The 143,299-nt window shown below is 42.9% G+C and overlaps 5 protein-coding genes across 6 annotated transcripts; 2 read left to right on the top strand and 3 right to left on the bottom strand.

Annotated features, from left to right (window-relative positions):
- Nucleotides 1-5,196: 5,196 nt before the first annotated feature.
- On the bottom strand, nucleotides 5,197-55,665 carry crls1 (cardiolipin synthase 1). Of its 2 annotated transcripts, none has more exons than XM_078405933.1 (7): nucleotides 54,840-55,665; nucleotides 48,965-49,102; nucleotides 19,672-19,801; nucleotides 17,859-17,944; nucleotides 14,520-14,588; nucleotides 12,670-12,761; nucleotides 5,197-5,472 (listed from the first exon to the last, which is right to left on the bottom strand). In XM_078405933.1, the coding sequence occupies exons 1-7, from the start codon at nucleotides 55,260-55,262 to the stop codon at nucleotides 5,382-5,384; spliced, it is 1,029 nt and encodes a 342-aa protein (XP_078262059.1). In that variant the 5' UTR covers nucleotides 55,263-55,665; the 3' UTR covers nucleotides 5,197-5,381. The 2 variants fall into 2 exon arrangements, with proteins under 2 accessions (XP_078262059.1, XP_078262060.1); XM_078405934.1 differs by lacking the exon at nucleotides 54,840-55,665 and adding an exon at nucleotides 53,048-53,433.
- On the top strand, nucleotides 31,000-42,672 carry LOC144597026 (uncharacterized). The gene is made up of 4 exons (XM_078405931.1): nucleotides 31,000-31,726; nucleotides 35,116-35,320; nucleotides 37,960-38,097; nucleotides 40,668-42,672. Exons 1-4 carry the CDS (start codon nucleotides 31,000-31,002, stop codon nucleotides 42,670-42,672), a joined length of 3,075 nt encoding a protein of 1,024 aa, XP_078262057.1.
- Nucleotides 55,666-60,516: 4,851 nt separating the features above from the next.
- On the bottom strand, nucleotides 60,517-90,767 carry mcm8 (minichromosome maintenance 8 homologous recombination repair factor). The gene is made up of 20 exons (XM_078405619.1): nucleotides 90,622-90,767; nucleotides 89,122-89,284; nucleotides 87,383-87,478; nucleotides 84,587-84,669; nucleotides 83,967-84,116; nucleotides 83,581-83,678; nucleotides 82,642-82,840; nucleotides 82,473-82,558; nucleotides 80,988-81,139; nucleotides 74,297-74,495; nucleotides 74,180-74,210; nucleotides 73,931-74,071; nucleotides 72,065-72,206; nucleotides 68,470-68,665; nucleotides 67,502-67,721; nucleotides 66,042-66,251; nucleotides 64,669-64,745; nucleotides 62,375-62,564; nucleotides 61,717-61,857; nucleotides 60,517-60,670 (listed from the first exon to the last, which is right to left on the bottom strand). Exons 2-19 carry the CDS (start codon nucleotides 89,249-89,251, stop codon nucleotides 61,765-61,767), a joined length of 2,493 nt encoding a protein of 830 aa, XP_078261745.1. The 5' UTR covers nucleotides 89,252-89,284; nucleotides 90,622-90,767; the 3' UTR covers nucleotides 60,517-60,670; nucleotides 61,717-61,764.
- A 65-nt stretch (nucleotides 90,768-90,832) lies between these two features.
- trmt6 (tRNA methyltransferase 6 non-catalytic subunit) lies at nucleotides 90,833-112,405 on the top strand. The gene is made up of 11 exons (XM_078405616.1): nucleotides 90,833-91,086; nucleotides 96,063-96,190; nucleotides 99,631-99,740; nucleotides 99,938-100,029; nucleotides 101,006-101,089; nucleotides 104,518-104,642; nucleotides 107,253-107,599; nucleotides 108,915-109,000; nucleotides 109,493-109,595; nucleotides 109,682-109,768; nucleotides 111,426-112,405. The coding sequence occupies exons 1-11, from the start codon at nucleotides 90,926-90,928 to the stop codon at nucleotides 111,597-111,599; spliced, it is 1,497 nt and encodes a 498-aa protein (XP_078261742.1). The 5' UTR covers nucleotides 90,833-90,925; the 3' UTR covers nucleotides 111,600-112,405.
- Nucleotides 112,406-117,646: 5,241 nt separating this feature from the next.
- LOC144596801 (uncharacterized) lies at nucleotides 117,647-136,420 on the bottom strand. Its single transcript, XM_078405612.1, has 5 exons — nucleotides 136,055-136,420; nucleotides 131,179-131,225; nucleotides 130,868-130,958; nucleotides 123,550-125,108; nucleotides 117,647-118,116 (listed from the first exon to the last, which is right to left on the bottom strand). The coding sequence occupies exons 1-5, from the start codon at nucleotides 136,317-136,319 to the stop codon at nucleotides 118,033-118,035; spliced, it is 2,046 nt and encodes a 681-aa protein (XP_078261738.1). The 5' UTR covers nucleotides 136,320-136,420; the 3' UTR covers nucleotides 117,647-118,032.
- Nucleotides 136,421-143,299: the final 6,879 nt, after the last annotated feature.

Below are 143,299 nucleotides of genomic sequence, written 5' to 3'. Positions count from 1 at the left end.
TCCTCAAATAAAGCAAAACAACATTTGACAATAGGATAGGATTGTCACTGGTGAAATAGCCTGTTATCTTTCAGAAGCTTGCTTCTGGGCTTACTGAACATTGGCCAGTACAGTCTGAAGAAAGTTCCCAAACCGAAACATCACCTAACCATCTTCTCCAAAGATGCTGCCTGACCTGCTGAGTTACACCAGCACTTTGTGTCTATCTTTGGCAGAGACCAGTATGGCACAGGAAAAGGCCCTTCGGCCCATTATGTTTGTAGCAAACATGATGCCAAGTTGTGTAGGAAGGAACTGTAGATGCTGGTTTAGACAATAGACAATAGGTGCAGGAGGAGGCCATTCGGCCCTTCGAGCCAGCACCGCCATTCAATGTGATCATGGCTGATCCTTCTCAATCAGTACCCCGTTTCTGCCTTCTCCCCATACCCCCTGACTCCGCTATCCTTAAGAGCTCTATCTAGCTCTCTCTTACACTGAAGATGGACACATAACGCTGGAGTAACTTCAGCGGGTCAGGCAGCATCTCCGGGGAAAAGGAACATGTGACGTTTTAGTATAAGAAAATAACTGCAGATGCTGGTACAAATCGATTTATTCACAAAATGCTGGAGTAACTCAGTAGGTCAGGCAGCATCTCGGGATAGAAGAAGGGTCTCGACCCGAAACGTCACCCATTCCTTCTCTCCCGAGATGCTGCCTGACCTGCTGAGTTCTTCAGCATTTTGTGAATAAATCGATGTGACGTTTTAGGTCAGGTCTGAAGCGTCTAGACCCGAAGCGTCACCTAATCCTTTTCTCCAGAGATACTACCTGACCCGCTGAGTTACTCTGGCATTTTGTGTCTATGTATGATGGTTAATATCCTCTGCCTGCAAGTGATTCATACTATGTGCATGTGTAAAAGTCTCTTAAATGCCTCTGTAGTATCTCTTTCCACCACTACCAATGGAGCATGTTCCAGGCACCTACCCCCCTCTGTGTAAAAAGACGTGTCCGGCACATCCCGCTTTAAGAATGTTGCACAAATCATACCAGTTCAACAGCAGAGTCTTCCTGGTTTTGTGCGAACAACAGTAAGAGATAAAATTGCATAGAGCGGATGGCGAAACACAAAATGCTCAAGTAACTTAATGGGTCAGGCAGCATTTAGACAATAGACAATAGGTGCAGGAGTAGGCCATTCGGCCCTTCGAGCCAGCAACCGCCATTCAATGTGATCATGGCTGATCATTCTCAATCAGTACCCCGTTCCTGCCTTCTCCCCATACCCCCTGACTCCGCTATCCTCAAGAGCTCTATCCAGCTCTCTCTTGAATGCATTCAGAGAATTGGCCTCCACTGCCTTCTGAGGCAGAGAATTCCACAGATTCACAACTCTGACTGAAAAGGTTTTTCCTCACCTCCGTTCTAAATGGTCTACCCCTTATGCTTAAACTTTCTAGGGGAAATGGATACGTGACGTTTCGGGTCTACACAACTTATGGCTCTCATCCTTATGATTTCCTTGCACTGTGAACCATCACTGCCTGGCGTGGCACGGTGGCGCAGCAGTGGAATTGCTGCCTTACAGCGCCAGAGACACGGGTTCGATCCTGACCACGGGTGCTCTGCGTACGGAGTTTGCACGTTCTCCCTGTGACCACGTGGGTTTTCTCCAGGTGCTCCAGTTTCCTCACACATTTCAAAGGCACACAGTTTGTAGGTTAATTGGCTCAGTAAAAAATTGTAAATTGTCCCTAGTGTGCTAGTGTTCGGGGCGATCATTGGTCGGCACGGACTCGGTGAGCCTGTTTCCGTGCTGTATCTCTAAAGTCTAAAGTTTTGTTTAGTTTGAAAGTAGAGGAGGGGGGTGGAGTAACTGGAGATAGGAAAACGCCAGAACACACAAGGGCCGGCAACAGATGAGAACGTACCAACTCCGTACAGATAGCACCCATCGTCTAAACTCTAAGTCCCCTTGATCTTTCTTTCTTTCTTTCTCACTCTCTCTTTCTCTCACTCGCTCTCCTCTCTCTCTCTGTGATATCTCTCTCTCACTGGCCTCTTTCCTCCTCTTTGGTTTTACATGCTCCCTTGTGTTCCAGATTGCTCGTTCATCCACGCTCATTCTGTTACTTCCTGCACCATTACTTCCTGGGAAGCAAACAAGGATGAGAAGACAGAACATACCTTAAAAAAAAAGAAGCGAGACCTGGTGCAGAACACTTTGAGCAAATATTAACGAGCAGCGGGGATCACACTTTGTCAGTGGTCAGGGCACAGAAGCCAGCCTTTTGCAAAGTTTAAAATAGCATGGCAAGAGGAAAGTGGAACAGACACCGACTATACTGTGGACAAGATGGTGCGGTCTGGACCAAACTGCAGGCCGTTGGAAAGATGCCAGCCTGCCTCATCCTTCCTGTATCAGGATCATTCCAGTTTGGTTGGTTATTTTTAAAAGAACATTCAACACATAACAAATTTATACTTAATGTTGAAGAATTCAGAAATGTGTTAAGTTTTTAAACAGGATGGGCCGCCTTGATGAGGATTTCTGGTTATAACACCGGCTTCCTGTCATCAGCATTAGCTGTGCAAGTGTTGTGTGCAGGCGGATTTACACAATTTTCGCACATGAATAGGTCCATTAATAAACTGCAAGCTAATCTTTGATTCAGCGTTCTGTAGCATAGATGTAAAGCACAAATTGTTTATACTTGAAGGTTACGTTGCCCATAATGTCCCGGACAAAGCAGAGTGAAAATAGACTGGGGGGCGGAAAGTTTTTCTTTGGCTACAAGATGAAAATAAATAAAGAGATTTATTTTAACACCAGGCCAGTGGTGGAAAAAGTAAATCCAATTTTACCTTTGGGAATTACGAGGCCGCAAAAGGTCAGTGAGGCATGAAGGCAAATAAAGGTGTGATGGGTGAAACCGACAGCACAATGGCGTTATAAAGAGGAACTGCAGATGCTGGTTTATACCAAAGATAGACACAAAACGCCAGAGTAACTCAACAGGTCAGGCAGCATCTCTGGTGAAAATGGCTGGGTGATGTATCGAGTTGGGGATCCTTCCACCCACTACAATTAGTCTGAAGAAGAAGGGTCCTGACCCGAAACGTCACCGATCCATTTTCTCAAGGGATGCTGCTTGACCCGCTGAGTTACTCCAGCATTTTATGTCTATCTATAGTTTGGTGAAGTAAGAGGCCCTTCGGCCCACCGAGTCCGCGCTGACCAGCGGTCCCTGTACACTGGCTTTCCTCCACGCTAGGGACAATTTACGACCTTTACCAAAGGCAATTAACCGACAAACCTGTAGAGTGCTGGAGGAAACCGGAGCACCCGGTGAAAACCCACGCAGTCACAGGGAGAACGTACAAACTCCATACAGTGGTAATCAGGATCGAACCAGGGTCTCTGGCGCTGCAGGGCAGCAGCATTACCACTGTGCCACTGTAATTATCTTTGGTATAAACCAGCAGCTACAGATCCTTTTTGTTTTACAAAGTTTATCCAACCTCTCCTGGCTGAAACACTAATCCAGGCAACATTCTGGTAAACCTTCTCTGCACCCTCTCCAAAGACCGCCGTCCTGTGATCGAGCGACCAAAACTGTATGCAATACTCCAAATGCAACTTAACCCAAAGTCTTACAGAGCTGAATCTACAGTAATTCTCAGAGAGGAAAGACTATGAAGGACGACATCAAAAGGTGGTAAGAAAGGATACGCTAAATGCTACTATAAAAGATGAGCAAGGGAAAGCAGGCCTAAAGGTCTTCACCAGAGGTAGGCACAAAATGCTGGAGTAACTCAGTGGGACAGGCAGCATCTCTGGAGAGAAGGGTAATGTTTTGGGTCAAGACCCTTCTTTATGCTGCCTGACCCTCTGAATCAGTCTGAAGAAGGGTCTCGACCCGAAACGTCACCCATTCCTTCTCTCCTGAGATGCTGCCTGACCCGCTGAGTTACCCCAGCATTTTGAGATACCTCTGAATTACTCCAGCATTTTCATAAATTCATAAGTGCTAGGAACAGAATTAGGTCATTCAGCCCATCAAGTCAACACTGCCATACAGTCATGGCTGTTCTATCTATCCCTCCTAACCCCGTTCTCCTGCCTTCTCTCCATAACCCCCTGACACCCGTACTAATTAAGAATTTTGTGTCCATTTTCGGTGTACCTTCTCTCCAGAAATGTTGCCTGGCCCGCTGAGTTACTCCAGCATTTTGTGTCTATCTTTGGTGTAAACCAGCATCTGCAGTTCCTTCCTGCACATTTTGTCTTCACCAGAGGAGTGACTTCCTCAAGTATTCACCTTGGAAGTCAGTTCATATGCAAATACAGAGCTTAAGTTTTATGGCTCAAGTGCATGCTTGCTCGTTTGTTTGAAAACTTCATGTCCCTTAAAATAACATGGAGAAACACAGAGACTGGAGATTGCAACTCTTGACTCCTGTCTTAAAGGCAAAGGTCAAATAAACAGCTATAACAACCTCTGTGTGTCCCACAAAGTACGATCTAAGGCTACAGCTTGTGCCTGAAAGTATCAAAAAGACAGTAGAGTGCAGAGGGGAATATATAATCGTTAGGTGTGAGGTGGAACACAAGAAAGATTAGCAGTGGACACAGATTAGTAGGTAGGAAGCAGCAACGAGCAAGTTGAGTTAGTTATGAAAGGGCAAAGAGGAGACGGTGAAGAGAGGGGAAAATGGGGCATTGCAGAAAGGTAGCAGGGAATTGAGCAGTGAATTTGGTGTGAGCATATGCCCAGAGGACATGGGAGCAGAATCTGGCCATTTGGTCCATCGAGCCATTTGATCATGGCTATTTTTCCCTTTTAACCCCATGACACAAAAATCATTACTACATGGGTGGCACAGCTGGGTCACGGTGCCAGGGACCCGGGTTCGATCCTAACCTCGGGTGCTGTCTGTGTGGAGTTTTCACGTCCTCCCCGTGACCGCGCGGGTATCCACCCGCATCCCAGACGTGCAGGTCCGTAGATTAATTGTCCTCTGTAAACTGCTCCTAGTGTGCAGGGAAGAGGATGAGTGAGTGGGATAACATAGCATTAGTATGAGGCCGGGCGATCGATGGCCGGCACGGGCTCGGTGGGCCCGTTTCCATGTGCACCTCCAAGATAACCTTGGCGTGCGATTAATTTACTTTAGTGACTGAAGCACAACCCAAATAGCAAAACCACAGATTTTTAAACTTTTATTATTAAATTCGTAGCTTTTGTAGGAAAAAAATTCCATATATATCCCCATGACACAAATTCCATATATATCTACATTATTTTAATCAATGTCTTTGCATAAAAATCAAGATCCATCTCCTGCTTTGCTCAGACTGATTCCAGACGCCATCGTCAGCAATGCAGTTTGGTTCACTTTGCCCGGTTCAGAACTTGCACAGTATTTTTGCCGTGGAGGTAGTAACTGTATGCTGATGCCACCGTGGTCAGGGATGTGACGTACCTGAAACAAGAGGACCCTGAGAATCAGCATCACATTCCCATCTACAATTAGAGCAGTTCAAGAATCAAGTTGAAAACAGGGTCATAAGTGATAGGAGTACAATTAGGCCATTCGGCCCATATAGTCTACTCCGCCATTCAATCATGGCTGATTTTTAGATTTAGATTTACACTACCATTTGAGATGATGCATTTTCGTTGTCCCATGTGAAAACCCATTCAATCAACCAGTGGTTGCACTTTTTTTTTTTAGAGATACAGCGCAGAAACAGGCCCTTCGGCCCACCGGGTCCGCGCCGCCCAGCGATCCCCGCACATTAACACTATCTACACACACACTAGGGACAATTTTTACATTTGCCCAGCCAATTAACTTACATACCTGTACGTCTTTTGGAGTGTGGGAGGAAACCGAAGATCTCGGAGAAAACCCACGCAGGTCACGGGGAGAACGTACAAACTCCGTACAGACGGCGCCCGTAGTCAGGATCGAACCTGACTCTGCGGCGCTGCATTCGCTGTAAGGCAGCAACTCTACCGCTGCGCCACCGTGCCGCCCTAGCCAAGCCCTAGATCTATCTCTCCCTCCTAACCCCATCTCCTGCCTTCTCCCCATAACCTCTGACACCTGTACTAATCAAGAATCTATCGATCTCTGACTTACAAATATCCACTGACTTGGCCTCCACAGCCTTCTGTGGCAAAGGATTCCACAGATTCACCATCCTCTGACTAAAGAACTGATCTGCTTTGCTGCACAGCTTGCATTTATATAATGTGATTTACAAAATGAAATGTCCCAAGCATTTTACTCAAGTTTTTTCAGGAATAAAAAACACTAGTATATCAAGCCAAAAGAAAATATAAGACACCAAGAGCTGGAGTAAATCAGAGGGTCACGCAGCATTTCTGGAGAAAAAGAATGGGTGATGTTTCAAGTCGGGACCCTTCAGATTGAACGTAGGGGGTGAGGTGGGGGTGGAGTAAAGATCTAGAGACGAGAAAAGACCAGGTCAAATCAGGACTGGCCACAAATGAGCTCAGGCACTGTTGGCTAGGGAAGGTGTGATCTCAAGAGAGAAACAATGTGGAGAACTGTGGACCTAATAAAACAACTAGGGTGGAGGAGAGTGTGAGATGAAGTTACATGAAAGTAATGAATTTAATGTTCAAAGAAATGATAGTAGGAAATAAAGAGGTGGGCAAATAAGGTAGGTTGTAAAGAACATCTTAAAGAGCTTGCAGAATGAAGGAACTGCAGATGCTGGTTAATACACAAAAGGACACAAAGTGCTGGAGTAACTTACAGGTTAGGCAGCATCCATGGAGAACATGGATAGGTGACGTTTCATGTTTGAAGAAGGGCCTTGACCCGAAACATCACCTATCCAGGTATCCTAGATATGCTGAATGACCCGCTGAGTTACTGCAGCACTTTTTATCTTAAAAACTTTTATCTGTGGAACTGATCCACCACCATGCTGAGAACTATATTCTGCACTCTGTATCTTCCCTTTCGCTCTTTCCCTTCTACTGTTATAGGGTACAATAGTACCCTGTGGGACAGGCAGCATCTCTGGAGAGAAGGAATGGGTGACGTTTCCAGTCTCGACCCTTCATCACACAAAACATCTGAAGAAGGGTCTCGACCCAAATGGTCACCCATTCCTTCTCTCCAAAGATGCTGCCTGACCCGCTGAGTTACTTCAGCATTTTGTGTCTATCTTCGCTTTAAAACTGCATCTACAGTTCCTTCTTATACTGTAGCACCCTAGTGTACTTGAGTTTAACTTGATTGTTTTGATGTGATTATCTGATCTGATTGGATAGCACGCAAAACAATGCTTTTCACAGAACCTTCGTAACCTTAACAAACCTAAATCTAAGAGGGTAAAGAACATTCAAGTGTGGGATAATGAGGAGGCCCAGAGGGTTAGGGAGGGAATTACAAATTTGAGGGTCCGGACATTGATATTTTAAAGGAGGTCGGATTTGATCATCTGTGGGGCTGGATGACGTTGTGCAGAGAGAGAGGTTATTATTACAAGCTGGATAAAAATTTCAAAAATTTAGTGTTGCTAGATCAGAAGTCAATATATGGGTTAGACACATTGTTTGTTTCTCTGGACAAAAAGGATGAGTGACGTTTCGGGTCGGAACCATTCTTCAAATTGAAAGTAGAGGAGGGGGCGGAGTAACTGGAGGTAGGAAAAGGCCGGACGGAACCCATCAGGGCCGGCAACAGATGACCAAGGAAGGGCGGAGCCCACAATGGCCCATTGTTGGCTGGGGAAGAGGTGATAATGAAGGGATATGGGAATGCAACAGTGGAACTAGTAGGATAACTAGGATGGGGGTGGAGGGAGAGGGAGTGGAGGGGTTACTTGAAATTAACGTTCATACCTGGAGCGACTAGGCTTATAACTGGAGCAACAAGGCTTGTACTGGAGCGACTAGGCTTGTATATACTGGAATTTAGAAGGATGAGGAGATCTTATCGAAACGTATAAGATTATTAAGGGGTTGGACACGTTAGAGGCAGGAAACATGTTCCCAATGTTGGGGGAGTCCAGAACCAGGGACCACAGTTTAAGAATAAGGGGTAGGCCATTTAGAACTGAGATGAGGAAAAACTTTTTCAATCAAAGAGTTGTGAATCTGTGGAATTCTCTGCCTCAGAAGGCAGTGGAGGCCAATTCTCTGAATGCATTCAAGAGAGAGCTAGATAGAGCTCTTAAGGATAGCGGAGTCAGGGGGTATGGGGAGAAGGCATGAACGGGGTACTGATTGAGAATGATCAGCCATGATCACATTGAATGGCGGTGCTGGCTCGAAGGGCCGAATGGCCTCCTCCTGCACCTATTGTCTATTACCTCTGGGTTGTAAGCTGCCCAAGCAAAATATGAAGTGCTGTTCCTCCAACTTGCATGTGGCCTAACCGAGAGTGGGGCAGGCCCAGTTAGGCAATGTTATACGTGAAAGTATGGTATATGAGGTGATGCTAAATCATTTCTTTAAAAGGACCAAAACTGTCCATCTTAAATCTTTTAAATCGTTAGATTGAGTGTGACGGTGGCAATATCTGTGAAAGAAATTCACAACCGGCCAAACGCATCAGGAAGTTTCTGCAAAGTGGAAAAAACATTAGGGCAACAATAATAATGGAGGTAGAGGAGGGGGGGGGGGGATTTCAATTAGCAATATCAACATAATTGATAATTGACGGATCATTCTTGGATCATTCCAGGAATGAGTGGGTTAGCATATGATGAGCGTTTGACAGCACTGGGCCTGTACTCGCTGGAGTTTAGAGGTTGAGGGGGGGGACCTCATTGAAACTTACAGAATAATGAAAGGCACAGATAGAGTGGATGTGGAAAGGGCGTTTGCACTTGTGGGAGAGTCTAGGACCAGAGGTCATAGCCTCAGAATTAAAGGGCACTCTTTTAGAAAGGAGGTGAGGAAGAACTTCGTTAGTCAGAGGGTAGTTAATCTGTGAAACTCATTGCCACAGAGGGCTGTGGAGGCCACGTCAGTGGATATTTTTAAAGCAGAGATAGACAAATTCTTGATTAGAACGGGTGTCAAGGGTTATGGGAAGGCAGGAAAATGGGATTAGGAGGCAGAGATCAGCCGCGATTGAATGGCAGAGTGGACTCAATGGGCCGAATGGCCTAATTCTACTCCTATAACGTGAACGTGATAAAAAGCACGCGGACCTGAAAGGGAGATGGGGGTGCTTAAGCAGACCAGAGAGGGTGAAGGTAGGATGGAGGAGAAGGGCTGAGGTGGACCTGAAAGGGACAAGGGGGAGGGCGCAGGGAACTCGTCGACCAGGAGATGGAGCACAAGCGGACCTGGAAGGGAGATGGGGCGGGGTGCTCAAGCAGACAGAGAGAATGAAGGAATGGTAAAGGGGACCTGAAAGTGAGACTGAAGGGTGGAGCTGAAGCAGACCGCGTAGAGTCTTATCACGAACAAACTGAATAGAGCAAAGTGGCTGCGAACCATTGGCTCTTTATCCCATTTTATGTTGATATTACTAATTTAAAATACCAACCAGAGTTGCCCAGTCTTATCAACTGTTGGGTAAAAGACAGCAGTACATCAGAATTCACATTCCATGGTAGAAAATACACCAGGAACAGAAACCAAAGAGATTGACTCTGAATGATCAAGGCCTACGACCAACATTTAAAAGTGACTAAAGATGAGCTAATTTTTTTTAAATGGTTCAATGACAGCATTATATTTGTTTACGGATTTTCAAGAGGGACAATCTCATTCAATGAGAATTTGTCCGGATTGAACAAACTCTTTCCTTAATCTTAAAATTTCATGAGCAATTGAACATTTTATGAATGGGTTCAAGGAAAGAGAAATATAGTCGATGTCTCAGATTTCAGCACCTTGTAAACAAGCAGTAAACTCTGGTTGTGTAGGAAGGAACTGCAGATGCTGGTTTAAACTGAAGGCCGACACAAAATGCTGGAGTAACCCAGCGGGACAGGCAGCATCTTTGGAGAGAAGGAATGGGTGACGTTTCGGGTTGAGACCCGTCTTCAGACTGAGTCAGGGCCTCTCTCTCCCCCTGACTTTCAGTCTGAAGAAGGATCTCAACTAGTAAACACTGGTTAGTATTTTAAATATTTTACGTTTGGTGCTCTGTTAACTCTCGGTTTCAAGACGAGTCTCTTGAAAACGTGATACTGGAAAATTGGACTGAAGTGTTTCTGATTTAAGATGCTGGGTTTGACATTTTACCTTGTGGTAAATGAGACTTAAGATGTATGCAGACCTTGAAAAGATTTGGAAGGCTGGATAGATTACAATAACTAATGTTCACTGAAATTCTCCAGACATCACACTGCTCTTGATAAGCTAACCAGAACAATGCTGAGTGCTTGTACAGATTTTGAGGCTTTAGAAAGACAATATCCAGAGCCCTCACTTATTCTGATCTTAATGCTTCAGTCAGTTTTAGTTTAGAGATACAGCGCAGAAACAGGTCCTTAGGCCCACCGAGTCCGCGCCGACCAGTGATCCCCGCACACTAACAATATCCTACACACACAAGGGACAATTTACATTTATAGAAAGCCAATTGACCTACAAACCTGTACATCTTTGGAGTGTGGGAATATTAAGATTATTGGACTATGGAGCAAATTTTAAAGTTGAATCATAAGCATTGTGAACAAAATCATGAGGAATGGCGTACTAAATCACAAGAGGAATAGATCACGTAGACGCACATAGTCTCTTGCCCAGAGTGGGGGGAATTGAGAACCAGAGGACATAGGTTTAAGGTGATTTATTCACAAAATGCTGGAGTAACTCAGCAGGTCAGGCAGCATCTCGGGAGAGAAGGAAAGGAGGAGAAGGAAGGAATGGGTTTATCTCGGGAGAGAAGGAATGGGTAAATAGGTTTAAGGTGAGGGGGGAATGATTTAATAGGAACCCGAGGGGTAACCTTTCTGTGCAAAGGGTGGTGGGTGTATGGAAGAGATGCCAGAAGAGGTAGTTGAGGCAGAGACCATCGCAACGTTTAAGAAACATTTAGACAGGTACATGGATACGACAGGTTTAAGGGAATTGGGCGAAATGCAGGCAGGTGGGACTAGTGAAGATGGGACATGAGGGCCGGTGTGGGCAAGTTGGGCCGAAGGGCCTGTTTCCACGCTGTAAGACTCCGACATCTTGAATAGGCATGCTTTTCATAACGATTAATATGAAAGTCAGAACCTAAATTTCAATTATATTTCGTATCATAGAATACTCTGAATGTTGTCCTGGTAAGCAGTTGTTACCTGCAGTATAAACAGACCATGTGCAACCATCTGAACTACATGCAAAATGTGTACACATCAGCTAGCATTACAATGCACAGCTAAATCCACAAACATAATTAATTATCTATTTTTTCAGTTGGGGAGAACATGGGCCTCACGGGATGAGCGCTTTTGTTAAAGGACATATTATGTTCCCACGCAACAAAACAACACTTTTCAAAATATACCGCTTCCCAGTAATTAGATGAAAGCACTACAATAAACTGTAATCAAGGTTCCTATCCATCTCCCCCCACCTCTCTCCATCTCCCCCACCATTCTCCACCTCTGGCCTCATTCCAGCTGCAGTTAGCGTCACTCTATGCCTTGGCAAACACTTGCAGACTTGGCTCACCTTCAGACACCGATCCTTAAATGCCTGTTCTCTTTCAGATACTTTCCCTCTTTTAAGACCACTTTTCATCACTTACGATAGTCTCGTTTTATGGACAATAGGTGCACGAGGAGGCCATTCAGCCCTTCGAGCCAGCACCGCCATTCAATGTGATCATGGCTGATCATTCTCAATCAGTACCCCGTTCCTGCCTTCTCCCCATACCCCCTGACTCCGCTATCCTTAAGAGCTCCACAGATTCACAACTCTCTGACTGAAAAAGTTTTTCCTCATCTCAGTTCTAAATGGCATACCCCTTATTCTTAAACTGTGGCCCCTTGTTCTGGACTCCCCCAACATTGGGAACATGTTTCCTGCCTCTAACGTGTCCAACCCCTTAATAATCTTATACGTTTCGATAAGATCATTTTAATTGAGGCTCAAATTCCTTCACCAGCAGTCCTAGTGGAAACATCCTCTCCACACCACTCTATCCAGGCATTTCACTATTTGGTAAGTTTCAACGAGGTCCCTCCTCATCCTACCAAAGTCCAGCAAGTACAGGCCCAGTGCTGTCAAATGCTCATCATATGTTATATGAGCATCTGTTCACATCTGCAGAATTTATTTTTATCTTCCTACACTTCAGTCGCACAATCCAATCTGGAATTCTCATCTCAAGCCTTTCCAGCAGCTTTCATCTCTCAGCACCTCTAAAAACCTGCTCACAAGTCACTACTTCTAGTAGCAGTACCCGAAGAAGGGTCCTGACCCAAAATGGCACCCATCCTTTATCTCCAGAGATGCTGCCTGACCCTCCGTATTACTCCAGCACTTTGAGTCTGTCTTTACTATGTGTCCACATTTGCAGTCACACCCTCAGTCTTGCCCCAATTTTTGTGTGGCTTCAACCCGCCTCTTTTATATATTGCTGTGAGGCATTTCAGTGGTTTCTAAAGAGCAATGTAAAAACAAGCTGCCTTATTTTGTTTTGTTTTTCGGAAGATAGAAGAATGTTTCCTGCCAATCTCACCATAAAGTATGAAGGAACACACTGTCCACAAACTGGAAAACTGGAGCTGCTAGTGATGCAGCCACGAGTACAAGTTGAACTGCAGTGTTAACCTGTAACACAAAGTAAAAATGTTTGCACATTAAAACTGTTATATTTCAGATATCATGTAGTAACTGTGTGGTGCTCTCTTTTCAGCTTTAGAATACTAGGCTCTACGACGGTTGTACAAGACATTGCTGTGAGCACATTTTGAAGTATCGTGTTGATGTTTTGGTCACCCTGCTTTAGGAAGGATAATACGGAGCTGGAATGGGTGCAGAAAAGATGCACCGCGATGTTACTCGGAACTCATAGAGACGTATAAAATTATGAAAGAACTGGACAAGCTAGATGCAGAAAAAATGTCCCCAATGTTGGAGGAGTCCAGAACCAGGGGCCACAGTCTAAGAATAAAGGGGAGGCCATTTAAAATTGAAGTGAGAAAAAACGTTTTCACCCAGAGAGTTGTGAATTTGTGGAATTCTCTGCCACAGAAGGCAGTGGAGCCCAATTCACTGGATGACTTTAAAAGAGAGTTAGATAGAGCTCTCGGGGTTAGTGGAATCAAGGGATATGGGGAGAAGGCAGGCACAGGTTACTGATTGTGGATGATCAGCCATGATCACGATGAATGGCGGTTCTGGCTCAAAGGGCCAAATGGCCTCCTCCTGCACCTGTTTTCTATATAACTCGAGCACGAGCTCGGAGGAGCGGCTGGAACTGTTTTAAGACACACCTGGAGCACAAGAGGCTGAGGGGATAATCTTATAGATTAATACAAAACCATCAGAGGCATAAATAAGGTGAATGCCCATCTATTTCCCAGGAGTCCATAATGAGAGGGCATGGGCTTGAGGTGAAAGGTTTAAAAGAGTCCCGAGAGTAATTCTTCATAAAGAGGGTGGTTCATATTTGGGTTGAGCTGCCAGATGAAGTTGCAGAGATGGGTGCAATGGTGACATATGAAAGGCATTTAGATAGGATAGTGCATAGGTTTAGAGAGATAAGGGCAAAATGCAGGCAAATGGGACTCGCTTATAAAAGCTGGTCGGCATGGACCTGTTAGGCCAAAGGACCTGTTTGTGTGCTGTATGGGCCAAATGTAGAACCAGACTTATTTGCAATTCTGAAGCTGCTGATTGTCACGTTGAATAATAACATGCCAACACATGATATTTTTAATTATTTAAATTAATATCTTACATATTGAATCATAAGTTAATAGAGGGACATAATGCAACAGATGTGTGTTTGCTGTTTCCATATCCGAGAAGTAATAATATGAAATAGGTCATGTCCATAAAACATAGGAATTATTTAAATTAATATCTTACATATTGAATCATAGGTTAATAGAGGAACATAATGCAACAGATGTGTGTTTGCTGTTTCCATATCCGAGAAGTAATAATTTGAAATAGGTCATGTCCATAACACATAGGAACAGAATGAGGCCATTCGGCCCATCGAGTCTGCCCGCCATTCAATCATGGCTGATCTATCTTTCCCTCTCAACCCTATTCTCCTGTCTGCTCCCATTGCCTTTGTCACTCATAGTAGTCTAGAACCTATTCATCTCCGCTTTAAAAATACCCAAAGGCTTGGTCTCCGTAGCCATTTTGATCCCATCTCATTCTTCTAAACTCCAGCGGGTACAGGACCAGTGCCGTCAAACGCTCATCATGCGTTAACCCAATCATCCCTGGGATTATTCTTGCAAACCTAAATAACGAATGGTCCTGGTTCACACGCATACACAGAACAAATCCTCTCAATCAGCTCAGTGGTCTGTTGCGAAGGGTATCAATTAACAGGATAATGAATCTTACCTTGCTGATAAAAGTTGGTTTCAATTGGGCAGTGGCGTAACAAGGGTTGAAATATTTGCTTAGTGTTCTCTGCAGGAGTGAGGAAAGAAATTATATAGTTGTGTATAATTAATTTTGCATCACTCAGATGGTGTTATCAAAGACTGCACAATATCATACCAGTAAAAAGAAAGGGCAGTAGCAAATTATGAAGCATCAGTCATTTCAGTCTCCATCCACACTGTGTATAACTCTACATCGGAAATTAGAGCCACAAGGTTAAACATATACAATAGGTGCAGGAGTAGGCCATTCGGCCCTTTGAGCCAGCACCGCCATTCAATATGATCATGGCTGATCATCCAAAATCAGTACCCCGTCCCTGCTTTCTCCCCATGTCCCTTGATTCTGTTAGCCCTAAGATCTATATCTAACTCTCCCTTGAAAACATCCAGTGAATTGGCCTCCACTGCCTTCTGTGGCAGAGAATTCCACAGATTCACAACTCTGGGTGAAAATGTTTTTCCTCATCTCAGTCCTAAATGGCCTACCCCTTATTCTTAAACTGTGACCCCCTGGTTTTGGAATCCCCCAACATTGGGAACATTTTTCCTGCATCTAGCCTGTCCAATCCTTTAAGAATTGTATATGTTTCTATAAGATCCCCTCTAAATTCCAGTGAATACAAGCCCAGTCAATCCATTCTTTCATCATTTGTCAGTCCCGCCATCCCAGGAATTAACCTGGTGAACCCTACGTTGCACTCCCTTAAGAGGAAAAATGTCCTTCCTCAAATTAGGAGACCAAAACTGCACATAATACTCCAGGTGTAGGACCTCCTTACTCCCATACTCAAATCCTCTCGCTATGAAGGCCAACATTAGCTTTATTCACTGCCTGCTGTACCTGCATGCTTACTCTCAGTGACTGATGTGCAAGGACACCCAGGTCACGTTGCGCCTCCCCTTTTCCTAATCTGACACCATTCAGATAATAATCTGCCTTCTTGTTACCACCAAAGTGGATAACCTCACATTTATCCACGTTATACTGCATCTGCCATGCATCTGCCCACTCACCCAGCCTATCCAAGTCACCCTGCAGCCTCACAGCATCCTCCTCGCAGCTCACACCGCCACCCAGCTTTGTGTTATCCGCAAACCTGGAGAGTTTACATTTAATTCCTTTGTCTAAATCGTTAATATATATTGTAAAGGAATGGGGTCCCAGCATCGTGCCTTGCGGCACCCCAGGTAAAGGCTTTGGAAAGGTTGCAGAGGTTTACCAGAATGTGTAAGGAGGAACTGCAGATGCTGATTTACACTGAAGATAGATACAAAATGCTGGAGTAACTCAGCGGGTCACCATTTGTATTCCTTTGTCATCACCTCGTCCCAAGCCAACAATGGACCATTGTAGACTACACCTTCCCCGAATTATTAATGCAGGCTCTGCTTTGTTCTGTAGCTCCCCCATACCTCGTTATCCCCCTCCCTGACTCTCATTCTGATGGAATGTCACCTATTCCTTTTCTCCAGAGATGCTGCCTGTCCCGCTGAGTTACTCCACTCTGTTTTGTGTCTGTCTTGGGTTTAGAAACATAGAAACATAGAAAATAGGAGGAGGCCGTTTGACCCTTCGAGCCAGCACCACCATTCATTGTGATCATGGGTGATAGTCCACAATCAGTAACTTGTGCCTGCCTTCTCCCCATATCCCTTGATTCCACGAGCCCCTAGAGCTCTATCTAACTATCTTTTAAATTTATCCAGTGAATTGGCCTCCACTGCCTTCTGTGGCAGAGAATTCCACAATTTCACAACTCTCTGGGTGAAAAAGTTTCTTCTCACCTCAGTTTTAAATGGCCTCCCCTTTATTCTTAGACAGTGGCCTCTGGTTCTGGACTCTCCCAACATTGGGAACATTTTTCCTGCATCTAGCTTGTCCAGTCCTTTTATAATTTTATACGTCTCTTTTAGATCCCCTCTCATCTAAACTCCAGTGAATACAAGCACAGTCTTTCCAATCTTTCCTCATACGACAGTCCCGCCATCCCGGGGATTAACCTCGTGAGCCTTTGCTGCACTGCCTCAATAGCAAGGACGTCCTTCCTCAAATTAGGAGACCAAAATTGCACACAATACTCCAGATGTGGTCTCACCGTGGCCCTATACAACTGCGGAAGGACCTCTTTACACCTATACACCAGAATAATGCCTGGATTATGAAGCATTAGCTACAGGGAGAGGCAGGGCAGACTGGGATTGTTATCTCTGGAATGCCAGAGGTTCTGGGGAGAACAACCTCCCCACACTTGTGATAGAAGTATATACAATTGTGAACCATAGATAGGATAGACACTCTTTTTTCCCCCCAAGATGGAAAAATCAAATACTAGAGGGCATGGCTTTAGTCTCTTTTAGATCTTTGAGACGGGCAAAGTTTAAAGGAGATGAGCAGGGCAAGTTTTTTTTTACACACTGAAGCTAGTGAGTGCCTGGAACTCACCGCCAGGATTGGTGGTTGAAGCAGATACTTTAGTGGCATTTAAAAGACTATTGGGTAGGCATGTGGATGTGCAGGGAATGGGAGGATATGGGTTATGTGCAGATAGATAAGCAATGGTCTTGGCATCATGTTTGGCACAGACATTGTGGGCCGAAGGGTCTGTTCTTGTGCTGCACAGTTCGATGTTCTAAGAGACTGTAGATAGTGGGGTATTGATCAAAAAAAAAGTGCTGGATGGACATAATTAAGTCAGGTAGCAGTTATAGAGGGAAATGTGCGGGTGACATTTCGGATCTGGACTCGTCTTCCGGCTGAAGGCATGGAGGGCGAAAGCTGGTGGGCGCACACCTTTCTTCCACTAGTACCGTCACTCTGAAGCTATCTGCTCCTCATCTATGACCCCATTTTCCCGCTCACCCCGTTCCCATCCACCCATATTCCTCCCTCATTTATACATTTCACTCCTCCTCTTCCTTCCATATCTGCCACCCCGTTGTCTCCATTTCACCGCTCGCCTTTGCCACTTGCTCCACCCATGTGCCAATCACACCCCCTCACCTGTATCCACCCATCACTTGCCTGCTTTGCCCCACCCCCACCTCTCTCTACCAGCTTTCTCCCCTCGACTCCATCAGTCCGAAGGAGGTTCCCGACCGGAAACGTCGTCTACCCATTTCTCTCCGCAGATGCTGCCTGACCTGCCAAGTTCCATCAACACTTTGTTTTTGCTTAGGAAATTCGCATCAGCACAGACTTATACCTATAATAAATGTTATGCAAAAACAGTGATATACAAAGCACAAAGCCGTAACAAGTGAGGGAGATGAGGGGAGTGGTAGTTTTGTTACTTACTGGTGCTGGAACCGTTCGGTATCTAATATAGAAACCCGCTGCAATCAAAATGACATCTCGCATAAGGACCATAACAGTGAGAGGAGCTGGAAAAAAAGATGAAATTATAATGGTGAATAAAAAGAGTGAAATCTCAAAGTGATGTACAAACCCTGGGTGAAGTTACCAGCACAATACATTTTAATTCCCATTTTATTCTACATTACAGGGAATATCCAAATAGTTAAAGACGATAATTTCTCTAAGATCTGAAATAAGGTTTTAGACTCATATCTATTTCATATCCTCAATTATATGAACCAATACATAACAAACTTCTGCAGAACTGCAAATAAAAACACAGTAAGAAAGAAAGAACTGCAGGTGCTGGTTGAAACTGAAGGTAGGCACAAAGTGCTGGTGTGACTCGGCGGGTCAGGCAGCATCACTGGACAAAAGGAATAGGCGATGTTTCAAGTCGAGACCCTTCATCAGTGAATAAAAACAGTGATGGCTTTGAAGCCATGCAGGTGCAGGTGTGAAAACATCAGCAAATACATCTTAAACTTCTATATGATTATAGATTAAAGCTGCTACACAGTTATGTATTAACAACTGACCATGTATCAGTGTCTGTATCATGGAATCACAGTGAACTGAAGATGCTGGTTTACAAAAAAAAAAAACACAAAGTGCTGGAGTAACTCCGGGGTTGACTCACTAAGTTATTCCCGCATTTTGTCATAAGATCATAAGTGAAAGTAGAATTAGGCCATTCCGCCCATCAAGTCTACTCCGCCATTCAACCATGGCTGACCTATCTCTCCCTCCGAACCCCATTCTCCTGCCTTCTCCCCATAACCTCTGACACCTGTACTAATCGAGAAACACCCGTGCTCATTGAGAAATACCCGTGCTAATCCAGAATCTTTGTGTCTTTTAAAGACTAGACTTTAGATATACAGCGCTTTTCAGCACAGAAACAGGCCCTTTAATAGACAATAGTCAATAGGTGCAGGAGTAGGCCATTCGGCCCTTCGAGCCAGCACCACCATTCAATGTGATCATGGCTGATCATTCCCAATCAGTACCCCGTTCCTGCCTTCTCCCCATACCCCCTGACTCCGCTATCCTTAAGAGCTCTACCTAGCTCTCTCTTGAGCCCATCAAGTCTGTGCCCACCAGTGATTACCTAGTACACTAACGCTATCCTACACCCTTGGGCCAATGTTTACAACTTATCAAAGCTAATTAACCTACAAACCTGTACGTCTTTGGAATGTGAGAGGAAAGAAGAGCACCTGGAAGAAAGCCCACACGATCAGAGGGAGAAGGTACAAACGCACTGTCTGCATTACGTATGGAACTCTTCAGTCTTGGACTCCCCCACTGCCAGAGTGAGGCCACATGCAAACTGAAAATGTTTCCTGCAGTTCTGCTCTTGCTCCCCCTGCTCTTACTAGTAGCTGTCCTGCTAGCTTCACTGTTCGCATTCCTCTATCCCTTCGTCATCACCTCTTCCCCAGCCAACAATGGGCCATTGTGGGCTCCAGCCTTCCTTGGTCATGTGTTGCCAGCCCTAATTTATTCAGGCCTTTTCCTACCTCTGGTCCTCCCCGCCCCCCCATTGGCTCCTCCCTCCCCACCACGCCAACTTTCTGAAAAAGGGCTACGACCCAAAATGTCACCTGATCCTCTTCTCCAGAGATGCTGCCTGACCCGCTGAGTCGCTCCACCACTTTGAGTCTATCTTCGGTATAATCCAGCATCTGCAATTCCTTCCTACACATTTTTTTCTCTCTACTGTGGTGGGGAGAAGTTTTAAAAGAAGTACCTGGAATAAGCTCAACACACGTGAGACTGACGTACAGAACACTGATCAGAATTTTGTCTGCTAATGGGTCCAGGGCACTCCCCAAAGCCGATTTCTGATTCGCCCAGTTTCGTGCAATGTAGCCGTCCAACTGCAAAAATAAATTAAAAAGACAACAAATAATGCATCGGCCAATGGAATAATTTTAACAATAACACGGTAAAGGTCTGAACTCGTCCGTAGCTCTTTTGCAGTAAAAATGCAGCCCAGTGGCGCAGAGGTAGAGTTGTTCCCTTACAGCGCCAGAGACCCGGATTCGATTCTGACCATGGTTGCTGTCTGTATGTTTTCCCTGTGACCTGTGTGAATTTTCTCTTGGTGCGCCGGTTTCCTCCCATACTCCAAAGACGTACGGGTTTGTAGGTTAATTGGCTTGGTAAAAATTGTGAATTGTCCCGAGTGTTAATGTGCGGGGATCGTTGGTTGGCACAGACTCGGTGGGCCGAAGGGCCGGTTTCCACGCTGTATCTCTAAAGTCTGGCACATTTACATAACATTTCCTCCCCATCCCAATTTATTTTTAATCAGTGGATGTGAATGGCACAAAAATGCTGAAATGAAATACAGCACAATTGCTCTCAATTTCTCAGAGGATCAGCCATTATTTAAGGACATTCGGTGCTATCTATCAGTTGAGTTTATAGGACTTGATATTACAATCCCTACTATAATTGGCACCATATCTTGAGTGGGGGTCGGGATAAAGACTTAATTGGGGTCATCAGGTGGGCACCCTCTTTCCTTGGTGTTTCGTTGATAGGCCCACGACACCTCCAGAGGGCTCAACAGTGACACCTGGCGTCCCAGGTGCGCTCCCCTCCGTTTTTACCCCTCTTGCTGGTCATTTTACAGCCCAGTTGGAGTCCTTCCTCTTCAGCCACAGCCAGTTGCTGCTTCGCTCGGCAGCCTCTGACTCTAAAAGTTGACCTATTCCCAGGTCTACATGAAAATGCTCTGCAGGTTTGACATTCGCTTAAGATCAGAATGCAACCCAGATACAAGGTTTCGTTTAGAGGATATTCTCCCTCAGCTACACATCAATTCACAATTACAGCAAGGGGAAATTTGAAAAATTATATCTTTCTTTCTTTTTTTTAAAAACCCAAATAAACAGCAGATAAAATTTGAAATCATTTCAGTGTCCCAATAAAGCTGCTTTTTTTTTTTTAGAAACAAGGAACTCCAAATGCTGGTTTATACCAAAGATAGGCACAAACTCCTGGAGTCACTCAGCTGGTCAGACAGCTTCTCTAGAGAAAAAGGATAAGTAACGTAGCCTCAGCCGACTCAAAACGTCACCCATCGTTTTTCTCCAGCGATGCTGCCTGACCCACTGAATTACTCCAATACTTTATGTCTATCTTTGATTTTTTTTAAATGTTTGGCATAGAATATTCAATTGCTTTTGATTTGTTTTCTGCAGTTCCTTGTGCGAATCCAGAGAGAGTGATAGTTGGGGGCAGGTGTTAATAATGCTTAGTTGATAACGTACCCATCTCTGAATTTGGAGGTGGTGGGTTAAAGTCCCATTCTAGAGATCTGAGCGTAAAGTTACAGGGTGACACCACAGTGTTAAACTGAGGATATGCTGAGGCAGGACATTAAACCAAATCTCCTCTTGCTGATCACCAGTGAGAATCCATAACACCATTTCTATGAAGGAGTGGAGTTTTCCCTAATATTCTATTTAACTTTACTTTTAGACTTTAGAGATATAGCGCGGAAACATGCCCTTCGGCCCACCGAGTCCGCGCCGACCAGGGATCACCCCGTACACTAGCACTATCCTACACACTAGGGACAATTTATAATTTTTACCGAAGCCAATTAACCTACAAACCTGTAGTATAAGAAAATAACTGCAGATGCTGGTACAAATCGAAGGTATTTATTCACAAAATGCTGGAGTAACTCAGCAGGTCAAGCAGCATCTCGGGAGAGAAGGAATGGGCGACGTTTCGGGTCGAGACCCTTCTTCAGACCTACAAACCTGTTTGTCTTTGGAGTGTGGGAAGAAACTGGAACACCCGGAGAAAACCCATGTGGTCACGGGGAGAACGTACAAACTCTGTACAGACAGCACCCGCAGTTAGAATGGAACCCGGGTCTCTGGAGTGGTAAGGCAGCAACTCTACCGCTGCACCATTGTGCCGCCCTTACCTTAAACCAACAACATTAAAAGTTATTACTTGGTCATTACTGGATTACTATATATGGGGAAAAAAAGTGTTAAAACATTTTCATTGATTCTAAAATATCAAACACGGAGATTAAAACAGCACGAGAGAAAGAAAATTTGTCTTGCATGCACTTGCACAGCATAGAATACTTTCTTGCAAATGCACAGGACGAAAATAAGTATCCCAATGCTTTTGAGCCATTTAGAATGCGAACAACAATTCTTAATGAATTAAAACCAGAAAATCACCAAAATCCCATTTTGTAAACCGTAAAAATGAGACATGTATTCAAGACGCCAAATAGTTGCTGTATTTAATTAAAGGAAGCAACAAGTGCAATTGAGGAAAAGCAACAAAAGCAATTGAATAGAAGTGTTTGAAGAAGGATTTCGACCAGACACGTCACCCATTTCTTCTCTCCAGAGATGCTGCCTGTCCCGCTGAGTTACTTCAGCATTTTATGTCTAGATTCGGTTAAAACCAGCATCTGCATACTAATTAAACTAACGTCCATATTGTTAATCGGCAAGATTCTTTATGTGAATACTGAAACAACTGGTTCAAAGGGCATTAAGGAGTGAAATTATAGAAACTGTGGACAAATATTTACAAACAGAATACTTGAAGCGGTTTTTAAAATAAGATGCAGCTTACTTCATGTTTAAAAAGCATTTTACAAATTACGTCACAAGATTGAAATGGAAGTTTAAAATTTACAGAATATTACTACCAAGAATTTAGTTTTTGGCTCTCGTTTTTGTATTCAATAGGTCATCAGGTGTATTTTGAGGGTAATTTTGAATAAAATAAATCCATTTCATTACTAAATTTCTTCAAACTTTCAGATGTCGGAAATTGGCCATATAAAAGGAAACATTAAACTTTAGTTGGGAGCACAGCCCCATCACCCCAATGAAACAGTCAGCATTCTCTCTAATCCATGTCACCGAATGCAATACTAATGACTGAAAGGCCCACTCTCATCACCGTCTCCTCCACAGAAGCAATTTCTGCTATTCCAAAAAAGAAAATAAGTCATTTCTGTCATCAAAGGCTTGGAAACAGATGGGATAGATCTCTTACTTGCGTGCACTGCATTCCAAGTGACAAGAGTGCGCTTTTTCCAGCACCATCCCTAACTGGTACGAACTCCTACAACACTCTATCATAGCTGTTTATCTTAATAATGGCACTGGAATTTCAAAAGCCCACTCCCCCCAATTTCATAACCCAAGCTTCCACAACCCTAACAGAAACTTTAATTTTAAGGTACCCAGTGACTGTTTGGTTATCTCTACAATGAGCCAAAACAAAACAATTAAAGTTAAGAGATACAGCGCGGAAACAGGCCCTTCGGCCCACCAAGTCCGTGCTTGCCTACCTACACTAACCTACACACACTGGGGACATTTTTTTTACAACTTACCAAAGCCAATTAACCTACCAACCTGTACGTCTTTGGAGCTGGGGAAAACCCACGCAGGTCACGGGGAAAACATCCAAACTCCGTGCAGACAGCACCCGCAGTCTGGATTGAACCGGGGTCTCTGGCACTCTAAGGCAGCAAATCTACTGTCGTGCCGCCCAAAATATCTTTCAACCTTGGCACTGTAAGGCAGGTTCCATATTCCTCAATTGTTAAATGCCCTGCTCTTGGTAACTGTCAGCCAAACAGAGCAAAGGATTTCCATATTTCACAGAGAATATTAAAACTCTGGGATTTTGTACACTTGTAGATATGCATCTAAGTAATACTTAGCAGCTTCGAGATTAAAAGGGGAGAGAAAACAGAAATCAGACTCACAGAATGTCGAAAAGTACGGCACAGAAACAGGCCGGTCGGCCCACAGTGTCCATGCTGAACACGATGACTAGATCATGAGAGGAATAGTTCAGTTGAATGCACAGAATCTTTTGCCCAGATTAGAGGAATCGAGAACAAAAGGACATAGGTTTATGAGGGAGGGAAGATTAAATAGGAACTTGAGGGTCAACTTTTTTTACACAGAGGTTGCTGGGTGTTTGCAACAAGCTTCCAGTGGGGTAGATGAGGCAGGTGTTAGCAGAAACTTTAATGAGACATTTGGACAGGTACATGGATAGGACAGGTTTAGAGGGATATGGTCCAAGAGTGGGCAGGAGGTGCTGGTGTAGTCATATCGTATCATATCATATCATATATATACAGCCGGAAACAGGCCTTTTCGGCCCACCAAGTCCGTGCCGCCCAGCGATCCCCGTACATTAACACTTATCCTACACCCACTAGGGACAATTTTTACATTTACCCAGCCAATTAACCTACATACCTGTACGTCTTTGGAGTGTGGGAGGAAACCGAGAACGTACAAACTCCTTACAGTGCAGCACCCGTAGTCAGGATCGAACCTGAGTCTCCGGCGCTGCATTCGCTGTAAAGCAGCAACTCTACCGCTGCGCTACCGTACCGTACCATAGTCGGGGTATGTTGGTCAGCGTGGACAAGTTGGGCTCAAGGGCCTGTTTCCATGCTGTATGATTCTACAAATTAAACCTATCTGCTCTGCTTGCAGGTGATCCATATCACTCCATATCCATTCGCCTACCTCAAGGCCTCTTAAATCCCAATGTTGCATCTGCACGGTGGCGCAGCGGTAGAGTTGCTGCCTTACAGGGAATGCAGCGCCGGAGACTCAGGTTCGATCCTGACTAAGGGCGCCGTCTGTACGGAGTTTGTACGTTCTCCCCGTGACCCGCGTGGGTTTTCTCCGAGATCTTCGGTTTCCTCCCACACTCCAAAGACGTACAGGTATGTAGGTTAATTGACTGGGTAAATGTAAAAATTGTCCCTAGTGTGTGTAGGATAGTGTTAATGTGCGGGGATCGCTGGGCGGCGCGGACTCGGTGGGCCGAAGGGCCTGTTTCCTCGCTGTATCTCTAAATCTAAAAAAAAAATCTCCCGCTGCAACACATTCCAGAACTCACCACTCACGATGTACATCTCACTTTAAACTTTGTCCCTCTCACCTGAAAACCATGCCCCCCAGTCTTTGCCATTTCCACCCTGGGGAAAAAAGGTTCTGACCATCTACCCTATCTATGACTTCAATAATTAGGAAGTTAATTTTCACGTAAATTGGGATCAATTTTTACATCTTTCATTAATTAGTTCTAAATCTCTCTCTACATCACTGTCTAAATCTCTCGTTTCTCTTTTCCATGGCTCTCAGTCTGAAGAAACGTCTCGACCGAAAACGTCACCCTTTCCTTCTCTCCAGAGATGCTGCCTGTCCCGCTGAGTTACTCCAGCATTTTGTGTCTATCTACAGTAAAGTGAATCTTGTTCCTGTCCAAGGCTCTTTCCAGGTGAAAAAAAACCAATTGGCCTGTACCTGCATTGTGTGGAGATTAGCACACTCAATTTGATCGCCCTTGCAGATTGTGATCATTTTGCTGTCCACCTTGGTTTGGTTTGGAAACACCATCATGACCATCCAGTCATTCACCATTTTACTTCTCCATCATGTTCTGCTTTCCATTTTCTCAATGCTTAAGGAACCATGGCAGGTTTGGAAGTAGACTAGCAGACAGAATTTAGACACTGAATAGCCTACTTCTATGCTTTTGTACGCAGTCCTAAAACAGTGCAATGCACACTTTGGGCGTCTCAAACTAAGTATCTTGTCAGCCAAAAAGATTAACTTCTGACCTTAATCATTAGGTTTTCAGTCAAAAATCAATGGTAGATTGAGGTGCCTGGCCAAGCAAGACAGGTTTGCAAAGGGTTATAAAATTATTTGAGCGCTTTAAAGGGTAGGAGCTAAGTGCCTGTTCCCTCAGCTGACTGGTTAAGTAGGAGGTGATTCTGCTCCTTGGATAAGTGGTCAGCTATTTACAGCTGAGATAAGGAAAATTCGTTTGACTGGGAAGTTGTGAAACTTTGGAATAGTTATCCCAGAGGAACGTGAATAGTCTATCGTAGAGTTTGGAGTGTGCCAGGGTCTTGCCAAAACTATTATTAGATTCATCAATAAAAGGCAAGAGTGCCTAATTGTCATATGTATCAACAACGCAATCATGAAATTCTTACTTGGAAGCAGCATAGCTGCGTAACAACAATAAACATAAACCAAAACCTCATTCCACTCCTATTCTGACACCTGTCTTTGGCATCTTACATTGCTCTCAATGCAAGTTTGAGGAACAGCACCTCAGTTTTCATCGTGCATATTACAGCCTTAAGGACTCAATGAATGTAACAACGCACAACATTTTGGAGTAAGTTAGTGGGTCAGGCAGCATCTGTGGGGAGAATGGACTGGTAACGTTGAGTCGGGACCCTTCTTCAGATTCAAGAACTCAGATTGAGTCGAAAGAAGGGTCCAGCCCCGAAATGTCACCTGTTCATTCACTCCACAGATGACGCCTGACCCAGAGTGCTCCAGCAATTTGTGTTTCATTCAAGATTCCAGCATCCTCAGTTCCTTGTGTCTTCAACAAATGTAACAATTTCACATAATAAAGCCATCTTGCCCCTTACGTTTCCAGCGTTCATTTTTCTTCTCATCCCACCTCAGCTATTTCAGATTTCATTTGGCTCCTCTGACTAGCACTCTTGATATTAAATAGTCTTTAGCATCATATTTTAGCTGGAGTCACAAGCACCACTTGTGTAAGAAAATAACTGCAGATGCTGGTACAAATCGAAGGTATTTATTCACAAAATGCTGGAGTAACTCAGCAGGTCAGGCAGCATCTCAGGAGAGAAGGAATGGGCGACGTTTCGGGTCGAGGCCCTTCTGAAGCACAAGCACCACTTGTGTCCTCACCACGTGACAAATCTTCCCTTTCGCTCTCTTTGCTTTTCCACCATTTTCTACAGCTTAAGACTTGTTTTATTTCTAAATGTTCTCAGTGTTAACTCGGTTTCCCTTTCTACAGATGCTGAGTATTTCCAACTTTCTCCATTTCTATTTCAAAGCGTTTGTGCTATTACTAATGAGCTCGTTTCAGTGCATGATTCATTGTTCAGTGGATATATTTCTCCACCAAAGTTCTATGCTAAAGCTCTTAAGTGCAACCACTGGTTGATCGAATAGATTTTCACATGGGACAACGAAAATGCATCCTCTCAAATCGTAGCGTAAGAAAATAACTGCAGATGCTGGTACAAATCGAAGGTATTTATTCACAAAATGCTGGAGTAACTCAGCAGGTCAGGCAGCATCTCAGGAGAGAAGGAATGGGTGACGTTTTCGGGTCGAGACCCTTCTTCAGACTTTTACAGCCACTGCAAAACCCCAGTCATCTGGTGAATGTTTTTGATAAATTTCATGTAAAATATATGTGACATTTTCCAATTGCTTTTGACTGTTAGGAACAACGCACAGCGGTAGAGTTGCTGCCTTACAGCGAATGCAGCGCCGGAGACCCGGATTCGAACCTGATTACGGGCGCTGTCTGTACGGAGTTTGTACGTTCTCCCCGTGACCTGCGTGGGTTTTCTCCGAGATCTTCGGTTTCCTCCCACACTCCAAAGACGTACAGATTTGTAGGTTAATTGGCTGGGCAAATGTAAAAATTGTCCCGAGTGGGTGTTAATGTGCGGTGATCGCTGGTCAGTGTTGACCCAGTGGGCTGAAGGGCCTATTTCCGCTGTATCTCTAAACAAAAACTCATTAAAATCAATGATTTTAAAATATACTATTTAAATTGCATTTTTAAAAACTTAAGCAATTAAAATAACATCCAATTAATAAACTGCAACTTAGCCGTTTGTTATTTTTTTCTATAAAATCTCAGAATGGACTGGCATGGTGATCTAGTGCTCTACCCTAGGGGTGGAATACAGCCAAATCAAGGCATTAAAATCACAGTAGACTGTTACAAGTTTCGATAAAAGCATTTGAAGATCTATTTGGAGTTTCAGTTTAGTTTATTGTCACATGTACTGAGGTGCAGCAAAAAGCTTTTGTTGCATGCTGCCCAGTCAGCAGAAAGACAATACAGGATTACAATCGATCCATTTACAGTGCATAGATACACGATATGGGAATAACGGTTATCATATCATATCATATATCTACAGCCGGAAACAGGCCTTTTCGGCCCTCCAAGTCCGTGCCACCCAGTGATCCCCGTACATTAACACTATCCTACACCCACTAGGGACAATTTTTACATTTTACCCAGCCAATTAACCTACATACCTGTACGTCTTTGGAGTGTGGGAGGAAACCGAAGATCTTGGAGAAAACCCACGCAGGTCACGGGGAGAACGTACAAACTCCTTACAGTGCAGCACCCGTAGTCAGGATCGAACCTGTGTCTCCGGCGCTGCATTCGCTGTAAAGCAGCAACTCTACCGCTGCGCTACCATGCCGCCAAGGTAAAGCCAGCAAAGTCCAATCAAGGATAGTCATAGGGTCATCAAAGAGGTACAACATAGTTCAGCACTGCTCTTTGATTTTCTGAATGTAACAGTGCGACTCATATCCCTAAAATCGCAAACACATGCATACACACCCTATTTATACATTAAAACACCAACGCTAAAATGCCCACTTTGCTTGCCAGAAAAGTTGCCCTTTTCTCATTAATAAAAATAGCTCATTCTACCCACCTTTTCCAAAAAAATTACCCTTGAAGTGAGTTTCTGGAAAATGGGTAACCCTCTGAGTCACTGATTTAACTACAGTATTTCTTTATTTTTTCCACCGTTGTTGTCAGTCTACAGATAACACATAAATCCAATTAAGAGTGTTTGCAGTTAGTTTAAGCCTGCTAACCCTCACTTATCGGAGACATTCTGCTATCAAAGCAGGTTACATTCCAAGAGCTACTGCTGGAGGAATGTACATCCACCACAAAAGAAACAAAGCAGTCACATGAATGACACAGGCTATGTGGCCAGACTTCGCATGGACTTGGTAATGCATGGACTTGCACACGTCCGACAGATCTTCCTCTACAAAATACTTTTAGAAAATCAGTAAGGGTTAAAATCTGATTTATTCACCCCGTACAGCTGGGACTTCTACGTAGCTATCGGAAACCTGTTTGCTTCAAATACACCGGCATTCAGTACTCCGATCAATTTGGTAAGTGTAACGGATATTTTACTTTCGGCGGGCACTGTGAGACTATAAATAGTTTGCATGATTAAATGTCATACTACTTTGCTGATGCGGGCGAAATTTCTACAAAATGTTAAATTACAAGAAAAAATAAAAAGATCACGAATCTTTTTACATGTACAAAATCAAAACTTGGCCATAAGGTTCCTGTGCACTATTTTAGTCTTTACCCAATTTCACTCCAAAATAAGAAAGCATTCTTCAAGTTTGAACATTTAATTACTAGCCTTAAGAAATTCAAGGAAGAACATTCTTAAAAGTCGGTTCTTCAGTGTTTTTTTGATTTAGTAAGGATACATGGAAGCAATTCAGTGCTTTTTTTTAATATAGGGTCAGAAGTGCAGAGGATAAAATAGTAATAGGTAAACTACTTTGGAAAGAACTGCAGATGCTAGTTTAAATCGAAGGTAGGCACAAAACGCTGGATTAACTCAGCGGGACAGCATCTCTGGAGAGAAGGAATGGGCGACACTTTGGGTCGAGAGGGGTCTGAAGAAGGGTCTCTACCCGAAACGTCACCCATTCCTTCTCTCCAGAGATGCTGCATGTCCCACTGAGTTACTCCAGCATTTTGTGTCTACCTCCAATAGTAAACTACATTACATTGAATGCATTCTCAGTTCAGGATTGTTAATAATATTCTCCCCTCACCCCACCTACATAGACAGTATAGGAGTGTTGCCCTGGATTTGAATAAACAAAAGTAAGCATTTATCTCTATGGTAGATTGGCTTATTGGATGCAGGATATCAATTCCCTTATGTATATGTTTATAGCGTGCATTTGCACCAATGTAAAAATGACTAGTCTGTAAGATGATTCATAAACCCTGCATGGATAAATGGCTTGTGTCCCAGTAGCTATTTCAAAAAGTTGGTATCATGCACCTATTTAAATATTACAGTAGTGTGCAAAAAGATTCATAAACCCCTGCACGAATAAATAACTTCTGCCCCAATAGATATTTCAATAACATAATAAACCTGCTATTTACAGGTCAATCAACACAAACAACCTCATAATTTCCATTGATCAACACATCGATTAAAAGCTAGTGTGCATAAAATTTTTAATCTACCTTTGTACATCAAAATATGATCAAGTCAAGTTTTTTTTAACTCATATTTAGTTCTGTTCAACATTTTGGAGCACAGTCTTTTAAACATAATGAGTGCTCAGAACTCGTCATCTTAATATGGTATGGCACACATGCAGAAACATTGTTGATTTATTCTCAAAGTAGAATTATGTTGGGGTGAATCAAGCCAGGCTAGAGGGGTGGGGATAGCAACTAAAACAAGATAGTTTATCTCGTCCAACTTCTTCCCCTCCGTTATCAGGCTTCTGAATGGTCCTTCCATAAGCTAGGGTATTGTTTGATTCACTCGTTCCCCATTGACAACATTGGACTTTGCTGCAATGCTAACAACAGCACGGTGGCACAGTGGTAGAGTTGCTGCCTTACAGCGCCAGAGACCCAGGTGCAATCCTGACTACGGGTGCTGTCTGTACGGAGTTTGTACGTGCTCCCCGTGGCCTGCGTGGGTTTTCGCCAGATTCTCCGGATTCCTCACACTCTTAAGGCACAGGTTTGTGGGTTAATTGGCTTGATAAAATTGTAAATTGTCCCTAATGTGTAGGATAGTGTCAATGTGTGGGGATCGCTGGTCCATGCAGACTCGGTGGGCTAAAGGGCCTGGTTCCACACTATATTTCTAAATTAAACTATATCTGCACTCTATAATTTCCCGAGATCTTCGGTTTCCTCCCACACTCCAAAGCCATACAGGTTTGTAAGTTAATTAACTCAGTGTATTTGTAAATTGTCCCTATTGCGTGTAAGATAGCGTTAATGTGCGGGGATCGCTCGTCGGCGTGGACTCGATGGGCCGAAGGGCCTGTTGCAAGCATTGTATCTCTAAATTAAACCTCAAACGTGCATGTGTTTTTTTACCCCCCCATTTAGGAACTTGTTTCGTTATATTTTTTTTAAAATGGAACTAGTGGCTCTTTTTCTGCTGGCAGAGGCAATGTTTTTTCATCTAAGAATTAACGGTTTGCCAATTAATCCGATAGAACATTTTTCGTTGCTTCTGAAAAAAACCTATTCCCAAAATGACAATCAGCTCTGTCTTACAAATCAGAACATCGAGAGCATTCCAGTTAATGCCTTCCAAAATGTCAGTGCTCTGGAAAGACTCGAGCTGTCACGCAACAATCTGACTTACGATGGCTTGCCCTGTGGATCCCTGAACATAACAACATTAAGGCACTTGGATGTGGCCAGTAATCAACTCACACGTGCCCCATTCTGTCTGCCGGTAGGTCTCAAATATCTGGACTTAAGCCACAACGCCATTCAGCAGATGGCATTTTCAAAGTTCATGAACCTCCACAACTTAACCACTTTACTTCTAAGTCATAATAAAATCTCAACAATCACCAATTCGGGGACCGTGCTCCCACACCTTGTTTCACTGGATCTCGGCTATAACAACTTAACAAAGTTACAATGGAAATTTAAAGGGCCCAATCTCACCTCTCTCAGACTGGAAGGAAATCCTTTGCAAATGATCAGCCCGCATGAATTCAGTCCTTTCCCCAAGCTTCAGTACCTTAACCTGTCCTCAACGTCTTTGGAATCATGCAGTCACAAAGCATTTGCGTCCACTACAGAAACCATCAAAGTACTCGATCTGAGCGAAAACCTTTTCAAAACCCGTAAGTACCAGTGACTCGTGTTTTTTTTTAAATTCGGTACCACAAAAATATAGATGTCTTGCTTCTCATTTATTTAGACTAGAGATCTACTCAATTGCACCAGCTTTTCTTGTACAACTCAACGAAAATCAGTGCGATGACTTTTGATTGTAGAGTTTAGAACTGCAAAATGCATTCAGTTTACAGAATCTCGTTACTTCAGCATTGGTTTATAAAATGCACACGCATTCCATAAAAGCATCCTTACCCTCATCATTAATCTACCATCTCTGGGAAATGTGATCATTGCATTTATTCTGCAGAGACTCAAAAATATTATGATGGCACTTTTGGGTGAATGGATGCATTTCTGAAGTGAGTTGCACATTTAATACTACACTGTACCACAAAATAATTGGAAAATGACTTTTCATTTTTAAAAAGCGATGTCATTTAAAATCTGGTTATTCATAAAGAGATCAGCTATGACCGAACGGTGGAGCATACTCAGAGGGCCGAATGGCCTAATTCCTCTCCTATTTCTTATGGTCTTACTGTTTTAAGCAAAAGACTGAGTGATTATAAAAGCTTACTTGTGATAAGCCCATTTTCGGTGGTATTCAGCTTTAAAGTTACTACATCAAAGTTATATTTTAAAATTCAGCACATGACAGATTAAAAATTACACAAGCTCACAAGTTATAGTAGAATGAGGCCATTCAGTCCATCGAGTCTACTCCACCATTCAAACATGGCTGACCTCTGCCTCCTAATCCCATTTTCCCTGCCTTCTCCCTACAAACTTTGACACCTGTTCTAATCAAGAATTTGTCTATCTCTGCCTTAAAATATATATCCACTGACTTGGCCATTACACGGCAGGCAATTAAGTACTGTGTGGGCATGGTGTTGATGGTGGGCACCCAAACAGCATGATGCAAACAAAATAATGTTCACCCATTTTAGAGACATAAGAGACAACAGATACGGTAACCTGGAGCAGAAAAACTAACAGCTATGGGAACTCCACAGGTTTGCATCTGTGGAAGCAAAGGGATAGTCAACAGATCCAGACTCTTATCAACGATCCCTTTGTTTTCGTAGATACTGTCTGACCCACTGAGTTCCTCTAGCAGTTTGTTTCTTTGCTCACTGATTTCACCCAAGCAGTCAGGTTTCTGGACTTGAAGTATCCACCCAAAAATATAAGACACCTCAAAGGCCTATCAAATAATAGAATGTCTTTACCAAAGACAGGATGTGTAGGAAGGAACCGCAGATGCTGGTTTACACCGAAGATAGACACAAAAAGCTGGAGTAACTCAGCGGGTCAGGCAGTATTTCTGGAAAAAAGGAATAGATGACGTTTCGGGTTGAGACCCTTCTTCAGACTGAGAGTCAGGGGAGAGGGAAACGAGAGATATGAAAAGGTACATAGAACAAATGAACGAAAGGCTTGCAAAAGAACAAATCAAAGCCAGCAACGATGATCAAGGAAAGGTGGAGCCCACAATTGTCTAATGTTGGCGGTGGAAAAGATGATAAAGACAGGGTCAGGTAAGGAATGTCACAATTTAGCATCTAAACGCAGGCCAAATCTTGTTTAGCAAATTCAATTACCTTATCAAGAAATCATATTATTGAGAAATTAGGAATTAAATTAGAGAACAACCAGAGACCCGGGTTCGATCCTGACCACGGGTGCCGCCTGAATGGAGTTTGTATGTTCTCCCCGGGACCGCGCGGGTTTTCTCCAAGACCTTCGGTTTCCCCCCCCCCCCCCACACTCCCACACTCCCACACTCCAAAGATGTACAGATTTGAATGCTAATTGGCTTGGCATAAATGTAAATTGTCCCTAATGTGTGTAGGATAGAGTTAATGTGCGGGGATCACTGGTCGGTGCAGACTCAGTGAGCCGAAGGACCTGTTTCTGCGCTGTATCACCGGACCAAAACAAACATATATCAAAATACGTACTCCAAAGACGTACAGGTATGTAGGTTAATTGGCTGGGTAAAATGTAAAAATTGTCCTTAGTGGGTGTAGGATAGTGTTAATGTACGGGGATCGCTGGGCGGCACGGACTTGGTGGGCCGAAAAGGCCTGTTTCCGGCTGTATATATATGATATGATATGAAAATAGACTAACCTACCATCAAAGTGAATTAGGGTTTTTTGGGAGGGTGAGGATAGTGGCTCAGAAGACATAGAAAAAGGAAAAAAGTCAGGTTTTGGTATTTGACAATAAAATTAAATTATTCCACTAGCAAGCTTAAGTTAGTATCTTAATTCTGATATCTCATACGAAAGAAAAGCCCTTAGCCCAAGACAACAACACAATTGAGAAGCAATGTAATTGGAGTTTAACAGATATGCTAAATAAACTAGAAGTGGTTAAAATCAAATGTGTACCTCGAAGAAATCAAAAATATGAACATTTCAAACTAAAAAGACTAAGATAAATGTCTGTGTCTTTCTTCCCCACTCTACAAAAGGCATTCCTCACCCTCAAATAGTTCCTCAAATTTATAATTTGAAAAGATGAGTTATTTTAAAATGACTAAAAATTGGATATTTGAGTTGTTTTGAGCACGATTAAACCCACACCATTCACAACCTTTTATGGCCAGAATATGAAAAAAAGATCTACACTGATCTCACCAAAGCATGTTTACTGGAGGGGTCAACGTTTAGGTATAAAAATTATGTCAGGCATGTGTTCAAAGTTGAGGAACAAATTTCAGATAAGGTGCAGTAAAAAAAGCTTTTCACCGTACACTTGACAATAATAAACCTAAGCTAGGGATTAATCGACTTAACCGCTAATAAACAAAATCCAGAAAAAAACCTCACTTACTATGTGTAAGTTATCAAAAATAGCTATGAAATGGCTATGTCTAAAAAAAACATCAATATTGCTATTTCCATGATAATTTACAAATATTGCGAGAAAATTATAATTTTAAGGAGGTGCTCATTTTTGAAGCAACGTTATCACTGATGGTCCCATGATCTGTTACAGCACAATCTATGATACTGATTGAGAGCCAACTATATGTACACTGGATGTGTAGGAAAGAAAACTGCAGATGCTGGTTTAAATCGAAGGTAGACACAAAATGATGGAGCAGCTCAGCGGTATATTCACTGTAGATATATACACTGGAGATAGACACAAAAAGCTGAAGCATCTCTGGAGAGAAGGAATGGGTGACCCGTCTGAAGAAGGGTCTCGACCCGAAACGTCACCTATTCCTTCTCTCCAGAGATGCTGCTTGTCCCGGAGTTACTCCAGCTTTTTGTGTCTATCTTCAGTTTAAATCAGCATCTGCAGTTCCGTCCTATATATATATATACACTGGGTCTTCAGAAGAACACACACGTTAATCATTAATTTACAATTACAGTTGACCGACAGTGCTTTGAAGGATTAAGCAATCTGCAGACTCTGTGGATGAGACGGCTGCCCTTTCTTCAGTCTCTGCCCGTTGACCTGTTCCTCCACACTTCAAGTCTCATTCATTTGAACTTGGAAGAGATTCCGCAGCTATATTTTGTGAACAGTAGCATGTTTGAACAACTCCGTCATTTACAGACACTTTCTCTCCAAAGGTAAACAATTCAACTTTCTTACAATTACAACCGTTTTCCTTGATGCATTTTGTTGATATCATGTAAAGATTTCATGTCTTTTTATGACATTTCTTCACTTATTTGTTAAATACAATCGGTATTTTCATTTGGAAAACGTAATACATTGACACCAACAAGTGACATAAAGTCAATGAACTCAAGACGATGTGGCTATTTAGTGTTCACCGAACACTTGCGCTCAGTCTGCCAAAGATTGCTAGATCTTCCGGTTGATAACCATTTTAACTCCCCATCCCATTCTGACCTGGGCCTCCTCCATTGAAAGAGTTAGGCCACACACAAACTGCAGGAAAAGCACCACTCGGGCAGTTTACAACCTAACGGTATGAACAATGAATTCTCCAATTCTAGGTAACTAATCTACAAACAGCACCCATTTTTAAATTCCATTTTTCCCCCCCTTTCCTTTCCTTCCTTCCTCCTCTCTTCCCCATGTCCCACTTGGTCTTGCATCCATCTCTCCCCTTCCCCCTCCCTTTCCACCCATATTCCTTGCTCTAGCTTCACAATTCACACCTCTTCTCTTCTCTCACACTTTTGCTCTTCATCTCTGGCCTTTGTCCAGCCATCTGCCTATCAACCTCCTCTCACCTTTATGCACCTATCACTCGCCAACCTTTGTCCTGCCCCCGTGCCTCTTTCAGAATTTATCCCCTGATACACCAGAGATGTTCCCTTTGTCCTATCCACCACCAACCCCATTCCTCACCCCACCTTCACCGCAAATGCAGACTTGTTTTCCTTTAGAGTTCTTACAGAAAGGATCATTGACCTGGAATGTTAACTCTGTATCTCTTTCCATAGATCCTGTCTGATAACCTGAGTGTTTTCTTTTTTCATTAGTCCCAAAACGACCTTACGTTAGTTAGTTAGTTCAACTGCTTGTTTTAAGCCTTCAAATTGGGTGCAAAAACAGGATGAGCGCAGCAAACTGTGACTGCCGTCATTTCACTACAATTTCTGGGATCAAACGCTTTTAATTTGTGAACTAAAAAAGGTTGAATTCTATAATCATCCAAATTAATGGACTAGTATGCACAATAGTGGAGGGATTTTTTAGCTTAAAACAATCCGGCAACTAAAATTGAGCAGCTTAGTCATAAAAATATTGTACTGACTACATTGAGCAGCAATGCAATGTTAAGCACTGTTTGTTCCATAACAGTTCTAGCCAAACAGGACAAGGTTGACCATCTAAAAATGGCATTGAAATACTCAATGTAGAACAATGTGTGACACAATATTAGAAACAAGAGGTTACTCGAACTTCAAGTAGCCCGTGCTTTTTCTCTCTCTCTCTCTCTCTCTCTCTCTCTCTCTGTCCCCACCCCCCATCCTAGTTCTCCGACTAGTCTCACTGTCCTCCAGGTTTAATTTTTACTGATTGTATGCCTCGTTGTCACCTTTCCCTCAGCTAACAATGAACTGTTCTACATTTTCCTTGATGCAATGAACGGGGATGTAATGCTGGGCCTACTCCAGGAATGAGTAGGTTAACCTAAGATGAGCGTTTGTCGGCACTGGGCCTGTACTCGATGGGGTTTAGAAGAATGAGGAGGGACCTCATGGAAATGTACAGAATAGTGAAAGGCTTGGATACAGTGGATGTGGAGAAGATGTTTCCACTCATGGGAGAGTCGAGGGCTAGAGGTCATAGTCTCAGAATTAAAAGGGGTTCCTTTAGGAAGGATATGAGGAGGAATTTCTTTAGTCAGAGGATAGTGAATCTGTGAAGTTCTTTGCCACAGAAGGCTGTGGAGGCCATCAATGGATATTTTTAAGGCATAGATAGATTCTTGATTAGTACGGGTGTCAGGGGACAGGAGAAGGCAGGAGAATGGGGTTAGGAGGGAGAGTTAGATCAGCCCTGACTGAATTGCAAAGTAGAACTGATAGGAGCAGAATGAGACCATTTGGCCCATCACTTATGATCTATGAGCATTGTCCCCTTTGACCTGTGCTTTCACACCTTACTCTTCCATATCTCTATGTCTCCCTCTCCCGACTCTCAATCTGAAGAAGGATCGCGACCCAAAACATCACCCATTCCTTCTCTCCAGAGATGCTGCCCATCCCACTGAGTTATTCCAGCATTTTCTGTCTATCTTCGGTGTAAACCCACATCTGCAGTCCCTTCCAACACAGATTAAAACAAAAGCAGACCCAATGTAGTATGTAATGTTAAAAGAAAAGAGTTTGTAGATACAAGTGCCTGCAAGGTCCTGTGCATTAGCAAAAAATTACTCACATAGTTCAATAGTGCTTGACACATATACAACTGCACAGTGACATTCATTTTGCATTTATTTCACATGCAGGCCATGTGTAACCATGTTTTAACCATGCAGACCATAAACATGCTTTGGTGCCTTTATTCAAAGTCTAAAGTCCGGTCGGCCCGCTCACTCGATGTCCAGGAGTAGTTCCCGCGAACCATCGTCTCTCTCCTCTCATCAAAGGGGTCAAGTGCGCAAAATGGCTGGGTTTCTCCATGACCCAGTGCAATAAAATAGCGCACGTCGTCATTTTAACAGGGCAACAAAAGAGAGTCAACCAACCAAAAACAGCATTTTAAGTGGTGCTATTTGCCATTCTAGCTGTAACCTGACAGAACTCAGACCCTGGACACGCTCCACTAATTCAACCGTCAAAATAACCCTCTTTGGAAACCCCTTGATGTGTAGCTGTGAGCTCACCTGGCTGACGAGGGAACCAGAAAGGACATTACTGACCAGGTAAGGCCATTGTTAATGATGCAGCAGTAACTTCAAATGTTAGTCAATCAGTACATTGCAATTCTATACTTCCAATTATAGAAGTATAATTATAGAAGTATAATTAAATGGATAGGACAAGTTTGGAGAGATATGGACCAAACCATATGGCAGGTGAGACTAATGTAGACAATAGACAATAGGTGCAGGAGTAGGCCATTCGGCCCTTCGAGCCAGCACCGCCATTCAATGTGATCATGGCTGATCATTCTCAATCAGTACCCTGTTCCTGCCTTCTCCCCATACCCCCTGACTCCGCTATCCTTAAGAGCTCTATCTAGCTCTCTCTTGAATGTATTCAGAGAATTGGCCTCCACTGCCCTCTGAGGCAGAGAATTCCACAGATTCACAACTCTCTGACTAAAAAAGTTTTTCCTCATCTCTGTTCTAAATGGCATACCCCTTATTCTTAAACTGTGGCCCCTGGTTCTGGACTCCCCCAACATTGGGAACATGTTTCCTGCCTCTAACATGTCCAACCCCTTAATAATCTTATACGTTTCAATAAGATCCCCTCTCATCCTTCTAAATTCCAGTGTATACAAACCTAGTCGCTCGAGTCTTTCAACATATGACAGTCCCGCCATTCCGGGAATTAACCTAGTAAACCTACGCTGCACGCCCTCAGCTGGGATATATTGGCTGGTGTGAGCAAGTTGGGCCAAAGGGCCTGTTTCCACACTGTATCATTCTATGCTCTTCAATCATTACAATATGTAGTTTTTTTATACAGCTTGCATAGAATCAGGAAATCAGAAAATTTGACAATGTCATGGTCGTGTAGATGCCAAATATTCTGTCTGTAAAAGGTCAGGCAAACACAGTCAATGCTCTCACATTAAAGCGTCAGTGATGGGCCTAGGTGGGCCGAAGGGACTTCATTGTAAGCTGAAGGCCTGTTCCTGAGCTGTACTGTTCCAAATAAGGTAACGTGAAGGTCTAAAGATGTTTCCCTTTGAGACTGTTGTGACACAGCAGGGGAATTTGACTCATATTAGCAGTGAGTAATCAAATACCGATGACAGTAATGCCAGAGGAATTTCGAAGACCGTAATTCAGACAATAGACAATAGGTGCAGGAGTAGGCCATTCGGCCCTTCGAGCCAGCACCGCCATTCACCGTGATCATGTCTGATCATCCACAATCAGTACCCCGTTCCTGCCTTCTCCCCATATCCCTTGACTCCGCTATCATCAGGAGCTCGATATAACTCTCTCTTGAAAGCATCTTTCAATAAGATCCCCTTTCATCCTTCTAAATTCCAGAGTATATATGCCCAGTCGCTCCTGTCTTTCAACATACGACAGTCCCGCCATTCTAGGAATTAACCTCGTGAACCTACGCTGCACTCCCTCAATAGTAAGAATGTCCTTCCTCAAATTTGGAGACCAAAACTTGACACAATACTTAAGATTACAGAAGCTCAATATATGATCCAGATCCACCACCAATTTTCCGGCACCCTCGAGTCCGTTTTGTCAGACCAGAGGTCACAGCCTCCAAGAGGAGTACCGGAGCGGTCCCACTGGGCGCCGATATACCGGCCCACAAAGTCGGCCTCGGAAATCGGTTATGGGAACGGATTCACCAGCTTTGGCTGAGCCGGAGTTCCACTGCCCCAGCCGCAGGGGGTAAATTCGACCTGCCGATCAGCTGCGGAAGTCCCGATAAGGTCGAGACTAGCCGTCTCACCTGGCCTAGATGCCACATTTCGGATGGGACTTCCAAGAGGGGAATATCAAATACCCTCTCATAATTTTGTCTGGATTACAGGGGTGCCGGAAAATCGGTGGTGGGCCTGCAATCGAAGCTACTGGCTTTGTCGTTTTATTTACTACAAGTGCACTAATATTGCTGATAAACCTAACACTAGTGTAAGAAAATAACTGCAGATGCTGGTACAAATTGAAGGTATTTATTCACAAAATGCTGGAGTAACTCAGGCAGCATCTCAGGAGAGAAGGAATGGGTGACGTTTCGGGTCAAGACCCTTTTACACTAGTGTTGTTTACAAATTGCTGTTGGGATTTATGTTCGATAATCAATTGTATAATACTAAACATGGAACTGTACAACACAGGAATGGATCCTCCGACCCACAATGTATGTGCCGAGCAAGAGGCCCAGCTGAACTGATCTCATCTGCCTGCACGTGATCCATATCCCTCTATTCCCTGCACTTTCATGCACTTCCAACTAAAGGCCTCTTAAACGCCACTATCGTATCTGCCCCCATCACCACCTCTAGCAATGCGTTCCAGGTCCCCACAACTCTCTGTGTAAAAAAAACATCCCCCGCACATCTCCATGAAACTTTTCCCCTCATACATTATAGCTATGCCCTCTAGTGTTGTACATTCCCACCCTGGGGAAAAATGTTCTGACTATCTACCCAATCTACTCATGCCTTTCGCAATATTCTGGCACAATTGTGCGCGGTGAAGAATATGCAGAGAAATGTAATCTTTTGATCAAATCATTGACTTTGATTCTTTTTGCTATGTAACGCATCTTCCTCTATGTGCAATAGAACAAATGATACCAGATGTGCAAAGAATGGTCGACAAAGAAAAATCTTATTGGCATACCTCATTGATCAATGCGACAAAAATGAAAACGCCGTGCAGAAATTACAGACTAATGTCAGATCTATGCAAAATCTTGCCAAGGCAAGCAGCACATTACCAACTCAAAGTTCAACTAGGTCTCAAATCGGCATCTCCTCATCTTTCACAGAGAGTATGAACCTGCTGAATATGTTTCTTTACACGTCTTCCATGTCAAGCTCTGATTCTTTACAAATTGAAGAAAGTGCCACACAAAATGATCAAGCTAGGAATGAAATTAAATCAAGGCTTAAAACATTAACAACGCTGCCCGACACAACCAGAGATCGAGTGGCTCCTGAACTTTATTCAACAACGGCCAGAGATTATATGGAGACAAGTACTTACTCAACAACCAAAAGACATCAAACAGAGCTGCAAACATACCCAACAACCTCCAGAAATAAAACCCTGACAACAACCAGAAGTCAAACCAGAACTAAACCCAAGCTGAAAAGCAGATATCAAAATAGGCCCAGGCCTGTTACAACCACCCGAGGAAAAACGACATCTGAATCTTACTCAACAACCTACAGAGTTCAAACAGACACCAAAACGTACCCAACAATCAGAGATCAAACACAGATCACACTTCACCCACCAACAGTCAGAGAGCAAACTGTGACTGAACCTGACTCGATAACTAGAGATCAAACTGTGACCGAGTCTTACTCAATAACCAGAGAACAAACTGTGACCGAGCCGTACTCAAATACCGGGGATCAAACTGTGACCGAGCCTTACATGATAATCAGAGATCAAACTGTGACCGAATCGAACTCAACGACAAACGGAGATCAAATGGTGATCAAGCCTTACTCAACAACTAGAGAACCCTTTGGGACTGAACTTCACCCATCGACAGTCAGAGATGACACTGTGGCTGAACGTACCACAGATCAAACTAGGACCGAACCTGACCCATCAACAATCGGAGACTATACAGCGATCAAATCGCACCCACCAACAACCAGCGATCATACTGGGACCAAGCCTTATCTGACTATCGCGGATCAAACTGGAACCAAACCTAACGGGACAATCGGAGACCAAACTGGGCATGAAGGTAACCTGACCATTACCTGGGAGCAAACCAGCCACAAATATTACCCATCTATTAACAGCGAGGATGCCAGCACTAAGCATTACCCAGCAGTGACATTGCAAACGTCAACACCACCAGAACGCTCCACAGTCTCCACCACCAAAAAGGGGCCGATATTTATACAGATTGAGGATGCCGATGACACCGAGTCTTTGGAGAAAGAAGAAATCACAAGTCCTCTACCCGGTGACTGTAATTATGATCCATGTAGACACTGGCAGGTACCTTGTCATGAGCTGCAACATTTGACAGACTGCCGGTGCCCTGCCACAACTGGGGAAGACGTCATCCCAGAGCCAGTGAAGATACAGAAGGTTATTAAGATTTCAGACAATGCAGCAGAAATCTACTGGTGCGCCCCTCGCTCTACAGTGCTGTATTACTATATTATCTATCAATCGGACGAGAACAGGCGTTTGTACAAGACGGACACCATCAAGCCCACATATCGGAGATATACCTTGCGTGACCTTACTGCAGACAGCACGTATCACACCTGTGTGGTGGCCGTGAATAATGCAGGATCAAGTACTGCAAGCAGCATCTGGCCCTCAAAGGGGCCCTGCTATATATTCAAGACGAAGCCAAACTACAACAATATTTTTTATATAACGTCTACGGTCATTATTGTCATTCTCTTCATACTTGTGGTTATCCTGTCTTTTTGCTTGTGCAAAATTCACCAAAAGAGACGGCTGATACATTTATCCAGCATAAGCTTGGATCCCCTCAGCTTGCAAAACCCAGCATTTGATGACCACCTGGAGCTGTCAGATCCAAGAACAGTACGCACAAGAACCCTAGACTCTGAACAGATTCTCTAACATTAAAACTTAAAATAACTCGGAGGTTATGACGCAGAGGTTAGTAACTCAGATAACCCCCCCCCCCCCACCCCAATGTAGCAATTTATAGCAGCATTTTGGAATTTTCTACACGTCATCAACTTCATTGTATTTTAGCAATCTCTACTGTAATTTATAAGAGTCCTCTCAGAAAGGGTAGAAGATACAGATTTTCAATTAATCATTTATTCACTTTGCTAGCCAGAAGAAATTAAATACATGTACGTGAAATGAAACAATACATCTCCTGTATGCGCTTCTTTGGAAAATAAAAAGATTTATACTGTGAGAAACATCTCCAGTGTTGCACATGTCTTTAAAACAACAATGCTTCATACAAATTGGATTCCTTTTTTATTGATTGAATTGATTGTATGATACAGCATGCGCTTCAAGAAAGGACCGAGATCTGCAAAGAGTAAATAACAAAATTGTGAAAGGCATTGGTGAGGCACACTAAGAGCATTGCATTTAGTTTTGGTCACCCTGATTTAGGAACGATGCCATTAAGCCTGAAGAAGATTTACGAGGATGCTCGGAGCCCGAGGGCCTGAGCTATAAGGAGAGGTTGAACAGGTTAGGACTTTTATTTCTTGGAGCGCAAGAGGCCGAGGTGTATAAAATCATGAGGGGAATAGATAGGGTGAATGCAGTCTTTTTTCCCTCAAAGTAGAGAGGAATCGTGTACTTGAGGGCATAGAGAGGGGAAATTTAATAGAAATCCGAGGGGCAACTTTGTGGTAAGTATACGGATCGAGCTGCCAGAGGAAGAAGTTGAGGTAGGTGCAAAAACAATATCTAAAATACACTTTGACTGGTACATGGGTAAGAAAGATTTAGAGCGTGTACAGGCAAATGAGTCTAACTTAGATGGGAGATCTCAGTCTGCAAGGTTAAGTTGGGCCAAAGGACTTGTTCCTGTGCTATATTTCTCTGTGACTCTCAAGGCAGGAAGTACAGAAAGTCTGGGGTAACAAACCAGTGAATGTTTTTGAAGCGTATACCTTCCAATTTGAAATGTAATCAGACAGTTGCTTTAAAAGTGAAATTAAAAGAGAGTTAGATAGAGCACTATGAGCGAGTGGAATCAAGGGATATGGGGAGAAGGCAGGCATAGTTTACTGATTGTGGATGATCAGCCATGATCACAATAAATGGCGGTGCTGGCTCAAAGGGCCAAATGGCCACCTCCTGCACCTATTTTCTATGTTTCTAAATGTTTTGACCTGCTAGGTTTTCTTTTCAAAGTTTTGATCTACATTATAGAACCAGAAATATTAATTATTCAATTCTTCCTCAGATACTGCCTTTCCATTGAATGATTGCAGTGGGTTTTTTTTCAACATAAACACGTGATTGGGGATACACTTGTCAGAATCTGCATATTTTGTTTTTTGTTCGTAACCGCATTCAATATATCCAACCTCCAACTAAAGAGTTCCCTTGCTTTTGGATCAAAAGTACCTTTGAGCGGAATTCACTGTCTGGCATGCTTTTCTGCAAAATCAGGGAGGCACGGAGGCGCAGCGTTAGAGTTGCTGCCTTACAGCGAATGCAGCGCCGGAGACTCGGGTTCGATCCTGACTACGGGCGCCGTCTATACGGAGTTTGTAAGTTCTCCCCGTGACCTGCGTGGGTTTTCTCCGAGATCTTCGGTTTCCTCCCACACTCCAAAGACGTACAGGTATGTAGGTTAATTGACTGGGTAATATGTAAAAATTGTCCCTAGTGTGTGTAGGATAGTGTTAATGTGCGGGGATCGCTGGGCGGCACGGACTCGGTGGGCCGAAGGGCCTGTTTCCGCGCTGTATCTCTAAGTCTAAAAAAAAAATCCTCTTCTAGTTTATAAAAAGCGTTATAGGGCATCTGCATTTTATAATCTTATATCCATTTAGGTTTTTAAATATTAAATAATATTTTACGCAAAGGTGCAGGTTCTAAACATCATTTCTAGTACTCAAGCATATTTATATTAGCCGATAAGTTGGATAAATCCTTCAAAGCAAGACTATTTTTCAGGCTTCCACAACTTACAGAGGCAACAACACTCATCAGACTCAACCAATTCAATGGATGCCAACCTTTGTGAGATGCAATAGATGAGGCAGGAACATTAATGATGTTTAAAAGACATTGGGACAGATATATGGATCGGAAAGGTTCAGAGGGATATGAGCCAAACGCAAGCAAATGGGACGAGAGTTGATGGGATGACAAGAGTATGGGCAAGTTTGGCCAAAGGACCTGTATCCCTATTCTATGACTCCATGGCAAATATTTGAAGCTCAAAGCTAATTAGAGAAGATTTGAACCCAGAGGAAAGAATAATAACAAAGCCAAAACTATTTGCGCCACAAGTCAATCAATTTCAGTTCATTAATGCAGGAAAGAAAGGTACATCCAATTGAAGGGGTAGGCTACAAAACCACCAGCATATCCAAACAGGAACTTCAAGAGAAGAAAAGTAACCTGACTCCCTATACATTGGATAATATGAAGGAGTGGCAGTAACAACGGAGGCTATTCTCTAACTTGCCATCAACAAGTCAAGTTCGAGACAATAGACAATAGACAATAGATGCAGGAGTAGGCCATTCAGCCCTTCGAGCCAGCACCGCCATTCAATGCGATCATGGCTGATGACTGACATGGCTGACATGGTCTGGGAAGTGGTTGTACTATGATAATTGGAGTTGAGCCTCAGATTAGGAAGCTAGGTTTTTGCTGAGAATATTTTGCAAGCAATCTGGGGCAAATCAAAGCACTGTGTGTCCAAGTTGGAAGAGAAGTTGAATTGCAAAAGACTCTTCTCCATTCTTAATGAAACAGTAATATTTAGTCGTTTAAAAACTGGAAATACATTAACTGCAACTATAAAAAAGGAATTTACTCATACAGTTGAACACAACAATTAACCAACTTTAAGCGAAGTCAATTTAGCATGCAACTTTTATTATATCGAAGTAATTTGGAAATTAAGTACATTTGCATATTTTGAAATGGTAAATTCATACTAAAGGTTTAAAACTCGCTACAAAGAAATACTCCAGCTGCGGAAAAAGTTCTTATGTTATAGACTAGCATTCAACATTTGTTTACTTCATGATCAAGAACAACAGTTACTTTTCTTATCTGGGTTTAGAATTTATAAAAAAAAAAAAAGTTATCACTAGGGTGATGTTTTCAATGGATTCTAGTCTTGAGTACTATTATTATCCAGAAATAATAATGTACAAGAAATCTTTTAGTCAACATAGTTGAAAAAAAAGTTGGCCCAGTAATTGTTCATTATTTCAGTGCTCAATTCCATACTAGTTAAAATAGTTTACCAATCACAGAAAAAAATAAATCATTGCAATATTTGATGCAAGGACATTTTTACATTTCTTAGTTTAACAGCCAAAAGTTAAAAGACTCCCATTTGTGATACTTTACAAAAAATATATTTGTATATTTACAAAAAATATCTATATTTAAAATATATTAAAACTGCCCAATACATAGGGCCAAATGTCACTGCTTGAAAAAGATCACTTCAGACAGTATTATTTTTTTAAATTATACTCCAATGTTGTTGGAACATGCTTATATATTTAAAAACTGAACCAACAAGCAATATTTCACTGGGTAAAGGTACCTGAAGGACAATGGTACGGTTCACAATTTGGATGTTGCGAACTCTGGAGTCATCAGTTCTTCATGAATTTAGTTATACATTAAATAGAACAAAGCATGCATATTCTAACCTTTCATATGTCATCCTCCTTTAGGCCAGCTAAAAGCAATGTTACATTAAAATAATTAAGTGTATTTTGTCTTTACTCTTATGGCACTGCATCAGTAACTTGTGATTTGCTCTGCAATGCTGTAAAAGTACAAAATATTTATTATTGCAGAGCTTCAATAACTACAAGTGAAAGAGAAATATATGGATTACTGTACGAAAAGAAAAGCTGGAAGAATATTTCCTTTGAAAAATATTAATTCTGCACCATTACCGTTTACAAGGCAACTTTACAAGTCTAACCAATAAAGTTTGCTTACATAAATTATTTCTATGTACACTCTGAATATGAATTAGAAACATATTATACAGAGAGCCACTAGTTGCTCGTTCAGGTTAACTAATTTAATTTGTTATCCTCATTTGAAGTTGCCTATCCTCAATGAAAACACACATTTGGAAGTTTCACCTTTGAAATGAAACATTAAACCTAAGTTCCACGCAGCCTCAAAGATGGATGCAAATGGCTCCCTTACACTGTTTTGAACAGATAATCAAGTAGTTATCTTATTGCGTAGGAAGGAACTGCATATGCTGGCTTAAAACAAAGATAGACACAAAATGCTGGAGTAACTCAGTGGGACAGGCAGCATCTCTGGAGAGAAGGAAAGAGCAATGTTTCGAAGAAGGGTCCCAATCCGAAACATCACCCATTCCAGTTATTCCAGCATTGTGTGTCTATCTTCATTTTATTACATTCTGTGCAAGTTATTGCTGATTTTTTTTTGCAACAGTGATGCCTTAAACTAGTTTGGCTGACAATTAAACTCTTTTGGATGTCTTGAGGTTGTGGAAATGATTTCCCCTTCTGTAACTGCATTTGGCAGTATCAAGAGACATCAAGACATATTAATCAAGATGAAATGGAGCAAACAGATGAAGCAACTGACAAGCTAATATTATTATATCATCATGCCATCCTTGCTCAGAAAGGATCTAGTCAAATGCCATGCTCAAATGCACTGATGTTATCTTCTTCCAAAACCAAGACAGAACATCTTTGTATAAGAAAATAACTGCAGATGCTGGTACAAATCGATTTATTCACAAAATGCTGGAGTAACTCAGCAGGTCAGGCAGCATCTCGGGAGAGAAGGAATGGGTGACGTTTCGGGTCGAGACCCTTCTTCAGTCTGAAGAAGGGTCTCGACCCGAAACGTCACCCATTCCTTCTTCTCCCGAGATGCTGCCTGGCCTGCTGAGTTACTCCAGCATTTTGTGAATAGACAGAACATATTTTCTTTGTTCACATAATAGATATGTGGTACATTGTCAAAACACAACAGAATAATTTAGCTGCATCCATGCAGGACACATATTAAGATTATTACTTGCTTGTATAGAGCTACAAATCCTAGTATTAAATTTATCTTGCCTGGCAGAACAGAATTTTTCTGAATACTGTGCAGCTTCGATGAGCTATTTACAGTTTTTGCATTGGGCATAAAATAAGTTCATACTGATTCAACACTGAACCATTGACAGGGAGGGGAGTGATAAAGAATTTGTGAACGCAATAAACATTTCCGAACATCTTACATTTACCAAACTAAAATCTTTCGAAACAACAGAGGTGCAAGATAATTATTGGGGGGTTTTCCCCCAGAATTAGTTCACAGAACTATTGTGGCAACATTCACATGGGAGGTAGTGGAGTAAACTATCATGTTCCATGGTCCCAAATAATTCCCACACAGTTTCTATGTCTAGAATGGACCTATTTTGCTTGTATTCTCTTACAGCGTGATGAGAATGAATTAATATATTTCTAGCTCACAAATAAGCAGCAAATTAGTAACTCCAAGTTTAGACATAGAAATAGGAAAATTGTGATTTAATCAAAAAATTTAAAAAATTGACAATTAGAAATAATACTTTTTAAAAAAAGTTGAAATGTGTCAAGCTTATGGTGGCATGCGCAGCAATAAGAAACTTTAATGATTGTATTCATAAACAGAATTTGCTCCTTTAAACTTGGATTGTCCACAAAAAAAATAATTAGAGCAGCATTAAAAGATGATATCTAATGATGAAGGCAATTTGGCTTGAACTAAAACAGCTGAGAAACAATGTTTCAAAATAAATTTAGATAAATTCAAGAAAACATTCACATCAATTTCATAAAGAGGCTTATGATAAGATGATAATCAAATTGCTATTGCCTAAAATTGTTTCCAGGAATGAAAGTCCAAGATGATTTTCATGGTTTATCCATCTGGGTTATAGTGTGTAAAAAAAGAATCCACTGAAGGCCAATGTGCCAAAGGCCTTTTTGACCACCCTATCTACTATGATGCCACTTTCAACGAACTATTTACCTATATTCCAAGATCCCTCTGCTCCATAGCATTCCCCAGAGCCCGACCATTCACTGTGTAGGTTTTGCCCAAGATGTCCAAGATACAGGAGGCAAATTTGAATAACATATGGTCCAAGATAATCAGGTCAACAAAAGGTGTCCATTAGATCGCAGAGTTAGTTACTCACCAGATCAGTAACGCCCGCCAAGGTAAAAAGACCAAGGGCTAGGTTGAATTCTTCTTCTACTATTAGGTAGCCCAAGTATGGTGACAAGCCAATCCTTGCCATACAGAGTAAGTTTGGAATTGTCCATGGATTTTCATACTACAAACAAATAAAACAAAGTTATTATTTTCATATATAGTCCAGATCACCACAAAAAGAACTTATTTTTTAATGTTTTACATCTTAAAATGTACATAAAAACAGAAATCCACAGGGCCTGTTCAGGTATATCAAAGAATATTGTGGGAAGCATTTAGTTTAGATAGAGATACAGCACGGAAACAGATCCTTTGGCCCACCAAGTCTGCGCCGACCAGTGATTCCTGTACACTAACACTATCCTACACATTAGGGACTATTTTACTGAAGTCAATTACCGACAAACCTATATGACTTTAGAATGTGGGAGGAAGACAAAGAAGGGACAAAGGGAGAGATTGAACTTTATTTTCACCTTCCATCACAGTGAGGAATGTGGAGGAGTCATGTGGTGGATGTTCATGTTAAAACGGATTTTGTTGCTTTTTATTGTTATGACTGTATGGCAAATGAAGTTCCTCGTAGGTTGCAAAACATACTTGGCTAATAAAGTATTATTGTGATTGAAACCAGAGCACCCAGAGAAAACTTAGGCGGTCACAGGAAGAACGTACAAACTCCGTATAGACAATACCCTTAGTCGGAATTGAGCCCAGGTCTCTTGTACTGTAAGGCAGCAACTCTACCGCTGCGTCACTGTGCCGCCCTGAAGCTAAAACGTGAGGTGGTTAATATTCCTTTATACAATAAGGGCTGCAAAGAAAACCTTGGGAACTATAGTAAGCCTAATGTCTGTGGTAGGCAAGTCACTTGAGGGGATTCTGAAAGATAAGATATACATGCATTTGGAAAGACAAGAGTTGATTATGGATAGTCAGCATGGCTTTGTGCATGGAAGATCATGTCTCAAGCATTTGATAGACTTTTCGAAGATGCATCCAAGAAGGTCGATAATACCAAGGAGGTAGAAATAATCTAATTGGTCTTCAGCAAGGCCTTTGATAAAGTTCCGCATGGTAGGCTGCTCTGGAAGGTTAGATTGCATGAGATCCAGGGAGAGCTAGCTAAATAGATACACAAGTGGCTTGGTGGTAGGAGGCAGAACGTGATGGTGGAAGATTGTTTTCCGTATGGAGGCACATGAGCAGTAATGTGCCTCAGGGCTCAATGTTGAGCCCATTATTGTTTGTCATCTACATCAATGATTTGGAAGAGAATGATTTGTAAATTTGCAAGTGACACTAAAATAGGTGGCATCAGTGACAGTAAAGAATTACTGCAGGTAAGTGGGCTGAGGAACACAGAGTTTAATTCAGATACATTTGAGGTATTGTAATTTGTGAAGTGATACCAAGTTAGGACTTTCACAGCGAACTTCAGATGATGGACCAGGGGACGGAAAGCTGGTCAAGAGAGGTGGGGGGGGGGGGTCAGGCAAAGCCTGACAAGTGACAACAGGTAACAGGTGAGGGTTTACAGAATAGGACACAAAATGCTGGAGAAACTCAAGGAGTCAGACAGTATCTCTGGAGAACATGTCCCTTTTGGGACAGGATGCTTCAGACACATCTGAAAAATGTCACCTACAGTCTGAAGAAGGTCCTGACCCAAAACATCATCTATCCCTGTCCTCCAGAGATGCTACCTGACCCGCTGAGTTACTCCAGCACTTTTTGTCATTTTTTATAAACCAACACCTGCAGTCCTTTGTTTCAAGGGGTGAGGGTTGATTGGCAGATCAATAGAGATAGTGACAAAGGCTATAGGGCAAAATGGAGATAAAAAGTTGTCAGATAATGAAAAAAAGAGTCGTGACATGTAATGCAGGAGGGAGGGTTATGGGTGGAAGGAGTCGGGAGCGCTAAGAGGGGAGATAAAAGGGAAATGGGGGACTTAAGAGTGGGTGGGGTGTGAGATGAGTCGAAGGTGGTGAAAGGAACAGGGTGAAAGTGGTGGTGGGAGAATGCGTCCATTTCCTTGAGTTCGTCGAGCATTTTGTTTTTTGCTCAAGATTTCAGCATCTGTAGTCTTTTGTACCTTCAATAAATAAATGTTGTTGAATCTACCAAATAAGTGCAGGTTGTTTTTGGATCTGGTCTGAATCTCTTTCATTTATTTCAAAGATCAATCAAGTGACATAATTAGTAGTTCCCATGTTTTTGATTAGTCTATGAAATCCAAAAGGATTATTACACATGTAGCCAACATGCATTGGCAGATATAAATGAATAGCTGAAAAAGGGTCTCGACCCGAAATGTCACCCATTCCTTCTCTCCAGAGATGCTGCCTGACCCACTGAGTTACTCCAGCATTTTGCGTCTACCTTCCATTTAAACCAGCATCTGCAGTTATTTTCCTACACAATAGTATTTTGAAGGTCGACACAAAATGCTAGAGTAACTCAGCGGGTCAGGCAGCATCTCTGGAGAAAAGGAAAAGGTGACGTCTCAGGTCTGAAGAAAGGTCTCAACCCGAAACGTCACCCATCCCTTTTCTTCAGAGATGCTGCCTGACCCGCTGAGTTACGCCAGCATTTTGGGTCTATCGTCGATGTAAACCAGCATCTGCAGTTCCTTCCTACACATTAATAGTATTTTGGCTTCCTTTCCCAAATGAATTTAAACGGAGTCAGTACTTCAGCAAATGATCGCATCCTATGACCCTGCATGATCTTCCTCATCAGTAAAAGCTGCATTCACAGTGGTGGAACCTAGTTGAAGCCATATCATATCATATATCTACAGCCGGAAACAGGCCTTTTTCGGCCCTCCAAGTCCGTGCCACCCAGTGATCCCCGTACATTAACACTATCCTACACCCACTAGGGACAATTTTTACATTTACCCAGCCAATTAACCTACATACCTGTACGTCTTTGGAGTGTGGGAGGAAACCGAAGATCTCGGAGAAAACCCACGCAGGTCACGGGGAGAACGTACAAACTCCTTACAGTGCAGCACCCGTAGTCAGGATCGAACCTGAGTCTCCGGCGCTGCATTCGCTGTAAAGCAGCAACTCTACCGCTGTGCTACCGTGCCGCCCTGAACATGTGATGGTCAGTTCATATGTCCACAATCCATAGGAGCAGAAGTAGGCCATTCGTCCCATAGAGTCTACTCCATCATTCAATCATGCATGATCTAACAATCCCTCTCAACCTCATTCCCCAGCCTTCTCCCCATAACCCTTGACACCCTTGCCAATCAAGTATCTGTCAATCTACGCCTTAAAAATACCCAATGACTGTGGCAATGAATTCCACAAATTCACCACCGTCTGACTAAAGAAATTCCTCATCTCCTCTCCAAAGGTACGTCTGTTTATTCTGAGACTGTCCCCTCTGGTTCTAGACTCTCACACTGGTGGAAACATCCTCTCCACATCCAATTTGTCAGCAACAAATCTAATAGGGAATATGGTTTTTAAAAAACTGCTTTATCCAAAGTGGCAAAGAGTTGGAAGTCACTACCGCAGGGAGTGGTTGAAGCGAGTGATGTTTAAGGGGAAGTTGCTCAAGCACATACGGGAAGAGAGTGTGATGTTAACCGATTAAGAAATATAGTGACATAAGGAATTGCAGATGCTGAAATCTTGAGCAAAATACAAAGTTTTGGAGGAACTCAGCAGGTCAGGCAACATCTTTGTTTGTCATGACATGAGAAATCTTTGTTTGAGAAAAGCTTTGTTTTGCATGCTATTCAATCTGATCAGATAATAATACACATAAACACAATCATGCCAAACTCAAGTACAAAGGGAAAGTTACAGAGTGCAGAATATAGTTCTGTGTTGTAGTGCACAAGTTCCATAGACAAAAGTATATTGTCTGCAATGGAATAGAGGCGAATTGGACAGTATCCTAGCTTATAGAATCATAGGGTCATATAGTGTGGAAGCAGGCCCTTCGGCCTTACTTGCCAACAACGACCAACATGTCCCATCTACACTAGTCCCACCTGCCTGCATTTAGCCCATATCCCTCCAAACCTATCCTTTCCACTTACCTGTCTAATTGTCTTAAACGTTGCAAAAGTCACTGCTTCAACTATCTCCTCCGGCAGCTCGTTCCATACACCCACCACCCATTGTGTGAAAAAGTTACCCCTTAGGTAAATGTTTCCCCCTTCACCTTAAACCTATGTCCGCTGGTCCTCGATTCCCTTACTCTGGGCAAGAGAATGTGCGTCCACCCAATCTATTCCTCGCATGATTTTAAACACCTTTAAAAGATCACCCCTCATCCTCCTGCGCTCCAAGAGATAGGGTCCCAGCCTACTCAACCTCTCCCTGTAACTCAGGCCCTCGTGTCCTGACAACATTCTCATAAATCTTCTCCGTACCCTGTCCAGCTTAACATCCGAACTGCACACAATACTCTAAATGAGGCCTCATCAACATCTTATACATTCCTCTCATTTTATACACCTCTATAAGATCACCCATCCTCCTGCGCCCCATGGGATAGTCCTAGCCTGCTCAACCTCAAGTTCAGGCCCTCGAGTCCTGGCAACATGATTTTATACACCTCTAAAAGACGAAAGGGTCTCTAATAAGTAATCCCATCTGGGATGCTGCCTGGCCAGCTGAGTCCATCCAGCACTTTGAGATTGACAACATATTCTCAAAATTCCTCTCATGATTTTACACACCTCTGTAAGGAGAAGGGGTCTCTAATAAGTAATCCAGAGAAAACATAGATGTCTATGTTTTCTATATAATAAATAATGCCTTCACAGATGCTGCCCGGCCCGCTGAGTTCATCCAGCACTTTGAGATTGACAACACCTATATTCCTCCGACGATTTTATATACCTCTACAAGGCTCTTTAATAAGTAATCCCTCCAGAGATGCTGCCTGGTCCTCCGAGTCTTTGAGATTGACACCACCTATATACCTCTCACGATTTTATATACCTCTACAAGGCTCTCTAATAAGTAATCTCTCCACAGATGCTGCCTGGTCCCGAGTCCATCCAGCACTTTGAGATTGACAACACCTATATTCCTCTCACGATTTTATATACCTCCACAAGGGACAAGGCTCTCTAATAAGTGATTTTATATACCTCTACAAGAAGGCTCTCTAATAAGTAACTCCTCCACAGATGCTGCCTGGCCCGCTGAGTCCATCCAGTACTGTCTTTGAGATTGACACCTATATTCCTCTCACGAATGTATATACCTCCACACGGCTCTCTAATAAATGATTGTATATACCTCCACCAGGCTCTCTAATAAGTGATTGTATATACCTCCACACGGCTCTCTAATAAGTGATTGTATATACCTCCACAAGGCTCTCTAATAAGTGATTGTATATACCTGCACAAGGCTCTCTAATAAGTGATTGTATATATCTCTACAAGGCTCTCTAATAAGTGATTGTATATACCTGCACAAGGCTCTCTAATAAGTGATTGTATATATCTCTACAAGACTCTCTAATAAGTGATTGTATATACCTGCACAAGGCTCTCTAATAAGTGATTGTATATACCTCCACACGGCTCTCTAATAAGTGATTGTATATACCTCCACACGGCTCTCTAATAAGTGATTGTATATACCTCCACACGGCTCTCTAATAAGTGATTGTATATACCTCCACACGGCTCTCTAATAAGTGATTGTATATACCTCCACACGGCTCTCTAATAAGTAACCCCTCCACAGATGCTGCCTGGTCCTGAGTCCATCCTGCACTTTGAGTCAGGTCTGAAGCTGAGGACAGGGCAGGGGGCCAGCATGGGCATGAGGGGCAGAAGGGCCGCGTTATCTTGTACCGCCTGGACTCACCAGCTCTGGGGTCCCGGCTCCGGCCGCCGCTCTCCCCTCGCCCTCCTCCGCGGCCCTCGGGTACGAGCAGGGCTCGGCCGCTTGTCTCTTGGGGGCGGGTTTGCCGGCTCCGTTGGCGCCGTTGCGGCGGGAGAGGCAGGAGGCCTGGTGCCGGGGGAAGTAGCCTGGGCCTGTGCCTGGGCCTGGGCCTGGACGTGACCGGGTAACCGTGAACCTGAGGTGGGCCAAGGAGGGGAAAGAAGGCGGCGGTAGTAGCAGCGGCGGCGGTGAGGCCGGGCGTTGGTGGAGGTGGAGGTGGACGCCGAGGCCTGGGCCTGCCCTCGGCTCCCCCGTCCCCCCTCCTCCTCCTCCTCCTCCTCTCCCCGGCCGGCTCAGCGCCTTCCCCACGCCGCCCAGAGTCCAGCGGCATCGGCGCAGCAACATGCTCTGCCCCCCCCCCGAGGGCCGTCAATGGGAGAGCCGCCGCCGCCGTCTACCCGTCTACACTGAACATCCTCTCACCGGGACAGGTCTCTCTCTCTCTCTCTCTCTCTCTCTCTCTCCCTCTCTCCCTCTCTCCTCTCTCCTCTCTCCTCCCCCCTCACCCTTCAGGGAGGGCACCTGCTTAAAGGCGCCTGTTGCGAGACGAACAAAACAAATATCTCCTCTCAAAGCCGCCCTCTAGATGGGGCCTGAAGGTCACCTCAGGTACTTATCAACCAGACTCAGCAGTATAACATATAACATACAACAACTACAGCATGGAAACAGGCCTGTCCGGCCCTACCAGTCCACGCCGACCATTCTCCCTGACCTAGTCTCATCTACCTGCACTCAGACCATAACCCTCCAATCCCCTCCTATCCATATTTACTCTTAAATAATAAAATCGAGCCAGCCTCCACCACTTCCACCGGAAGCCCATTCCATACAGCCACCACCCTCTGAGTAAAGAAGTTCCCCCTCATGTTACCCCTAAACCTTTGTCCCTCAATTCTGAAGCTATGTCCCCTTGTTGGAATCTTCCCCACTCTCAAAGGGAAAAGCCTACCCACGTCAACTCTGTCCGTCCCTCTCAAAATTTTAAAAACCTCTATCAAGTCCCCCCTCAACCTTCTACGCTCCAAAGAATAAAGACCCAACCTGTTCAACCTCTCTCTGTAGCCTAAGTGCTGAAACCCAGGCAACATTCTAGTAAATCTCCTCTGTACCCTCTCCATTTTGTCGACATCCTTCCTATAATTTGGCGACCAGAACTGCACACCATACTCCAGATTCGGCCTCACCAATGCCCTGTACAATTTCAACATTACATCCCAACTTCTATACTCGATGCTCTGATTTATAAAGGCAAGCATACCAAACGCCTTCTTCACCACCCTATCCACATGAGATTCCACCTTCAGGGAACAATGCAGTTATTCCCAGATCCCTCTGTTCCACTGCATTCCTCAATTCCCTACCATTTACCCTGTACGTCCTATTTTGATTTGTCCTACCAAAATGCAGCACCTCACACTTATCAGCATTAAACTCCATCTGCCATCTTTCAGCCCACCCTTCCAAAAGGCCCAAGTCTCTCTGTAGACTTTGAAAATCTACCTCACTATCAACTATGTCAAGTCAAGTTTATTTGTCACATACATACACGATGTGCAGTGAAATGAAAGTGGCAATGCCTGCGGATTGTGCACAAAAAAAGAATTACGGTTACAGCATATAAATTAAAGTTAATATAGAGAAGGCAAAATTTAGTCCCTGGAGTTATAAAAGTTAACAGTCCTGATGGCCTGTGGGAAGAAACTCCGTCTCATCCTCTCCGTTTTCACAGCGTGACAGCGGAGGCGTTTGCCTGACCGCAGCATCTGGAACAGTCCGTTGCTGGGGTGGTAGGGGTATCTCATGATCTTGCTTGCTCTCGATCTGCACCTCCTGATGTATAGGTCCTGCAGGGGGGCGAGTGTAGTTCCCATGGTGCGTTCTGCCGAACGCACTACTCTCTGCAGGGCCATCCTGTCCTGGGCAGAGCTGTTCCCAAACCAGACTGTGATGTTGCCGGACAGGGTGCTCTCTACAGCCCCAGAGTACAAGCAATGAAGGATCCTCAAAGACACTCTGAATTTCCTCAGCTGTCTAAGGTGGTAAAGGCGCTGCTTTGCCTTACCCACCAGTGCGGCAATGTGCGTTGCCCATGTCAGATCCTCTGTGATGTGGACTCCCAAGTATTTAAAACTGCTCACCCTATCCACAGTAGACCCATTTATCTCCAGTGGCGTGTACGTCCTTGGATGTTGAGCCCTTCTAAAGTCCACAATCAGCTCCTTAGTTTTAGTGACATTCAAGAGGAGGCTATTGTCCTGACACCAGAGTGCCAGATCAGCCACCTCCTCCCGGTAGGCCTTCTCATTGTAGGCCTGTCAGTTACGAGTCATATGTGATAGGGGAAGAATTAGGCCATTCAGCCCATCAAGTCTACTCCACCATTCCAATCACGGCTGGTCTACCTCTCCCACCTAACCCCATTCTCCTCCACAGACACCCGTACTAATCAATATAAGAAAGTAACTGCAGATGCTGGTATGTACAAACCGAAGGTATTTATTCACAAAATGCTGGAGTAACTCAGCAGGTCAGGCAGCATCTCCGGAGAGAAGGAATGGGCGACTTTTCAATAGACAATAGATGCAGGAGGAGGCCATTCGGCCCTTCGATCCAGCACCACCATTCAATGTGATCATGGCTGATCATTCTCAATCAGTACCCCGTTCCTGCCTTCTCCCCATTCCCCCTGACTCCGCTATCCTTAAGAGCTCTATCTAGCTCTCTCTTAAATGATCAGTTCTGGAGTCATACAGCACTGAAACAGGCCCTTCAGCGCAACTTGCCTATGCCAACAAAGATGCTCCATCTAACCATCCCACCTGCCCTCATTTGGCCCATATCCCTCTATAAAACCTTCCGATCCATGTACCTGTCCAAATGTCCTTTAAACGTTTAGGAAGGAACTGCAGATGCTGGTTTACACCAAATATAGACACACAATGCTGGAGTAACTCAGCGGGACAGGCAGCATCTCTGGAGTGAAGGAATGGGTGATGTTTCAGGTCAAGACCCTTCTTCAGACTGAGAGTCAGGGGGAGTGGAACTAAAGATATGGAAGGGTAAGGTGTGAAAACGACAGATCAAAACAGATGGTGATCAAGGAAATGTAGATCAAGGAAATGTAGAATGGTAACCCACTGAGTTACTCCAGCATTTTGTGTCCTTTAAGTGTTGTTCTAGTACCTGCCTCAAGAAGGGTCTGAACCCGAAACAACACCCATCCCTTTCCAGTGATACTGCCTGTCCTGCTGAGTTACTCCAGCATTTTGTGTCTATCTCCTGTGATAGCTCATCCCATCCTCGTGTGAAAATGATGCCCCTGGGGTTACTATTAAATTCCTTCCCCAAATTCTTACCTTAAACTTATATCCTCTGGCTCTCAATTCCACTACGCTGAGTATAAAACTCTGTGCAGCTACCCTATCTGTTCACCTCATGATCTTCTGCACCTCCATAAGATCACCCGTTTGGCTTGTGACATCTCCTGGTTTCTTCTCTTTCCACAGATCTTGCCACGATTAAACACTTTTCATGAAGAATAAGGGTAGGAAAGGTTGAGAGGGATAGGGATAATGCTGGCTATGGGGTCAGCTTAGATAGGGCATCTGTTGGCACAGACAAGTTGGGCCAAAAGGCCTGTTTTGTGCCAATAGCTGAATAACCTGTAACAATGGCAAGACCAGGGAAATGGTAGAAAGGAGCAGATGTTAAGAATTTTCTGACCATAAGTCCCAAAATAGTACTTTGAGGGTAAAACACAAAGTGCTAGAGCAACGCAGCAGGTCAGGCAGCAACTGCGGAAGGATGGACAAACATTTCCGGTCAAGACCCTTTTTAATATTTACAGAAAACGTTTCAGGTCAGGACTATCTGGCCTGTACTTTGAGGGTCATCCTTCAAACTACACTCTTTGGCCTCAACCAAGATCTAAAATATAATCTTGCAATGCTAGAAGGCATGGTGATAATTATTTGTCATCTTCCTATGCCGATGACTATTGCAGGTTGCTTTTGTTGATTCATGCCATCTCTGAGTTTGTTGTATGAGGGAAGTCAACCAAAATCAAAGAGAGGAGACTTCATCTAGTTTTTCTTCATCCCACAGCAGAAGATCAAATCAACAGCATTTGTCTTCATTGCAGGCTTCAAGAAAGCACATTTATTCGTAGGTTGCACTTACAATGCTGGAGAGCTCTGGCAACATCCTGAAGGCCTCATTAACCTTCAAGCATAACAAACATGTCTCCTGTGTTCTCTGTCAGCCTGTCCAAATCTTAATGACCTCCTTGGCGAACTCTTATACCTTAATCCAAACAATACACCATCCATTTGTCCAGTAGGAACATTACCCTGTAGCTGAACACATCCCTTTAAAAGTTGACCACAAATATTAAACCCATTGTGTTAATAATTGTGAGAAATTGCAACATCTCAAAGGAAATAGCTTGCTGAAATCAAGCATGTCAGTTTCAACATGGAATCGCAACTGCACCATGTCCTTTTGCAAATTCCTCAAACACTGAGTGCGAGAGGATGCTGTTAACTCTAAACAAACACAATTATCACTTTCTTGATCAAGATTTTTAACAGGCCAAACACTTTGCGACAGAAAACTTTACATTCGCTGATTAGCCGTTATTATTTTGGTTTATTTACTGTTCGAGTCATGAACCTTGATTACTGACCCTTTCTGAAAGCAAAGTGAAAAAGAGGACACTGGTTTCAAAACTCCAAATCAAAGATACTAGAGGAGCAAGATGAACCACTCCGTTGAAATCGCCTATACTGACGTGTAGTACGCAAAGGAGCCATTTTAGTAGGCAAAACACGCCGTTCGCTTAGCCTCTCACAGTGTAATCAGTGTTTTGGGGGAACAGTGTGCGTGATGATACCATAAAAATGCAGAATATATCTCATCTATGAATTTAGATTTTGTTATTTTTCTTTTTAAATGTTTCTGCAAGTTTCTGCCTACTAAAAAGGTGCCATGACATACTACGTTTTTTTTAGGGTTGAGTGGTCTATCTTACTCTACTCTATTATCTTTGCTCCAAATGCTAGTGCCAGAATATAAGTTTCATTCATGCAATCATGGAATAAGCTAAATGATTGGCATGATGCATGATTTAAATTAAATGCCATGTAATAACAGAGTAATGTGTTACAAGTACCAGCAGAGGGAGAAAATACTTTCCAAAAACATCATAAAGTATCCACTATCAACTTCTAAATTAATTTCTGTATTCCACTGAATATCCAGATAATGTGTTCAAGAAAATTTAAGAAACATGTATGGCTTAACAAATTTATTATTCCAAACAATGATAAGGTGAGCATTATATTTTATGTAAAAGAAAATATAAATGTTGGCAGTACTTGCGTATTACAATTTCAGAATACATTTCTACAACAGTACCAGAAATTTTGATCTGTACATTTGTAAAAATAATCAGTCACAGAATTATTGAATTAATTAAAAGGTGTTTCTATAAATAATACATTCTACTAATAGTTAACATTAAATTTCTACAGAAATTATATTTATTTCCATAATATAAATATGCAAAGTAATGACAAAAATGTCATAAATAATCCATTTAATATTTGCAATAATGTTTTCACATTGGGAAAAATTAAGCATTTGCTGACAAATTTTCTCTTCCTTCTCACTATAAATCTGCCGAGAAGGTCTGGGTGGAAACCTCCAAGTGCCTCAAATCTGTATATACTCCACACTTCCACGTTGGACTCCTACTCGCAGATGAGCATAAAATTAATTCAGTGGAAGAAACAAGTAGAATGACAACAAATTTTATTTCTTGAATTTCATTCACCAAACACTAAAGGTGCATTAAGAGAATCCATACGTCTCTTTTCTGTCCCCACATCTGATTTTAAAGTAAGCTTTTATACACATAGCTATGTTTCTGGTAGAAGTTCCTGATTAGAATGGGTGTCAGGGATTACGGGGAGAAGGCAAGAGAATGGGGTTGACAGGGAAGGATAGATCCACCACGATTGAATGGCGGAGTAGACTTGATGGGCCGAATGGCCTAATTCTGCTCCTAGAATTTATAAACTAATTAAATTCTTAAGCTAGTGCCGCAACTGACAAAATGCAATTGTTTAAATTTGAAGTTTCCATTATGAATTTCAATAAAGGCAAATATAAAGAAAAAAGATAAAATTTTAAAACAGTAAGTAAACGTCTGTGTGTCATGGCTTAATCTCAACTCAGCAGAGAAATCATCTTGTAAATTTCTATTTTCTCACACTCTCCCTTGCAATGTGTTCCACACCAGGTGAGACAGTGAACATGTTAGTTTCATTTGCCTCTGTCAACAATGTTAATGTGTAGGTAATACAGTGCACCATTTCATTGCTTTTGATGTTTTAAAACCCTTCTCTGTACTTCCCTTCAAAAACACAGCTAATACCAGAACCTGTCATTTGGCTCAGTGAAGATTAATATCCTTTTATATTTCAATTTTCTTCTGGAAAGACTGAATATTTCAGGAGAGAAGGAAAATATTCAGCATAACCTGCTCAGTTAGATTTATAATTCAAAGATTGTGAAATTAAGAGTCTTGAATGCATACTGCACTGCCAGGAAGGGCTAGTTTATTAATTCCCCCACTCCCGACCTAAAAATGTGAACCGCAAGTAAATAAATATTTCTGGCGCCGATACTATTTTACTGACTTTTAACTAAAAAGATATGGAGGTAATGTCATTTTAGTTTTTTATAGCCTTTGCCTTTGTTCAACGGGGTGAAATAACTCTACAAAATCACTTACTGTCGATAAATGTTCAATCTGCGAGGCAGATGCCTCAGCACCTTGCAGTCACATGGTTTGGAGCTGATAAAGCCTCGGTCCCTTTTTTAACAAGTAGCCTTGATCATTCAAAGCGTGAATAAATCCATTAAAATCAGATACCTGTACAATTTAAGACAAAACATCCCAGGGTTTTAATTTTTAATCTGTGGTTAAACCACTGCAGGATTAACAAAGCACCTTCAACATATAAAGCATCCTGTTTACTTTCTTTTTTGCAGAAAAATACCACAAGGGAACATCAGAATATGAAAGGGAGGTATTGAGCGAGTTGGAGCAATTCTTCAAGGTTAGGTGGAAAAGATGGGTTTGAAAGAGATTTTGGAAGAAAATTGATTTGAGACAGAATTTTCTGAAAAGGACTAAAATGACTGCAATTTTCACCAAAAGTGGGCTGAGCGAGCAGTCAAAGGGTGAACTGTTGAATGGGGAGGAGGTGGATAGGGTAGATTATGGAATGTGAAAAGACAGAAGACAAGGGAAAGAAACTTAAGGAAGATCAAAAGAAACAAGGAAAGAGAACATTCAGCATTTATTGAATACTTTTAACCTAATGACATCTAAAAATCACTTTCCTGGCACCATAGTACTTTTAAATTACAACAAAAAAAAGATTTACCTGTATTTGTATTTCTCTTGCTATTTCCTTGAGTTGTTGAAATTCAAAAACAGTTTTATACGTCTGTTCTGCTATTTTGTTCAAAGCAGCCACAAATCGTTTTGCCTGGGATCGTTTGCTCATACCAGATCCATGCTGCGAGCGTTGGAAGTCTAATCTTCCAAACTCATCGGAGAAAGTATCTAGTAAGCTGTAAAAACAACAACCGCAAATTATTGAAACAATATTAAGTATGTGTGGGGCAGTGCAAGAGAGAAGGCAGCATTGATAAACAGAAAATACACAAGATATCAGTTTTAAACCGAAGACCTAGTTGGCCTCCATTTACAGTTTTGAAATACTCTTTATAAACTGGACTAGAAATAGACGCAGAAATGTCAAGGTAATTATGTAACGGCATTATCTACCTCAGACACCAAGCATGAAGACTTAGAAGGGAGCAAAATCAATAATAATAGATTATGTAACAACAGTATCTACCTTGGACACCAAGCATGGAAGACTTGGAAGGCGGCAAAATCAATAGCAATAGATTAGCCCGATAAAAGAATTGAGGAGACATGAAATGCCTAACTGTCCAAAAAATATAAACAGCACGACAGAAATACCATAATAAAAATGGTCACTTAAAACAGTTAGTGCATTTCATAATTGATATAAGGTATGGCTGCCAAAATGTTGTGTAAATTTAAATGGCCGCATGAGAAGCATGACACTTCATGTTTTTAAACAAAAGGATTAAAAAAATTGTTTGGTACTAACATTGGATCCCCAGTGCCAACTTCTACATATTTCTAATTTTACTTTCTCACCTAATTGAATTGATTGATTGAAAGATAGAGCATGGAAATAGGCCCCTCAGCCCACGCCGAGCATCAATCACTTGTTCACACTAGTTATCCCACTTTCTCATCCACTCCTTACATACTAGATTTACGACAATTTACAGCGGCCTATTAACCTACAAATCCGCACTTGTTAGAGATGTGACAGTAAAACAGAGCACCCAAAAAAAATCCATTTGATCACAGGGAGAATGTGCAAACTCCACACAGACAGCATCCACGGTGAGGATTGAACCCTGTGAGGCAGCAGCTCTACCAGTGCATTATTGAGCCACCCCCACCCCCCTGGAAAACTCCAATTTTTAAATTGTCTGTGCCATCATTCAAAGCACAAAATTACGTTATCCTATTACAAACCTAAATGGGGTTTTCTACACTTTTCTGAAGCTCCTAGTCACTTCATCAAAATATTAGAATATTAAGAATCAGGCCAATTTTAGATTGGACCTTCAAATATAGATCTTGAAAATTGCAGGATCACCATAGGCTTGAGACCTAAAGCATGCTAACTTTCTGGATAGGACAGGTTTAGAGAAATACTAGACCAAGTGGACCCTTTAAGCCCAAACCTCTCCTGCATTGGTGCAACAGCCTTTCCTCCCCCACTCCCTCTCCTCCCCCCCCTCGCCCTCCCCTCCCTCCTCTCCCCCCCCCCTCTGCTCCCTCCCTTCCCCTCCCTCGTCCCCTTCCTCCCCCCTCCCTTCACCCCCCTCCCCCTCCCCCCTCAACCCCCCTTATCCTCCCTTCTCCCCCCCCTCCCTCCCCCCTCCCTAGGAGATAGATTTAAACTTTAAAATGTGAATAACTTTAAAAATATAACACCGATTTCAATGAAACTTCTTCCATTAGCACCAAAGGGACGAAGGTGAGCCTAAAATTGTCGCGCTATCGTGTACCGTTTTGGCTGTAGTTCAGGAACAAACAAACAAACAAATGAGAGTTTTAGTGTATAGATGAGCCAAATGCAGGCAGCTGGAACTAGTGTAGATGGAACATGTTGGTCAGTGTGGGCAAGTTAGGCCGAAGGGCCTGTTTCCACACTGTATGGCTTCAAAGGAGTAAAACTTATTTGACAATCCTAAAATGCTCTTTCTTAAAAGTAGGAAAACAATTCTCAAGGAGAGGAGTATGCATTAAAGACCTTTATTTCTATGATAAGGCTTTGAAATAAATCAAACCTAATCACCTAATAGTATTCAACTAAACATTTAATAAATACAATTTCCCACTTTAATTGTGGGTCTAAAATATAAATCTGTTTCTCTCACCACTGATACTGCCTGACTTGCTGAGTATTTTCAGCATTTTCTGTTTTTATTTCAAATTTTTGAGGATCTAGTTTTTATTTTACTTTTCCCTATAACTCAGTTCATGGTCAACATTATATATCATGATGTAAACTTTTAAATTACTACTTTTCATCTAGTAAAATAATATTTGAAAGGTTACCTGTGTTTCATGATATCCACAACATCCTCTGCATCACTTTTTGCTGCATTTTCTCGAAGCTCTAATCTTGCTCTTGCCTTTCAAAAAAAACAGAAAGATTTCTTCAGAGCACTCCATACCACATTGAAACAAAACATAATATATACCAAAAGGTTCAAAGTGCTGGAGTAACTCAGCGGATCAGGCAGCATGTAGAACATGGATAGGTGATGTTTCAGCTTGGGACCCTTCTTCAGAAGCCCAGTCTGAAGAAGGGTCCCAACCCAAACTCTACACAGACAGCATCCCCGGTGAGGATTGAATCCTGTGAGGCAGCAGCTCTACCAGTGCACTACTGAGCCCCCCCCTGGAAAATTCAGTTCTCCAGAGATTTCTACATAATATACACCAGCATTGGAAAAAGAGTTTGCGTTTAATTTATTGGCACGTGCACCGAGGTACAGTGAAAAGCTTTTGTTGCAAAAAGGTATAGCAATGTTTGAGCTAAGTCCATTAATCATGGAAAAAATGGTCTGCTTCCAAATATTTCAGAAGATGTATTTTAGTGTCAATTAGTACCCAACTATACCATCGATAGGATCCAACTAAAATATTACGGCACTTCACAAAAAGATGATTTTGGAACTCGTGATTAAGTGAACCTGCTGTACATTTTTAATAATACTCAAAACTATGACCTGTTTCAAGATCAAAATGTAGAGTAAGATTCTAACATACTTATGTTGTGTTTGCCCCTCAAATGGAAATTAAGCATCATCACATGTCCCAAGAACATTTACGTGCATGTAATTAAAATTAATAACTTACTCCACGAATTGCAACACCCAAAATATTCCTTCCAAGTCTTCCGTGCTTTTAAGGAGCTATCACATGAAAGTATAAGACATCTCCTCCACAAATTTGATTTGCACATGTATTCAGGGGCTACACTTGCAGAAACAGCTGTCATGATATGTGATGCATGCTTTCGTACAACATAAGTAAGATCGACCAGGACCTGGTGCTGAAAGCCAACTTTCGGTTGGGTCTTCTCTTAAATTACAGATATGTTTATATTGACTCTTGCTCATCGACCCCCAACCCATTTACTTCCACCACATTCCCAGTAACCAACTATGACATCCCCCCTCCACGTTTCAAAGAGCCCACGTCACTTTGACCATCCCTCTTCTTCACAGCCTTCTCTTTCTGACAGAATAGAATGTATGGTTTTGTCCATTGGAAACGATTTGAAGTCTTGGATCTCACATACACAAAAGAATTTTGCCGCGTGAGGACTTCTTAAGGGAAAAATATCGATTGGCTTGTTAAATACTTCCCACTTAAACAGCTTGAACAAATTTATTCGCTTTTGAAAATACATGCACAATTACCTCTGTGAGCCTTATAAGGGACTCAAGCTGTCTTGTGGTAATTGGAGTGCTATCTGGGCCTTGATTCTGTCTCCTCAACTCTAGGTAAAACTCCTGAAGTACTTGAGCTGCTTCAATAGATAACTTTGGAGAAACGTAATGACGTGCATATCCAACATATTTTCTGAGTAACTGATGAGGTATAGGATCAAAATGTTCTCCAGGTGAAACCTTGGAAACACAAACACTTTCGATGAGAATGTTATACATTGGGAGAAAACAAACATTGGATTTCTGATGGCACTCAATCATTGGAGACGATGTCCCCAATCAACAGCATTAAATGCGCCACATCAGTAGATTCATAGGATTACTCTGCTCAGAAATTCAATTTTGGCAGCTATTCTATAGCACATTTATTGCACCTGACAGGGAATTACTTTATAGGCGTGGTGTCTATTAGATTATCTGATAAAATATATACATTTGTTTCAAATATTGATTGTTACTTGTCTGGATCTAGAATCATCATAAACAACACAAAGCCATAAAATTATATACTGGTTTTATGGCCCACTATTCAATTACAGGTGCCTCTAATGTACTACATTTGCATTATCTCCCATTTCTTACTAAATGAGGACTGTCTGGGTAAGGTGGAATACTTGCCCTCAGCACTTAGTGAAAGTAGCCGGTATTAAATATGTACAAATCATAGGTAAATACACAGAAAGCACTTTTTATTCTGTGCCATTTATCTACTTAAACATCAGCCTTAGAAACACATTGTGATGCTCTGTTATGACTCTTATATATCTCACTCGTATTTCTAAAGGAACTGGTCAAATGTATTAATTCTGAAAAGTTTTTGTTGAGCCTGCACACTCTAAACTTATACCCAGACACCAATAATGAAAAATACTTTTCACCAATGTAATGTACAGTTTCCCAGAAATTTCACCATTCTAAATGTTTATTGTCTACCTGTCATTTTAACCTTGTCTGGATGACGAGCAGAAATTATATTTTAGTTTTGGGTTATTGGCTAGTGAGAGTTTAATACTTTATTCCCGGTTACAATCAAGCCGCTGTCTTATTCATGACTAGATTAGTTTAGTTTTAGTTTATAGATACAGCGCGGAAACAGGCCCTTTGGCCCACCAAGTCCGTGCCGACCAGCAATCCCCGCACACTTATGATATCCCACCCACCCTAGGGACAATTATACCGAGCCAATTAACCTACAAACCTGTACGTATTTGGAGTGTGGGAGGAAACCAGAGATCCCGGAGAAAACCCACATAGGTCACAGGGAGAACATACAAATTCCGTACAGACAGGACCTATAGTCAGTACCCGGGTCTCTGGTACAGTAAGGCAGCAACTTTACCGCTGCTCCACTCTGCCACCCCTATTCTCACATAATTTTATACTGATCACATAAATATTTTTGGTTTCACCATTTTGGGATATTTCCATACCTTTAACTTGTCAGATAAAGGTTTGTCTTGAACAGTTTCGAGAAATGAACAGTTAGTATCTTGTGTGCTGTGACGTGAAACTGTGGCACTGCTCAGAACTGTCTTCCTCCCTGCATGTAAAGCCATCACATGCTCAGAAAGAAGGCTGTCGTGATCTTCGTTTGGAGTATCAAGCAGAATAAATACCAAATCAAATCTTGAAAGAAGAGCACTACCCATTCTGTAACATGAAATACAAAAATGTAAACTGCAAATACATTAAGCTATTAACGTAATACTGCATAATTTTACTCTGTAAAAATAGAACAATATATAATTCATATTGATTACCATTGACATGATTACTATTACTCTACAGCACAAGGAATATTGAAATGGATGTCCTCAGGAAGTAAATATTTTAATCGTTTGAATAACAAATAATTTTGAAAACTATTATTATTGGCTTCTTGGAAAAAAATAGCTATTTGTAGCTTTTTAATATCCTAAATTTAACTGTGCATATAAGGAGATGTTCTTATTTTATGCTGAAATAAATTTATTATTCAAGATTTGATTATATAAATTACATATAGCTGATCGAGCTGCTGCCTCACAGCGCCAGAGACCTGGGTTCAATCCATACCTTGGATTCTGTGTGTGTGGAGTTTGCACGTTCTCCCTGTGATCACGTGAGTTTCATCCTGGTGCTCCAGTTTCCACCCACATCCCAAAGACGTGCGGGTTTGTAGGTTAATTGGCTTCAATAAATTGCCCCCAGTAAATTCCCCTTATATGTATGCAAAAGTGGGGTAACATGGAACTGATGTGAATGGGTGATCGATGGGCAGAGTGTACTTGGTGGGCCAAAGAGCCTATTTCCATGCAGTAATTTGTCAATCAATCAATAAGGAATGTTGGAGGGACTGGCTTTTGCACGGTTTGAATTGCCAATGCACTAAAATGTTACTTGTACAAGCACAACTTACTTCAGGTTCTCAGACACCGTTTTAGCTTTGCTATAGTGACCTCCAGCAGGATTAGCAGCAGCAAGGATTGAAGTTCTGGCAGGCAAATTGCAAACAATTCCAGCTTTCGCTAGGCTAATAGTCTGTTGCTCCATGGCTTCGAGCAAGGCCTGGTGCTGGTTTCCCATTTTATCAAATTCATCAATACAGCAAATGCCTGAAATTTGTCAAAGAAAACTAAATAAAATACATTATCATAAGAGAACAATTATACTGAAATAATCGAATAATACCAGTAGTTTCTGACAATCTGATAACCCTAATGTAACATTGCTAATATTGTTTCAAGATTCAAGATATCTTTATTTGACGAAATTTAGTCACCCACAGTCCAATAATAAAAGCAATAAAACAAGCAAATTACACAACCCCAACCAACACACAAAAAAAAAGAAACATCCATCACAGTGAGTCTCCTCCAGTCACCTCCTCACTGTGATGGAAGGTCAGAATGTCTTTTCCCTTCCCCTGCCGTCTTCTCCCACGGTCAGGCTGGTGTCGTTGCCACGTTCCAGGCCACGCTGGACGGTGAAAGGTTCACAGCGGGCCGACCCAAGCCCCGCGATCCGGGGCGGGCGAAGATGCTTCCGCTGCTGCTGCACGTCGGGGCGGTCGTGGCTCCCGACATTGAAGCCCCCGCCGAGCAGAGAAAAATCCCGCGGCCTATTTCAGGCCGCGCCAGACGGTGAAATGTCCGCGGCGGGCCGAACCAAGCCCCGCGATACGGGGCGGGCGAAGACGCTGCCGCTGCCGGAGCTCCCGATGTCGGCATCCACGCGGCCTGAGCCTAAGGCGAGTCGCAGCCACTCCCGCAGCCTCCGAGGACGGCCAGCTCCGCTGATGGTGAGTCCGTTCCGCGGGCTCTGCGAACCAGAGCCCTGGAGGCCGCCAGCTCCAGGAGTTGGGCCGATGGTTGGGCCGCAGCAGGAACGGAGATCCGACCCAGAAAACAAAGGTCGGGTCTCCGTTCGGAAGGGACACATCTACAATTTTACAGTTCCCCCCCTCGCCCCCACCCACACACATAGTACACAAACACAAAAACACGACATCACATCTACAATTAAGACAAAAAAACACAGAGACAAACGGACCGCAGGTAAGCCGCAGCTGCTAGGGCAGCGCCGCCATTTTTGGAACAAAGCAAAAAGGAAGCAAAGCAAATTGTTGAAATATGTGCTGAAACCTCAGGATTTTAATCCATGACAATGATCCCGATGGCCTTGCTGACAGGCCGAGATCTTATCCTGTAACCAGTCTTTCAAGTGGGAGCCATTATTCAGCCCACAATATTTGCCAACTCTTTGAAAGTCAATCCAATTTAGTCCTATTCACAATCTTTTTCCTCAGAACCCAAAAATTTGTGCTCTTCAATTGGCTTTCAAAAATTATGGAATATTTCAACTTGTTTTCCAGATCTTACCAACTCTTGATATATTGGGTAGACTGTTGGCTTTCCCTTTAATTCTTTTGCCACCTTTATCAGAAAACTTGAAGGTTCAGAAATAGCTAATGACGAAACTGCCAAACCAGAAATCTAAGCTCATAATGTTGAATAGCGGTCAGTTGTCTCCTTAACCTTTCTTGCTCTTGGGAAAACAATTCCACCAGTTCTCCAATTTCTACTCAGAAATGAAGTTCCTCATCCCAGATAAGCTGACTCTATATGTTTTCTAACCGCCTTGTTAAACTTCTGACTTTTCCACTGAATCATAGCATGGAAAGAGTCCTTCAGCTCACCAAGATCACACTGACAATCAAACACAACTTTGTGGTGTGGGGAGAAACTGGAGCACTCAGATGAAACCCATGTAGTTATCAAGAAAATGTGCAAACTCCACAAAATCAGCACCCAAGGCAGCTCTGAACGTGTGGGTCAAATAGTGATTTGTAAATGTGACCTCTTAATATTTTGTACTCACTGCCAGTATTTACAAAGCATAAGCATCCCATGCACTTTTCTCAGCTGCCTCAACGAGCACTTTCACAGGAGCTTGGCAAGTCGAAGAAATGGAAGAATGATGTCCAACGAGATGGGAGAGGGGTTCCATTAGATGAGGCCAACAAAACAACATTGTGAAATGCTTTTTCTTTAAAAATTGCTCCAACGCCATTTTTTTCAACATTACTAGGTGTGATTATGCGTCAAAAATTTAGCATGTTAACTTGCAGTGCACATGTTAAGACCAACTAATTGGCAGCCCAATTTTAGTTTTTGAGTATTGGCAATGAAATTATAAGGCACCCACAGAAACATGTTAATGTGGTACGACGTTATTCAGCTGCGACAGTCCTTCATTTGTGATGATATCATGTGCCATGGAGTTTCCTTTGACTGCGGGAATTCACACAAAGGTTTTTTTTCTCTCAGACCTGCCACTGCAGAAAGTGGAGAGTAAAGTTGGTTTGGAAGCATTTTAGGTAGGGGAGGTGGAATGAGAAATTTTGGGATGAGGGGAAACAGTCCATACGGAGGACAATTCTGAGGAAAAAGGAGGGGTGTCAGGATAGTGGGAGGGCAGGGGGGATGAAGAGGAGTTAAGAGCCTGAAGACATTGGCTGAGAAGAAAGGCTGAGGGCCTAGAGCAAATCATTAAGAAAACAAAACACCCGAAAGAGCAGTTCAGCAGCTCAGATGGTAGAGCTGCTGCCTCACATCTCCAATGACCTGGGTTTAATCCTGACCTCTCCTGTTGTCTGTGCACGGTTTACATGCTCTCTCTGTGACGGCATAGGGTTCATTTCATATCTTGATGACCTGTTAGTTGCTAGGTTAATTGGCTACTGTAAATTATCTGTAGATTCTGGGAGGAGATGATGGGAGTGTGGGGAGAATAAAATAGATTTGGGACACCTCTGACATTCAGCCCACAATATTCGCAAGCTCTTTGAAAGTCAATCCAATTTAGTCCTATTCTCAATCTATTTGATGTGGCCTGGTTTTAATCAGACCTGCTTTGAATAACACTGAAGCTGGATCCATCTATTCAATTAATGTCTGCTTGGACGTGTGAAGGCCATTTCATTTGTGGCCACCTGCAAGTTACTTCAAATCAAGCACTGCTTTCAACGTCATTGTGTGTGCCTAACAACCTGTGTGCACAAGGACATCTGTCGCATAGACCCCAAACAAAAATCCATAAGTACATCAAATATCAAGTGCATCAGCTTTGTTTGCAATCAGTTTTGATAACTTTTTATTGCATATCGCACATAAATTTTGTGCTGCACTATATATCATTTCTTAGCAATGCTGAAGTAATATTCATTCCCAGCTCCATCCCATGGTCACAAGGAAAATATAGCAAATAATTCCATTTATTTCCCAAATATAATCCACTGCTGCTTGGCACATTACCTTGATTTTCTTATTCCTTTTAAATAACGTATTCATAAAAATACAGCATTGCACAGACCAATAAATTAGACTAAATTAAGTTTACAATTCTTAAACACACAACCAAACACTATGATCAGAAATACTGTCAATGCACTTTTAATTGCATTGTAATGCGTAAGCTTTCAGTCAGTGATACATCCCTAATTTGTGAGTTACCTTGATCAGCAAGTACAAGAGCTCCTGCTTCCAATGCAAAGTCTCCTGATCCACTGTCCCGAGACAAAGTTACGGTAAGTCCTGAAGAGGTAGTGGTGTTGCCACAGACATATACTCCCCGTGGGGCAATATTGCACACGGCCTAAGAATATTAAAAGTAGATACTTAAGCAAAAAAAAATCGCTAAGCATAAAGTGCATAATTAGCAGCAGTTTTGCAGCCAATAGTTAATTGGATCAAAACAGCAAATATGTTTCCAATATATTTTGAAAATCAAATAACAGTGGCTTAGTATTAAATCTTAATGTTTATGTTTTTAACATTCACTTTACATTATTTTCGATAAGTATTCTCAACTAAATAAATCAAATGAAAAAACAATAGATTTTCCAACAATAAACCGTGCAGTAAAATTTGTCTAATGGAAACACGATAAATTGAAGGACTGTATCGACAGCCTCCAGAGTGCCAATATAAATCCTGCTTTGCCAAGCTGCAAATAATAGAAATTTATATTTGATTTTAACAATATAGTTGAAAAAAATGTATATAAATTGTAGCTAAGTCCACTTAAACATTTTCAACCATTTACCATGAAGAATTGTGCGTTATCCCCAGCAAAAACAAAGTCTGTTAAATTATTTAAATATTATTGCATGGGGATAGGCACATGAAGATTTAACACACATGAAATTACTTCATGTTTTTCTTTACAGAAAATAAGCAATTTGTATCTCGAATAAAATTGATTAAATGTGTTTTGTTTCATAATCAAGGTCAATAATGCATAGACAACCCAAACGATCCAGAAATGGATATCTTTATTCCAAAACTTTGCTCAGTTTGCCCACGATAACCTACTTTATATAGAAACAAGAAATTGCAGATGGTGGTTTACAAAAAAAAGACACAAAGTGCCAGAGTAACATGCCAGAGATGAAAAGAAAGAAGGTATGAGATGAAAGGATTGAAGTTACGAATAGTGTGAGACAAAAGGATTGAAGAGTTGTGAATGGTGTTCACAGTCTGTGATTCTCTTCCCATTCACTATTGCCCGTTATAACTAAAGTTCAATTGTAGGATATCAATTCCAGAAAAAGCAACTAGATATCTTCATCTAAAAACGCACTATACCTCAAAAGGAGGACCCGGCGTGGGGAGATCGCTGTGTGGGACGGTGGGAGAACAAAGGGGGACCCGGTTTGGGGGAAGGGGGCACTCTAGTTTAGAATCCTCTGCCCAGGGGATAAGTCTGCGTTTGTTCGTTCCGGTTCATTCCCGTTTAGGCGCTGTGCACACGGCAGCCAGTCAACAGTCGCTTGTCCTTTTTTTTTCACTTTTAATTTCAAGTTTTTGTGTACCTTGTGGGCTGTGACTGTTGGCAGACCAATTTCCCTCCAGGGATGAATAAAGTTTATTGTATCATATCGTTAAAAAAGATTTGTATTCACTCAGCTATGAGGTGGCAGCTGGGGTTCATGCCACTGTGCTACCATCTGATAGTTGGTCAATACAAACTCAAGAAAACTATTGAAAATATTTCAATGGTAAAGATTTAATAGGAACGCGAGGTGCAACTTTTTCACTGAGGGTAGTTGGTATGTGGAATGAGTTATGAAAGGGGGAGGTTAAGGCAGGTACTTTAACAGAAAAGACATTTGGGTAGACACATGAACAGGAAATGTTGAGAGGGACATGGGCCAAATTGGCTGGCTTAGCTGGGGCATCATAAACAGGTTGGGCCAAAGGGATGGTTTCCATGCTATATGACTCCATAATATTGTGTTCATAAGCAAAAAAAATGTATGCCATTTTTAAAATTGTCACATTTTGCTTCTACAGGAATTTTTAAAATTGATTACTTGCCTGTAAAAGTTGGCTTTTTCCCAGTCCAGGATCACCAACTATCAAGACATGAGGATCACCTCGAACAGGAATACGGTTCTTATCATCCACATATTTTTGGCAGCCTCCAAAGAGTGCCAATATTAATCCTGCTTTGACAAGCTGCAAACAATAAAAGAACTGCATATCTGGAACTTTCATTCAGTAAAAGCAGAAAAGGATTGAGCAAGGAGAAACATTGTTTTTTTTAAACTATACCATGACACTCACCTCATGACCATAGATAGCAGGACACAACGAACTGAAAAACAAAATATTAAAGTGTATATTTCCTTAAAATTGTAGAATCATTCTGAAAGGCAAGTAAAGAAATAGGAAACAACGTACTTCACAAATAATTTGAGAAGATTTTTTTCAGCCTGAATCTCTTGAATTGCATATAGATCTTTAAGTGTAAACTCCATGGAAGACAAACCACCAGATAACTCTTCCGAACTCACATTCCTCCGTCCTTTTCCATTACTGATAGAATTGGCCTCAATATACAAGAGGAACATGCATTTGTCATCTTTGTTTCTGGATTTTCCTAAAAATAAAATTGAACAGACCTCTGAGTAGATAAATTAAATGTAGACGACTTGTGTACTTTCCCTTAACCTGATCAAAGTTAATCAAAAGAACCAACGGACTAAAAGGTACATAAGCTAGGGGAACAGTCTACAACATTCATGCTGTATACCTTTCTTTGGATTAAATGTAATACAAAGTTACAGGATTGTAGTCCATGATTTTATTTCGGAGTCACGTGAGTGACTACGTGAAGACCCCGTCCAGCACGTATGCGCGACATTAGCGTTCATGCAGTGCACCCGCGACGAACGGGAGTTCAAGGTGCTCCCGCTACAAATTGAAAAGTCGGGCCGACAGGTAAGTTTTACCGTGGCCGTGAGTATTTTCTCTGTGGTCTGCTTTATGTTCCAGGAAAATGAGCAAGACCAGAGGGAAGAAATTTGCAGCTCGCCCCCGTTCGTCTTCCGTTGAGGAACGTTCTTTGGAGGGGGGGCAAGAGGCGGCAGCAATAACTACCGAGCCGAGCCCAGCACCGCTAGTGCAGCCTGAGCAGCGAGCTGTAGGTACCTGCAGCCAGAACCGGGCGGTAGTATCCGACGATTCGGATGAAGATGCCACACCGCTCGAGAGCGGCACTGGCAGCCGCCTAAGCCGAATGGAACGGCTTATGGAGCAAATGCTCCAGCGAGATCTGCTGAGAGAGCAGCAGCAGACTCGCCAAGGGAGCCCAGGCACTCCCGCAGTGCCCTTTACGGCACTGGCCATTGCCTCACCTTCTTTTGAAGGCAGCATTGGCGACCAGGTCTGGGCTGGTCAACAAGAGGGGTTGTTGGCTGAAGATGTCCGGAGTACGCAGAGTGTACAGGATCAGGAAGAGCTGCTGGGTGTGGTCAACCGCTACGTGGTCATTCCACGAGGGGGTCGGCCTTTAGAGCCGAAACTTGCAGCCAGCATTGACCACCTGTCCTCAAAACCCCTACAAGAACGGGTGGTCAATGAGGCTCTTGAACTATATACAGCCCCAGAAAATTGTACATCATTGAATGTACCAGCTGTAAACAGCCAAATTTGGGGACATTTGGGGCAGAACATCAGGAGCCTGGAGTTGAAGCTCCAGAAAATCCTTAAACTCCTGACTGCAGGGATGACATCATATGCTCGGTCCATTGATGGTGTGGACATCTCCACAAATCAGCAAGATACATTAGCTCTGCTGTGCACCACTCAATATCAGATAAACAATTTACGGAAGGAAATCATCAAGCCTGCCCTCAACCCTAAGTTTGCGGGACTTTGCAAAACACCGGGTTCAGAACCTCCAATTCTGCTTTTTGGAAAGGACCTTCCAAAAAAGGTGAAAGACCTAGAGGAAGAATCCAAGACCTTTGGTCTCGTGAGGGCAGGTTTGGGACCGAGCAGACCTAACAAACCCAGGCGGCAGTACCCCACGGCGTCCACCAGTCGTAGACCACCATATGGGACTGGTGAAAGCTCGGGGTCCGCAACCATTCCCCGTAAGCCTTTTTTAGGCCCGCGCCCAGAGCGGACCCCATGGAAAATGCGCCACCCCCAACAACATCAACGTCAACATCTACATCAACAGCAGCCCTCTACAGCCCAGCAGACACCTCATCGTCCAGCGAAGAGGCAGAAGTAGCACCAGTAACCATGGAGGTAGGTGGATCTGGTTCCTCTCAGCATATGAGCAGTAGGGGCTCTATACTATCAGGGGGGAGATTGCACTTGTTTTTGGATGCATGGGAAACCATCACTAATGACAAGTACATACTAAGCTGCATTCATGGCTATAAAATTGACTTTGTTCATGAAAACATTCCGCCAGTTCAGCATATACCCCAAAGGGTATTCACCCTCTCAGTCAAAGAGAAACAAGAGGGTCAAGCTGAACTTGTGAGGCTACTAGCAAAAGGTGTCATTGAAAGAACAAAACATGAACCTTTGGAAACTTTTCAAACCGCCAGACTTTTGATTTCTAGAGGGTACTTTCTAGCAGGCATTGATTTAAAAGATGCCTACTACTCAGTACCCATACACAAGCAGCATCGTAAATACTTAAAGTTTATCTGGATGAAACAGCTATGGCAATTTAAAGCCTTACCAAATGGACTAACCTCCGCCCCAAGGTTGTTCACTAAAATCTTAAAACCCGCCTTGGCATTATTGAGAAAACAAAAGCATATAGTCATGGCGTACTTAGACGACATTTTAATAGTAGGGAAAACCTTGGAGACAGCTATTTTGGCAGTAGCAGCCACCAAACGTTTGTTTGAAACTTTGGGGTTTGTCATACATCCAGATAAATCCAATTTTACACCGTCCACTACCATGGACTATCTTGGATTTACGATTGATACTGTTCGCATGTTTGTAACTCTGCCGAAGGGGAAAGCATCAGAATTGGCACTATCATGCCACGAACTAATGCATAAACGTCAGCCAACCATACGGCAGGTAGCTAGAGTTATTGGTAAAATGGTAGCAGCTTTTCCAGCTGTACAATTTGGACCTTTGCACTACCAAAATTTACAAAGAGCAAAAGTGCACGCACTAAAGCAAAACTCAGGTCACTTTGACCGAGCTATGGATTTAACTGCTGAATCCATTCCAGAGTTACAATGGTGGACAAGGAACATTAGGCTCAGTTCCAGTCCCATAATAATCACCAACCCAGTATTAACCATTCAAACGGATGCCAGTGCTTTGGGCTGGGGAGCAACTAACATGCAATCCAGCACAGGGGGCAGATGGACTAATTCTGAATCATCTTGCCTACAGACACGGGGTATCAACTATTTAGAAATGTTGGGTGCGTTTTATGGTTTAAAAGCATATTCATCTAATACGCATCATGCACATGTCCGGTTGCAATTAGATAATACCACGGTGGTGGCTTATATCAACCACATGGGTGGTGTAAAGTCGATATCGTGTGACAAATTGGTCAACCTAATCTGGCAATGGTGTGTCGAAAGACATACTTGGTTATCAGCAACTTACCTACCAGGTAAGCAAAATACAGTGGCAGACACCAGGTCACGCAAATTTAACGATAACATCGAATGGATGTTAAATCCCAAAGTATTTGCCGAAATTACAAAGCAATATGGCACACCAGATATCGATCTATTTGCATCCAGGCTGAATCACCAGGTACCAACGTATGTCGCTTGGGAACCAGACCCTGAGGCAGCAGCAGTTGATGCATTCACGCTGTATTGGGGGAAAATGTTCGTTTATGCTTTTCCTCCCTTCTGCCTCATCAGTCGGGTATTACGCAAGATTCAATTGGATTCCGCTTCAGGAATCTTGATAACACCCGACTGGCCTACACAGCCATGGTTCCCAGTGGCCCTCGACATGGCTGTCGAAACACCGTTGGAATTCCCCAGCAGTCCGGAATTATTAATCCACCCAGTGTCAGGCATTAGTCACCCGTGCCATGACAGAGTCAATCTCCTCGCTTGCAGATTCTAAAAAGACCTCTACTGGGCCTGGGACTGTCTGAGGACGCCATCAACATGATGACCGCATCCCACCGGGAGTCCACCAGGAGACAATACCTGACCAACATAAGGAAATGGGAACGGTATTGCTCCAAAACAGGAACTACCTACACTACAGCGACACCCACCAGTGTTGTGGAGTTCCTGGTTGGATTACATCGGGAAGGACTCAGCTACAGCGCCATAAATACAGCCAGGAGTGCGTTGTCAGCTTATTTGGTTCCAGCAGCAGGACAACTGGCTTTCGGGTCCCATCCACTAGTAATCAAAATCATGAGGGGCATTTTTAATACTAACTCCCCCAGACCAAGGTACACTCAGATCTGGGATGTCAGCATTGTGCTGACGTACCTTAGGGGATGGCCACCGCCCAGGGCACTCACGCTGGAACAACTTACACTGAAATCAGTCATGCTCATGGCACTAGTGTCAGCTCAAAGGGTACAGTCCCTCCACCTTCTGAGGCTGGACAGCATGACAGAGTCATTGGACTGTTTCACATTCCATATTCAGGGACTGGTCAAACAAACTAGACCAGGTACCACGCCTCCAGTCATGGAGTTCTGGGCATATTCATCTGACCCACGGCTGTGTGCCAAGACCCATCTCGCCAATTACATAGACACAACATACAACTTAAGAGGGAGAGAAAAAGCCTTATGGATAAGCCACAAGAAGCCTCATGGTCAGGTGACGAGCCAAACCATCTCAAGGTGGCTCAAGCAGGTGCTTAAGTCCGCGGGAGTCAATACTAATATTTACAAATCTCACTCCACCAGGGCTGCATCTACGTCGGCGGCTAGTCGAATGGACGTGCCTATGGACCATATTCTGGCCAGAGCAGGATGGTCCTCGGAAAGAACTTTCCAAAGGTTTTATAATAAGCCGCTGGCGCAACCTGCTACATTTGCAGACAGAATTTTAGAGTCTGCAGATAATATTTAATTTAAGCCCTGGGGAGCTCTCTGTTTTTTGTTGTCATTAATAAACCTTTTTTGTTCACAAACAGGTTCTTGATTGCGATAACATACTTCCTCCCTCTAAGGTCTTCAGACAGTGAGTGAAGCATGAGCTGGTACACGGTTCGGAATCACAGAGCTTTGAAGTCTTCACGTAGTCACTCACGTGACTCCGAAATAAAATAGTAAGATTAAACGAGAACTTACCAGTTCGAGGTTTGATCTGTATTTTATGAGGAGTTACGATGAGGGATTACGTGCCCTCCGCTCCCACCCTCTATTATACAGATCAACTGGTAATTAAGTTCTTATTTTTTCTTTACTATATTTATTTCAATCGTTGTGTTTTTTCTGTGAATCCACACCGCTGCTTTGAAGAATGTCGCGCATACGTGCTGGACGGGGTCTTCACGTAATCCCTCATCGTAACTCCTCATAAAATACAGATCAAACCTCGAACTGGTAAGTTCTCGTTTAATCTTACTATTTTAGTGCATGAATAACACCGCAAACGGGGGTGTGGATGGGGGGTTGGTCTGCGAGCATTAAGTCTGAGGCAATAGCACAAGCATGCAGCGGGAATGACTCATGCGGACCCAGGTGAGAAACATAGAAAAATAGGTGCAGGGGTAGGCCATTCGGCCCTTCGAGCCAGCACCGCCATTCAAAGTTATCATGGCTGATCATCTAAAATCAGTACCCCGTTCCTGTTTTTTCCCCATATCCCATGATTCCTTTCGCCCTAAGAACTAAATCTAACTCTCACTTGAAAACATCCAGTGAATTGGCCTCCTCTGCCTTCTGTGGCAGAGAATTCCACAGATTCACATCTCTCTGGGTGAAGGTATTTTTCCTCATCTCAGTCCTAAATGGTCTACCCCTTATTCTTAAACTGTGACCCCCTGGTTCTGGACTCCCCCAACATCGGGAACAATTTTCCTGCATCTAGCCTGTCCAATCCTTTAAGAATTTTATATGTTTCTACTATAAGATCCCCTCTCATCCTTCTAAATTCCAGTGAATACAAGCCCAGTCGACCCATTCTTTCATCATATGTCAGTCACGCCATCCCGGGAATTAACCTGGTGAACCTATGCTGCACACCCTCAATAATAATAATGTCCTTCCTCAAATTAGGAGACCAAAATTGCACACAATACTCCAGGTGCGGTCTCACCAGAGCCCTGTACAACTGCAGTAGGACCTCCTTGCTCCTAAACTCAAATCCTCTCGCAATGAAGGCCAACATGCCATTAGCTTTCTTCACTGCCTGCTGTACCTGCATGCTTACTTTCAGTGACCGATGTACAAGCACACCCAGGTCTTGTTGCACCTCCTTTTCCTAATCTGACACCATTCAGATAATAATCTGCCTTCTTGTTACCACCAAAGTGGATAACTTCACATGTATCCACATTATACTGCATCTGCCATGCATCTGCCCACTCACCCAACCTCAGCCAATGTCAGGTTGGTAAAAGATAGTGGACTGCCAGCAAAGATCACAATTTTAAACATGTCATGGTGATCGGAATCACTCAGTAAATCAATGAGGCTTGATCCTGGGGTTGCATAGGTAATGTGTTAAACGTGTGCCTATTCCAGCCTGTTTCAGAGACATTTGAACAACCCTGCCTTCTAGATCATCAATGTTGAACGCAATCTCATTCAATTGCCTGTCCTACCGAAAGCATGACAGCTTGGAAAGGACAAGTGGACCTTAACAGGAATGACAAGACAACATGGTTTAAATTGTTTTTATATAGTATAGAGTTTAAGATGCTCTTTTTCCTATTTCGCCCTCTCAAACTCCAGAAATAAATATGCATATAACCTTTGCAAATTACTGGTATTAATAAAATATTGATATTACTTTTCCGTCGTTTTGTCTGTTTCATTGTTCCGGTGTCAGTACATGCGAAGATTAAACACGCGACTCTTGATTTTTTTGCATAAGAAGCCACAAAATGTAAATGCACTTGGCGGGAGGAAACGATATACAATTGACTTGAACTTCAGTCGTACCTTCACTACTATTTGCCACCTTGACAATCCCTGTGACGGTCACCATATCTCCTGGAACACAACTGTCTACCAAGTCTTGAACAAGCTCACATTCTATAGTTCGAGGAATTCTCCCAGCCTCTCGCTTATCATCTGATGCAAGTTCCTGGAGTCTGTGTAACAAAAAATACAATAGCTTTCCAAAATTGTATACGAGCTTTCAAAACTAATTTACCTACCTGTGATGCCAAACGTAAATTAGTGCTTGCACTTTAAATACACCTCTCTGAAGATAAATCAAATTTACAGCATCTCAACTACAAATTGTAATGCTCTAACTACAAATATTATTTTTTGCATCACTGATACAACTCACGAAGTGTGTAACATTGTGAGAACATAAGGATTCCTTGAGCATATCATAACATAGAGTCATAGAGTGATGCAGTGTGGAAACAGGCCCTTCGGCCCAACCCGCCCACACCAGCCAACAATGTCCCAGCTACCCTAGTCCCATTTGCCTGCGGTTGGTCCACAACCCTCCAAACATGTCCTATCCATAACACGCAGGCTTACGCAAAAATAAGGGAAACTATCTTGGATTCATGAAAGAATGAACACAAAACGCCTCAGAATGCCAGAGACCTGGATCTCAGGTGCTTTCTATATAGAGTTTGTCTCCCTGTAACAATAGTTTTCCCTTGTGTGCTCTGTTTTCCTCACACATCCTAAAGACGGTGCAGATTTGTAGGTTAATTGGCTTCTGTAAATTGACTTTACTGTGTAGGGAGTGCATGCAAAAGTAGGAAAACATGGAACCAGTATGAATGGATGATCGATGGTCGACATGGACTCAGTGACCTGAGGGACCCGATTCCATGCTGTATCATTCAATTAAATTCAAAATATTCTTTAAGGAAAAAATCTGCGAACTTTTTACCTGAAATCAAATGAGATTTTTTTCCCTGCTAAAGAATGATGTTAAGCATGGCTAAAGAAGGCTTGCAAAAGATGGTGCTCCCAAGGCTTCCAGTAACTCCTGCCCAATAAAGAGTTGTTTTCTGGAACTTCTTAAGACACATGGGTTCACGAAAGCAAATTGAGAACCATGATCTTTTAGCACTCAATGGAAAAATCAGTCCATTCCTCATTGAAGACAAATAATGCCCTCACCATAACAGAATAAAAGAAAACAATCCTACTGACCCTCAATCCCACTGTGCTAATTCAACTATGTCTAATATTGCTAGACTGGAAAGTGCCCCTAAATTGACACAGGAAACAAAACTAAACTTTCGCTAAGTGCTTCAATTCTCCAAATTCTGAATTTTCTTTACAATCTTCCCACTGAGGTGGAGCAAGACAAATTAATTTTAAATGTTTCACTCTAAATTCCCCAGGCAAAGGCATAGGCATAAATAGAATCACAACCTAATCCTGATTGAATAATAATTAACTAATAGCAACTGCACATAAAGCAAATCCAAAAATTAATCCTTCGCTTACTTGATAGATTGCCAGTCTACAGTGACCGTTAATGAAGAGCTTCTGTTTGGTGTAAACGATCGACTGCGACAATCTGGTGTTAAACACTAAAGAAAGTACTTAGAATTAGTTTGCACATTTAATTATAAATTTAGCAGTTTTTTCTCTCTGCAATATCATGGTACAATACCTTTGTAGGGAGTGTATATTTCCCATCTGGAAAAGGTAGACTTTGAGTATCGCCACATCCTTTGCATGTAAAGGCCATTCTGGTACAGAAAGGTTTAACGTTGCTGACACGAACAACAGTTCCACGCAAAGAAATGTACTTTCCATAGCAATTAGCTCGCAAATTTCTCAACAACGTCAGAAGCTCATAGTTATAGACCCTAAAAAAGTACACACATTGCATGGGTTTTTGACATTTATTTTTTATTAAAGTAAAATAGCATATCTTGGATTTATCGCCACACGTTTTTCTCTTAAATATTTCAAATTTTATACTTAAATTCATCATAATTTCAGAAAATTATGAATGCAAAATCTGAGCCTGCAACATCACAACTGTAGACGTAGGTAATGAGTCAACAAGAATAAACAATATCATCCCCACGTTTCCCCATTCAGGACATTCAGATATACACGCATCAAAAAATAAACATCAGGGCAGCAGACTAATTCCCCAGACAAATGTACATAATACAGGAATGGTCTAACCCAAAGGTTTCACTTTAGGCTCCCAAGCTTCCAAGCTTCTGTTTATTGTTTCAGCAAAGGGTTCCCAATCTTACTCCAATTACCAAATTGTTTGTCATCCTTATAAGGATTGTAGCTACACTAGGATTTGTGAAGTCGGAAAACACTAATTAATTAATCGGTAATGGATTACTTAGGATCATAGCTAAACTTAAAAATAAAACTGTGTTGCTCTCAAAATAGCAAAGATTTCAGCATAGCGGCAAATATTTGGTTTTCTCATGATTATTATATTGCTGTTTCTCATTGATGTTTACTATGCTGCACAAAGTAGTATGATGTATACCAACATAAGCCATTAAATTTAAAGAAATATTAATGGGATAATGTAACTGACAAAATAATCATTTCAACATTCTTCTTTTAAACATACCGCACATGAATGTAAGGGACATTTATAATGGCAGCTTCTTCACTTGGTAGTCCTTGTTCCAACTGAGCTGCCTGCCTTTCAAGATCTCTGGTTATTACCTGAATCAAAGTACCATAAACAACATAAAGTCAGTTGCAAGCTTTACATTAATAGAGTTCAGTGTACTTTGGAAAGAGATTCTGCCTAATGATACTTTCAGAATAGCATTTTCACAACAGTAGAATTTTTGTTAAACAAAACACTGCAATCTTTTTAACTTCAGTTTCAGAAGAAATAAAAGAAATAAAATAAAAATATCAATTTTGATCTTGTAAAATGGTGTTTGGTAATCAACAGGCACAATTAACTGAGTAACAAAGCAAAGAAGAGTTATAAGATACTTAAACCTGATGAACTGCCAATCCTAGGCAATCCAATATTTTTTCCGGCATATCCCTCAATTCAGTGGCCAAATTAGGCATGAGAACAGTTAGCTCCTCGTCATTCACAAGCTCATTAAAGTCAACCAAGATGCTTTCTTTTTGTTCTATTTCATCCTTTGGAGAGAAATGTTTGAAATTTGCAGGTGAATGTCAGCTTTTATTTCTCATTGATATTTGCATAATTGCTGAACAATCAGAGAGCAATGCTAAATTTAAATTATTTTCTTTTTGATAACATTTCAATGCAAGATGAAAGAGTGCTGCTTGTCATTGATAGTTTGCATGGCTTTAGACCAAGATTTGACCAGGAAGCTTCTGCAAAAGTGAAAGTGTACTTATGACTTTTACAAAAGACACAAATACCATAAGTCTGTCATATTCCTTATTTTGGCAAATAAACATCTTAAATTCATTAAAATAAAATTTGCAAAAATTGTGTACAATAAACACTAATGTTTTATAAATACTAAACTAGAATCTCTTTTGCTCCAAGTTTGCAAATCAAACAACTTGTTATTAAAGGCAACCCATCGACAACAGTGAGGGTCGAAAAGAACATAAAAATATAGGCCAAGGTTTCTTACCTTGTCGTACAAATCAATATGATTTGTGAAGAACTTTTCAAATGCTTTAATCTTCTGCACAAAAGGGGAGTTCCCAACATAGGCTTTAAAATAAATTTGAAAATCAGGATTATATATTTCTCAAAATGCATTAGATACCCAAGCACAATAATAAAATTTCAAAGTTATTGAAGAGCAATCTGTCTTTTTTACTTTGGAATTTGTCACAGTAATGAAGCTTTAAAAATGTCTGACAGCTGATATTGGACACTCTTATTGATATTTTAAAGAATAGAAATACACAAAACGATTCACAATTGTTCTATGGCAATATTTAAATTGCTATAAAGTAAAATAATCCAATCTCCTACACTGCCATAAACCGTTTACAGTGCTATGAGTAATGATGGCTCACTATCACAGCCAGTTTGCAACTCTACAAGGAAAAAGTCGCATCATCTGCTTTATGAATGTTCAGATTACAGAAACCAAAGGAATGTAATTTTTAATATTTTTGCTTCTCTGTTACGCTCTGATCATACGTAAAATACTTCATGCCAATTGGAGTAAGCGCAGTGGCATGATTATAAGCAAGCATTTCAGGAGCTCTAAATTCTGCAGACATTTTGATATACAGGTGCTCCCCAGTTTACGATGCTTCGACTTGCGATATTTCGACTTTGTGATGGTGCAAATGGCAGCGACCAATAGACAATAGACAATAGGTGCAGGAGGAGGCCATTCAGCCCCTCGAGCCAGCACCGTCATTCAATGTGATCATGGCTGATCATTCTCAATCAGTACCCCGTTCCTGCCTTCTCCCCATACCCCCTGACTCCGCTATACTTAAGAGCTCTATCCAGCTCTCTCTTGAATGCATTCAGAGAATTGGCCTCCACTGCCTTCCGAGGCAGAGAATTCCACAGATTCACAACTCTCTGACTGAAAAAGTTTTTCCTCATCTCAGTTCTAAATGGCCTACCCCTTATTCTTGAACTGTGGCCCCTTGTTCTGGACTCCCCCAACATTGGGAACATGTTTCCTGCCTCTAACGTGTCCAACCCCTTAATAATCTTATACGTTTCGATAAGATCTCCTCTCATCCTTCTAAATTCCAGTGTATACAAGCCTAGTCGCTCCAGTCTTTCAACATATGATAGTCCCGCCATTCCGGGAATTAACCTAGTAAACCTACGCTGCACGCCCTCAATAGCAAGAATATTCTTCCTCAAATTTGGAGACCAAAACTGCACACAGTACTCCAGGTGCGGTCTCACTAGGGCCCTGTACAACTGCAGAAGGACCTCTTTGCTCCTATACTCAACTCCTCTTGTTATGAAGGCCAACATTCCATTGGCTTTCTTCACTGCCTGCTGTACCTGCATGCTTCCTTTCAGTGACTGATGCACTAGGACACCCAGATCTCGTTTCTAACTTGACACCATTCAGATAATACTCTGCCTTCCTATTCTTACCACCAAAATGGATAACCTCACACTTATCCACATTAAACTGCATCTGCCATGCATCCGCCCACTCACACAACCTGTCCAAGTCATCCTGCAACCTCATAGCATCTTCCTCACAGTTCACACTACCACCCAGCTTTGTATCATCTGCAAATTTGCTAATGACGCAAGACGCAGCTCGCTTCCGGCCACGTGATCGCGTGTATTAAATGCATTTCGACTTACAATATTTTCAGTTTGCGATGGGTTTCTCGGAACGGAACCCCATCGTAAGCTGAGGAGCACCCGTATTAAATTTAGTGGGAATCACAGAAACCGTTAACAATATAGCGAATAAATCAACTTTAAACTTACGTACATTATGACTCAAATCATGACATGGAGGCTCCTTACATTTCACCAGGTACTGTATATAGTACTGTTTTGTTGATTTCCTTCTCCCATTTTTTAAAAATCAAGCATTTACAATATTACTAACTTTAAAAAAAAGGTTTTGCAGATTATCATTGAACAGAGCTCCATTTTAAAAATGTTACTCGATTCCACTTTGAAAATGGCAACCATATTGTTATTACTTTTTCCACTTCTTGCTCTTACAAGCACGATTTTGACTTAACTAGCCCAATTAAACATCAAGTCAAAATCAGTTAATAAAAATTAACCGGCTCCAAAACATCAATGTATGGAAAAATCAAGTATACATGATCCAGCTTTTTCTTGTTGAAATCATAACCTGTGACATTTACTCCACCTATGTTTGTCAGTTTAAGTTCTGCACAGGATACATTATTACTAATGCTGAGAATGGATCTGAACACTGAAATTTCAAAAAGTTACCAGGAGTTAGCAGGAATGAGCAGTTGAGGTTACAAAGAATAGCTTATTGAAGGGTAGAGCTGATTCAAGGGAGCTGAGTAATGCAATCAGAGTCGTCTGATCTTAATGAAAGGTAGAGCTAGTTCTCGGGAAGCAAGCCACATAAACCAGCTCATAATTCATGTTGTCCTCCCCCACCCAGAAAACAGATAAACAAGGTTTGATGTATAGAAAGAAGGAACTGCAGATGCTGGTTTACAAAAGACAAAAAGTGCTGGAGTCATCAGCAGCATTTCTGGAGAACACTGGACTTTTCTTTTCAAGTCGGGACCATTCTTCAGCCTGAAGGGGCATGCCGACCTGAAACGTCACCCATCAACGTTCTTCAGAAATGCTGCCTGACCTGCCCAGTTACTCCAGCACTTAGTGACTTTTAGTGTTTGATTGATCTGCAAAAAACTAAAGGAAAATACTTAAATTTTCAGACAGACATTGTATATTTGCAACATACAATTCCTTTTGAAAAGCTTACCATCTGAAAAATAAAGATTCCAACCCTTATAGGGAATAAATTCATTCAAAGTTCCTTGAATTAGACGGGGTTGAGGTGGCTTTGGCTGTTGAAAACCTAAAACATGATGTTTTTCATTAATCAGGTTTATTTGCGATAGATAGGAATATTTTAAATCACTATTTTGTAATTCTTCAAACAAATTACAATAACATGTTCGTTAATAGATTTACAATGCATGATTAGCTGAAAATAGACTCCAAAATATTCAGCTGAATACAAACAAGTGTTGCAAACAAAATGATGTTACATAAACAAACATTTCAATCCTAAACAATCTGAGACGACATCAACAGCAAATGAAATTTGCTAGCAAGTTTAAATGGCTTCTAAACACATTTAGTTCATTAAATCAGATTCAGATGCTGGGATCTTGAGCAAAAAAGCAAGGTGCTGGAAGAACACAGCAGGTCAGTCTGATGAATGTCCTGACCCAAAACATCATCTGTCCCTTCCCTCCAGTTTCAGCCTGACCTGCTGAGTTCCTCCAGCACCGTCTCTTCACTCCAGATTCAGAGGTGATTAAGGACTTTTTTCCCTATGGCAAAGGGTTTAATTCACAAGGTTCTTATTTTCCTTCTGTCTACTCTCTGAAACAATTAAGTTAAGTCTTAGGAGAGAAGAGGCAAATAGCCAACGGCAAAGTTAATTTGTCCCAATGGGGGCTTTCTAAGTTGTGGAATGGTCCTGCTATGGGAGTTCTTGCTGTTAACAGAGAGGCTTTAATGCTGCAGCTGTTATTATGTATTGTTACTCACTGATATTTTATGCATCAAGCCTCCAAGGATGATGGTATCACATGCAGCAGCAAGGTTTACTTTATTTAGTTTAGAGATACAGCGCGGAAACAGGTCCTTCGGCCCACCGAGTCCGCACCAACCAGTGATCCCCGCACATTAACACTATTCTACACTAGGGACAAATTTTACATAGTTTATTACGGTATATACCAAGCCAATTAACCTACAAACATGTACGTCTTTGGAGTGTGGGAAGAAGCTGAATTTCTCAGAGAAAACCCACGTGGTCACGGGGAGTATGTACAAACTAGGTACAAACAAGCACCTGTAGCCAGGATCGAACCCAGGTCTCTGGCGCTGTAAGGCAGCAACTCTACTGCAGCGCCACCATTGAGAAGGAATAAATCATCACAGTTGGTGGACATATGGACCCCCGGTGCAAGGTACATCCAACAAGCCAACTCTGGGATTAATCCAACAAAATTACGACTCTTCCATTTTTAACAACTTTGAACGTGAAGGATGCAAGGCAGCCCCGCCAATGTGGTGACTCTTGTGTGCTGCTTCAGTGGATTACATTATTCTTACACTCTTACATAAAGTAGAAAATGCTGAAGTAACTCAGCGGGTCAGGTAGCATCTGTGGAGAGCATGGATAAGAGATGCTCAGGTCGGGACCCTTAGTACGACTCTACTCTTACATTCTTGAACTTGAGTATGATTGTGCTTATGTATAGTAAGCTTTTTAGTGCACTGCATGCAAAAAAAACAAATTTCACTGTAACTAAATGTATGTGACAATAAAGTAACGTTGAACGGCCTCAGACCAGAAACGTTACCATTTCTCTCTCCACACATTCTGCCTGACTTGCTGAGTGTTTCCAGCCCTTTCCGAGTTCTTTATTCCATATTTAAGGCAGCTGTGGGGTTTTTTCTTATTTTGATTTTCACCAGACTTACTTCCCTCGCCTCTGGATCTGTCGCAGTTTCCTCTTCCTCGCCAAGGTTTTCCCCTCCATGCTCCACCACCATCGCCAGACCCTCTGCTGCTACCCCGCCAACTCCTGCCGCCCCTCCAGCCGGACGACATTGCAAAAGTTTCCTCTATTCCCAGCCAACTTGCCTGTGGATGAGGTAGGATGAGAAAGTTGAGGTGAGGTGGGGCAAGAATAAATCAGGTGGGATGCGGAGAGGTGGGATGCGGAGACATGAGATGGGGTGAGGTGAGATAGGATGAGAAGAGATGAGGTGGGATAAGATCAGGTGAGGTGGGACGAGAAGACGCGAGGTGAGATGGAATGAGAAGAGGGGGTGAGGTGGGATGAGGTGAAATAGGATGAAAATAGATGAGGTGAGATAGGAAGAGAAAAGAAAAGAAGTGGGATGTGATGAAAATAGATGTGAGAGGGGAAGAGAGGGGAGGGGAAGAGAACGAGAAGTGGGGGGGAAGGGAGGAGAGGGGGTGAAGGGAAGAGGAGAGAGGGAAGAGGAGAGAGGGAAGAGGAGAGAGGGAAGAGGAGAGAGGGAAGAGGAGAGAGGGAAGAGGAGAGAGGGAAGAGGAGAGAGGGAAGAGGAGAGAGGGAAGAGGAGAGAGGGAAGAGGAGAGAGGGGAGAGGGAAGAGAGAGGGAAGAGGAGAGAGGGAAGAGGAGAGAGGGAAGAGAAGAGAGGGAAGAGAAGAGAGGGAAGAGGAGAGAGGGAAGAGGAGAGAGGGAAGAGGAGAGAGGGAAGAGGAGAGAGGGAAGAGGAGAGAGGGAAGAGGAGAGAGGGAAGAGGAGAGAGGGAAGAGGAGAGAGGGAAGAGGAGAGAGGGGAGAGGAGGGGAAGGAAGATGTGAGGAGAGGGGGGGAAGAGAGGAGAGGGGGTGGGGAGGGGGAGGGGAAGGGGAAGAGGAGGAGAGAGGGAAGAGGAGAGGGAAGAGAGGAGGGGAAGGAAGAGGTGAGGAGAGGGGGGGAAGAGAGGAAAGGGGGAGGGGAGGGGGAAGATGAGAGGGGGAAGAGGAGGGGGAAGAGGAGAGGGAAGAGGAGAGGGAAGAGGAGAGGGAAGAGGAGAGGGAAGAGGAGAGGGAAGAGGAGAGGGAAGAGGAGAGGGAAGAGGAGAGGGAAGAGGAGAGGGGAAGGAAGAGGAGAGGGGGAAGAGGAGAGGGGGAAGAGGAGAGGGGGAAGAGGAGAGAGGGAAGAGGAGAGAGGGAAGTGGAGAGGGAAAAGGAGAGGGAAGAGAGGAGAGGAAGGAAAAGGTGAGGAGAGGGGGGAGAGAGGAGAGGGGGAGGGAAGAGAGGGAAGAGGAGAGGGGGAGGGAAGAGAGGGAAGAGGAGAGGGGGAAGGGGAGAGGGGGAAGAGGAGAGGGAGGGGGGAGGGGAATGGAAGAGGGGAGAGGTGAGAGGGAGGGAAGAGAGGAGAGGGGGGAGGGAGAAGAGGTGATGGGATGTGAGGAGATGAGAAGAGATTTTGCAGTTCGCCTCACCCCGCTGTGCTGTAACCGGTGAACCTGGCGGGGTGGGCTGCGGGACCACGCGGACTCACTCAGCCCCGGGCCCGCGCCCGCGCCGCTGTTTAACGTCCCGACCGGTTCAAACGCGGACTTTCCCGCGCTCGCGCTCCGGGCTTCACTTCGCGTCGCGGGGCGGGGCGGGGCGGTCCGCGCCGGGCCATTTCCGCTTCCTGTTTGAGCAGCGGGCTGTCGCCAGCACCGGCCGGGCCGGGAGTCGGACAGCGCCGAGCGAGTGCGGCTTGTTGCGGTTGTGGAAGCGGTAGCTGTGGAAATAGCGATGCCGGGCAACGGGGACAGACCGAATGAAGACGACAAAGTCAAAGAGGAGATGGCGGCGACGGCGACAGATGTACTGAGGTCCAACACTGTCCGTGAGGGCCACCACGTGGTCCTGAAGAGAAACGACGTGTTCAAAGCGGTGCAAGTGCACAGGAGGAGGTAGCTCAACTTTTGGCGACCAGGGGAGGGGAGGGGAGGCAAGGCAAGGCATGAACTGGTGAGCATAAGGGGTGCCATGAACTGGTGGTGATAGGGTGCCATGAACTAGAGGGCATAGGGGGTGCCATGAACTAGAGGGGTGCCATGAACTGGTGGGCATAGGGGGTGCCATGAACTGGTGGTTATAGGGTGCCATGAACTGGTGGGGATAGGGGGTGCCATGAACTGGTGGGCATCGGGGGATGCCATGAACTAGAGGGCATAGGGGGGGGTGCCATGAACTGGAGGGGATAGGGGGGTACCATGAACTGGTGGTGATAGGGTGCCATGAACTGAAACATAAAAAATGGGTGCAGGAGGAGGCCATTTGGCCTTTGAGCCAGCACCGCCATTCATTGTGATCATGGCTGATCATCCACAATCAATAACCCGTGCCTGCCTTCTCCCCATATACCTTGATTCCACTAGCCCCTAGAGCTCTATCTAACTCTCTTTTAAATTCATCCAGTGAATTGACCTCCACTGCCTTCTGGGGCAGAGAATTCCACAAATTCACAACTCTGGGTGAAAAAGTTTTTTCTCACCTCAGTTTTAAATGGCCTCCCCTTTATTCTTAGACTGTGGCCTCTGGAACTGTGGCCCCTGGTTCTGGATGGGGTGCCATGAACTGGTGGGGATAGGGGTTCAGGAGGGGGTTGTGGGTGGAGGTGGCAATAGAAGTGGGCTTCAGAGTAGGGGTTGTGGTGAAGATGGGGGTTGTAGTAGTGGTGGTTGTGGGGGTGAGGTTTGTGGCAATAGAGATATGGGGTGAGTGGATGGGAATATAAATAGGGTTGGGTGGAAGTGGAGGAGAGCTCTTGCCTTCTGGAAGGAGGTTTTAACGATTAAGTATTTTGCTGGAATAATGCTCTACCAGAATTTTATGGTGTTAAAGGATATAAAGATCCTTCCTACTGAAAGTAACCATTAGTGGCATAATAAGCCTTGTGAGCAAGAAGATATGCCCCTAGTGTGTAGGGAGTGAATGAGAAGGGGATAACAGAATGATTGTTAATGGGTATTTATTCACAAAATGCTGGAGTAACTCAGCAGGTCAGGCAGCATCTCAGGAGAGAAGGAATGGGTGACGTTTCGGGTCGAGACCCTTCTTCAGACTGATGTCAGGGGGGCGGGACAAAGGAAGGATATAGGTGGAGACAGGAAGATAGATGGAGATCTGGGGAGGGGAAGAGAGGGACAGAGGAACTATCTAAAGTGGGAGAAGTCGATGTTCATACCACTGGGCTGCAAGCTGCCCAGACGAAATATGAGGTGCTGTTCCTCCAATTTCCGGTGGGCCTCACTATGGCACTGGAGGAGGCTCATGACAGAAAGGTCAGAATGGGAAGGGGAGTTGAAGTGCTCGGCCACCGGGAGACCAGTTTGGCCTACGTGGACCGAGCGCAGGTGTTGAGCGAAGCGATCGCCGAGCCTGCGCTTGGTTTCGCCGATGTAAATAAGTTGACATCTGGAGCAGCGGATGCAATAGATGAGGTTGGAGGAGGTGCAGGTGAACCTCTGTCTCACCTGGAAAGACAGGTGTTTGGGTCCCTGTGCAATGGAGGCGGTGCAGGTGAACCTCTGTCATGAATCTCGGTGGTCAGCGTGGACTCGATGGGCCTTTTTCCATACTATATCTTTCAGTCAATTCAATCAAACTCAGCAGGTTAGGCAACACATTTGAAGGAAATGGCAGGCAACGTTTTGGGTCAGGATCCTTCTGCCTGACCTGAGTTACTCCAGCACTATGCGCCTTGCTCAAGGTACCATGTGTATCCAGACATGAGTCTGAAGAAGGGTCTCGACCCGAAACGTCACCCATTCCTTCTCTCCTAGATGCTGCCTGACCTGCTGAGTTACTCCAGCATTTTGTGATACCTTCGACGTGTATCCAGATGTTTGTGTCACATCGGATGCCAAGCTGGGAAATGCCTGTTTGCAAGTTCTATCAATGTAAAGTAGCTGCTGCAAATCCAGTCATTTTCTGCACTTGGCAAAGTTAGGTCTTAGACACTGCAAAGACAATAGACAATAGACAATAGGTGCAGGAGTAGGCCATTCAGCCCTTCGAGCCAGCACCGCCATTCAATGCGATCATGGCTGATCACACTCAATCAGTACCCCGTTCCTGCCTTCTCCCCATACCCCCTCACTCCGCTATCCTTAAGAGCTCTATCCAGCTCTCTCTTGAAAGCATCCAACGAACTGGCCTCCACTGCCTTCTGAGGCAGAGAATTCCACACCTTCACCACTCTCTGACTGAAAAAGTTCTTCCTCATCTCCGTTCTAAATGGCCTACCCCTTATTCTTAAACTGTGGCCCCTTGTTCTGGACTCCCCCAACATTGGGAACATGTTTCCTGCCTCTAATGTGTCCAATCCCCTAATTATCTTATATGTTTCAATAAGATCCCCTCTCATCCTTCTAAATTCCAGTGTATACAAGCCCAATCACTCCAGCCTTTCAACATACGACAGTCCCGCCATTCCGGGTATTAACCTAGTGAACCTACGCTGCATGCCCTCCATAGCAAGAATATCCTTCCTCAAATTTGGAGACCAAAACTGCACACAGTACTCCAGGTGCGGTCTCACCAGGGCCCGGTACAACTGTAGAAGGACCTCTTTGCTCCTATACTCAACTCCTCTTGTTATGAAGGCCAACATTCCATTGGCTTTCTTCACTGCCTGCTGTACCTGCATGCTTCCTTTCATTGACTGATGCACTAGGACACCCAGATCTCGTTGAACTCCCCCTCCTCCTAACTTGACACCATTCAGATAATAATCTGCCTTTCTATTCTTACTTCCAAAGTGAATAACCTCACACTTATCTACATTAAACTGCATCTGCCATGTATCCGCCCACTCACACAACCTGTCCAAGTCACCCTGCAGCCTTATTGCATCTTCCTCACAATTCACACTACCCCCCAGCTTAGTATCATCTGCAAATTTGCTAATGGTACTTTTAATCCCTTCGTCTAAGTCATTAATGTATATCGTAAATAGCTGGGGTCCCAGCACTGAACCTTGCGGTACCCCATTGGTCACTGCCTCCCATTCCGAAAGGGACCCATTTATCCCCACTCTTTGCTTTCTGTCTGTCAACCAATTTTCTATCCATGTCAGTACCCTACCCCCAATACCATGTGCTCTAATTTTGCCCACTAATCTCCTATGTGGGACCTTGTCGAAGGCTTTCTGAAAGTCGAGGTACACCACATCCACTGACTCTCCCCTGTCAATTTTCCTAGTTACATCCTCAAAAAATTCCAGTAGATTTGTCAAGCATGATTTCCCTTTCGTAAATCCATGCTGACTCGGAATGATCCTGTTACTGCTATCCAAATGCTCAACAATTTCGTCTTTTATAATTGACTCCAGCATCTTCCCCACCACTGATGTCAGACTAACTGGTCTATAATTACCCGTTTTCTTTCTCCCTCCTTTCTTAAAAAGTGGGATAACATTTGCTATCCTCCAATCCACAGGAACTGATCCTGAATCTATAGAACATTGAAAAATGATCTCCAATGCTTCCACTATTTCTAGAGCCACCTCCTTAAGTACCATGGGATGCAGACCATCAGGCCCTGGGGATTTATCAGCCTTCAGTCCCATCAGTCTACCCAAAACCATTTCCTGCCTAATGTGGATTTCCTTCAGTTCCTCCATCACCCTAGGTTCTCCGGCCCCTAGAACATTTGGGAGATTGTGTGTATCTTCCTCAGTGAAGACAGATCCAAAGTAACGGTTTAACTCGTCTGCCATTTCTTTGTTCCCCATAATAAATTCCCCTGCTTCTGTCTTCAAGGGACCCACATTTGCCTTGACTATTTTTTTCCTCTTCACGTACCTAAAAAAACTTTTGCTATCCTTCTTTATATTATTGGCTAGTTTACCCTCGTACCTCATCTTTTCTCCCCGTATTGCCTTTTTAGTTAACTTTTGTTGCTCTTTAAAAGAGTCCCAATCCTCTGTCTTCCCACTCTTCTTTGCTAGGGTCTCAGGCTGAAGAAGATGTCTCTACCTGAAGTGTCACACATTCCTTCTCTCCGGATAGGCTGACTGTTTCGCTGAGTTACTCCAGCATTTTGTGTCCATCTGCTATATCAGTGGTCTCCAAACTATGGCCCGCGGGCCACATCCGGCCAGCCACGAGATTTTATCCGGCCCGCGGCAAGCTCTTAGACAGCGGGGACTGGAGGCAGAAGCTGCTGGCGAAGGTTCGCCGGAGAGCGGATCACCACAGACCCAGAGCCGGGACAAGGCGAGAGATCGCAGCACCTCCTCAACTTCCCTCCTCGCCGCTGCTGCATCCGCTCAACCTGGAGAGAGAGTCGGGGTAGAGGGAGCTGCGGGTGAGAGCGGGAGCACGGGGAGGGTGTCAGCGGTTGCTGCTCCCTCCCACCCTCTCCCAGCGCCAGCGAGATCTGCCCGCTCCTCCACTCTTGTCTCCGGCCCCGTCCCCCTCGAACGCAGCGAAATACGAACAAACGCAAGTGAAACTTCCCTCCTCGCTGCCGCCGCTCACCCCGGGGCTTCTGAACAACAACAGAATGCGGGGCTTCTGAACAACAACTACACTTGTGTTTGTTCTTATTTTGCTGCGTTAGAGGGAGACGGGGCCTGGGAAGAGAGTGGAGCAGCGGCACAGATCTCGCTGGCTCTGGGAGAGAGGGAGAGGGGAAAGAGAGAGAGGAGAGGGAACAACCCGCGCAAGTGGCGGCGCTCCTTCACCGGACCCTCTGACACCCTCCCCCTTCCCGCTGCTCCCTCTACCCCAACTCTCTCTCCTTCCCCCTCCCCCCCCCCTTTACCGCTCTCTCTCTCCCAGTGGTGGTCACTGTATTTTTTGTTTTATAAATAATTGTATAGTTATTTCAGTGTTGAGACTTTGGCCATAACTTATTAGTTTTTAAACATTTCATCTAGAAAACTCATCTTTGAGAAGCAGTGGTTTTATTTGGACAACGCAATTGGACATAAATATGGCACGGCTTTTGAGGTTTCTGTTGGTGGAGCACTCCAACCGCTTAAAGCAAAATCTGAAGAAATTGAAGGTAATGATAGAAAGGTCTTGTTGTTCGAGTCTGTATCTACGAATTGTATTTCACGGAGTTTGGTGTCAGTACTGCAGTCAATAGTTAATGATTGTTGAACTGTAAATGGAGACAAGTTTTAAAAAAAAATCCAAAAGTAATTGTGTTTTATTTTAATGTAATATAAAGGAACTGCAAATGCTGGTTTATACTAAAGATAGACACAAAATGCTGGATTAGCTCAGCGGGTCAGGCAGCATAGACAATAGGTGCAGGAGGAGGCCATTCAGCCCTTCGAGTCAGCACCGCCATTAAATGTGATCATGGCTGATCATTCTCAATCAGTACCCCGTTCCTGCCTTCTCCCCATACCCCCTGACTCCGCTATCCTTAAGAGCTCTATCCAGCTCTCTTGAATGCATTTCAGAGAATTGGCCTCCGCTGCCTTCTGAGGCAGAGAATTCCACAGATTCACAACTCTCTGACTGAAAAAGTTTTTCCTCATCTCAGTTCTAAATGGCCTACCCCTTATTCTTAAACTGAAGAAAGACTGGATAGACTAGGCTTATACTCGCTGGAATTTAGAAGACTGAGGGGGGATCTTATTGAAACATATAAAATTCTTAAGGGGTTGGAGAGGCTAGATGCGGGAAGATTGTTCCCGATGTTGGGGAAGTCCAGAACCAGGGGTCACAGCTTAAGGATAAGGGGGAAGTCTTTTAGGACCGAGATGAGAAAACATTTTTTCACACAGAGAGTGGTGAGTCTGTGGAATTCTCTGCCACAGAAGGTAGTTGAGGCCAGTTCATTGGCTATATTTAAGAGGGAGTTAGATGTGGCCCTTGTGGCTAAAGGGATCAGGGGGTGTGGAGAGAAGGCAGGTACAGGTTACTGAGCTGGATGATCAGCCATGATCATATTGAATGGCGGTGCAGGCTCGAAGGGCTGAATGGCCTACTCCTGCACCTATTTTCTATGTGGCCCCTTGTTCTGGACTCCCCAACATTGGGAACATGTTTCCTGCCTCTAACGTGTCCAACCCCTTAATAATCTTATACGTTTCGATAAGATCTCCTCTCATCCTTCTAAATTCCAGTGTATACAAACCTAGTCGCTCCAGTCTTTCAACATATGATAGTCCTGCCATTCCGGGAATTAACCTAGTAAACCTACGATGCACGCCCTCAATAGCAAGAATATCCTTTCTCACTCGAATAGCATCACTCGAGAAAATGGACACGTGACGTTTTGGGTCAGGACCCTTCTTAAGACTCTTGATTTATTTTTGTCATTTGGGGAGGAGGGACTGTGTCAAAATATACTTTTACTGGAGGTCTGTAGGGGATCACCAGCAAGGTCAGCATGTTCAATCATAGTAATATGGAACACACTTCTCCGCGATATCTTCAACATTTCCACCGTCTTCAATTGATCCCACCGCTAGTTATGCCTTCCCCTCTCCATCCCTTTCACCTTCCGCAGGTACAGATTCACTCATTTGTTCCCACCCAAACCACCCTGCCCCAGGTACTTTGCCCTGCAACCGTATGAGATGTATCACCTGTCCCTATCCAGGGACCCCAGCATTTCCTCCAGGTGAGATAGAGGTTCACGTGCAGTTCCCATAATGACCTTTCTTTCCTGGGCCACCTCCATTGCCGAAGCGAGGTCACGCGCAAACTTGAGGATCAGCCCATTTGGGTAGCTTACAGCCAAACAGTAAGAACATTGAATTGTTCAATTCGAGGTAACTAACCTACGAAGAGCGCCCCCCGCCCTTCTTTTTAACCGTCATCCCTGTAGATTCACACCCATTCGTTTTCCCTACACCTGCCACCTTCAATCTATATTCCTTCCGCTGGCTTCACAATTTGCACATCACTGCCCCACACCTCTCACCAGTATCTACCTAACACTTGCCAGGCCTAGACCTATCCATACCTCTCTTCCAGCATTCTTCACCCTCACCACCACCTCCAGACAGTTACTCCAGCACTTTGTGTCTGTCTTTGGTATAAACCGGCATCTGCAGTTCATTGTTTTTACATATTGAGGCTGGTTCTCTAGATCCTTCATGAAAGGAGATCTGTCATCTTTCCTGGTCTTGCATGTATGGTGACATCAGACTTACCAACGTGATTAATGCTCAATTGCCTCCTCGGTTCAGGGACAATTAGGAATGGGTGATAAATATTAATGTTTATCTGTGTCCCTTGAATGAATACAGTTGAGTTTACAATCAGATCAGCCACGATCTTGTTGGCTGGTAGAGCAGGCTCAAGGGGGATCACACATACAATCATAGGTGCATAACACGAAGCACAGCTCACTCAAGTATTATCGCCCAGAATGTTTTATAAATTCTCAATTTCTGAATATTTATAAATTTGTGGCATTATTGTAAACTCTTTGAACAGCGTTTGTTATGAGAAATGAAGCCATGTAAACACTTGTCGCCAAGGACAGAACAGGCCAATGTTTCAGCAGAAACATTTATTTTCTGAAAAGCTGTAACTAGTTACCTAGTTCAAAACTACTGTAGTTTTGAGTCCACTTCAACAACAGCCCTCTCATGACAAATAGACAATTTGATAACTTAGTTTCCTATGAAAGTGTCTGGTCTTCAGACTTTAGAGATACAGCACGGAAGCAGGCCCTTCAGCCCACTGAGTCCGTGCCAACCAGCGATCCCATACACTAGCCATACACTAACACTGTCCAACATACTGAGGACAATTTTACAACTTGCCAAAGCCAATTAACCTACAAACCTGCATGTCTTTGGAGTGTAGGAGGAAACCGGGTCACCTGGAGAAAACTCACACGGTCACAGGGAGAATGTACAATCTCCATACAGACAGCGCCCGTAGTCAGGATTGATCCCCAATCTCTGGCAATGTAATGCAGTAACTCTACCGCTGGGCCACCGTACCATCTGGTATAAATTTTGAGGGATTTCTTCTTGATTGATGTGATGCTAACGTGAAATTATAGAAATAAAGAAATGGCTAAGACATTGAATGATTTTTGTAGTTTATTTGAATCACAAAATTTAACTTACAAAGGTGCAATAAGAGCATTGGAAATGGGGAAACCAATGAATCTAAAATATGAGAATATATTTGAAAACATATTTTCAATCTTTATTCTTCGTAAAGCTCTCAAACATTGACTGTAACTTAATTATGAGAAGTTGAGTATTGTGGTTCTTCCATATTATTAGTATAGGTTGATGTAAGCACTGATTTGAGATGTTATTTATTTAATTTGGAATGCTTATCTCTTAAACATATAAGCAGGGTTAAACATACTTTTAAAAAAAGATTCCAAGTGCTGGAGTAACTCAGCGGGTCATGCAACTTCTCTGGAGAACATGGATAAGTGACATTTTGGGTTGCGACCCTTCTAACTTTTTCTTTCGACAAAGAAGTAAACATGCTACATTTATTTTTTCCTGGCAGAGCTAAATGAAGCAGGTGTTGATAACCGAAACATAATTGATGACGGAAAGTCTCAGAAGCTGAGCAGAGATGACATTGAGGCACTTAAAGACCAAGGCATGAAAGGGCAGGTAGGAATGCGTTCTGTATTATTGAGAATGGCCATTTGCTAAGTGCTAAACACTGCAAAAATAATGTCCATTTGTATTCGCAAATAACATTTTATTCTTTAAAGAATGAATGAATGAGTTTATTGGCCAAGTATGTGCATATACAAGGAATGTGCCTTGGTGCTCCGCTCACAAAGCTTTGTTTTTTCTTTAAACAGGTTATTGTTAAACATCTGATAGAAAACAGCACAACATTTAGAGATAAAACTGGATTTGCTCAAGATAAATACATCAGGAAAAAGAAGAAAAAGTAAGCTTATGTTCACTGGGTGGGGTGGGAACTTGGTGCTTATTTGAATGTAAATATTTTAATCTATTTTGGGTATAATCAGTAAATCGGTGGAGGACGTAGTGGGGTGATGAATGGCGATACCAAGTACATTTATTTGACCTTTTTTCTATTCATTGTAATTAGCTACTGTATTTTAAGGACCCTTTTTTACATTTCTTAATTCACTGGTTGTGCCATTGCATGAGTATGTATATTATTAATACAAAATGCTGTAGTAACTCAGTGGGTCAGGCAGCATCTCTGGAGAAAAGGACCGGGTGACGTTTTGGGCCAAAACCCTTCAGCCTCAGTCTGATAAAGGGTAGCCTATTCCTTTTCTCCAGAGATGCTGCCTGATCCACTGAGTTTCTCCAGCATTTTGTGTGTGTGTGTTTTTTTAATGGATAACCGTGCGTATTTGTTTAAGAGGTAAGCATTCAAAATTAAATAATATCTCAAATCAGTGCTTACATCAACCTCTACCAATAACATGGAAGAGCCACAACACTCGACTTCTCATAATTAAGTTACAATCAACGTTTTAAAGCTTTAAGGAGAATAAAGATTGAAAATAAACATATATTTTCATATTTTAGATTCACTGGTTTCCCCATTTCCAATCCTGTTATTATGTAAACTACCATCTGCAGTTCTTTCTTACACATTATATTAAGATGGAGGGATATGGAACATGTTCAGGCTGATGAAATTAGTGTATCTTGGCATCAAGGTTGGCACAGACAATGGCCTGTCCTGTGCGATACTTTCCTCTGTTCTATAAACAAAATTTTGAATGCGTACAGTGGCAAATCTGGATAACTTTGTATGTTGAAACAGGAGATTTGGCTAACAGATAAATATATAACTGTTTGTATTTCAGAACCTTTATTTTTCTCCACGGTGGTAATAAACATGTTCTTGGTGACATTTTAACTTGCGTATATCTTGTTCACAGGTATGAAGCATTCATAACGATCTTGAAACCCACTACAAGAATAATGGCCATGATGTATCATTGCCGTGAACCAGGTAAAATTTGGTAAGTGATCGTGCTAATCTACTTTCCATATATTAAAAATGTTAAGACCACATTTCTTACAGTAGCTGCATTTTGAATTACAGGTAGCAGCGCCAGGTTTGCTTTGCTGGTTTCAATTTTGTGAAGGTTCTCAGTAGTTGAATAGTTACTGGCGCGTGGACTACGGGTGCAGTGGTTAGAAGTGTCACTTAAAATTTTGGTTGCTGGAGTGTCTATTTGCCTTTGCCATTGCAAAGGTACTTTTGATTCTACTCTCGGTATGGCATCTCTGACCATTTTTCCTATCTAATTGGATTCCGTTTATGGATTATTTTTGTTCTTCTGTTGTGCCAGTTCTTGTTACAATTCAATGCAAACATAGAAAACAGGTGCAGAAGGAGGCCATTTGGACCTTCGAGCCAGCACTGCCATTCATTATGATCATGGCTGATCATCTACAAGTACTGACCCGTGTCTGCCTTCTCCCCATATCCCTTGATTCCACTAGCTTTATCTAACAAAATCAGCTGTTTTGCATTTGATTTATTGATACATCCTTCCTGGACCTGAAAAGCTGACATATTGTTAGCAAATTTGTACTATGTGATGTATGGACAATAGACAATAGGTGCAGGAGTAGGCCATTCGGCCCTTCGAGCCAACACCACCATTCAATGTGATTATGGCTGAACATTCTCAATCAGTACCCCATTCCTGCCTTCTCCCCATACCCACTGACTCCGCTATCTTTAACAGCTCTATCCAGCTCTCTCTTGAATGCATTCAGAGAATTGGCCTCCGCTGCCTTCTGAGGCAGAGAATTCCACAGATTCACAACTCTGACTGAAAAGGTTTTTCCTCATCTCCGTTCTAAATGGCCTACCCCTTATTCATAAAATATGGCCCCTGGTTCTGGACTCCCCCAACATTGGGAACATGTTTCCTGCCTCTAACGTGTCCAACCCCTTAATACTTATATGTTTCGATAAGATCCCCTCTCATCCTTCTAAATTCCAGTATATACAAACCTAATCGCTCTAGTCTTTCAACATATGACAGTCCCGCCATTCCGGGAATTAACCTAGTAAACCTACGCTGCACGCCCTCAATCGCAAGAATATCCTTCCTCAAATTTGGAGACCAAAACTGCATACAGTACTCCAGGTGCGGTCTCACTAGGGCCCTGTACAACTGCAGAAGGACCTCTTTGCTCCTATACTCAACTCCTCTTGTTATGAAGGCTAACATTCCATTGGCTTTCTTCACTGCCTGCTGTACCTGCATGCTTCCTTTCAGTGACTGATGCACTAGGACACCCAGATCTCGTTGTACGTCCCCTTTAACTTACTTTACACCATTCAGATAATAATCTGCCTTCCTATTCTTACCACCAAAGTGGATAACCTCACACTTATCCACATTAAACTGCATCTGCCATGCACCCGCCCACTCACACAACCTGTCCAAGTCACCCAGCAAACTCATAGCATCTTCCTCGCAGTTCACACTACCACCCAGCTTTGTATCATCTGCAAATTTGCTAATGGTACTTTTAATCCATCCAAGTCATTCATGTATATTGTAAGTAACTGCGGTCCCAGCACCGAGCCTTGCGGTACCCCACTAGTCACTGCCTGCCATTCTGAAAGTGACCCATTTATCCCCACTCTTTGCTTTCTGTCTACCAACCAATTTTCTATCCATGTCAGTACCCTACCCCCAATACCATGTGCTCTAATTTTGCCCACTAATCTCCTATGTGGGACCTTGTCGAAGGCTTTCTGAAAGTCGAGGTACACCACATCCACCGGCTCTCCTCTGACAAGTTTCCTTGTTACATCCTCAAAAAATTCCAGAAGATTAGCCAAGCATGATTTCCCCTTCGTAAATCCATGCTGACTCGGAACGATCCTGTTATTGCTATCCAAATGCTCTGCAATTTCGTCTTTTATAATTGACTCCAGCATCTTCCCCACCACTGATGTCAGACTAACTGGTCTATAATTTCCCGTTTTCTCTCTCCCTCCTTTCTTAAAAAGTGGGATAATATTAGCCACCCTCCAATCAACAGGAACTGATCCTGAATCTATAGAACATTGGAAAATGATCACCAATGCGTTCACAATTTCTAGAGCCACCTCCTTAAGTACCCTGGGATGCAGACCATCAGGCCCTGGGGATTTATCAGCCTTCATTCCCATCAGTCTACCCAACACCATTTCCTGCCTGGCTTTCTTTATTTTGGTTTCACATGAATAAGATCAGAAACTAACCACATCAATAATATTGCACATTCACAAATGAGATCCTCAAAAATGTATCGAAAATTTTAATGCTATTATGTCACCAACCCAATAAATGATTATAATTTGATCAAATTGTCATGGATTGAGCTGTTAAGACAAAGGAAAACAAATCGGCTTGAAGATTGTAACCAGTAAGATTGGAAGTATACTCACTTTTGTGAGGGAGTGCAAAGAAAAATACTCTATTTAATTAAGTTGATTTGATCCATTGATTGGTTGGTTTGTCTCACACACTCTTGTTAACTACTTTAAAACTGCGAAAACATTTGAATCCACTTCAACCACTGCCTTTTTTCCATGAATGAACTAGTTTGATAACAATTTCCTGCGAAAGTGTCTCGTGACAAATGAGAGATTTGTTTTCTTGCAGAAATGAGGGACTACAAATGCTGGTTTACAAAAAAAAGACACAATGGAGTAACTCAGCAGGTCAGGCAGCATCTCTGGAGGACATGGATTGGTTACCCATGGATGGTGCCAGACCTGCAGAGTTATTCAAGCACTTTGTGCCTTTTTCATAGATTTCTTCTCGATTGATATTGGTGTATAGGTGAAATTGCAGCATTAAATTTAAGGGGTTCATGATGCACCCAGGCAATGCTATCTCAATGCTTTGTACGGAAAGATTAGCTTCAATTTGGAAGCAAAGGACTGTAATGGTTTGCCTGAAAGATGATATTTTATTTTTCGGAAACGCAAAATATTAAAATCCGTAAACACAGAGCGCTGGAGTAACTCAGCGGGTCAGGCAGCATCGCTGGAGAAAGTAGCTAGGTGACGTTTGGGTCGGGACCCTTCTTCAGACCCGACCCAAAACGTCACCTATCCATTTTCTCCAGAGATGCTGACCCGCTGAGTTACTCCAGTATTTTATGTCTATCTTTAGTGTAAACAGCATCTGCAGGTCCTTTTTATTATATTATAGAATAAAACGATCTGTTTGTTTCATAAAGCTATTCAGTTTGTAAAACTTGTTAAATGTAATTTACTATTGTTTTGGTTTCTTCCGTATCTAATTGCAGAAAGTTAAGCTCATGTGCTAAATCGGGCTGTTAAGAGTATAATGCCTCCAAAATGATAGTGTTTAATATTAATGATTAACTACACCATTAATTCCACTATTAACTAAGCTTTCTCTTTCAGCCATCTACGGTATGACACCCTTGCTCAGATGCTCGCTTTTGGGAATATCCATGCTGGCTGCAAAATAATTGTAGCAGAAACTTGTGCTGGCCTGGTACTGGGCTCTGTAATGGAGAGGCTGGGAGGTAATGAAATCTAAATTTGACGAGAATTTCCAGTGTTGAAAATATACTTTTAAGTTTGTGTGGCATTTGCTGTTTTCCCCACTGTATTGAATAAAGCTCTTTCTTTTCATTCACATTGAGGCCATATCTCATGGCAGGAACTTCCACCCTCCGATGCCATCACGTAAGCGTGGGTTGACGGAGACGATGTAAACTATCGCATGACAAACAGCAGCAATAAATCTGGTGTCCTCTCAGCGCAATTAAACAGATGCATTTGTTCTTAACAGCATTGGGGTTTGTGGTTTTATAAATTGGCCGCCATGCTGTCAATGTTGTGACTACACTTCAGACATGCTTCACTAGGTGTAGGACACTCTGCAATGTCCTGCTGTCATCTACATAAATGCTGCTTTCATTCATAACTGGCTCAACTATCCATCGCCAGACTAGAATCAGGCGAATGCTGTGCTGCCCTGCCTGCTCTACAATTAAATAAGATGGTAGCTGATCTTGATTTCAATCCTATCTATTTTTCATTCCCCGGGTCCCTTGATTCCAACTATTCAAAAATCTATTGGTTTCCACCCTAAATTGAATCAGTCGCCAAGCATCTATGGACCCATTGACATTCTGAGACATTCAAAAATTTGCCTCCCTTTACATTATTTTTATGTTCTTAAGTCCTAAGTTGCTGAATGCCAAATCCCATAATTATGCCCCATGGAGAAGTCCCAATGCAGGGTTCCGATCTGCAATGCCTCTACCTCCACAGAATGCTGCCGGATCCACTGAATATAAATTGTAAACAGTCCACCTGTTTATTTTTTGTTCCAGATTACAGCCTTTGCAGTATCCTGTGTCTCCTTTAGCATCTGTTTTATTCTCTTCAGAGCTTGTATGTTACCTCTTGTTAGACAATAGGTGCAGGAGTAGGCCATTCGGCCCTTCGAGCCAGCACCGCCATTCAATGTGATCATGGCTGATCATTCTCAATCAGTACCCCGTTCCTGCCTTCTCCCCATATCCCATAACTCCGCTATCCTTAAGAGCTCTATCCAGCTCTCTCTTGAATGCATTCAGAGAATTGGCCTCCACTGCCTTCTGAGGCAGAGAATTCCACAGATTCACAACTCTCTGACTGAAAAAGTTTTTCCTCATCTCCGTTCTAAATGGCCTACCCCTTATTCTTAAACTGTGGCCCCTGGTTCTGTTCTTGTACTAATGGCTCCCTAACAGACAGCAAAGGATAGAGGAGCAGATGTTTAGATAATTCCCAGATGTCTAAACATTGAATTATTGTGGTAAGAGATAGTAAGGACTGCATAAAGAAAATCAGGGATCATGTGGCAGGTATACGTATAAAATTATAAAAGGACTAGACAAGCTAGATGCAGGAAAAATGTTCCCAATGTTGGGGGAGTCCAGAACCAGGGGCCACAGTCTAAGAATAAAGGGGAGGCCATTTAAAACTGAGGTGAGCAAAAACTTTTTAACCCAGAGAGTTGTGAAATTGTGGAATTCTCTGCCACAGAAGGCAGTGGAGGCCAATTCACTGGATGAATTTAAAAGAGAGTTAGATAGAGCTCATGGGGCTAGCGGAATCAAGGTATATGAGGAGAAGGCAGGCACGGGTTACTGATTGTGTATGATCAGCCATGATCACAATGAATGGCGGAGCTGGCTCGAAGGCCCAGATGGCCTCCTCCTGCACCTATTTTCTATGTTTCTATGTATAAAGAACTGAAAACAGGCAAGTCGTCGAGGAATATAGAATTTGTAGGTGGATACTTGGAAAATGGCAGCAGGCACAAAATAGCAATGGACAAGATTAAGGAAACTTCTAAAACATTTTGTAAGTATTTTGTAGGCAAGATGGTAACCTGGGAAGGTGGAAAAACTTGTAGTTTGCTTTCTCAGTTAACATGATCCAAAGTACCACTCATTCCTACCTAATTGACTTAATGTAAACACAGAATTCTAGGTTCTGAGACAATTGTGTCCCATTCACTGAAAATAAAAAAAATCTCATTTCTATGTGATCAATTTTCCCTTGTGGATCCTTTTTACTAATTAACCCCTGCCTTGTTGTACAAGGTAAACCCTAAAGTGCGTGTTCCCCTTATTTCACCGAGGTGCTTTGCTCCAAAATACTCTCAAGTGCATTCTTGCTCTCAGCATGACCGAACACTCTTCTATGATTATCCAAGAACTCAACTCCAATCCTTGGTGGTTTCCTTGTACCCTACCCTTTCATAGCCCTCTAGGTCATTGCTTTTATTTGTTGGAATCTATAACCTTTCTAAAGATTTGTAAACGGTGGGTCAGGCAGCGTAATGTGGAGGTCAAGGCATGGTTGACATTACAGATCGGATCCTTATGTTGTATGTGTAAAATTTACATTCACCACAAATATTTAGAAAATGTTGTGTCACTAAAATAAGAGCTGATTATTTTGATGTCCTTTATCTTTGCTGACTAACCTAATTTATGCAAAATATGAGCGAAATATTCTGTTGAAATGTTAATTTCTCATTAATCTACAAGCTAGTCCCAAACCAGGGAGCATACATGTCTGCAATTGGTATTCAATTTCCTATTCAGTATAACCAATTCAATTTCTCTCTGCAGGTTATGGCTCTGTCATCCACATGTATCCAGGCAGCATGCCTGTTAGAGCTGCAATGGAGAACTTTGGATTTCCAAACTCATTTTATGACCACCTGTATGACTTTCCCATCAACCAGTTGAACAGTCTTCTTTCTGGGAGTTTTTCAGCTGAGAATGAAACGTTACAGAATCAAACCAAAGTAGTGTCGGGAGACGGTAATAGGAGCCCACTGAGCACACAGCAGGGTGATGGGGTTCCTTGTGCCGAGACCATGATGGATATCACCCAAGCTGGGGAAACTGAGGCCAAGGATGTTGCTTGTGAGGAGACAGAAAATAAAGACCAAAGTGCAGATAGAAAATCCAACGTAAGATTTATTCCAGTAGGATATAGATGTAGAATGTTAAATTCTAATGCATCCAATTTCGGGGCTCAGTCGTTCTGTGTGTGGGCTAAATATTTCTTCAGATTGACTTTTTATCTTTGTTGAGAGCAAAACATGGTGCTCAATCTCTACTAACTTCTGAAAAGGTGTGGAACAGTAAAATAACGTTCAGTATTTGCCATCTTCACAAACAGGATATTTGGATAGTTTGCGATCTGTTTTTGTGTATGTACCCTTATCACTCACAGTATTCCAATACTAAATGATCGTGTAAAATGTTTATCTTTACAAATCATCAAATCACTGTGATTTTTGCTAAGGTTTTTTTAATTTACATTTTCTAATTGAAATGATGTTTAAACTTAACCAACTCCTTTCATTTATCTCTGCCCTTAACTGTTTTGTAATTTTGCATTAATTGGGAAAGCAAATTTGGTCTTGTAGGGATGGTAGGATGTGTCTATTGTAGCGATACAATAGCGTCATCTCGGTCTCGTGATTATCTAATTCACCTCTTTCTTCATGAGACAGTAGAGACATTAGGGCTAGTCACTGGTGCGGCTGAAATCACTTGCTCAGCTGTACACTTCCACTCAATGATCAAAGTATAGCAAATTTCAGTATATTTTGTTCGTGTCATACATACTACTTGTTATGCTTGCTCACAAGAAATCAAAAGCAGAAATGTTTCTTTAGTCAGCGATTAGATATGTACTTACTATCAAGTCTGAATGATAATTTCAACTAGCGAGGGGAACTGAGTAATTGATTTCTCCCTGCTTTGAACTGAAAAGTGTAATACTTAAATGCTTTGTATTTAACTATATTGAACAATCCTAGTCAATGTAATGTCAAAGGTCAATCTGTCAAATATTCTCTCTCCCTTGGGTAATCTGAGAGTCCTGGTTGCGACGCATTCTGGGCAATTATCCGCTCGTGATTTTTTATGCTTACCTGCATTATGTTCGAGCATTATCACCTGTCAAAATTTGGGTGGTGTGGGAAGTGAAGAAAACGTGATCTATCTCTTTCTGATAGACCCTCTCTTCTATGTAGGGCCATACTCCCAGCGTCTAATTCTGGCAGTGTTGTTAGTTTATAGCAGCATCTGTCATCTACTTCCTAGAGGATAAGAGATTTATTTGAACGTGAAAGAAAGTAAAAAGGCAGCACTTGTGATTTGCAGCCAGATCTTTTGATCTGATTGTTGTTGAATAACATTGTGCAGATTTTGCAGCAAAGACTTGTTATTTGTACACCTCAAAACATTCTCTACCTTTGACATGTCTCATGGCAGGTCGTTGAAAGGAAAAGTAAGCAAGAAGATCGGCTGAAGAAACTACAGGCTGCTGCTGCTGTGCTTCAGGAGAGAAATGCGGATGGGTCAGGTTTTTAAACTCTTGCATCTTTTGGAGAATTTGGCACCTGATATGAAAATTTTGTGTGCACGTAATTTTATTTTTTAAAGGTGAAGATTTTATCGACACTTTTGCTAGCAAATGCCTATTATGGCTTATTATGCCTATTATAAAAAGTTAATATTTAAACATCTGTAAACAAGTTGATCATTTTAAGTCGATGCAAAAATATACAATGCTCTGGAATTTACTTCTGAAAATACTTTTGTTTAAACTTCTTCCTTAAAATCCTTTTCTGACCAAGCTTTTTTATGCCCTATCCGCCTGTATTAGCATGGTGTGCTTTTAATGTAAATCTGCTTTTGTGAACTCACTTGGAATACTATACTTTGTAAAGATATCATTCAAATGCAATTTGCATGCCCACATTGTTCTTCTTATAGATCAATTATAATAACTAACCTCATCCAAATGAAAATTCTCATTGTTTTATTTTTATAATTGTTTTATATTTTAGGTTAATTATTGCAAGTCGGCTTTATCCTAGCCCTTTACTGCTTTCGCTTCTGGAATTTGTGGCACCGTCTAGACCATTTGTTGTCTACTGCCAATACAAAGAGGTAAAACTAGATATTTGCCCCATCATTCATTGATTGACTATTTGAGAGCAGAGCTCAATTCATTGTTTGTTTCTTGCCTTGCCTAGCCATTGCTCACGTGTTATGCGGACCTGCGAGAAAGAGGCGGAGTTATTAACTTGAGGCTATCTGAAACATGGCTAAGAGCTTATCAGGTAAATTTAAAATAGATTCCATTTAAATGTGCTCAATTCAATAGAATTTCAGAGCTAATATTCGATTATCCTTATCTTTCATTAAAGCGTCTTCATAGTATCTTTGCAACTAAATTGCGATGCTTTTCTAGAATATTGCAACAATTACCTGATAGTTTGTTTTTCCAGTTTAGTCACATTGAATATATTGCGTAGGTCACATCTTACTAACCTGTGATTTTTTTCCAGCAAGTGATGAAGATGTTTGACGAGGTATTTGATAATTCCCACTTAGCAGGCTGATCCAGAAGATTAAGATGTGTGGGATCCATGGTGACATAGCAGTTTTGGATACAGAATGGGCTTATCCATAGAAAACCAGAGGGTATTGATGGAAGGGTGTTATTCTGGTTGGAATTCTGTGAGCGATGGTGTTGTGTAGGGATCTATGCTGTGAGCCCTGTTGTTTGTGAAATATATAAATGGCTTGGATAAAAATGTAGATGAGTTGGTAATTACGTTTGTAAACAATATAGAGATTGGTGGAGTTATAGACAGGAAGGCGTCTGTTAAAAGATACAGTGAGATATAAATCAGGTACAGATATGGGTGGAGAAAGGACAGAAGGAATTCAAAACATGACCATGTGAGATGTTGCATTTTGAGATTATGGAGTGTAAAGGGGAGGTATACAGTTAATGGCAAGGCCCTTAACAGCATCCATGTCCATAGGTCCCTGAAAGAGGTAACACAAGTAGATACAGTGGTAAAGATGGCATATGGTATGCTTGCCTTCACTGGTCAGGTCATTGAGTATCAGAGTCACAAAGTCACGTTGCGTTATTGTAAATCTTTGTGCTGTGGAAAAGGTGCAGAAGAGGTTTACCAGGATGTTGTCAAGGTTAGAGAATGTTAGTTATAAGAAGAGGTTGGACACACTTCAAGCACCGGAGGTTGCGGGGAAACCTAATAGAAGTGTATAACATTTTAAGAGGCGTAGACAGTAGGAAACATTTTCCGAGGGTAGAAATGTCAAACTCTCGAGGGCAAAGCTTTAAGGTTAGAGGGGGAAAGTTTAAAGGGAACATGTGCGGCAAGCCTTTTTACAGTGGCGGGTGCCCGGAACCTGCTGCCGGGGGGTGGTGGTGAGCGCAGGTACGATCGTGGCATTTAAGAGGCTTTTAGATAGGTATATGTATTTGCAGGGAATGGAGGACTATGGATCATGTGCAGGCAGAGGAGATAAGATTAACTTGGCATTGTGTTCAGTACGGACATGGCGGGCCGAAGGGCCTGTCCCTGTGCTGTACTGTTCAATGTTGCGTTGTAGAGAAAACCTGAGTGGGCAAGTTGCCTTCTAATAAATGTAAGCCATAAATGTATCTCGGGAATATTCTGCATTTTTCACAGCTTTCTCCTAGCTAAGGCAAGGTGTGGCTTTGTCAATGTCAGTTTTAATTCGGCTGCTTTGCGTGCTGATCTCATTTTGCTGCCCACTGCGTCCCAGACCTGAGCCAATGAAGACTCTTTACCAACTAACTAAGTGAAAACCATTACTACTCTTGTGAATAATTATTTGGAATGTCTTTTTTTTTTTTTAAGAAAGCACACATTGAAAATAAATTTCAACCATTGGCTTTTAAAAACTATATACCAACGATTTGTTCAAATTTTTCAGGTTTTGCCAAATCGAACCCATCCCAAGCTGACAATGAGTGGCGGTGGTGGTTATATCCTGACTGGTATCACTGTTGCTATGGACAGACGCAAACCTGTTGCCAGTATTCCTGAGCCACAGGAGTTCGAAGAATCTCAAGCTAAAAGGCAAAAAGTCGAAGAATCTATAAGTTAGCTGTCCATTGTTCCTTCAATCTTGCTGATTACCCTGAAGCTGCTCGACACATTGTAAAGTTCAAGCCACAGGTTTTGGAAACGGCTGTGCTCTATTATGTTGATGTAAAATAGAAATTGTGCTTTTTGAGATGAAGGTAGCAATAGCACACTCAATGCAGTGAAATGTATAAATATATATCATTGTAAAATATTTTTGTGCGTGGATTAAAATGGGGATGAAAGGGAAAGGAATTAAGTATTTTGAAAAATGTGCCAGTGCTGAGAAAAGATTACAATACAGAGATCTTATATTCAGAGTGCTCTGTTTGATTTTTCCATTTGTTTTATCCTGCCGTTGGGCCTCTAACTTTCAAAAATGCAAGTTCTAATTAATCAGAATTTCTTGAGTCCTGGAAAGATACAACATAGAAACAGGCCCTTTGGCCCATCAATTCCATGTTGGCCCATTCCCCCCCCCCCCCCCCACATTATACCATTCAGCTCAACACTAGCCAATTAACCTCTCAAGCCACACATCTGTGGGGTGTGGGAGGAAACCAAAGCACTTGGTGGAAATCCACGCAGTCACAAGGAAAACATGCAAACATCATACAGGCAGCATCCAGGGTCACCCCTGGATCTCTGGTGCTTTGAGCTGTAGGACTGTGCCACCATCAGTAATTTATTTTCTATATTTCTGTGAAACAAGTTATGCAAACTAATTTACCGCACTGATCGTTTATTGCTCAGTATTTTTGCAGTGATTTTATTTATAAATGTTATTGTTTTCAACACCAATTTAACCGCATTTATCTCATCATTGTAATCAATAAATAGAATTACTTTAGATATTTTAAACACTTTTTAAAAATTGTTCTGCACGTGTTGTCTGATTTGTCTAATTTGTTTTTCAAACTGGATGGATGAAAGTGCAGGTATAACATTTCTTCTTTGTAAATCTTGTTACTTTTTTTAATGAATTTATTCTTTAACCCTTTTTTAAATGCAGGCTTTATAATCAACAGCTCCATGCATTTTTAAAAAGCAAATTATGGTACAAACATTAGCAGGCATGATAACTTGTTTCGTTAAGTCGCTTTTAGTTAAAACCATGTTACCAAATTGTATTAGAAATACTTTCATTTTAAAAATAGTGATTTAATTTGCTGTGGAAAATCAATGAGTGCATTTGAAAATCTCTGATAATTTTTTTAATATACAGATTAAAATAGATTTTCAACCCTTTTGCAGTTAATCAATCAGATCAAGAGAGAGCTAGATAGAGCTCTTAAGGATAGCGGAGTCAGGGGGTATGGGGAGAAGGCAGGAACGGGGTACTGATTGAGAATGATCAGCCATGATCACATTGAATGGCGGTGCTGGCTCGAAGGGCCGAATGGCCTCCTCCTGCACCTATTGTCTATAAACTCATTCTGAATGTTCTGTTTTTCTGGCACCACCACAAGAAGATTCTAACTATTATAAGATCATATTTCATTTGTTAAAACCTTTGTAGTTTATTCTCCCAACATTGTTTGCATCTGCTTATTTATTCACCATCAATACGTACATTTAGAAGACATAAGATGATGAAACCAATTCCCCCATGTTCCTTGTCTCCGAATTGCATTCTGCAAGCTCATGTCCTATTTTGTTTTTATGTTTTGGTTACAGTTTTTTTTCTGATATTCATTCAAAGAATGTGGGTTCTGCAAGCTGCAAGAATTTAATTGCCCATTCCCAGTTGCCCTTGAAGGTGGTGGTGAGCTGCCGCAGTCATCGAGGTGTGAGTCTATCAGGGAGAGTGTTCCAGGTGTCTGACCCAGTGACGGTGAATGAACCGTCCAGCTCCCAGTTGGGGTGGTGTGTGGCTTTGAGGACAACTTCCAGTTGGTGTACCATGCCTTTTGCTGCCCTTGCCCTTTCCAGCTTGTGGAGCTTGTGAGGTTGGAAGATGTGGTCCAAGGAGACTTGGTAAATTGCTGTGGTGCAGGTTAAATAGATGGTTAAAAACTACTGCTTTGGAGGCAGAGTGAGTAAATGGTTGTGGATGGGTTCCCTCTCAAGTCGGCTGCTTTGTCTTGTGGAGTATGTGGCTCTCGAGTGTGTCCAGGCAGGTGGAGCGTAATCCATCACACTCCAGAATTGAGCCTTGTATATGGCGGGCAACCTGTAGAAAATTAATCGGTGAGTTGCTCATTGCAGGATTCCGAGCCTCTAACCTGCTCTTGTAACCAAATTTTAGACACAAAGTGCAGGAGCATCTCAGCGGGTCAGGCAGCATCTCTGGAGCAAAGGGTGGGTGACATTCTTGGTCTGGACCCTTCAGGAGTAACCATATTGCTACTCCAGTTCGGTTTCTGGTCAATAATAACTCCCAGGATATTGATAGTGGGGGACTCACTGATGGTAATGCCATTGAATGTAAGGATGGGATGACTGGATTTCTCGTTATTTTTCGTCAAATTGAAGGGGTTTCAGGGACATTTTTTACCTTTGTTTACCCTCTTGTGTCTCTGGAGCCTTGAGCAAATAAGTGCATTTTTTCCACTTTATTAAGGAAGGGCTGCTGCTCCAACAGTTTTTCAAATGATTCCAAACTTTTAATCATGCTAAGATAGGTGGTATTTTAGTGATGGAGAAATTCAGTTTAGTGTTCATTTTGAGCACAACGTGCAGATTGCAGGCAAACACAGTTCAACAACAGTAAGTCCCATATTTATGATTGGAGATGGCAACTTGTTGGTGTTATGAGGAGAGTTGTGCTGAATAATGTGTAATAGCGCATTTCCTGGAGTTCATGTGTAGAGTATGACTCCATTGCAATTTTAAACCAGCAACTGCATCATTTGTTAAATAAATGTTATAGTGTTACAAAATAGGTAAAGTCCAGCGTAAGAGATAAAGGTTCATAATGTCATAAGTGATTGGAGTAGAATTAGGCCATTCGGCTCAAGTCTACTCCGCCATTCAATCATGGCTGATCTAGCTCTCCCTCCAAATCCCATTCTCCTGCCTTCTCCCCATAACCTCTGACACCTGTACTAATCCAAAATCTATCTATCTCTGCCTTAAAATATCCAGAGTTTGCTTCCACAGCTTTCTGTGGCAAAGAATTCCACAGATTCACCACCCTCTGACTAAAGACATTTCTCCTCATCTCCTTCCTAAAAGAACGACCATTAATTCAGAATCAGAATAACCTTTATTGTCATCCAAAAAAACAAGTCTTTTGGAGGAAATTCAGTTACCCACAGTCCAACAATAAGAGCAATAACAATAAGCAATAACACACACAATCACAAACCAACACAAAACAAAGAAAAGAAACATCCATCACAGTGAGTCTCCTCCAGTCACCTCCTCACTGATGGAAGGCCAGAATGTCTTTTCTCTTCCCCTGCTGTCTTCTCCCGCGATCAGGCTGTTGAAGTTGCCACGTTTCAGGCTGCGCCGGACGGTGAAAGGTCCGCAGCGGGCCGACCCAAGTCCCGCGTTTTGGGGCGGACGAAGACGCTGTCGCTGCATGTCAGGGCGGTCGTGGCTCCCGACATTGAAGCACCCGCCGGGCAGAGACAAATCCCGCGGCCTATTTCAGGCCACGCGGGACGGTGAAAGGTCCACAGTGGGCTGACCCAGATCCCCGCGATTCGGGGCGGGCGAAGTCGCTGCCGGAGCTCCCGATGTCGGCCTCCACCCAGGGGCCTGCAAGCTCCCGATATCCACACAGCTCACGGCCGAAGCCTCCGGAACCTCCGAAGGCGAGTCACAGCCGCTCTCGCGGTGCCACCACAGCCTCCAAAGGCAGCCAGCGCCGCTGGTGGTGAGTACAGTCCGCGGGCTCTGTGAACCAGGTCCCAGGTGGAGGCCGCCAGCTCCAGGTGTTTGGCCGATGGTAGGCCGCAGCGGGAACGGAGACACGACCCAGAAAAAAGGTCGGGTCTCTGTTCGGAAGAGACAATTTTACAGTCCCCCCCCCTCCCCCACACACATAGTACACAACCACAAAAAACACTACATCACATCTAAACACCACAATTAAGACAAAAAAACAACACAAAAGACAAACGGACTGCTGGTGAGCCGCAGTTGCTGCGCAGCGCCGCCATTTTGAGCCCTCTGAGTCCCTGATTCTAGTCCTCCACATCCACTCTATCCAAGCCTTTCACTATTCTGTATGTTTCAAATGAGGTCCCCCCTCACGCGCAAATGTCTCAATACCATTCTCCGGGATTTTAATCTGTGGCTTTGGTCACGTTGCATTTATCAACATTACTATGTATGTATGATTTTCCCAAAGCTGTAAGTCGGCCAAGAGTTAAGTGATGATACTGAAGGCTAACCTAATTCTAGCCTCGAGCAAATAAGTGCATTGTTTCACATTATTAAATATTATTGTGCCATGCCCACATTGGGATTATTCGTGCTCTGACTGACAATGTTGTAAACTGGTAATTTAATGCAAACCAAAACAGTTTTGCCCTTATTCCAGGGAATGCCAAATGGTCTGCATGACTCCATGGTGTGTCATCTATCACTAAAATGAAGAGTAATTTTAAGCTTCTCCTGCCTTGAGAAAGGAACCATAATGACTGCCATAAATCCTGCAAAATATTTTCACGAACTTTAGTGTGAGAAATAGTGCATGATAAAGGCACTGTGGATGCTATACAAAAATATACTTTTACCCAAACAACAGAAAATGCTCAATGCAAACCTAGGGAAATATTGGGGCTATTTTAAACATCTGCAAGAAACAATAATCCATGAGCATGACAGCTGTGTAAGCATTTCATGAAGTGAAGAACATGAAACCTTGAAAGACATTGGCTATATGCATTCACTTTGAGTTCTGATCAGTAATAGACAGCTCTCTGGGATTAAAAGATTGGGTAAGATCCTTGCACTTAAAATGGCAGTTCCAAAACATTGATCATCCATTTTCCTCCACAGACGCTGTTTAACCTGCGAATTCTTCCCAGAATATTTGCACCATATGAACTTGTTTTTCCCATAAAATGAACTTGTCATAATGGGATGAAATATCTATCTCACTGTTTCCCTCAGCCTTTGTTTTTGTGTGTGTGTGCTTGAGTACTAATGTTATTTTACACTTGCTGATCAGGCTTTGAAGTTCAGTTTAGTTTATTGTCACGTGTGCCGAGGTACAGTGAAAAGCTTTTGTTGCGTGCTATCCAGTCAGCAGAAAGACAATACATGATTACAATCGAGCCATTTACGATGTATAGATACATGATAAGGGAATAACGTTTAGTGCGAGGTAAAGCCAGCAAAGTCCAGCCACCAATGAGGTAGATAGTAGTTCGGGACTGCTCTCTGGTTGTGGTAGGATGATTCAGTTGCCTGATAATAGCTGGGAAGAAACTGTCCCTGAATCTAGAGGTGTGCGTTTTCACACTTCTATATCTTTTGCCTGATGGGATAGACAATAGGTGCAGGAGTAGGCCATTCGGCCCTTTGAGCCAGCACCGCCATTCAATGTGATCATGGCAGATCATTCTCAATCAGTACCCCGTTCCTGCTTTCTCCCCATACCCCCTGACTCCGCTATCCTTAAGAGCTCTATCTAGCTCTCTCTTGAATGTATTCAGAGAATTGGCCTCCACTGCCCTCTGAGGCAGAGAATTCCACAGATTCACAACTCTCTGACTGAAAAAGTTTTTTCTCACCTCTGTTCTAAATGGCCTACCCCTTATTCTTAAACTGTGGCCCCTGGTTCTGGACTCTCTCTGGAGAGGGGAGAAAAGGGAGTGGCCAGAGTGCAACATCCTTGATTATGCTGCTGGCCTTGCCGAGGCAGCATGAGGAATAAATGGAGTCAATAGAAAGGAGGTTGGTTTGTGTGATGGTCTGGGCTGCATCCACAATTCGCTGTGATTTCTTGCGGTCTTGGATGGAGCTGTTCCCAAACCAAGCTGTGATGCATCCTGATATGACGCTTTCTATTTTATCCTTAAGACCAAGTAACTTTGACATAAGGTTATCTTTAATTATCAAATATACTCCCCCTTTACATGGCTCGTTAAAGGACAGTTGACACAGAGGTTTGGTCTCAACACACCACGATATTTATTTAATCCAAAAATTACAAGCTGAACTGCAGTACAATAACGATACGAAATCAAATGATGAAAATTGTTATGACAGTATTCATGGATCCAGGTCAAAAATGTTGTCACTTAATTTTTCATGCCTTTGACTATGATGTTTAGCAATATAGGAATGTGCAATAGAAATATTTCCTGCAGTTTTAACGTACGACACAAGTGAACAACAAAAGATAATCAATACTCTGCAAGCAGCCTCTTCATTGATTATGTTTTTATAGTGCATTAGATAATGAGTTTTTTAAAATCGTTTTTAGAAAATAATATGTTCAACATCGTATCAGGTGTCTTGATGATGTATTTGACTCCGTTGACAACATTGTATTAATCCCTTTGGTGGTCGTGCAGCATCTCTGCCATTTTCTCCAATTCCAAGTCCATGGCTGCAAGATTTTCAAGATCCTTCTCCTTTGAAGACAATAATAATTATCTTGTGATTAGTATGCTGACTTATTCCTGCCTATTTATTGCATAACAAAAACCTGACCCAATGCAGTGCAGACGCTGTGCCATTCCGATGGTTTCACTGCACTTTTGGGACTGATTTGGTCAAATATGCTCGGCAAAAACCATCCTCTCCGTTAAGCGATGACTGCAGTTTAAAAGTAATAATTTCAAAGGAAGGCCAAGGAGAGGATTATGGCTTTATGGGTAATCAACCAACGTTTCAATTATCACAAGTTATAGAAGTAGAATTAGGCCATTCGGCCCATCGAGTCCACTCCGCCATTCAATCATGGCTGATCTCTGCCTCTTAATCCCATTTTCCTGCCTTCTCCCCATAACCCTTGACACCCGTTCTAATCAAGAATTTGTCTATCTTTGCCTTAAAAATGTCCACGGGTATCCAATATCCAAAAATATCCAATGATGAATGATATTCAGACACATTTTACTCTGGGGTATTTTTAACATAATTTATACAACTAAATACAAATTTAGTGTGCAGAATGTAGAAATAATATTGCAACTTTGCTCTGTGGTGTAATTCAGAAATGGGCAAGCCATAAAATAAAGGATCCAGGGAAATCCTTCACTTGTTATTCAAATACCTATTCCAATCCTAATCAGATTGCAAAGTGCTGGAGTAACCCAGCAGGTCACATGGCATCCCTGTGGAGCACAGATAGGTGACGTTCCTGCTCAGGGCCCTTCTTCAGATGAAGGGTCTTGACCCAAAACATCACCATTCCTCTCCAGAGATGTTGCCTGTCCCACTGAGTTCCTCCAGCATTTTGTGTCTATGCTGCCTCCAGCACTTTGTGTCTTTTTGTGTGTTATCCAGCATCTGCAGTTCCTTGTTTCGACTACTCGAATCATGAATGGTATCCGGCATGTACAGCCACAAGTAAACATTTATTTGTGATTTTGCCGTGGAATTTTATTCATTGAAACATGTGAGAATTGTAATGGTAATTAATCTGAAATATCTACTCTTCGATAATTGAGGCCCAGCTTTTGTTTAAATCAGAAAATAGAACTGTATATATATATATATATATATATTTTAACTAAAATAGTAAAAAAATAGTTTGAAATAATAACAACACATTGCTTTTAATGCCTGAGTAGAAATCTCTAACAGTATGTTAGAGATTAGTATGAATCACCATACAGTCGTTACACATATCCTTGACACAAAAGTGTAAGATTGGTGAGGGAAATGGGGAAAAAAGTGATTTTGCTAAGTAATATTCATTATATTTCAATAGCCTAAATGTATACAGGCTATGTCACTCAATGTCATTTTGGTTTCTGTCTTGGTCTAATTTATTGATTGAAAGTTGAGGTAAATATTCCAACCTACTTCAGTAACCTGTGGAATTGTTGATCAGCAGCTCACGAGGAGGCCATTGTGCTTTTGTCAACTCAACTCTCTAAATAAACTCAATAAATCTCATTCCACCTGCTGGATCCCAAAACTCTGCAAAAATTCCTCTTTCTGTAACCTCCCCATTTCCCTCCTGAAATTATTATTGAAAATATTTTCATGACCTACTCGAACAATACAGTCGAGATCTCATTATGTAAAAAAAATAGTTATCAACTGGCTCTTTTGATAGTTTTGTCTTCTCCTGTTACCAGTCTTCCAGTTGCCAAGTTTGTTTTCTTATTTATTGTATTTAAAAATTATCATTTTGAATATTTCATCAAATTGTCTCTCCTGTGCTCTTAAGAGACCAAATCTCGTTTCTCTGCTCAATCCATGTAACTCAAGCTCCTTTTCCCTGGTACTTTCCCACAAAATCTTAGTCGAACACTCTCCAAGGCTTTGACATGCTTTCTCAGGTAAAATGCCCAGAACAGAACACAGTCTTTCAGATGGGACTTGATCAGCAAAACTGTCCTGAACCTTTGCTGGACCCACTGTTGCTCCAACAGGTTAAAGCGAATGTGGAGTTGAAAATGGGTTGATCAGGCAGCATAACCCAAACAGAAACAAAACAATGGAGTGGCACAGCGGGAGAGACAATAGGTGCAGGAGGAGGCCATTCGGCCCTTCGAGCCAGTACCACCATCCAATGTGATCATGGCTGATCATTCTAATCAGTAACCCGTTCCTGCCTTCTCCCCATACCCCCTGACTCCGCTATCCTCGAGCTCTATCTAGCTCTCTCTTGAATGCATTCAGAGAATTGGCCTCCACTGCCTTCTGAGGCAGAGAATTCCACAGATTCACAACTCTGACTGAAAAGGTTTTTCCTCATCTCAGTTCTAAATGGCCTACCCCTTATTCTTAAACTGTGGCCCCTTGTTCTGGACTCCCCCAACATTGGGAACATGTTTCCTGCCTCTAACGTGTCCAACCCCTTAATAATCATATACGTTTCGATAAGATCCCCTCTCATCCTTCTAAATTCCAATGTATACAAGCCTAGTCGCTCCAGTCTTTCAACATATGACAGTCCCGCCATTCCGGGCATTAACCTAGTAAACCTACGCTGCACGCCCTCAATAGCAAGAATATCCTTCCTCAAATTTGTAGACCAAAACTGCACACAGTACTCCAGGTGCGGTCTCACTAGGGCCCTGTACAACTGCAGAAGGACCTCTTTACTCCTATACTCAACTCCTCTTGTTATGAAGGCCAACATTCCATTAGCTTACTTCACTGCCTGCTGTACCTGTATGCTTCCTTTCAGTGACTGATGCACTAGGACACCCAGATCTCGTTGTACGTCCCCTTTTCCTAACGTGACACCATTCAGATAATACTCTGCCTTCCTGTTCTTACCACCAAAGTGGATAACCTCACTTAGTTGCTGAGTTGCTGTATCCACAGAGTTGCTGCCTTACCGCGGCAGAGACCCTGGTTCGTTCCTGACTACGGGCTCTGTCTGTATGGAGTTTGTATGTTCTCCCTGTGAGTGCGTAGGTTTTCGCCAGCTCCTCTGGTTTCCTCCCACACTCCAAAGACATACAGGTGTTTGTGGGTCAATTGTCTTCAGTAAATTGTAAAATTGTCCCGGCCGTGTGTAGGTTAGTGTATGGGCCGATCGCTGGTAGGCACAGACTCGGTGGGCCAAACGGCCTGTTTATGTGAAGTCCACTCAAGGTCTCTGTTGAACAACCTAACCACAACATTATTCCCCATCACAAAAAAATAATAGCTCACAGTGAGTAATTTGAGAACAATTGATCCAGGCTAGATCAGATTTTGCACCCTTGTCTACAGAAATAGCTGGAGGATCAAGGACAACTTGAAAACGGATATCTTACTATTTTAGCACAGTAAATGAACCATTTCCTAAGCTCCATTTCTGAACAAACCATCAGTAAATCCTTGGGCAAAGGAAATAAAGGAGTCAACTCTGATCAGCCTTTTTTCGTGTCATGTGAAGATGATGGATATCATTATCAGCAGGAGATGATCTAGTTCTTGAAAAGGCATCCCAGATGAGAACATAGGCAACTGCTCTTTGTTCCTGACCATGCTTGCTTTAACCTTAAACTCCAAGGACACCATGATGATCATTCCCCTCAATACGGTGGCAGGCATTCAGCAATGAACTAAATGTAGATTTGACGTGTTTAAATTATTGCATTATCCAGTGTCCAAATTATTTTAATCTCTTTTCTATCTTTCTACCTTACTCTAAAGTCCTGAAAACCATACTCTGATTTTTAGACACAAAAAGCTGGAGTAACTCAGCGGGACAGGCAGCATCACTGGAGTGAAGAAGTAGGGTCTCGACCCCGAAACGTCACCCATTCCTTCTCTCCAGAGATGCTGCCTGTCCCGCTGAGTTACTCCAGCTTTCGGTGTCTATCTTCGGTTTAAACCAGCATCTGCAGTTCCGTCCTACCCGTGCTCTGATTTTTCTTTATCTTTCAACTGTTTTCTGTCAATATTTACCATTGTCTTCGCGTTTTTGCTGTTTACATTTTGCAATGTTATTGCATATTTCAGTCACAAGAGGGCAGCATGGAATAAGTATATAAGCCTGAGACACAAGGAAATTCTTGAGCAAGAAAACAACATGCTGAACCAATTCAGCGGGTCAGGCAGCTTCTGTGGAGCAAAATGGATAATCTACGTTTTGGGTCGGGACCCTTCTTCAGTCCCCAATGTGCTCTCATTTCTCCCTCCACCTCAGTCATAGACAATAGACAATAGGTGCAGGAGGAGGCCATTTGGCCCTTTGAGTCAGCACCACCATTCAATGTGATCATGGCTGATCATTCTCAATCAGTACCCCGTTCCTGCCTTCTCCCCATACCCCCTGACTCCGCTATCCTTAAGAGCTCTATCTAGCTCTCTCTTGAATGAATTCATAGAATTGGCCTCCACTGCCTTCTGAGGCAGAGAATTCCACAGATTTACAACTCTGAGTGAAAAAGTTGTTCCTCTTCCCTTCTCTGTACACATCTCCCATCCCCAAGTCATACATTCCCCTTTATCCCCACTCTTTCCCCTCCTCCCTGCCCTCTTCCACCCTACATCCCTCTTCCGACCTTACATTTTATTCCTCTTCTTCATTCCTTATCTGACACCCTTTTGTCTCCTTTTCACCTCCAGCCTTTGTTACTTACTCTGCCAATCAATCACCACCCTCACCAACCCCCTACCCCTGTATCCACCTATCACTTGCTCCCACCTACGTTGTCCAGCTTTCTCCCCCTTCTCCAATCAGTCTGAAGAGGGCTCATGACCAAAACTTTTTTGCCTCCGCTGATGCTGCCTGATACATTGAGTTCTTCCAGCACTTTATGTTTTGCTCAAGATTCCGGTATCTACAATCTCTTGTTTCGCTATAGAATAATCATACCTGTGCAACTCAACGTTAAGAACTTGCGCCAATTAAACTTGCTTTTCATACTGCTTCCTGTCAAGTTTTATCTACAAGTCTCAGTGTATAATTGTGTTATTTTATTCTCAATAACTATGGAGTACACTGTTCAGAGTCATTGCTAACGCCAAATATACAGTAGACAAAATGCAGGAGTAACTCAGCAGGTCAGAGAGTTGTAAACCTGTGGAATTGTCTGCCTCAGAAGGCAGTGAAGGCCAATTCTCTGGATGCTTTCAAGAGAGAGCTGGATAGAGCTCTTAAAGATAGCGGAGTCAGGGGGTATGGGGAGAAGGCAGGAACGGGGTACTGATTGTGAATGATCAGCCATGATCATATGGAAGGAGGGGAGGGGGGAAGGAAGGAGGGGAGGGGAGGGGGTGGAGGGAGAGTTGGGTAGGGAGGGAGTGGGGAGGAGAGGGTGCTGCAGCAATGCAGGAGAGGTTTGGGCCCAACAGGTCCACTTGGTTTAGTTGTTCTTTAAACTAAGAAATGTAGGATAACAAAGATCTTTATTGTCGTTCATTAAAATAAAAATGATTAAGCTCACCTCTTCCACAGTTAGAGTGTGTTTTACTTTCTCCTTTTCCTCATTGTGATTTTGCTTTCCCTGCTCTTCCTCAAAATCGTAAACCTTTGGGATTTCCATGGACTTGGACTTCAGATAACGTGCCACCTTGTTCATTCTGTCGTACAACCTTTCCTCTTGGAAATTGCGGCTGAGGTTTTGCTCAGTGGGATGTTTCTCATCGGTCTCCACGTTCTGCCCTTGGTCTTCCTCCTCTTGTCTTTTCTCATCATCTGTCTCCTGCCTCTTGTCGTCATGTTCTTCGTGTTGCTGATAGAAGTGACTATGCTCACTGTGCTTTGTTGCCCCTTCACTGCCAAGGCTTCTATCCTCCAAACCATGCCCTTTCTTCCACCAAAACCGGTGGACTTTTGGATAGGGTTCTGTTTTTCTTTCTTCCTCGTTGTCGTTTCCATTGCTTGTATGTCTTTCTTCTATGCTTTCCTCCCTTTCCTGCTTCTCTTCGTTGGAGCTATTATTCTTTTCTTCGTCGTGTGCCTTTTCCTCGCTGTGATACCTCTTCTCAACTTCATCCTTCTCTTCTTTATCTTCACTGTGGTGCCTCTTGTACCCACTGTGATGTCTCTTTTCTTCCTCTTCACTGTACATTTTTTCTTCTTGATCGTTCCTTTGGTTGAGATGCTGCCTTTTCTCCTTTGATTCCTCTGAGCTACTCCTCGAGTGCTTGCTTGTTTTATCCTCGGTCTCCGCTTGGTTTTTATTTCTTTTGAGGTAATTGTGAATATTTGTGAGGCGTTCCAGATCTTCACCAGATTCATCAGAAATATCTGAGTAGTGCTTATCCTGATGGACACTCTTATCCCCTTCTGAATGCCCATGGTTCTTTGTCTTCTGGTTGTGCATGGGAGCATTATGTAATTTATCTCCTTCTTCGCTGTCTCTCTCTTCCAACTCTTTGGAGTCAGATTTCTTGTGCTCGAAATGACCACTTTTTTTGTATTGATCGTTGAGGTCATCATTAGACTCAACTGCCCCTCTGTCAATGTCTCCATGTCTTTCCTCAGAGTGTCCATGAATGCCGGATGGTTTATCCTCCTCAGAGGACTCTTCTTCACTTCTAATGCCTTGTTGTTTGTGATGAGACACATTGATTGTATTCTCAGTATTGTACGTATTTTGTGAGTCTTTCTCTTCATGAGAAGTGGATCTTTCGTCATTCCCTTCCTGACTTCTGTTTTCTGCTTCTCTGTCTTTATTCTCTTGACTTGAATGATGATCTCCATGGCCTCTGACAGCATGGGTGTTTTTTACTGGATAGGATTCTTCACTACTTCTGCTATCTTCCTCGCTGTTCTTTGTTTCACTTTTTTGTTCTTCGTGGTTCTGCCTGTAACGTTTTTCCTCACTCTCATCTTCATTTCTTTTGTCCTCTTCAAAACGTGTCTTCTTGTATTCCTCGATGACCCTCAAACTTCCCTTATTTTCATGGTGAGGATTTTCAGAGTCTTCAAGGTGCCTGTCCTCTTCATAATGATTAGGTCCTCTCTCAAATTTATTTTCTGCTATTTCGTGTTTCTCACCTGGAACAGGATGGGAACAATAAAGCTTACACATCTCTCATTTCATAAGACCACAAGTGATCGGAGTAGAATTAGGCCATTCGACCCATCGTCTACTCCGCCATTCAATCATAGCTGATCTATCTCTCCCTCCTAACCCCATTCTCCTGCTTTCTCCCCATATACCCTGACACACGTACTAATCATGATTCTATCCATCTCTGCCTTAAATATATCCACTGACTTTGCCTCCACAGCCTTCTGCGGCAAAAAAATCCACAGATTCACCACCTTCTGACTAAAGAAACTCCTCTTCATCTCCTTCCTAAAAGAACGTCCTGTAATTCTGAGGCTATGCCCTCTAGTCTTAGACTCTCCCACTAGTGGAAACATCCTCTCCACAGCCACTCTATCCAAGACTTTCACTATTCTGTACGTTTCAATGAGGTCCCCCCTCATTCTTCTAAACTCCAGTGTATACAGGCCCAGTGCCGTCAAATGCTCATCATATGTTAACCTACCCATTCCTGGGATCATTCTTGTAAACCTCCTCTGGACCCTCTCCAGAGCCAGCACATCCTTCCTCAGACATGGTGCCCAGAATTGCTCACGATATTCCAAATGCGGCCTGACCTTATGGAGCCTCAGTATCACATCCCTGTTTTTGTACAAAAGCCCTCTCGAAATAAATGCTAGCATTGCTTTCGCTAGAGAAAGCAAGAGCATTTGCTTGGAGAAAGCAACCTGAAATTGTATTTAAATGCGCGAAGTATAAAAAATAAAGTGGATGAGCTTGAGGCTCAGTTAGACATTGGCAAGTATGATGTTGTGGGAATCACTGAGACATGGCTACAAGAGGACCAGGGCTGGGAACTGAATACACAACATATAGAAACGACAGACAGGTGGGCAGAGGGGGGTGGGGTCGCTCTGTTGGTGAGGAATGATATTCATTCCCTTGCAAGGGGTGGCATAGAATCAGGAGATGTAGAATCAGTATGGATAGAAATGAGGAACTGTAAGGGTAAAAAGACCCTAATGGGAGTTATCTACAGGCCCCCAAACAGTAGCCTCGACATAGGGTGCAAGTTGAATCAGGAGCTAAAATTGGCATGTCGCAAATGTAATGCTACGGTGGTTATGGGAGATTTCAACATGCAGGTAGACTGGGGAAATCAGGTTGGTAATGGACCCCAGGAAAGAGAGTTTGTGGAGTGCCTCCGAGATGGATTCTTAGAACAGCTTGTACTGGAGCCTACTAGGGAGAAGGCAATTCTGGATTTAGTGTTGTGTAATGAACCTGATCTGATAAGGGGACTCGAGGTAAAAGAGCCATTAGGAGGCAGTGATCACAATATGATAAGTTTTACTCTACAAATTGAGAGGGAGAAGGGAAAATCGGAAGTGTCAGTATTACAGTATAGCAAAGGGGATTACAGAGGCATGAGGCAGGAGCTGGCGAAAATTGACTGGAAGGAGGCCCTAACAGGGAAGACGGTGGAATAGCAATGGCAGGTATTCCTGGGAATAATGCAGAAGTTGCAGGATCAATTTATCCCAAAGAGGAGGAAAGATTCTAAGGGGAGTAAGAGGCACCCGTGGCTGACAAGGGAAGTCAAGGACAGGATAAAAATAAAAGAGAAGAAGTACAACAAAGCAAAGAAGAGTGGGAAGCCAGAGGATTGGGACTCCTTTAAAGAGCAACAGAAGATGACTAGGAAGGCAATACGGGGAGAAAAGATTAGGTACGAGGGTAAACTAGCCAATAATCTAAAGGAGGACAGTAAAAGCTTTTTTAGGTATGTAAAGAGGAAAAAAATAGTCAAGGCAAATGTGGGCCCCTTGAAGACAGAAGCAGGGGAATTTATTATGGGGAACAAGGAAATGGCAGACGAGTTGAACCGGTACTTTGGATCTGTCTTCACTAAGGAAGATACAAGCAATCTCCCAGATGTTCTAGTGGCAAGAGATCCTAGGGTGACGGAGGAACTAAAGGAAATCCACATTAGGCAGGAAATGGTGTTGGGTGGACTGATGGGACTGAAGGCTGATAAATCCCCAGGGCCTGATGGTCTGCATCCCAGAGTACTTAAGGAGGTGGCGCTAGAAATTGTGGACGCATTGGTGATCATTTTCCAATGTTCTATAGATTCAGGATCAGTTCCTGTGGATTGGAGGGTAGCTAATGTTGTCCCACTTTTTAAGAAAGGAGGGAGAGAGAAAACGGTAAATTATAGACCAGTTAGTCTTACATCAGTGGTGGGGAAGATGCTGGAGTCAATTATAAAAGACGAAATTGCGGAGCATTTGGACAGTAGTAACAGGATCGTTCCGAGTCAGTATGGATTTACGAAGGGGAAATCATGCTTGACTAATCTTCTGGAATTCTTTGAGGATGTAACTAGGAAAATTGACAGGGGAGATCCTGTGGATGTGGTGTACCTTGACTTTCAGAAAGCCTTCGACAAGGTTCCACATAGGAGATTAGTGGGCAAAATTAGAGCACATGGTATTATTGGTGGTAGGGTACTGACATGGATATAAAATTGGTTGACAGACAGAAAGCAAAGAGTGGAGTTAAATGGGTCCCTTTCAGAATGGCAGGCAGTAACTAGTGGGGTACCGCAAGGCTCGGTGCTGGGACCGCAGCTATTTACAATATACATTAATGACTTGGATGAAGGGATTAAAAGTACCATTAGCAAATTTGCAGATTATACAAAGCTGGGTGGTAGTGTGAACTGTGAGGAAGATGCTATGAGGTTGCAGGGTGACTTGGACAGGTTGTGTGAGTGGGCGGATGCAGTTTAATGTGTATAAGTGTGAGGTTATCCACTTTGGTGGTAAGAATAGGAAGGCAGAATATTATCTGAATGGTGTCAAGTTAGGAAAAGGGGACGTACAACGAGATCTGGGTGTTCTGGTGCATCAGTCACTGAAAGGAAGCATGCAGGTACAGCAGGCAGTGAAGAAAGCCAATGGAATGTTGGCCTTCATAACAAGAGGAGTTGATTATAGGAGCAAAGAGGTCCTTCTGCAGTTGTACAGGGCCCTAGTGAGACTGCACCTGGAGTACTGTGTGCAGTTTTTGTCTCCAAATTTGAGAAAGGATATTCTTGCTATTTAGGGAGTGCAACGTAGGTTTACTAGGATAATTCCTGGAATGGCGGGACTGTCATATGTTGAAAGACTGGAGCGACTAGGCTTGTATACACTGGAATTTAGAAGGATGAGAGGGGATCATATCGAAACGTATACGATTATTAAGGGGTTGGACACGTTAGAGGCAGGAAACATGTTCCCAATGTTGGGGGAGTCCAGAACAAGGGGCCACAGTTTAAGAATAAGGGGTAGGCCATTTAGAACTGAGATGAGGAAAAACCTTTTCAGTCAAAGAGTTGTGAATCTGTGGAATTCTCTGCCTCAGAAGGCATTGGAGGCCAATTCTCTGAATGCATTCAAGAGAGAGCTGGATAGAGCTCTTAAGAATAGCGGAGTCTGGGGAGGTGGCAGGAACGGGGTACTGATTGAGAATGATCAGCCATGATTACATTGAATGGCGATGCTGGCTCGAAGGGCCGAATGGCCTCCTCCTGCACCTATTGTCTATTGTCTAAACGGTGTAGCAATTGCTCAGAACCTGCTGATGGTCTGTGATAACTATCTCAAGGACAGCTCGTGGGTATCTGCTAGAGGTTTGCAAACCCAGCTCCTAAACAATCCACCACTGCATTCTTTACAGAAACTATTGGAAACATCGGAGTAGTGAACGGCAGGAAGATGCTCAATTACTTTAGTAGTTTTCTTCAATCCCACCTCATTGGAAATTCATCTCATCGGATTATTATTTTAAATCCCTATGATATGTTGAGTTTATAAATCACTGCCAGACTCAGGGACAGCTTCCCCCCGTTTGTTATAAGTCTTCTGACGGTCCATGTTTAAACTATTGGACTGTCCCATTCTCCTTCTCCTCTATCTCACGTGCAGGAGGGAACTGCAGGTGCTGGTTTAAACCGAAGATAGACACAAAAAGCTGGAGTAACTCAGCGGGACAGGCAGCATCTCCGGAGAGAAGGAATGGGTGACGTTTCGGGTCTGAAGGAGGTTCTCGACCCGAAACATCAAGCATTCTTTCTCTCCAGAGATGCTGCCTGTCCCGCTGAGTTACTCCAGCCTTTTCTCTATCTCCTCAATCCCATTGTGGACACTAGTTTTTGTCTCTGGAACTGTGGTGCTACAATGCTGAGAACTATACCCTGCACTCTGTATCTCCTCCTTTCTTTTAACTATTGTGCTTGAGTTTGGTTTGATTGTATTTATGTACAATATTATCGAATTTAGATTGAATAGCATGTAAAACAAAGCTTTTCACTGTACCTCGGCACATGTGACAGTCCCGCCACAGTGGCGCACTGGTAGAGTTGTTGCCTTACAGCGCCAGAGACCCAGGTTCAATCCTGACCTCGGGTGCTGTCAGTGTGGAGTTTGCACTTCTCCCTGTGACTGCATGGGTTTCCTCTGGGTGATCCGGTCTCATATGGTCAGAAGTGACAGGAGCAGAATGAGGCCATTCAGCCCATCAAGTCTACTCCGCCATTTAATCATGGCTGATCTATCTCTCCCTCCTAAGCCCATTCTCCTGCCTTTCCCCCATAACTCCTGACACCTGTAATAATCAAGAATCTATCCATCTCTGCCTTAAAAATAACCATTGATTTGGTCTCCGCAGCCTTCTGTGACAAAGAATTCCATAGATTTACCACCCTCTGACTCAAGAAATTCCTCCTCAGCACCTTCCTAAAGGAACGTCCTGGACTCTCCCATCAGTGGAAGCAACTTCTCTACATCCACTCCATCTGAGCCTTTCACTCCCACATCCCAAAGAAGTGCAGGTCTGTCGGTAAATTGCCCCCCTGTAAATGATGTAGGGTGGAACTAGTTAGTGTCCAGGGTGATTGCTGGTCGGCGCGGACTCGGTGGGCTGAAGGGCCAGTTTCCACACTCCATATCTAAACTACAATACAATACAATATATCTTTATTGTCATTGTACAGGGGTACAACGAGATTGGGAATGCGCCTCCCATACGATGCAATAATTTAGACAATGGGTGCAGGAGGAGGCCATTCGGCCCTTCGAGCCAGCACCACCATTCAATGTGATCGTGGCTGATCATTCTCAATCAGTACCCCGTTCCTGCCTTCTCCCCATACCCCCTGACTCCGCTATCCTTAAGAGCTCTATCCAGCTCTCTCTTGAATGCATTCAGAGAATTGGCCTCCACTGCCTTCCGAGGCAGAGAATTCCACAGATTCACAACTCTCTGACTGAAAAGGTTTTTCCTCATCTCAGTTCTAAATGGCCTACCCCTTATTCTTAAACTGTGGCCCCTTGTTCTGGACTCCCCCAACATTGGGAACATGTTTCCTGCCTCTAACGTGTCCAACCCCTTAATAATCTTATACGTTTCGATAAGATCTCCTCTCATCCTTCTAAATTCCAGTGTATACAAGCCTAGTCGCTCCAGTCTTTTATTTATTTAATTAATTTAATTAAACTAAACCCAAAACTATTGTTTCCACCGTCAGAAGACATTTATAACCCTACCCTCCAACGCACACACACACACACACACACACACACACACACAGCTTGTTTTGCAAATTCCAGCGTGGATCGCAGATTAAAACGGTGTTGCATTTGTTGAGTGACCTCGCGTTGATGTCAATGTAATAAACGAGCTCAGGGTTACTGACCGTACAGAGATACACACTTACTCTTTAGAAGGTCCCTGCATTCCGAGGTCACAGATGGGAAATTGGGTTTCGAAAGAGCGTTGGATAGAGCTTCGATGATGCACCGGGTCACCTAAACGAGTAAATAAATGTTGGATACAATCAGCACCTCCTGTTACCTCGATTTACGATAACGATACGTTACCGTCGAACTTTATCTATCCCAGGAGGGAAATTGATCCGCCAACAGTCAGAAAATCACAACATACATGAAACGTTTGTAGATTAAGCTCCAGCAGATAGAGAATTGAGCTTCAGTTTTTTTTTGTTGTAAACATGTGAATGTCACGTACCAATTCGTCTCTCTGTTCGCCCCTCTCCACCGGCAGCGCTTCGATGACTGTCAAGAACAAGAAATAAACAGAATGACTGACCCTAGAACTGCCAAAAAACAAATGCCTCCCGGGGTATCGTTTCCCTGGTTTGTTCTTTAGGAAAACGAACTTCAGACTAACAAACAATCAAGAGAAAATTTGGTTGCACCCGACCTGCAGGTAATAGTCCAACCCTGCCTAAAAAAAACCGTGGATAAGAAGACTTCCTAGGTTGCTGGGATGAAGAGGTGATAAAGAAAGGTTTGAGTTTAGTTTGGAGATACGGCGTGCAAACAGAATGCTGGAGTAACTCAGGGGGACAGGCAGCATCTCTGGAGAGAAGGAATGGGTGATGTTTCGGGTCCAGACCCTTCTTCAAGAGTCCACGCCGACCACCGATTACCCAAACCTTCAATTCTTTTGTTCTTTGCACCTCCTCAAACGTCCAGTTCCCCTCTCCCATGACTCTCAGTCTGAAGAAGGGTCCCGACCCGAAACGTCCCTTATTCCTTTTCTCCAGAGATGCTGCCCGACCCGCTGAGTTACTCCAGCGTTTTGTGGTCTCTACCCGTTCACGCTAGTTCTATGTTACCCCACTCAACTTACAGAGGCAAATTAACCGACAAAACCCGCACGTCTTAGGAATGTGGGGAGGAAACCACAGCACCCGGAGAAAACCCGCGCAGTCCCAGGGATAACGTGCAAACTCCACGCAGACAGTAAAATCTGATCTCTACCACTATACCTTTAGTTGGGGAGACAATGAAAACAGTTTCCCCTAAAGAGATGGCCGAGGGGACGTTTAATGGGATATAACATGATCGGGGTCAGGACAGTGGAAAAACACACGCCATAATGCTAAGAAATAGACGGAGTAGGCCCCTCGGCCCCTCTATCCTGGCCCATTAGCCGGGATGATTATGGCGGATCTCTACTCGCCTCAACCCCTCAGACACAAAAAGCTGGAGTAACTCAGCGGGTCGGGCAGCATCTCTGGAGAAAAGGAATAGGTGAGGTTTCGGGTCGAGACCCTTCTTCAGAACAGGTTTAAACCACCCCCTGCCGTTCCTTCCTACACGTTTCCTCTTCTGCGTCAGTTCTTCATCGCCCTCAATGAAAACATAATAAACAAGAGAAGGCAGGAACGAGGTACTGATTGTGGACGATCAGCCATGATCACCATCAATGGCGGTGCTGGCTCGAAGGGCTGAATGGCCTACTCCTGCGCCTATTTTCTATGTTTCTCTGTTTCTAAAACAGAAATGCTGGAAGACCTCTGCGGCTATTCTCAGGTGAGGCACCATTTCAGTGAAAGTTTTCATTTTAATATCAGCACGTGCTTTATTGATTTGCCTTTCAGTGCGTGTTTTCTTTTTTAAATTAGTTAACTAGAGGAGTGTATTAGGAGATCTGTGCGAGTCCTGGGCGATCTGTCAGAGTGAGTGAGGCCCAACGCAAATTGGAGGAACAGCACCTCATATTTCGCTTGGGCAGCTTACACACCAGCGGTATGAACATCGACTTTCCCAAATTCAAGTAACCATTGCTCTCCCTCTCCGTCACTCCCTCGTGCCAGTTCTCCGTCCAGTCTGACTGTCTCCTGGTTACATTTTACTGATTGTGTGCCTCGTTGTCACCTTCCCCGAGCTAACTCCGTCCCCTTCGATCTCTCGTCTTCACACCCCACTCTTAATAATAATAATAATAATGCATTACATTTATATAGCGCTTTTCTAAACACTCAAAGACGCTTTACAGGGTTTACTAGAACATAGAGAAGAAAATAAATAGATAAATAAGTAAACGAACAGAAAAGGAGACAGAAGGTGAGGTGACGGTCAGTGGTTGAAGGCAGTGCTGAACAGGTGAGACTTCAGTGATGTTTTGAATGTGGTGAGTGAGGAGGAGTCTCTGACGGTTTGGGGTAGTGAGTTCCAGAGGGTGGGAGCAGCGATGGAGAAAGCCCTGTCCCCCCAGGACCTGAGTTTGGTCCGGATGGGGATGGGGGGGGGGGGGGGACAGGAGGTTAGCAGCAGCAGAGCGGAGGGTGTGGGTGGGAGTGTGTCTGTGGAGGAGGTCAGTCAGGTAGGATGGGGCCAGGTTATGGAGGGCTTTGTAGGTCATGAGGAGGATGTTGTACTGGATTCTCTGGGGGATGGGGAGCCAGTGGAGCTTGTAAAGGACGGGGGTGATATGGTCACGGGTCGGGGAGTGGGTGAGTAGACGGGCAGCGGAGTTTTGTTTCCCTCTCCCCTGACTCTCAGGCTGAAGGATAGTCTCCACCTGAAAGGTCGACCGTTCCTTCTCTCCAGAGACGCTGCCTGTCCCACTGAGTTACTGCCAGCATTGTGTGTCTATCTTCAGTATAAACCTGCATCTGTAGTTCCTTCCTACACGACCTGTTTAACAACGTGCCCCGTCCCAGGTGAGGCGCAGAGCAGCGTGTGTTACCTGCCCATGGAACGAGCCGCAGCCAGTCTTCCACTCTACAGGGCAGAAAAAAAGGACGGGCACTCTGAAACGTGGTGCCAATGCGCGCTTTAAAATCAAATCAACGGGGAAAAGATGGAAATTAAAACAGAAAAATCCTCGGCTGTTCAGCCAGCGTCTGTGGAAAGAGAAACAAAATTAATATTTCAGGTCAAAGACCCTTAATTATAACGGTTAGTCGGTGGGCAAAAAAAAGCCTGTTCCCCGTGTTACATCTTTCAAGAGTCAAGGGTGTTTTATTGTCATAAGTCCCAGACAGAGCAATGATATTCTTACTTGCAGAATATGTAAACATCGTACACTGTAAACAATATAATAAACGAGAAAAAGATTCAGTGTGTGTGTATATATATATATATATATATACACACATAGACAATAGACAATAGGTGCAGGAGGAGGCCATTCGGCCCTTCGAGCCAGCACCGCCATTCAATGTGATCATGGCTGATCATTCTCAACCAGTACCCCGTTCCTGCCTTTTCCCCATACCCCCTGACTCCGCTATCCTTAAGAGCTCTATCCAGCTCTCTCTTGAATGCATTCAGAGACTTGGCCTCCACTGCCTTCTGAGGCAAAGAATTCCACAGATTTACAACTCTGACTGAAAAAGTTTTTCCTCGTCTCAGTTCTAAATGGCCTACCCCTTATTCTTAAACTGTGGCCCCTTGTTCTGGACTCCCCCAACATTGGGAACATGTTTCCTGCCTCTAACGTGTCCAACCCCTTAATAATCTTATACGTTTCGATAAGATATCCTCTCATCCTTATAAGATCTCCTCTCATCCTTATAAGATCTCCTCACATACTCACACGTATGCACACCACAGCTAACGATGGCCTGTTTCCTTTGTCATCGTTCCTTTGTTGCATATCTTTCTTTGTTCTATATCTCTCCACATCACCGTCTATATCTCTCTCTTTCCTTCCCTTTCCCCTGCCTCTCAGTCCGAAGAAGGGTCTCGACCCGAAACGTCACCCATTCCTTCTCTCCAGAGAAGCTACCTGACCCGTTGAGTTACTCCAGCATTTTGTGACAATCCTCGGTTTAAGCCAGCATCTGCAGTTCCTCCCCCCCCCCCACACACACACACACACACACACACACACACATGTAAAAAAAAAAAAACACACCAATAATAATAATCAATCAATTCAATCAATAACTGAAGAAAAGAGAGGTGGGGAATAAGGAAATGTTGGAACTACGCCACCAGAACTTATGCTTCTGAGTATTTTCCTCGTATTTCCACTTCGCGGATCTTTATCGATCGCGCTTTCTATTACATGAACAGAGATTGCCAATAAATCGATGCTGGGAATCACAAATCCAGCTTCTTGTTTTTAGAGGACTATCAAGAAGATGGAAAAAAAAATCCCACCCGGCCGCTAAACTGGTGGAAGGAAGGTTAGTAACCGCGACCCGTCCGCTCTCCAAGGTACTGAAAGCGAGAAACTGTCGGTAAAAAGAAGTATAATAATAATAATAATAATAATAATAATGCATTACATTTATATAGCGCTTTTCAAACACTCAAAGACGCTTTACAGGGATTACTAGAACATAGAGAAGAAAATAAATAGATAAATAAGTAAACGAACAGAGAAAGGAGACAGAAGGTGAGGTGACGGTCAGTGGTTGAAGGCAGTGCTGAACAGGTGAGACTTCAGTGATGTTTTGAATGTGGTGAGTGAGGAGGAGTCTCTGACGGTTTGGGGTAGTGAGTTCCAGAGGGTGGGAGCAGCGATGGAGAAAGCCCTGTCCCCCCAGGATCTGAGTTTTGTCCGGATGGGGGTGGACAGGAGGTTGGCAGCAGCAGAGCGGAGGGTGCAGGTGGGAGTGTGCCTGTGGAGGAGGTCAGTCAGGTAGGATGGGGCCAGGTTATGGAGGGCTTTGTAGGTCATGAGGAGGATTTTGTACTGGATTCTCTGGGGGATGGGGAGCCAGTGGAGCTTGTAAAGGCTTGTATAAGAAGATAACTGCAGATGCTGGTACAAATCGAAGGTTTTTATTCACAAAATGCTGGAGTAACTCAGCAGGTCAGGCAGCATTCTTCAGTCTGAAGAAGGGTCTCGACCCGAAACGTCACCCATTCCTTCTCTCCCGAGATGCTGCCTGACCTGCTGAGTTACTCCAGCATTTTGTGGGTAAAAAGAATACGGATTGAAATAAACAGACGCAAGACACAACACTAGGCACAAAATGCTGGAGTAACTCAGCGGGACAGTCTGAAGAAGGGTCTCGACACGACTCGTCACCCATTCCTTCTCTCCAGAGATGCTGCCTGACCCGCTGAGTTACTACAGCATCTTGTGTCCTTCCTCGATTTAAACCAGTGTCCCTTCCTGCACACGAAGACGTTACCTGCCACGACGCAGAGGAAAGCCAAGGTTAGGGGAGGCATGAAATGCATGGTCTTCATCGAAGCCGTGGGCGCTGTGAGCGGCTTGTGGGACGAGAGAGTACTTTTATCCTCTGCTCTCCGCAGTCTCTGGATGGAGCCGAGCGCAAGTAATCCCAATTTAAGGCGGCCGTGCAACAACGCTTGTAACGCGGCGTTAACCTTGGAGGCGGGGACAGTCGACGCTCCCGAGAAATCGCCGTCATCACAGCCCCACAACAGTTTCATCGAAAAAAATGCTTCTGCGTAATCAATCCACCGTCGTTCCCTTCCATGAATTATTTAGTTGCTTTCCTTTGATGGAGATAAACCCAACGAGCGCAGCTCCGTCTATTCCCATTGTTCCATGGCGTTCTCGACTAGTTGATTATGTGTAGCAACCCTTTAGTTAGACAGAGAACGTGCAGATAAAGAATATCAGAATATATTTCCTGTTGCCATTTTAACCCAACCTTCTCCCATTCATTTCCCTCCTCGATATCTACCACTCAACAGGCACTGAAATCCCTCCAACGAGAAAACGCATTAAGATAAAATAAGACGAGAAAAAAACTCTGCCTACAAACCTTCAACTTTTTAAACTTAATTACAAACTACCCTTAAATGGTAACTCGGTTTATAGAAAGAAGAATGGGTTAGTTAGAGTTCCAGGGTTCTAAGTTTTATTTAGTACTAGTCCCCTTTCCAATTGCTGGAAATTATGTTTCTACTCTGCACATCCTCTGGTCCTGGCAACATTCTGGTAAATCTTCTCTGTACTCTTTCCAGCTTAACAACATCTGATAAGGGGACTCGAGGTAAAAGAGCCATTAGGATGCAGTGATCGCAATATGATAAGTTTTACTCTACAAATTGAGAGGGAGAAGGGAAAATCGGAAGTGTCCATATTACAGTATAGCAAAGGGGATTACAGAGGCATGAGGCAGGAGCTGGCCAGAATTGACTGGAAGGAGGCCCTAGCAGGGAAGACGGTGGAACAGCATTGGCAGGTATACCTGGGAATAATGCAGAAGTTGTCTGCTCTCCCTCACTGAAAACAAACCTTGGATACAGTCAGGAAGTGTTCTTTCTTTTGCTCTATATATTATTTGTAGAATATTAAAGTCTACTAGGTCCATAAATTTCAGGGCACATGATTTCATAAATAATTGGTTGGTTGGGTCATTATAACTAGCCTTATTGCCAGTTCTTATGGCTCTTTTTTGCAGTACAAAGATTGAATTAGTGCTCGTTTTGTAGGTGTTTCCACATACTTCCACACAATATGTCATGTATGGAACAATGAGTGAGCAATATAGAGTAAATAGTGAATTTTGATTCAAGATGTCCTTAGTTTTGTGCAATATTGCAATGGATTTAGACAATTTTGATTTTATGTTTTATAGACAATAGACAATAGGTGCAGGAGTAGGCCATTCGGCCCTTCGAGCCAGCACCACCATTCAATGTGATCATGGCTGATCATTCTCAATCAGTACCCCGTTCCTGCCTTCTCCCCATACCCCCTGACTCCGCTCTCCTTAAGAGCTCTATCTAGTTATCTCTTGAATACATTCAGAGAATTGGCCTCCACTGCCTTCTGAGGCAGAGAAATCCACAGATTTACAACTCTCTGACTGAAAAAGTTTTTCCTCATCTCCGTTCTAAATGGCCTACCCCTTTTTCTTAAACTGTGGCCCCTGGTTCTGGACTCCCCCAACATTTGGAGGTTTCCAACAGAGTTTATGATTTATTATCACTCCCAAGAATTTATTTTCATACACTTTCAATTTCTACATCATTAATCATAAGTGTTGCCTCAGAATTTATTTTACGATTTCCAACAAATTTTGTTTTACTTAGATTTAATGACAATTTATTAGTATCAAACCACTTCTTTAGGGTTTCCAATTCCCCTTTAACTGTGTCCAAAAGTTGCTTCAAGTTTTTCCCTGAACAAAATAAATTTGCGTCATCCGCAAATATAACTAAATGTAACAATTTTGACACCTTACAAATATCATTTATATAGAGTAAAAAGAGCTTTGGACCCAGCACCGAGCCTTGCGGAACTCCACAGGTAACCTTCATAAATTCTGAATCAAAATTATTTACTTGAACATACTGATATCTGTTTTCAAGGTAGCTTCTCAACCAGGAGTATGTTACTCCTCTTAGACCATATCTTTCTAGCTTATTCATCAGTAAACCATGATCAATGGTATCGAGTGCTTTTTTGAGATCTATAAATACTCCCACAGTATATTCTTTATTATCAATTGCTGTTGAAGTATTCTCTACTTGTTCCATTAGCGCTAGTGAGGTAGACCGCTTAGCTCGAGATCCATACTGGTGGTCACTTAGTATGTTATGTTTATCAATAAAGTTTCCGAGTCTTTGTACAAATAATTTTTCTAATATTTTTGAGAATTGGGGAAGCACAGATATCGGTCTGTAATTTGAAAATAAATGTCTGTCTCCAATGACTTTCGCTATTTTCATTTTGTTTGGAAATGTGCATGTGAGGAAGGATTGGTTACATATAAGTGTCAACGGTTTTACTAATACATTCAATAATATTTTTGACGGGTGTCATATCAATGGAATTGTAGTCAGCAGACTTTTTGTTTCTGTATTTATTGACAATATCAATGACTTCATTTTCGTGTACTCCGCTGAGAAACATGGAGTGAACATTTTTATCAGAGCTCTCCTATTCTAGACCTTCCTTGCTACTCGGTTTAGTAATCTTATTTGCTAAGGTAGGCCCAACTTTTACAACGTAGTCATTAAATACTGTGAATAGGAATGGCCGCAGCTGAGTGTGGTTTCACCCACCTGGATGACAGTGCAGAGGTGTTGGACAGGTCTGGTGTGGTTATCCACATCAAAGGCTATGCGGAGATCAGAAACATGATGGTGAACAAAGTACCTTCATTGCAATCTCACAGAATCTCACTAAGAACTTTGATTCCAACATCTCGGTGCCAACCTAAGAGGCAGAAAGCTAATCAGAGGGTTCCAAGCAAGGAAAGGTCTGGGTACGAGGAACATGAACTTGTGAATTTGCAATATTCAAGGTTGCAATGCAGTCAAAATGCAAGTTTGAATTCAATATTCAAAGCAAGATTCAAGTGTGCATTGCATTAAAGACCATTGGCTGCATGAATGCAATCCCATTCCAGTGTAGAATATTATCATTTATATCAAATATCGTGCAACGATTTAGATGATGTTCTTCAGGAGTGATCGGAGAAGTTAAATTGTATGTTTATTATGCTGGTCTTTGAATGTTCCAAAGTGCCTTTAACTGAAGAATACTATTGAAGGGTAGCCACTCTTGGAATCTGGAAAACACAGCGCGGTGGCACGGCGGTAGAGTTGCTGCCTCACCGTGCCAGAGACCCGGGTTCGATCCTGACTATGGGTGCTGTCTGTACGGATTTGTACATTCTCCCCGTGACCTGCGTGGGTTTTCTCCGGGATCTCCGGTTTTGTCCCACACTCCAAAGACGTCCAGGTTTGTAAGTTAATTGACTCTGCTAAAATTGTAAATTGTGCCCAGTGTGTGTAGGATAGTACTAGTGTACGGAGACTGCTGGTTGGCGCGAACTCGGTGGGCTGAAGGGCCTGTTTCCACAATGTATCTTTAAAATAAACTATCTCTAAACTAAACTAAACTAAACTAACAGCCGGTTTTCACACAAACTCCCACAAATAGCAAAGAGTGACAACTAGAGAACCAGTTTTGCATGAGTGAATGAGAGATAAACACTGGTGAAGACATATATCGCCTACATAAATTGGTTATAATAATAATAATAATAATATTGCATTACATTTATATAGCGCTTTTCATACACTCAAAGACGCTTTACAGGGATTTAAAGAACATAGGGAAGTGAATAAATAGATAAATAAGTAAACAAACAGAGAAAGGAGACAGAAGGTGAGGTGACCTTCAGTGGTTGAAGGCAGTACTGAACAGGTGAGACTTCAGTGATGTTTTGAATGTGGTGAGTGAGGAGGAGTCTCTGACGGTTTGGGGTAGTGAGTTCCATAGGGTGGGAGCAGCGATGGAGAAAGCCCTGTCCCCCCAGGATCTGAGTTTGGTCCGGAGGGGGGGGGGGATAGGAGATTGGCAGCAGCAGAGCGGAGGGTGCAGATGGGAGTGTGCCTGTGGAGGAGGTCAGTCAGGTAGGATGGGGCCAGGTTATGGAGGGCTTTGTAGGTCATGAGGAGGATTTTGTACTGGATTCTCTGGTGGATGGGGAGCCAGTGGAGTTTGTAAAGGACGGGGGTGATATGGTCACGGATCGGGGTGTGGGTGAGTAGACGGGCAGCGGAGTTTTGAATGTATTGAAGTTTACTGATGATTTTTTTTGTTTTTATGAGTTTATGTGTTTATGAGTCCTATCAATACTGAGAATGGCAGGAATAATGTGCATCGTTGGTTCGAAAAACCCGTAAGGAGACAACCTCTGTAAACCAAAATCAAATGAAAATATTACTGAAGATGCAAAGTTAATTTGAGACACAAGGAACTGCAGATGTTGGAATCTTGAATAAAGCACAAAGTGTTGGAGTAACACAGCAGGTCAGGCAGCATCTGTGGAGGGAATGAATCGATAACATTCCAATTCGGGACCTTTCTTCAGACCTCTTTAGTCAGAGGGTGGTGAATCAGTTGAATTCATTGCCACAGGAGGCTGTGGAGGCCGTCAATAGATATTTTTAAGGCAGAGGTAGATTGATTCTTGATTAGTACGGGTGTCAGGGGTTATGGGGAGCACGCAGTAGAATGGAGTAAGGAGGGAACGATAGATCAGCCATGATTGAATGGCAGAGTAGATTTGATGGGCCGAATGGCCTCATTCTGCTCCCATCAGTTGTGAAGTTATGAACTACTGAGGGTCAAGACCCTTCTTCATATTTCCGAAGGAGGGTCCCAGACCGAACCATCACCCATCCATTCCCTCCGCAGATGCTGCCATTTATGCAAAGTTTATTTCACATTTGAACGAGAGAAAAAAGTAATATTTCACAAGGCACAGAATAGGCAACGGTTGACCAGGGGTCCCAGATAAAACAGTGGCCATTTTATCCTTTCCTAGATGCATATCAACCTCTGTAGGCATCTGCAGATCGTTTTCCCACTGGTTTTGCCCTTTTGATATATTGCCGTGACTCATTGCACGCTGAACAACAAGTGAAGTAAAAACAAAAGTGTGTCAAATGGTCTAATCAGAGAGTTTTTATTAATTGGCTTCAGTGAGTCTTGACTTGACCAGTGCATAACCCTTGCCCTCCATCCCTCCCCCTTCCCAGTTCTCAGACCAGTTTGACTGTCCTGGATTACATTTTATCTCTCTTTGCTTTGTTGTTACATCTCCTAGCTAACAATGATCTGTTCTACATTTTCCTTGAGCTTCACGCTCTTTGTCCTGTTTTCACACCTTACACTTCCTTATCTCCGTATAAGATTATTAAGGAGTTGGACACGTTAGAGGCAGGAAACGTGTTCCCAATGTTGGGGGAGTCCAGAACCAGGGGCCACAGTTTAAGAATAAGGGGTAGGCCATTTAGAACAGAGATGAGGCAAAACTATTTCAGTCAGAGAGTTGTGAATCTGTGGAATTCTCTGCCTCAGAAGGCAGTGGAGGCCAATTCTCTGAGTGCATTCAAGAGAGAGCTAGATAGAGCTGTTAAGGATAGCAGAGTCAGGGGGTATGGGGAGAAGGCAGGAATGGGGTACTGATTGAGAATGATCAGCCATGATCACATTGAATGGTGGTGCTGGCTCGAAGGGCCGAATGGCCTCCTCCTGCACTTATTGTCTATTGTCTGTATCTCCCTCTCCCCTGACTCCCCAGTCTGAAGAAGGATCTCGACCCGAAACATCACTTATTCCTTCTATCCAGAGATACTGCCTGTCTCGCTGAATTACTCCAGCATTTTGGGTCTATCTTCGGTTTAAACGAGCATGTGCAGTTCACTTCCTACACATAATAAATCAGAAATGTGTTCCTTGAACATGCAAAATTGGTTTCTCAACGTCAAATTAATTTCCCCATCTAAGGTCAGCTTAGAATCAGGCTAGAGTGTTATTAAATTAAAGCCAAATTTTTCCTCAATTTATATTATAAACAACTTAAACTTCAGGCTTATGTGGCAGCAAATCAAATTATATATTTAGTTCTCTCCACTGTAGCAAAGCATAAGTGTCATTAAGATTCATATCAGGATCCATTCATTGATGGACAAAAAAATCCCTATGGGAGCACAGAATTCAATTGCTTTGTTGGGTGTACAGCTGTCTGCTGCACTTACAGAGAGCAATGGTTTCCTTCACTATTCATCGTCTCCAAATCCATAAAGACAAGTTGCAAAGAACCTTCAGGACCATGGTGTGGGGAAAAGTGCTGATTGCAAATAGCGTGGAACGTAATAAGTTCCAGATACATGAGTGATATATTAAATAATTTACGTTGCATGATGTAATGGGATTATATTCGTTGTAAGACAACACTGTTTACGGTCACTAGGAACTGCAGATGCTGTTTGTTTTAAACATAACATAACGTGCTGGAATAACTTTTCTTTTCACCCTCAGAAAAAAAAATAGGGCAGCACAGTGATGCAACGGTAGAGTTGCTGCCTTACAGTCTGTGATGTCTTGAGAGGTCGGGAGCTTTTCTCTTGAAGGTTGGGAGGTGTGGGTGTCAGAAATGAAGACAGAAAAGTTCTTGTTTTCAAACTTAAATTCCATATATTTAGTCTTTTCCAAAAACAGGTAAACTTAATTGTTTGTAGACAGGTACACAAAACCAAAACAGGTAGTTAAATCAAAACTGTAGCTTGCTGCCTTCTTACAAAATATAACTCAAACACTGCTTCTCTCCCTCTCTCCCTCTCTCCCTCTCCCCCTCTCCCCCTCTCCCCCTCTCCCCCTCTCCCCCTCTCTCCCTCTCTCCCTCTCTCCCTCTCTCCCTCTCTCCCTCTCTCCCTCTCCCCCTCTCTCCCTCTCCCTCTCTCCCTCTCTCCCTCTCTCCCTCTCCCTCTCTCTGGGCAGCAATCAGTGTCAGCAGCAATCAGTGTCAGCAGCAATCACTGACACTGATTGCTGCTGACACTGAGTGCTGCTGACTATGGGTTTTGTAGTCTTTTGCTGGCAGCCATGATGGTTTGTAGTCCTTGTTGCATCCACCGGGAGGAAATGTATCTCCCCT

Source organism: Rhinoraja longicauda, chromosome 9 (genome assembly GCF_053455715.1).
Source record: "Rhinoraja longicauda isolate Sanriku21f chromosome 9, sRhiLon1.1, whole genome shotgun sequence".
Classification (NCBI taxonomy): domain Eukaryota; kingdom Metazoa; phylum Chordata; class Chondrichthyes; order Rajiformes; family Arhynchobatidae; genus Rhinoraja; species Rhinoraja longicauda.
The sequence above is the reverse complement of the archived record's forward strand: the minus strand, read 5'-3'. Positions and strand labels throughout refer to the sequence as shown.

Coding starts and splice junctions, on each gene's coding strand:
- mcm8 (XM_078405619.1), bottom strand. CDS start 89,251: ATGTCGTCCGGCTGGAGGGGCGGCAGGAGTTGGCGGGGTAGCAGCAGA. Junction 83,679..83,966: donor TAGGATTGGCAGTTCATCAG/GTTTAAGTATCT, acceptor ACTTTGATTCAG/GTAATAACCAGAGATCTTGA. Junction 66,252..67,501: donor CTTTATCTGACAAGTTAAAG/GTATGGAAATAT, acceptor TGTGTTTCCAAG/GTTTCACCTGGAGAACATTT.
- LOC144597026 (XM_078405931.1), top strand. CDS start 31,000: ATGGAACTAGTGGCTCTTTTTCTGCTGGCAGAGGCAATGTTTTTTCAT. Junction 31,727..35,115: donor CGAAAACCTTTTCAAAACCC/GTAAGTACCAGT, acceptor TTACAATTACAG/TTGACCGACAGTGCTTTGAA. Junction 38,098..40,667: donor GAAAGGACATTACTGACCAG/GTAAGGCCATTG, acceptor TATGTGCAATAG/AACAAATGATACCAGATGTG.
- trmt6 (XM_078405616.1), top strand. CDS start 90,926: ATGCCGGGCAACGGGGACAGACCGAATGAAGACGACAAAGTCAAAGAG. Junction 104,643..107,252: donor TGTAATGGAGAGGCTGGGAG/GTAATGAAATCT, acceptor TTCTCTCTGCAG/GTTATGGCTCTGTCATCCAC. Junction 109,596..109,681: donor TCTACTGCCAATACAAAGAG/GTAAAACTAGAT, acceptor TGCCTTGCCTAG/CCATTGCTCACGTGTTATGC.
- LOC144596801 (XM_078405612.1), bottom strand. CDS start 136,319: ATGAAACTGTTGTGGGGCTGTGATGACGGCGATTTCTCGGGAGCGTCG. Junction 131,226..136,054: donor TTTCCTCTGCGTCGTGGCAG/GTAACGTCTTCG, acceptor TGTTCTTGACAG/TCATCGAAGCGCTGCCGGTG. Junction 118,117..123,549: donor ACACTCTAACTGTGGAAGAG/GTGAGCTTAATC, acceptor TTGTCTTCAAAG/GAGAAGGATCTTGAAAATCT.
- crls1 (XM_078405933.1), bottom strand. CDS start 55,262: ATGTTGCTGCGCCGATGCCGCTGGACTCTGGGCGGCGTGGGGAAGGCG. Junction 17,945..19,671: donor GTGTGTTGAGCTTATTCCAG/GTACTTCTTTTA, acceptor CTTTTTTTCCAG/CTCCTCTCACTGTTATGGTC. Junction 14,589..17,858: donor ACCGAACGGTTCCAGCACCA/GTAAGTAACAAA, acceptor TCACTCCTGCAG/AGAACACTAAGCAAATATTT.